The 140,627-nt window shown below is 51.4% G+C and overlaps 2 protein-coding genes and 2 long non-coding RNA genes across 8 annotated transcripts; 3 read left to right on the forward strand and 1 right to left on the reverse strand.

Moving 5' to 3' along the window:
* The first annotated feature begins 2,794 nt into the window (after positions 1 to 2,794).
* Positions 2,795 to 39,175, forward strand: AHNAK (AHNAK nucleoprotein). Of its 3 annotated transcripts, none has more exons than XM_078433572.2 (5): positions 2,795 to 2,813; positions 18,918 to 19,017; positions 19,325 to 19,481; positions 19,859 to 20,046; positions 21,000 to 39,175. In XM_078433572.2, exons 3-5 carry the CDS (start codon positions 19,325 to 19,327, stop codon positions 38,292 to 38,294), a joined length of 17,640 nt encoding a protein of 5,879 aa, XP_078289698.1. In that variant the 5' UTR covers positions 2,795 to 2,813; positions 18,918 to 19,017; the 3' UTR covers positions 38,295 to 39,175. The 3 variants fall into 3 exon arrangements, with proteins under 3 accessions (XP_078289698.1, XP_078289697.1, XP_078289699.1); XM_078433571.2 differs by lacking the exon at positions 2,795 to 2,813 and adding an exon at positions 8,451 to 8,623; XM_078433573.2 differs by lacking the exon at positions 2,795 to 2,813 and adding an exon at positions 9,544 to 9,562.
* Positions 39,176 to 47,338: 8,163 nt separating this feature from the next.
* LOC144612978 (uncharacterized) lies at positions 47,339 to 57,393 on the forward strand. The gene is made up of 3 exons (XR_013550255.2): positions 47,339 to 48,564; positions 48,638 to 48,786; positions 57,294 to 57,393. It is a non-coding gene; the product is annotated as an uncharacterized LOC144612978 (long non-coding RNA).
* Positions 57,394 to 67,786: 10,393 nt separating this feature from the next.
* LOC144612977 (uncharacterized) lies at positions 67,787 to 99,549 on the forward strand. Of its 3 annotated transcripts, XR_013550254.2 has the most exons (4): positions 67,787 to 69,456; positions 70,140 to 70,292; positions 81,479 to 82,545; positions 99,218 to 99,549. It is a non-coding gene; the product is annotated as an uncharacterized LOC144612977 (long non-coding RNA). The 3 variants fall into 3 exon arrangements; XR_013550253.2 differs by lacking the exon at positions 81,479 to 82,545 and having other exon boundaries at positions 67,794 to 69,460; XR_013550252.2 differs by lacking the exon at positions 81,479 to 82,545 and having other exon boundaries at positions 67,796 to 69,456.
* An 11,879-nt stretch (positions 99,550 to 111,428) lies between these two features.
* SCGB1A1 (secretoglobin family 1A member 1) lies at positions 111,429 to 114,225 on the reverse strand. Its single transcript, XM_060608035.3, is given in 4 exon segments — positions 111,429 to 111,563; positions 112,050 to 112,096; positions 112,099 to 112,239; positions 114,174 to 114,225. Coding segments are annotated over 4 exon segments (273 nt in total). The 3' UTR covers positions 111,429 to 111,530.
* Between the last annotated feature and the right edge of the window lie 26,402 nt (positions 114,226 to 140,627).

A 140,627-nucleotide genomic window follows, 5' to 3' on the forward strand; every position in this document is an offset into this window, starting at 1 on the left:
TCTTCCTGACACGCGGGGCAGCAGGCCCGCGCCACCCGCGCACCACCTAGAACTGGCATCCCGGCGCCCACCGTGCGGCGCCTGCCGGCGGGGGCCGAGGTCCCGGGCAGGAAAGGGAAGGGGGTGTTGCCAGTGGGTCGGGGCTGAGAACGGGGCGTGTTCCTGGAGAACTAGGGTAAGATGGACCGAGGAAGCTGTTTTATCCACCTACTGGGCAAAACCTTAGAGCATCCCTAAAGGGAAGTGGAGAAACTAGAGAGGGGTCGTCGGGGCTCAAGGGTGCAGTTGACCGCAGACGAAATCTTTTCTTTCACTTGAATTCCAGTCTCGTTGACCTACAGTGTCCCATTCGTTTCAGGTGCACAGTATAGTGATTCACCACTTCCATACATCATCGCGGGGTGCTCATCAGACCAGGGCGCTCCTTAGTCCCCAAACCCCGTGTCAACCCAACCCCCCACCCTCCACTCCTCTGGTGACCATCCGTTGGTTCTCCGTAGCGAAGTCTGTTTCTTGGTTTATCGCTCTTCTCTGTTTGCTCGTTTGTTTTGTTTCTTAAAGGCCACATAGGAGTGAAATCGTATGCTATGTGTCTGTCTCTGACTGGCTTATTTCGCTCAGCATGATACTATCCCCGCCCTTGCTGCAGATGAAATCTTGCCGGAGCCCTGAGTGTGAATGGGAACGCCTGTATGTATTCAGGTAGTTCCCATTGGTAACTGGTAGATACTGGTCATAAGCAGCTATTTATTTTAGCTTTGTTGGCGCTTCTGCTCAAGTCACTTATTAAAAAGTCGAAAGCCTTTAAAGTTCTTCCAAGAAAGACCTAGATTGTCTTCTTTTTTTTCATGTCCTGTTTGAGCTGGAGCTGGACAGCTGCTCGGCACACTGGGTCAGGCCCATCCCACCAGCTGCCCACATGCCCCAATGTGCCACTTCCCCTTTTGAAAGGTGGGGGGAAGGGTCTAGAGTGTTGAAGGGAGAGGAATAAAGTGTTTCGGAGGCTCCACCCAGTCATTTCTGAAATTAATACTGTCGGTTTTCATGGCAACCAGCACTCTTTGTCCCCAGAACCCAGAACTTTCCCTCCACACAATCAAATGGGTCTTCCTGGGTGACTCTGGCTTCCCTGCCTCTCCCCACCAAGCTGTACCTACAGTGCAGGGTAATTTCCCCAGCTTGGCCTGGTCCTCTGTGTGTTTGAGCGCAATTCTGGGGTCCTCACCCTCTCCTCTCTGCCTCCCCTAATGCCGGGGAGCTGAAATATAGGCACTCCTGAAAGGTTAGAGAAACTCCCACCTGCTCCTGTCTGTTTGCTCTAATCAGGCTGGCATGGCTCCCGGAGGAGGCTGTTGTTTTACTCCAGTGGAATTACTGGGGTGTCCCAGTGCTTCAGCGCCCAAGGGATGGGTGGAATGGTGGTAATGGCCGCTGCCGGACCCTAGCACTGAACGTCTCATAAGAGAGAGAACGCCATGGGCAGGTGGGACCTGCTGAAATGGCCAAAGTGCCCTTGGTGACCCTGGATCTCTAGATGTTCCTTGGCTCTTTTCATTCTTGTGGCCCCCTCCCCTTTGGGAACCTCCCCCTGCCCCCTGTTTCCCTGATATCCTCAGGATTACAAAGAAAGCCTACTGACCTTACCTTGTTTACACAATGGGCTGGCCATGTGCAGAACAGGGGCTGGATGGTCAGGGTTTGGGGCTATTTCTGATCGGATCTCCCATGGAATGTGCTTCCCTCTACTTCCAGCTGCCCCCTCCCCTCCGCAGCAGGAACAGCTGTCATGTGAGGGCCTCTCCCGCTGGCTCAGCCCTTTTGCAATCATCTGGCTGGCTCCACTGGGATGGGGGTGGATAGTGAGGATGGGCAGAGCCAAAGGGTAAATGAGGGGACCTGGCAGGGCCGGGAGGGCTATGGGGTTGAAGGCCGAGGGAAGAGGGGTTGCCAAGGCCAGGTAGGAGGGGTAGAGTAGGCCAGGGAGGCAGTATGATGAGCTTAGGGCGCCCATCAAAGGCAGTGGGACCTTCAATGCAACCGGAAACTTTCTAGGTGTAAGGGAGATGAGTTGGTTATAGCGGGACCCCGGGCAGTCATTCTTCAGGGAGCTCTGCCTTTCCCCTGAGTCACAGGGAAGCCACGGGGTGCTTTCCTGCCAGTCCGCCTCTATGTGGGGCCTGAATCACCCAGTCACCTAGGGTGTTGGCTGCCCTATGGTGGTGGTGGTGCCTGTGCCTCATGCCACCCACTCCGGTTAGGATGGACGGGGGTTAGCAAACACACCCCTTTCTCCCATCGTCCTCAATGCTTACACTCTATCTCTTTGACTCAGACGTCCAGAATGTACCTTATTCGGGATTGGGATTGCCGGGGAGACCACATCAAGTCGTCCCTTTATTTCACCCAGGAGGAAATGAGCCCAGGGAGGGGAAGTGACTTATCAAGGGGGCATGCTAGCCTTTCCACAGTTCTCGAAGCCACTCACTGAGTCACTTTTGCTCCTAAGAGCAGGAGGGCGCTTCCCCCCAAAGCTGCAGGGAGAGAAGGATGCACGCTCGGTTTGGGAGGCAGAGAGAAGGTGGTATCCGAAGCCGCCAGCAGCCCTGGCTGAGCAAGAAGCATAGAAGTGGAGCAAGTCCCAGGGCAGGTCAACCCTGGTGCTCCAAGTCCTGGGGCGGGCAGAGGGCACAGGGTGTAGCAGAGGCGGGACTTCGAGTGACAGGAACCTCAACTATGTGGTGACTCAGGCTCTGGGCAGCCTAGGCCTTTCCTTCACGGCTCAGCCTGATCTCCTTCAACTGGACTTGGGAAGTGTTAAGTAGAGGAGGGAGGGAAACCCGGGCTGGTCTCTTCCCTCCCCCCCCCCCACAACCCCCCAAACTGGGGGAAAGGCAGAGGAAGTTGGAAAGGGTGGCGGAAAGGCAGATTCCAAAAAAGGGGAGAGGAGGCTGGTGTTCCCCTCCCTCCCCGCTCCCTGCTGGGGAGGGGAGCTGGCTGGGGCGTCGGCTGCTGCTCATTCCAGCTCCCTCCCTGGGCTCCTGTTTACTTACAGTCAGACTGCCGGGTCCCCAGCTCAGTTCTGAGCTCCCCTTTCCTCCCCCCCCCCCACCTCCCTCCTCTGCAGCCTATTCAATCATACTTTGCCACTGTTTTCGTTAATCTCGGTTCCACATTTCCTATATCTTCTTGCTCTCCCCGCATCTGCACACCCACACGTCCCCCGGCCCTCTAGGCTGTCTCTGACTGTGCTTGGAATCAGGCAGTGACAGGTATGTCCACCTGTCCCTCTCTCCCTGCTCGCTTCGTCCCCTTTCTCTTGCCTGGACGGTCTTTCTGTGCCTTCTTTCCTCCCAGAGTCTGCACTCAGAGCCCTGCCTGCCGTCTCTTGTTCTCTAATCAGCTTTAACTTGGGTTCTGCTTTGGCCTGAAGATTTCAATTAGGACCGAGTGGAATGGGCGGGTTTCCGGTATCCCGCTGTCTGCTCTGAGTGATTCAGGAACTCCTTATTTGAAGTCCGGGGTTTAAATACAGGCTGGGATTTGAACGGAGCCGGAATACTTGACTTCAGATTTTGAGTGCGGGTGAGGAGTTTGGGGTTTGACGATTGCTGAGCACCTAATGTGTGGATCCCAGAATCACCCACTAGGTCTGTTGTCCTCTGGGGAAGACAGATTGGGAAGCAGTGAAAAGGGAACAGGGAAGGGCCTGATGTTTGGCAGAGATGCTAAGCTCCGGGTGTGTGTGTATGGGGTGGAGGTGGGGTCTGGGAGATCCCAGATGGCTCAAAGGAGGGGTAACAGTCATTTCTCTGCTTCTAAGGCTGACACGCCAGAGGGCCCTCATGGGAGGGGCAGGGAGTCTGCTTTCAAAGAGACTGCAAACAGATTGCGCACTTCACTTCCTTTCTGGGATCACAGTTTAAAAGCCATGATTACTTTTTGAGCAGTCGGCGTCTTGTCTTCCCTGTAATACACTGATTTTAGAGAAGGGGACTGTGGTGAGGAGGGAGGGGAAGGGGAATCCCCTGGCCAGGGGCCTGCCCACAGAGCTCTCTTTGTGGTTGCTATGGAAATGGGCATAATAGGAACCAAACAGAGGCACGTCGCCTGGCAACCGAGGAGCCCAAGGTTCATCACACACACTGTGTGTACACATCAGGGAACCCCCTGCGGGGAGGGAGCAAAACTTCTGGGGAAGCTGGGGTATCCCAGTGATGACGAGTCCTAGAACTCACCTAGCTCTGCCAGTGAATCTGCAGGACTGTGGTGTGGGATGCCTCTGAAAGATGATGGGAGTGCCAGCAGGAGGGCTCAAGTCCTCCCAGGTCCCTGAGTAGCCCTTAATTTGACAGACGAATCTGAAGCCTCCCCGAAGACACAGGTTTTCTTTGCAAAGTTGACACCGCAGGAATCCTTATAACTAAAGAAATAGTGTGTGTATCTGTGTGCTGGGGGGGAGGGGGGGGGTGAGGTATCCGTGTAAAAGACCTGGCCGAAAAGATGATGTCCGGTTTTCCCAAGGCATAGGATCTGCAGGGGACTCAGAATACACTTCCTTCGGGACAGAGCACCTTGAGGGCAGGGATTGCATCCTGTCAAGTTCTCCATTCCCTGCACCGCCCCCCCCCCCCCCCACCGTGGGCCCCTGGCCTTGTGTTGGACACACAGTAACTGTTTGTGTAGCTGCACGTGAGGTCTGTAAGTGGAGTGATTGCTCCCTGGAGGTTGACCTTGAAGGGAAGTGTGGGGTTCAGGATGCTGTTGTGAAAAGATCAAGGGCTGTGGGGCCAGTTGTACCTGCAGTTGGTTCATTCATTCATTCCTTCCTTCACTCATTCATTCCACACAGTGTTCTTCATTGACTGTTATATGCCAGCCTCTGCTCTAGGCGCAGGACAGACAGCAAAGAACAAAAAATTCCCTGCCCTCATGGAGCTTAGATGCCAGCGGGAGTTTTGACTCCTGCTTCTGAGGGTTTTGTGCCTTTAGGTAAATCACTAACCCTCTCAGACCATTCCTCCCAGAGCATGTGAGGATTAAATGAGCTAACACATGATAGTGCCTGCTGTGGCATTAGACACAATCACCATTAGAGTAGCTTTGGAGGCGGGGGGAGAGCCACAGCCGTGAGCAGAAGGAGAAGGGTTGGCAGAAATTTCCAGAAGAGTGTGTGTGTCTCCAGTCACATCACTGAAAATTGTTGAATATATTTCCCTTCCCCTGCGCTGTGGAAGCTGGCCTAGGAAATCCCAGCTCCAGCAGGCACGATCGTGGCTTTGTACGGGGCAAGGGTCTGGGTTACCCCATTCTCTACACTCCTGCTTGGGGTGGGGCAACGGCCAGTCCCCAGGACCATCCCCCACCAGGGATCTTGACACTCTTACCTCTGAATGAAGTACCTGGACAGTAACCCCTGCTCTATAGCTGCTCCAAACCCAGCCCCTCCTTGGCTTCTTCTCTGTTGACCAAGAGGGTGGCCAGAACAAACAATGCAGCAGATAAGTTGGCCTGGAGCCCAGGACACTAGCCTCTGCTCTTTCACTCCTGGGGGGCTGACGGAGCCCAGGCTGCAGTGAGGGCACAACACCCGCACCCTTCCCCCACTGTTCCTTTCCTGCTCCAGCCCCTCCCTCCAAACTCCCAGAGCCCTTCTGCAGATCGCCTGTGTCTTTGTGGCAAATCATCCGAGCTATCCTTCTGAAAACCTAGGTAAATCCACTCCCATTTAAATATGTCCTGGGTAGGGGCGCTTGGATGGCTCAGTCGGTTGGCCGGTTGGGCGTCCGACTTCGACTCGGTCATGATCTCACAGTCTGTGAGGTTGAGCCCGGCGATGGGCTCTGTGCTGACAGCTCAGAGCCTGGAGCCTGTTTCTGATTCTGTGTCTCCCTCTCTCTCTGCCCCTCCCCCACTCACGCTCTGTCTCTCTCTCTCTCAAAAATAAACATTACAGATTTTTTAAAAAAATATGTCCTGGGAAAACTTGCACTTTCAAGGAACCAGATGATTCATTTCATAAAGTTAGATATCCTTTGGTACACTGTTAGGTTACTTTTGGGGAGAGGGCCTGAGTAGGGGAGGAAGGAGATGTTTACTTTTTATTGTCCTACCTTTCTGTATTGTTTACATTCTTCACCAGATGGAGGCATTGATTTTATTTAAAAAATGTCAACAAGGATTATCTGACTTGGAGCTTTACGGGCCACTTTATCTGTATTCTTGGTCCATTTTTGAAAAGCCGAATAAATGTTTCTGAAAATGAAATATGAATTAAAAGCCATTGGTAAAGGAAATATAGTAGCTCTTGGTTTTTGTGTTTTAAAAGCATCCCAAAGTTAAAAAGTTTGTATACATATATACATATGTATGTGTGTGTGTACATATATATATATAAACTTAAAAAAATTTTTTTTAATGTTTTATTTATTTTTTAAGACACAGAGAGACAGAGCATGAATAGGGATGGGGCAGAGAGAGAGGGAGACACAGAATCCAAAGCAGGTTCCAGGCTCTGAGCTGTCAGCACAGAGCCCGATGCAGGATTTGGGGCTCAAACTCACAAACCGTGACATCATGATCTGAGCTGAAGTCCGACGCTTACCAACTGAGCCACCCAGGCACCCCCCCTTTTCTTTTTTAATAAGGCAGGTTGGGGGGGGGGGCGCCTGGGTGGCTCAGTCGGTTGAGCCTCCCTCTTTGGCTCAGGTCATGATCTCAGGGTTTGTGAGTTCGACAGCCCCATTCATAGGGCTCCGGGCTGTCAGCGTAGAGCTGAATTCTGATCCTCTGCCCCCTCTCTCTGCCCCTCCCCCGCTCACACTCTCTCAAGAATAAACAAACATTTAAATAAGGCAGGTTCTAGGGAAGGTGTACAGAACAAAATGGAGAGGGTGCTTCTTTAGAAATCCTGGGTCTATGGCTGTGTTTGTGATGTGTGTGGTGGGACTGCCTCTGCCATGGGTTTGAGTCCCTATCTACGTGTGTGTATGTGTGTGTGTGTGAGTGAGAGAGACAGAGAGAGAGAGAGAGAGAGAGAGAGAACATTCTTGCACACAGGAGCAAGTTAGAGACAGTAGACATAGACACAGACATAGAATGCTAGTGCCCAAGTCTCTGCTTTGTCTGTCTTTGCATGTCGATGCCTGTCTGAATGTCTACACATGTGTCTCCACCTTTCCGTGTCCATTGTATGAGTCTGCACGGCTATGGCTCCTTTGCTATGTCTTCCCTCCCCCACCGCCTGTACCCTGTGCTGGTAACTGGACCTGGGACACAGCCCCCAGGGCTGGCAGCAGAGTTGGCTGCTGGGTATTTTTAGCCTGTAAACATGTTTGCCATTTCAGAGGACAGGACCGCAGGTCTCAGCCCTAGCCCACTCATGATCTTGCAGCGAGGAGGGAGCTCCTGCCTGGAGCCAGGTCTTCTCCTGGACCCCCCAGCCTGGGGTCTCCCTTCCTCAGCATTCGGGAAGGAAGGAAAGCTTCCTCGATGCGGGTAGTGGGTGGCCGCCTAGGAGGAAGGATAAGAGGAGTCGTCGGGGGAGAAGAGAATGGGAGGTGGAAGGGGACTGCGTAGCGCCAGAAGGCCCCCCTGCACCCCATCATTAAGCGGTTAATAAAATCTCATGGAGTTAGAAGTGGCTGTGGGAAATCGCAGTAAATCTGGAAACAGCGTCCTTCCAAGTGGGGAGGTGGGGGAGGGACTCGGATAAGAAATGGTAGGTAGAGGAAAGGCGGGCGCTCCGGCCTGCAAGGAGTCTGCAGACGTTGGGGGGGGGGGGGGGGGAGGCTGCCGGCCTGACTCCCATGTCGCTGCCGAGGCCGGAGCAGCACCGTGGTGCGTGAGGCCCTGGTGACTCCACGTGGGCACCCTAACTCCAGGGGTGGGGCCAGCGTCTTCAGACCGGCTTTGTGGGGGGAGGGGCTGGGGGCCCTCCGAAAGGGGCGAGGCGAGAAATGGGCGCGGCTGCCTGGAGCTCAGGAGCTAAGTGAGGAGGAGACGGGCCTGGAATTTGAAGTGTAGGTTCCTGGGTTGAGAGAAAACTCAAAAGGTCCGCGCCAGGCTGGAGGTCGCGGCCGAATCACTCAAGCCCCCCAGCCGCTCCCGCAAAATGAGCTGATTCGCGGTTCTAGCTGGGAGGATGAGCCTTGGGGAGCTTCGAGGAGTTTCTGGCCGAGGAGACCACACACTGCATACGTTGGGGGTAGATCCAGGCACGCGCCAGGGCCGGGGGCACTAGATGGGGGCAGGGTAAGGCAGCCCCTCGGACGTGCGGCGCCCCCACGTCCCTGCGACCCCCAGTGGCCCCCCCACCCCCACCCCGGCAGCCCGCTCCCGGGTCCTTGTAGGGTCGGCCCCCGCTCGCCAGTCCCAGCCCCAGTCCGGCCCCGCCCGGCCCCGCCCTCTCCCCACTGCTCGGGGCAGACCCGCCCGCCGGAGCCGGAGTTACAAGAGCCGCCTCCGCGCGCGGGGGCCCGGCCACTCGGAGCAGCTCCGCCGCGGGGACTGCACCGCCCGCCCTGCCGGACCCGCCCCGACCGGGGCTCGCCGCCTGCAGCAGCCGCAGCACCGCGACCTGGGGCCCCGCGCGGGCTATGGCTGTGCCCTGGGGCTGAGCGCGCAGGTAGGGGCACGGGGCGCACCGCGGCGCCGCGGGAACAGGACTCCGCGAACGCGCGAGGGGAGGTGGGCTGCAGGGTTTGGGCCGCGCTCTTGGGCCAGGCGCGCTGCGAGGATTCAAACGGCGTGGAGCAAGCTAGACAGCCCCGGGTCGCGCGGGCAGGCGACGCGTCGCGTCGCGTCGCGCCCTGGGAGCCGAACTGCGCCTCCGGAGGTGGGGCGCAAGTTGGGCAAAGTTGGAAAATCGCCCCGAAGCGCGCTTTGCTCCGGTCCTTATTTCTCTCGAGGGCTGATTGTTAGTTCTACTGCCCGGCAGGGAGCCCTGTTCCTGGTCCGGGGGCCCCTGTCCCATCCCCTCCTTCTCTTTGGGGCGGTGGCTCAGCGCACTGCTGTAGCTCCTATTCCGTGTTTACTGGAGAAGTTTCCGAGGTCGCCGCCGCGGCCCCTTGGCCCCTCCCGGAGCCCCCGCGCTCCCGCGCCCCCTCCGCTGTCCCTCCCCGCTCCCCACACCTCCGCCTCTAACTTCGCGTCCGGAGTCCTCCCGGCCCCACCCAGTTCTGTACCACCGGCCTCTCCCTTTCTCAGCCCCCCTCCAGCTGCCCCGCCCTAGTCTGGCCGCTCCGCGTTCCCGGCTCCAGAAGACTCCCTGCTTCCTCCGGGGCGGCGCTGCCTGGACGTTCGCAGCGCGCCCCCCGGCGGGAAGGGTGGGAGTGGGGGTGGGGGGCGTAATTAGGGAGATTCCAGCACTGGGGTGGGCGGTGTGGCGGCCCGGCCCTCGGGCCCGCCCCTTCCCCTTCGGGGGCGGTGCGCTCTCCCCCACCCCACTCCCAAACTCGTCGGGGCGGGATGGCCCCCGCCCCAGCGCCTGGCTCGGCGCCAGCAGCCTGAGGAATGTGGTGGTTGGAGCCGCTGACTAATTCAAACCAGAACTCGGGGAGGAGTGGTGAGGGGCGAAGGGGAGGAGGGGAAGGGGCTGTGTGTGGGAGATGGGGGCAGGAGCGGGGCCCCGCGTAGGAGGAGGGCTTCGCTGCGCTCTCTGGACCCTCCACTCCAGCGGTGCGCTCTTGGAGAGAGGGTTGGGGGACGAGGTCCTGCCACGGAGTTGGAAAGGCCGAGCGCTTAGGGTGTGTTCGGAGAGCGGTGTTATGTAAGGCTTTCCCAGGCAGGGAGAGGGTGTGCAGTGTGTGAGGGCCTGGCCCTCCCCTGGCTGGGCTGGGCGCCCCCTGCAGTGCCAGGGCCGGGGATGTGGGGGCGCAGCCCTGGGCGGAGCTGGCCGCGAGGGACACGTGGGGTCTGAGCAGGCCTGGCTGTGCCCCCCTTGCGTGGGAGGGGAGCCGAGTGGGCAGAGGGGGCAACTCAGGGCTCTAGTTGGGCGCCTGCACCCACAACGTGGCCACGGAGAATTGTGTGCGTGGTGTGTGCGCTCTCGCCTTTCACTGGGTGTGGCTGCGGAGGGGTGGTGGTGAGGTGCCCCGAGGGAGTTTGCGCGGTGGCCGCTGAGAGCCCTGCTCTGTGTAGTGGCTTTGTGGAAAGGCAGGGTGGGATCATCCCATGGCAGTGGGGTCCTTGGAGAATGACCTGGCGTTTTGGAGGAAGAAGGACTGGATATTTACCTCTGTGTCCGCGGCACAGCGCTGGGCTCCCAATAATTGGTTTTGAAACAGTTCCTTCTTTAGAATCCAGCCTCCGATGACAGGGTTCACCTGCCCTTCCTTGCGCTGCCCGGCACTGGTAGGGGCTGGGTTGATGTTGTGAGGCATAGTGACAGTGTGGGGCTGTAGTGACAGGTGAAGGCACGGGAGGGGGGGGGTGGCGGAAAAGAGGAAGAGATTGAAGATGCCTTGGAAGGCGTTTTCAGGCCTCCACACCTATGCTGCCCCAAAACCGGGGGAGCAGGGTCGGCTTTCATTTTCCTCTCTCCGCTGCCCCCCAGGAGGGAAATCCCTGGAGCTGGGTGTGGCCCTCACTTCCTTTCCGAAGCTGAATGGGGAAGCTTCCTTCTACTTGGCCCAAAGGGATTGATGGGTTGGGCCAGCCCTTGGTAGGCAGAGTGTGCAGAGTGGGGAGCAGAAGGGCACCCCAGGCTTAGGGGGCACTTCCTTGCTCTGAGCTGTGAGCTGTGGTTGGAAGGAGGTGGGGGTGGGGCGGGGTAGGAGAGGACTTGGGATCTTGAAAACTGGGCTAGCAGAGGACACAGGGTCTGCAGGGTTCGAAATGGGCATCAGGGGGTGTTCTAAGCCCCTCTGTAAAGTCTTGTCGTTAGGAGATTATATGCAGAGACACTGGTCGTTGAACAAGGACACATAGGGAGCCACGTAAGTCGTGCGGGGCTTAGTGCTGCTGACATGGAGACCCTTAGCAATGGCTCAGGGTCCTGGTCTGGGCAGTTCCTTGAAGAGCTAACCCCACAGAGCTGAGGACTCGTACCAGCCGGACTTGGTTCAGGGTCCTGAGGCTACAGGTCCAGGGCCCAGGGTGGGACAAGAGAGAGTAAACCATGGGAGACTCGTGGAGACGGGAGGGGGTGGGGGAAGGCCAGCAGCAGACAAGGGCAGGGAATGGTATGGGGGTCTCCGGGATCACCTGAACAGGGAGGCCCTGGGTGGAGGTGCCCAGGCATTGCCAGGCTGGATTCCTTGGCTCAGCTCGGAATTGGCTGGCAGGCCCTGGTGGAGCATGCTACCCAGAGCCTGAGCAGCTGGTTTGAGAGGTTGGGGCAAAGCTGTGGGGGTGGAGGGGTGTGTGGGGCTCTGGGGTGTGGTCACTAACCTTCCTCAGAACTTGGGAACCGCCTGGGGACAGACAGGCATACCAGGAGAGCTAATCCTACTCTTCATGGGAACCCTCCCACTGCTGGCTCTCCCTACCCCCCTCCCCCCCCCCCCCCCCCCCCCCCCCGCCCCAGCGCCCCCAGGTTTCTCTCCCTGGAGGTGGTAAGCCTGTGCATGCCCTGTGCACGCGAGGAGAGGAAGGCAGGCGGCTGCTGGGGAGGGTTTAGAATGTGCTGGTTTCAGTCGGGTGGGGGCCAATGTCTAGGGCCTTTTGGTGTTTCTTTGTCCCCCATGGGCTTCATCCAGGCCCCCTGGGGAGCTGGCATGTCCCTGGTCTCTGCCCATCCCTGCTGGGCTCCCAGGCCTTCCGGAGCAAGGTCGCTTTCTTCCATGCCTGGCGTGGGGGCTGCGTGGATGGGCCACAGTGGGGCTTAGCAGGAATGAGTATGCACACAGGAGTTTTGAGAGAGCCCCTCTTCCTCACCCTGGCCTCACTTCCCGCCTGTGGGACTGCTGGGCTGTTGTAGCTGGAGGTCTTGCGTCCCAAGCATGGAGGTTTCACTGTGGCCTTGAGTCCCAGTGACCACTAATGTCATAGTGGGGAGGTGTGTGTTAGTACCTGTGAGCAGATGGCCCTCTGGCTATGCATGGTGGCCCTGGATGTGTCACTTTGCTTGCCTGTGGGACTTTTAGGGCAGGGGACAGCAGTGGGACTCTGCCTGGGTAGTGGAGGTTTCATAGGGGCTGGAGGGGCTGCAGATAAGCACTGGAGTCAGTTTCTCCATCCTGGACAGGTTCTGGGCCCTGGAGTTTGCATCCAGAGGCCCTCGGGAGAGTGAGGATAGCTCTGGGAGTAAGGCTGAGTGATGCCGGACGAGGCACTGCACATGGCTGGTCAGGGAGGGGCATCCTGCCCTGTCCCTGGGGGCCAGAGCGGAGGTTCTAGGGGAAGGGGAAGTGCCTGGAGCTGATCCCGGCTTGTGTCCTGGCTGGGATGGGGGGCGGCTCTTTGGCTGCAGAGCCAACCGACCGGCCTGGCCCTGCGCCCCTGCACTAGCGTGGCCTGACCGCTGGGCGGAGAGCTCGCCTGTGGTCGGGGAGTTTCTGCGCCCTCCCGGCTATAACCTTCCCCCAGGGGGAGACGGACTGTTCTTCACCACCCCTGCCCCGCGGAGGGTGCCACCCTTGGAGTTGGTGTCTTCGTCCCAGCAGTCCTGGGTAAAGGCTCTCTCTTCCCTGGCTGTGTGGCCAGGTGCGGGCACTTGGGCTGGATAATGTGCTCCTGGCCCCAGGCCCGTCACAAGGAGGAGAGTCCCTCTGGGTCAGGGGAGGAGGAGGGAATCTCCCTCCCCGCTGAACGTGAGAACTTGGAGCTCGCTGGGGAGTTGGGGGGGTGGGTGGGAGGAAGCAGTGCACCGATGGCCGATGGCCGGGAGAGAAGTGGAGAAAGGTGTCATGGGGGAAGCCAGTGGGCAGCTGGCTGGTGGGGTAGGAGTGGGGATGCCCTGGACGTGGAGGTGCAGAAAACTCCCCATGGTGGTGAGGGGCTGACAGGGAGGAGAGGGCTCGAGTGATGAGGTTGGAGGAACTTCCTCCTTGGTGGGAGTCGTGGGCTGGGCTAGTGGCCCAGAGAGCAAGGGAGCAAGGAGATGGGCAGGGGCACACACGCAGAGGGAGACACAGACTCCCGGGCACCGGGGTAACAGGTGTAGGTGCCCTCCGTGATGGGCAGGGCCTGGGGCTTCCCAGGCCAGGTGTCTGCTGGGAGAGGGTGAAGGCAGGGGTCGTGGCCCCTCTCAGGGCTGCGAAGGGTGGAGAACAGGGCTGATGAGCGTCTGTGTGCACACGCGCTGTGTGCGTGCCCTCGTTTTCCTCGGAATGTCTCTCCATACGTGGCAACTGCATACACGGAGGCTCATTTGGAGGCTTGGGCCCTGGGAGAGATGCCACCCCTGTTTGTCCTGGTGCCTCTGGGATGAGGGTCTGCCTGTGGTGTCTGTTCCCAGTGAGTGGAAATATTTGCCTTGCCTTACTGGTGCCTTTCTCTAGAGTGGGTCTTAGGCTGCCCAAGCCCCAGAGGGGACGATTCTCTTGGCCTTTGCTTGCTGGGGCCCGGGAGAGTTTACAGGTGGGCTGGATCTGTGTAGCTCAGGATTGCTGACTTGTGGGGACATGGCCTCAACGAGCCCCGGAACCCAAAGGCCCCTCAGATCCTGGGCTGTAGGATGGCTGGGTCTCTGCCCATCTGAGTTTGCTGTCCCCAAGCTGTTGGCCAGGAGGTGGCCGGTGTGTGGGCAAAGGAGGCTGGTGGCCTCTCGCCCTCCCTCCTATGCTTCTGGCCCTTGAAAGCCACCTGAAAGGTGTCACTGCTGTCTGGGCGAATCTCCCGCTGCTCCCTGGGTCTCTGGGTCCCCTCCGGTAATCTCAGTCCCTCCCTCTCTTGGGGGTAATGCCCCTCGCACCTCATGTCCCTCTAGATGTGCATAGAGGCCTCTCCATCTTCCTGGGGGCGTCTCTCTGGCCCTCCTCCTCCAGCCCAGGTCTCTGTTTTCTGTGTATCTCTGTCGTGCATCTTTCTCTGTGGTTTCTCATCCTGTGTGTGTATTTTTTTGTGCCCTCCATCCCTCCGCCTCGCTAAAGACCGTTTGCTTTGGAGTCACAGAGTTCTAGAAACCCAGGCTTGCATCTCAACTCTAGCTTATCCTTGGGGCAGTCATCTTACCTCTGGGGACCTGTTGCTGCGTCTCTAAAACCAGGACAATTAATTATTAATCACACAGGGCCGTGACTGGGATCGAATGAGACCCCAGGCGTGGAACCACAGCACGGAACCTGGCACACCCCAGGAGCTCTGCAGAATTCTCTTTCCCCTGCTCTGTTGGAGGTTTTCGCTCTACGCGGAGCTTTTTCTTCCTCTTGGCTGCTTAGTGTTTAGGAGCGTAGATTCCCCCCCCCACCGGGTGTGTCTCTTTTTTTGTCGCATATCCTACCCCCTCATCCTATTTTCAGTGTTTGGGACTTTCCCTCTGGTAGAGGTCTCTACCTTGGGTGTGAGTCATTTCGTTCTGTTCTTCGTAGCTTGGGGCATGGCTCTCCCTGCCTTGTGTGTATGGTGCATCTGATCGCTAATGCGCATGCCGCTGGGCTGGCTAGAAGGTCCACTGCTCTTAGCGTCCTCCCCACAGTGGGCGGGAGTGCCATCGCCGGTGTCCATCCTTTGGGGGACAGATACTCAAACTTGCGCTCCTTCCAGTGTGCAACTTGTCTTCAGGTTTGGTGCATGGAGGCATCGGGGCCCATGGACCTATCTTGGGGAGTGTGTGTCTTATGGTTCCTGTCATCTTGACATTGACGCCGGTGGCAAGGCTGTTTTTGGCTGTAGCAGCGATTAGGCTGGACTCCCCCCCCCCCCCCCCGCCTCCACGGCTGACTTCATGCTGGCTCTTGGGAGGAAGAGGCTCTGTTCCCTAAAGGCAGTGGGGGAAGGACGCTCCTCTGGATGTCACCCCTGCAGAGACCCTCTGCCCTGGGCATGGAGTCCGCTACCTGGATCCGCCAGGGTCTTGTCCCCAATCCACAGAGGTGCTCCACATCCTCTTTGCAGTTTTGAATTGACAGGACAGCCTCGTTCTTCTCTCGCTGCTTCTGGCCCGCGTCATGGTGTGTGTGTCCCTGCAGCCTTGATCTTGCAGCCTTACGGATGGAGCAGACTTATCTCTCTCTGACTTCCAAGCAGTCCACTGCCTTAGCGGGTCTCCACTCCAGTCCCTCCCATCACGAAGGATACTGTAAGCCAGTGTCAGGTGGGCCTCGGGGTAGGGAGCTGGCAGATGGGGGGTCCTGGGGCCCCAACACTCTCCCGTTCTCACCTCTCTGGACCTCGCCTTCCCCATCTGTAAATACCAGCCGGTGCTGTCCCACAGGACTTCCGGCGGTGCCGGAAGTGTTCCACATCTGCCCTGTCTAACGTGGTGACCCTTGTGTGGTTGTTGAGCTCTTGAAATGTGACTATTGCAAGCAATGAGCTAAAATTTTAATTTAGTTTAATTATTTTATTTTATTAAAATATTTTTATGTTACTTTTAACATTTACATCCAAATTAATTAGCATATAGTGTTAAAATACGTTTTTAATGTTAATTTATTTTGAGAGAGAGAGAGAGAGAGAGACAGAGCACGAGCAGGGGAGGGACAGAGAGAGAGGGAGACATAGAATCTGAAAGCAGGCTCCGGGCTCCGAGCTGTCAGCACAGAGCCCAATGCGGGGCTCGAACCCACAAACCTCGGGATCATGACCCGAGCCGAAGTCGCACTCTTAACCGACGGAGCCACCCGGGCACCCAAATTAATTTTTTCAACGTTTATTTTTTTATTTTTGAGGGAGAGAGAGAGGGAGAGAGAGTGTGGGGGAGGAGCAGAGAGAGAGAGAGAGAGAATCCCAAGCTGTGAGCACAGAGTCCGATGCTCGATCTCACAAACCGTGAGAGTTGGACACTTAACTGACTGGGCCACCCAGGCGCCCCTTAATTTAAATTAATTTAAATATAATTTAAATTAAGGCAGCTACCATATTGATAGCATGGCTTTCAGATGTCTTCCAGCTCCAAAGACTTAGGAATCTCTGCTGAATGTGCAGAATTTCCCAAAGTTCCAAAGACCCTCCTTTGGGTAACCGCAGGGCAGGGCCCTCAGCGCCCCAGGGGAAGCCTGGCGTTGCCTGACTTGTGTGGGAAAAGAAGGGACCATCTATCTGGGCTTGGTACAAGCTCCAGGGGTGTGTGGGAGAGACTGGGAGCAGGGACTCAAATGCAAAAAACAGACCCTTGCCACCGTGGTCTCGAATCCCACACTAGCATCCCTATGTCCAGCCACCTGAATGGGCCAGGGCAGGTGGGAGGGGAGGGTGCTGGTCCTGGCTGTGCCAGAAGGAGAGCCCTGAGCCTGGGTAGTCAGTGGGTGCCCTGCCAGGGCCAGCCTACAGCCCTGGGTCCAAGCGGCTCCTGTTCTCACGGGCTGTGGAGGCTTCACCTTGGAGATGGCTCTCTCCCCTCATTAGCCGCCAGGCCTGAGGTGCAGAGAGGGTCCCTCCTGAGCCTCTGAGCTGTGCTTCTGGGGACACCTGGCCTGTCTCCACTGGAGCCCCGGCCCCTCTGTCACCCAGGGGTCTGGCCAACGAAGCACTTTGTCTATCTGGTTTTAGGCGTGACCCTTTGCATGTCTGGAGCTGTTTCGGCCCCAGTGACTCACTGGGGAAGGAGGGAGGGTGGGGCTGAGCTGTGGGCGAGGGTGAGCTGGCTCGTGTTTCCCCCCCCTTCGCTGGCTGCTGGCTCAGGATCAGGATGCTGGGCAGAGAAAAGGGGCCCTGCTCGAGGAGGAAGAACGGGGTGCTAAGGTGGTTGGTGGCTTCAGAGGTCAGAGAAGCCCTCAGGCTGGAAGCCTTTCCCATCCCTGCCCTGCCTGGCTCCCTGTCTGCAGGGCTGGCTTCCTGGGGCTGGCCGCTGGGCAAAGGCACCTTTAAGTTGCAGCTTCGCTGTTCCGCGTGACTTCCTGTGGTGGCTCCTCTGTTTGGCATTTCTGCTCCTCTGGAGGGATGGTGATTCCCCAGCTCACACCTGTGCCCACAGGCCACTCACTGTCAGTGGCTCTGCTCGCCTCCTAGGCGGCACCCGTGTCATAAATACTGCCTGTATGAGTTCAGGGGGTGGAGGACTGGGGTCTCTGTGGCTGTCTACCCCCCCCCCCCCCCCCCGGTGCTGTGATCTGCCTGACACCACAACTGCTAAGTGCCCAGGAGTTTCCAAGAGACACAATCCCGTCCTCAGAGGCAAACTCTTAACACTTTCAAGAAAGCTGGTAAAGGGGCGCCTGGGTGGCTCAGTCGGCCGGGCATCCGACTTCGGCTCAGGTCATGATCTCACGGTTCGTGAGTTTGAGCCCCGCGTCGGGCTCTGTGCTGACAGCTCGGAGCCTGGAGCCTACTTCAGATTCTGTCTCTTCCTCTCTCTCTGTGCCTCCCCCACTCACGCTCTGTCTCTGTCTCTGTCTCTCTCTCTCTCAAAAATAAATATTAAAAAAAAAAAGAAAGCTGGCAAATTATAGGTTCGCTTTGCCCCTTTCTTTCCTTTTATATTTCATCCCCCAATCCCCGAGAAGGCTCATAAACCTTCTGGAACGTTCTGAGGCTAAATGGGTCACACCCAGAGCACCTTGCTCATAATTTATATCCGGGACAGGAACTGAGTCTTTTAAATCTCCCCATCTGGCACACGGAGCGCGTTCAGTGAACGTGGCGAGGAGCTGCAAGGGAAGTTGGGTAACGATCTAATGCGGCGTGGAGCGCGGGGCTCTGCTGTCCATCCCTTGCTGGTCTTCTCTGCCGTGTCTGGTACAGTGTTCCACTTACAAGACGCTATCAGTATGCGTGTATTTATCGGCTGGTTGACTAATTCCTGAATGTAAACAGCTTCAGGGTGGGGCTTTGGGTGAGGCTCTGAGTGGTTTTTAGCATCCCCAACTTGGTTTCACAGACCATGCTTCGGGGTGACGCTGCCACCACCATTCTGTGTGGGTGGCTGTGGGCCATGGCTGTATCCAGAGGCCCGCCTCGTGTCTTCCCAGGGCACCTCTGCAGCTGACAGCTCATCCTGTGGCCAGAGGGCATCTTTGCTCCTGAGTGCCCGCACCTATGGGGCCCTGGCTCAGCGCCCGGTGTGGGCAACCAGATGAGCCCTGACACACCGTGTCCCCGAGGTGGCTTAGCTGTATTCAGGCCTCTCGGGCGTGGGCTGGCTCCAGGGGGGTTTGGGGCTTCTTTTTTCTCAGCTGCTGTGCCTGGAACTCCCAGCTGGTGAGGGTTCCCCTGGTCCTAAGGACTGGGTTAGACCGGGTGAGCCAGTGTCACTGTCACAGGGGAAGGAGGGCACCACTGTTCCTGTTTTCAGGGCCGCCACTGGCCCCCAGTGCTGGAGGCCCCGAGAAGGGGTGACCGCTGCAGACCCGATGCGGTGTAGGGGGAGAGAGCTGCGGACTCAGAGCCCGAGCAGAGTGGTGCTCTCGCTGTGGACTCCGGGCGCGCTGCCCTCCCCCCTCCCCCCCGCAATCTCAGTCTCTCCGTCTATAAAATGGGGACGGTAACATTTCCCTCCTGGAGCTGTTCTAAAGAACCCACCGAGGACGGTGTGTATCGTGGAGCTCGTGTGCACCAGAACTTTTCACACACGCGCTCTCTCTCCTCCAGCCCTCCGGGAGATGAGGAAATGGATGTTCAGGGAAGTTGAGTGACTTGGCCAAGGTCACACACACAGCTGGGAAAGATGCAGAGCCAGGGTTGATAGCTAAGTCTGGCCTCCCCTAATCCCCCTCTCTGTGATCCCAGGCTGGAGAGCCACGTAGGAATGGAATGATGACAGTGGGGAAGGTTAAGGTTTTGGTCTGGCCCAGAGAGCAGAACACTCCACCATCTCTTACGGTCGGGGTGCCGAGCAAGCCAGTTGTTGAGGGCGAGTGTCCTTGTCCGCTTTTCCCTAGGCCCTGTGACCGAGATTCCCGACGACGAGAGACTGAGAAGACAGGAAGGTGGGGCGGGCTCCTGGCAAGGCATCCGCTCCTGAACTGAGTCCTGCAAAAGGTCCGTGGGAGGGAGGGTGTGATGGAGGGGATGGGCAGGGGAGGGGAGGGACCCTGTGTGGCATGGGAGGCAGGGCCCTGGGTGGAAGGGATGAGGGGCTGGCTACCTCCGAAGTCGGTTGCCACCAGTGTGCACTTTCCGTATCCTCTGCGGTGCCTTGGGAACATTCCACAGTGGACACGGGCCCCTCAGAGACGCTGCTTCACTCCCTGGGAGCTCCCAGCACCAGAGATCTTTGGCTTTCTCATCTCCTCATACCCCCTGAGCCCCCACTTGTCCTGAGCCCCGTTTCCTTACCTCACCCCAGATGGAGAAGGAGGAGGAGACGACCCGGGAGCTGTTGCTGCCCAACTGGCAGGGCAGCGGCTCCCATGGGCTGACCATTGCCCAGAGGGACGACGGCGTCTTTGTGCAGGAGGTGATGCAGAACTCCCCTGCGGCCCGCACTGGGGTGGTCAAGGAGGGTGAGTTACCTCAGGGTGCGGGCTGGGTGCTGGAGTGGGGTGGAGGAGGGTGGCGGACGGAAGGGCACCGTCCCGGTGGCATCAGGGTGGTCGGTACCCGAGCCCTGCCCTCCTCTGCCCCCACTGGGGCAGGCGGTGACGTAGGGCGGTGGAGACGTAGTCCCTAGTCCTCACCGCACTGCTCACGAGCTCTCTCACTTCGGACAAATCAGTTGGCCTCCCTAAGCCTCAGTTTCTTCATCTGTGCAACGTGTATTATGGTGGTCGGACATGCGTTAAATTAAGTCAGTTCGAGGGCCCAGTGCGTGGTGGTTGTGTGCTGTTTCCCTGAGACCCTGGGTGGGGGTCTCACCAGCTTCTCGCTCCTCCCTGCTCAGGGGACCAGATTGTGGGTGCCACCATCTACTTTGACAACCTGCAATCAGGCGAGGTGACCCAGCTGCTGAACACCATGGGGCACCACACCGTGGGCCTGAAGCTTCACCGCAAGGGCGACCGCTCCCCTGAGCCTGGCCAGACCTGGACCCACGAAGTCTTCAGCTCCCGAAGCTCCGAGGTGGTTCTGGTGAGTGCCTCGGCGGCTTTTCTGCGCCCCGAGTTCCCCCTGGCCATGCCGACCTGCTGGCCACTTCCTGAGCCTTGTGCCTGCCTGCCGGACCTCTCTTGTGGTGACTTCCCCTACTTTCTCTCTTGTGCGTTCTCTGATGAGCCAGTCTGTGTGTTCCTGTTTGTGTCTGGTGTGCGGCTGATGTTGCCCCGAAAGTCTCCCGTCAGACTCTTCAGAGCCCCACAGCGTGGGAACCCACTCACGCTGTCTGGTCCTAGATGCCAGGAGGAAGGTCAGCTGTTCTGTAAGAATCTTCGAAATAGCCTCACAGGTGCCTCACAGGCAGCAGTTTTCAACTTCCAGAGGCCTGGACTCGTCTGTGAGTCAGAGGCTGGGCGGCAAAGTGCCTGAGGGACGTTTCTTTGCTCCTTCTGCCGGCTTCTTTATTTAACACGTAATGGGTCCTCGAAGTGACAGTGTTAACCCCAGCACACTGAGTCTCAACAAACGCTTTCTTGAGAGGTCCCTGAGAGAATTCCCCCTGCTGATTAAGTAAGCCAGTGAGTCGAGAGGATTAAGTAAGCCAGAGTGAGTCGAGAGTCGGGAGCCTAAAGGGTGAAGTCCACACAGAGATGGTCACCCAGGAGGCATCCCCGGCCCTTGACAGGCCCATCTGAATCTAGAATGGATTGTAAATCTTCCATCCACACAACGCAGCCGTCTACCCCGCTCCTCTCCCCGTGGCTTTTGCTTCCCGGAGTTTCCCCGAATAATTTGTTTTCCTCCTGTGAGGTGGCCGTCAGCCCCTTTCTTCAGCCCCCTTTGCTCTGCCCCAGGAGGCTCCGTGGGTCTCCGTTCTGGTCCCAGCTTCTTTGGGAAACAGGCAGCCATGTTGTCGGCTGGGCTGTGGCCGGGCGTCTGTGACTCGGGCAGACCCTGCTTCAACCTCTGCCGGGCGTGTCTTTCTGCAGAGCGGGGATGATGAGGAGTACCGGCGCATCTACACCACGAAGATCAAGCCTCGGCTGAAGTCGGAGGATGGCGTAGAAGGGGATCCCGGGGAGACCCAGAGCCGCACCATCACAGTGACTAGAAGGGTCACGGCCTACACTGTCGACGTGACAGGCCGTGAAGGTGCCAAGGACATCGACATCAGCAGCCCTGAGTTCAAGATCAAGATTCCACGGCATGAACTGACTGAAATCTCCACTGTGGATGTGGACACCCACCCTGGCAAGACAGTGATCAGACTGCCCTCGGGCTCGGGGGCAGTGTCTCCGACCACAGGCTCCGTCGCGGACATCCGAGCGGGGTCCGTTTCCGCTTCGGTACCCGAGCTCCAAGGTGCTGGCCCCTCGAAGCTCCAGGTCACCATGCCTGGGATAAAGGTGGGAAGCCCAGGCGTCAGCGTCAGTGCGAAGGGCTTGGACTTGGGTGGCAAAGGAGGGGCCCAAGTTCCAGGAGTGGACATTTCGTCTTCTCTTGGGGGTGGGGCAGTAGAGGTGCAGGACCCATCTCTTGCGAGTGGCAGTAATGGGAAAATTAAAATTCCCACTCTGAAAGTGCCAAAATTTGGTGTCCCAACGGGGCCTGAGGGCCAGGTGCCAGTGGCAGAGTTGAGTGTTTCTGCACCTGAATTCTCTGCGGGGCACAAGGGAGGCAAGCCAGGCCTGACCATTGGTGGGAGCATCCAGACCCCTCAGCTCGAAGTCAGTGCTCCTTCTGCCAGTATTGAGGGGCTTGAGGGGAAGCTGAAAGGCCCCCAAATCACTGGGCCATCGCTTGAGACTGGTCTAGGCCTGAAAGGTGCCAAGTCACAGGGGAGCATCGGGGTGGATGTCTCTGTGCCCAAGATTGAGGGCACCATCACTGGCTCCAATGTGGAAGTTCAAACCCCTGACGTTGATATTCACGGGCCTGGGGGCAAACTGAATATGCCCAAGATGAAAGTTCCCAAATTCTCTGTATTAGGTTCTAAGGGAGAGGGAGCTGGCATTGATGTGACAGGTGCAGTGACTCTTCCTGGGGTCTCTGGGAACGTCAGTCTGCCTGAAGTTGCTGCCGGGGGGCTGGAAGGGAAGGTGAAGGGTACGAAAGTCAAGACTCCTGAAATGATTATTCAAAAACCTAAAATCTCCATGCAGGATGTGGATCTGAGCCTTGGGTCTCCTAAACTGAAAGGAGATATTAAGGTTTCTGCGCCTGGGGTGCACGGTGATGTTGAAGGCCCTCAAGTGGCGGTGAAAGGCGCCAAAGTGGACATAGAGACACCTAGCCTTGAGGGGACTTTGACAGGACCCAAGCTTAGTAGTCCTTCTGGGAAAACAGGCACCTATGGGATCTCTATGGCAGATGTAGACTTAAATGTGACTGCCCCTAAAGTGAAAGGGGGTGTGGATGTTGTACTCCCAAAAGTAGAAGGGAAAGTCAAAGTCCCTCAAGTTGACATCAAAGGACCCAAAGTGGACGTCAGGGCCCCAGATGTGGAAGTGCATGGCCCAGAATGGAACCTGAAAGTGCCCAAGTTCAACGCTCCAGGAGTTGGAGGGGAAGGCCCAGATGTAGATGTGAAACTACCCAAAGGAGATGTCAGTATTTCAGGGCCCAAGGTCAACGTGGAGGCCCCAAATGTCAACGTAGGGGGCCTGGGAGGCAAACTTAAAGGCCCTGATATTAAGCTGCCTGAAGTCAGTGTCAAGACACCAAAGATCTCCATGCCTGATGTAGATTTACATGTTAAAGGCCCAAAGGCAAAAGGAGAATATGATGTAACATCCCCAAAACTTGAAGGAGAACTGAAAGGCCCCAAAATGGACATTGATGCCCCGGATGTGGATGTTCATGGCCCAGACTGGCATGTGAAGATGCCCAAGATGAAAATGCCCAAATTCAGTGTTCCAGGGCTCAAAGCGGAGGGCCCAGAAGTGGATGTGAATCTTCCCAAGGCTGATGTGGACATTTCTGGGCACAAGGTGGATGTTAGTGGTCCAGATGTGAGCATTGAGGGACCAGACGGGAAATTGAAGGGACCTAAGTTCAAGATGCCCGAGATGAATATCAAAGCCCCGAAGATCTCCATGCCAGATGTGGACTTACATCTGAAAGGCCCTAAGGTAAAAGGAGAATACGATGTCACAGTGCCAAAAGTTGAAGGTGAGATCAAAGTTCCTGATGTTGAACTTAAAAGTGCCAAAGTGGATATTGATGCTCCAGATGTTGATGCTCACGGCCCAGACTGGCACCTGAAGATGCCCAAAATGAAAATGCCCAAGTTCAGCATGCCTGGCTTCAAAGCAGAGGGCCCAGAAGTGGACGTGAACCTGCCCAAGACAGACGTTGACATCTCAGGACCCACAGTGGACATTGAAGTTCCAGATGTGAATATTGAAGGACCCGAAGGAAAGCTGAAGGGTCCCAAGTTTAAGATGCCTGAAATGAATATTAAGGCCCCAAAGATCTCTATGCCTGATGTAGATTTGCATATGAAAGGTCCCAGGGTAAAAGGAGAATATGATGTTACAGTGCCAAAGCTGGAAGGGGAACTCAAAGGGCCAAAAGTAGACGTCAGTGCCCCCGATGTTGACGTTCATAGTCCTGAATGGAACCTAAAGATGCCCAAGATGAAAATGCCCAAATTTACCATGCCCAGCCTCAAAGGGGAGGGCCCAGAAGTGGATGTGAACCTGCCAAAGGCTGATGTGGACATTTCGGCACCCAAGATAGATATTAGTGCTCCAGACTTGAGCCTTGAAGGACCAGAAGGAAAGTTGAAAGGTCCAAAGTTTAAGATGCCTGAGATGCACTTCAAAGCTCCTAAGATGACTCTGCCAGATGTTGACTTGGATCTTAAAGGACCCAAAATGAAAGGAAATCTAGATATGTCTGCACCAAAAATAGAAGGTGAAATGAAAGTTCCAGATGTGGACATCAAAGGACCTAAGGTAGACATTAAAGCACCAGATGTGGAAGTCCAGGGTGCAGACTGGAGCCTGAAAATGCCCAAGATGAAAATGCCCAAGTTCAGCATGCCCAGCCTCAAAGGGGAGGGCCCAGAAGTGGATGTGAACCTGCCCAAGGCTGACATTGACATCTCTGGACCCAAGGTGGACATTGAAGCCCCGGACGTGAGCCTTGAAGGTCCAGAAGGGAAGCTGAAAGGCCCTAAGTTTAAGATGCCTGAGATGCACTTCAAGGCTCCCAAGCTCTCCATGCCTGATGTGGACTTACACCTGAAAGGTCCCAAAGTGAAAGGGGATGTGGATGTGTCTGTGCCCAAGATAGAAGGTGAAATGAAAGTGCCAGATGTGGACATCAAAGGCCCCAAAGTGGACATCGATGTCGCAGATGTGGATGTTCATGGCCCAGACTGGAACTTGAAAATGCCCAAGATGAAAATGCCCAAATTTAGCGTGCCTGGCTTCAAAGGCGAGGGCCCAGAAGTGGATGTGAACCTGCCCAAGGCTGACATTGACATATCTGGCCCCAAGGTGGACATTGAAGCCCCAGATGTGAGCCTTGAGGGCCCAGAAGGGAAACTGAAGGGCCCCAAGTTTAAGATGCCTGAGATGCACTTCAAGGCTCCCAAGATGTCCATGCCTGATGTGAACTTGAATCTTAAGGGGCCCAAACTGAAGGGAGATGTGGACGTGTCTGTGCCTGATGTAGAAGGTGAAATAAAAGTGCCAGATGTTGACATTAAAGGGCCCAAAGTTGACATCAGTGCTCCAGATGTGGATGTTCATGGGCCAGACTGGCACCTGAAGATGCCCAAGATAAAAATGCCCAAGATCAGCATGCCAGGTTTCAAAGGAGAGGGCCCAGAAGTGGATGTGAACCTGCCCAAGGCTGACATTGATGTCTCAGGACCCAAAGTGGATGTTGAAGTTCCAGATGTGAATATTGATGGTCCAGATGCAAAAGTAAAAGGTCTTAAATTTAAGATGCCAGAAATGAACATAAAGCCTCAGAAGATATCCATGCCAGATGTTGGTTTGCATTTGAAAGGTCCTAAAATGAAAGGAGATTATGATGTTACAACTCCAAAGGTAGAAGGAGAGATAAGAGCTCCTGATGTTGACCTCAAAGGGCCCAAAGTGGACATTAATGCACCAGATGTGGGGGTTCATGGCCCAGACTGGCACCTGAAGATGCCCAAGGTGAAAATGCCCAAGTTCAGCATGCCAGGCTTCAAAGGCGAGGGCCCAGAAGTGGATGTGAACCTGCCCAAGGCTGACATTGATGTCTCTGGACCCAAGGTGGACATTGATGTTCCAGATGTGAATATTGAAGGTCCAGAGGGGAAACTAAAGGGTCCCAAGTTTAAGATGCCAAGCATGAATATACAGACACACAAAATCTCTATGCCTGATGTTGGACTTAATCTGAAAGCCCCTAAACTGAAAACGGATGTCGATGTTTCCCTTCCCAAAGTGGAAGGAGACTTGAAAGGTCCTGAAGTTGACATGAAGGCCCCGAAGATGGATGTGGATGTTGGTGATATTGACATTGAAGGTCCAGAAGGAAAGCTGAAGGGCCCTAAGTTTAAGATGCCTGAGATGCACTTCAAGACCCCCAAGCTCTCCATGCCTGATGTGGACTTACACTTGAAAGGTCCCAAAGTGAAAGGGGATGTGGATGTGTCTGTGCCCAAGATAGAAGGTGAAATGAAAGTGCCAGATGTGGACATCAAAGGCCCCAAAGTGGACGTCGATGTCCCAGATGTGGATGTTCATGGCCCAGACTGGCACCTGAAGATGCCCAAGGTGAAAATGCCCAAGTTCAGCATGCCTGGCTTCAAGGGTGAGGGCCCAGAAGTGGATGTGAACCTGCCCAAGGCTGACATTAATGTGTCTGGCCCCAAAGTGGACATTGATGCTCCTGATTTGGATATTGAAGGACCAGAAGGAAAATTAAAGGGCTCTAAATTTAAGATGCCTAAGTTGAATATCAAAGCTCCTAAGATATCCATGCCAGATGTGGACTTGAATTTGAAGGGACCCAAAGTGAAAGGAGAAATAGATGCTTCCGTGCCTGAACTAGAAGGTGATCTCAGAGGTCCACAAGTTGATATCAAAGGTCCTGGTGTGGATGTGGAGATGCCTGATGTTGACCTGGAATGTCCTGATGCAAAGTTGAAAGGCCTTAAGTTTAAGATGCCCGAGATGCACTTCAAGGCTCCCAAGCTCTCCATGCCTGATGTGGACTTACACCTGAAAGGTCCCAAAGTGAAAGGGGATGTGGATGTGTCTGTGCCCAAGATAGAAGGTGAAATGAAAGTGCCAGATGTGGACATCAAAGGCCCCAAAGTGGACATCGATGTCCCAGATGTGGATGTTCATGGCCCAGACTGGAACTTGAAAATGCCCAAGATGAAAATGCCCAAATTTAGCGTGCCTGGCTTCAAAGGCGAGGGCCCAGAAGTGGATGTGAACCTGCCTAAGGCTGACATTGACGTATCTGGCCCCAAGGTGGACATTGAAGCCCCAGATGTGAGCCTTGAGGGCCCAGAAGGGAAACTGAAGGGCCCCAAGTTTAAGATGCCTGAGATGCACTTCAAGGCTCCCAAGATCTCCATGCCTGATGTGAACTTGAATCTTAAGGGGCCAAAACTGAAGGGCGATGTGGATGTATCTGTGCCAAAATTGGAAGGAGATTTGAAAGGCCCCAGTGTGGATGTGGAGATGCCTGATGTTGACCTGGAATGTCCTGATGCAAAGTTGAAAGGCCCTAAGTTTAAGATGCCAGACATGCACTTCAAGACCCCCAAGCTCTCCATGCCTGATGTGGATTTACACTTAAAAGGCCCCAAAGTGAAAGGGGATGTGGATGTGTCTGTGCCCAAGATAGAAGGTGAAATGAAAGTGCCAGATGTGGACATCAAAGGCCCCAAAGTGGACATTGATGCCCCAGATGTGGATGTTCATGGCCCGGAGTGGCACCTGAAGATGCCCAAGATGAAAATGCCCAAGTTCAGCATGCCTGGCTTCAAAGGCGAGGGTCCAGATGTGGATGTGAACCTGCCTAAGGCTGACATTGACATCTCTGGACCTAAGGTGGACATTGAAGCCCCGGATGTGAGCCTTGAAGGTCCAGAAGGGAAGCTGAAAGGCCCTAAGTTCAAGATGCCTGAAATGCACTTTCATGCCCCTAAGATCTCCATGCCTGATGTTGATTTCAACTTAAAAGGGCCTAAAGTCAAAGGAGACTTTGATGTTTCGGCCCCAAAGCTGGAGGGAGAGTTAAAGGGTCCAGAACTGGATGTGAAAGGCCCCAAATTGGATGTTGACATGCCAGACGTAGCTGTGGAAGGTCCAGATGGAAAATGGAAAAGTCCTAAATTTAAGATGCCAGACATGCACTTTAAAGCTCCCAAAATCTCCATGCCAGACGTCGATTTACACTTAAAAAGTCCCAAGATAAAGGGAGACGTGGATGTTGATGTTCCGAAATTGGAAGGTGACCTCAAAGGGCCAGATCTCAAAGGTGACATCAGTGGACCAGATATTGACATTGAAGGACCAGAGGGCAAATTGAAAGGTCCCAAGTTCAAGATGCCTGACATGCATTTCAAAGCCCCAAATATTTCTATGCCTGATGTGGACTTAAATTTGAAAGGACCCAAAGTCAAGGGGGATGTTGATGTGTCTGTGCCTGAGGTAGAAGGTAAAATTAAAGTACCGGATGTGAACATCAAGGGCCCCAAAGTAGACATAAATGCTCCTGATGTTCATGGCCCAGACTGGCACCTGAAGATGCCCAAAATGAAAATGCCCAAGTTCAGCATGCCTGGTTTTAAAACAGAGGGCCCAGAAGTAGATGTGAATCTTCCCAAGGCTGACATTGATGTCTCAGGACCCAAGGTTGACATTGAAGTCCCAGATATGAGCATTGAGAGTCCAGAGGGAAAGATCAAAGGGCCTAAATTTAAAATGCCAGAAATGAACATCAAAGCTCCCAAGATCTCGATGCCAGACGTAGATTTACACTTGAAAGGTCCTAAGGTCAAAGGAGATGTGGATGTTTCCCTGCCTAAGGTGGAAGGTGACCTAAAGGGCCCCAAAGTGGACATTGATGCCCCAGATGTGGATATTCAAAGCCCAGACTGGCACCTGAAGATGCCCAAGATGAAAATGCCCAAGTTCAGCATGCCAGGCTTCAAAGGAGAGGGCCCAGATGTGGACGTGAACCTGCCCAAGGCCGACATTGATGTGTCAGCACCCAAGGTGGACATCGAAGGCCCTGATGTTAACATTGAGGGACCAGAGGGAAAGTTGAAAGGTCCCAAGTTCAAGATGCCTGAGATGAACATCAAAGCCCCCAAGATCTCCATGCCTGACTTTGATTTGCACCTGAAAGGTCCTAAGGTCAAAGGAGATGTGGATGTTTCCCTGCCTAAGGTGGAAGGTGACCTAAAAGGCCCTGAAGTTGACATCAAAGGGCCCAAGGTGGACGTTGATGTCCCAGATGTGGATGTTCATGGGCCAGACTGGCACCTGAAGATGCCCAAGATAAAAATGCCCAAGATCAGCATGCCAGGCTTCAAAGGCGAGGGCCCAGAAGTGGATGTGAACCTGCCCAAGGCTGACATTGATGTCTCAGGACCCAAAGTGGATGTTGAATGCCCTGATGTGAATATTGAAGGACCTGAAGGAAAGTGGAAAAGTCCAAAGTTTAAGATGCCTGAAATGCATTTTAAGACTCCTAAGATATCCATGCCAGATATTGACCTTAATCTGTCAGGTCCGAAAATAAAAGGAGATGTGGATGTCACAGGTCCTAAGTTAGAGGGAGACCTGAAAGGCCCTGAAGTTGACCTCAAAGGCCCTAAAGTGGACATTGATGTCCCAGATGTGGATGTTCATGGCCCAGACTGGCACCTGAAGATGCCCAAGATGAAAATGCCCAAGTTCAGCATGCCAGGCTTCAAAGGCGAGGGCCCAGAAGTGGATGTGAACCTGCCCAAGGCTGACATTGATGTCTCTGGACCCAAGGTGGACATTGATGTTCCAGATGTCAGTATCGAAGGTCCAGATGCAAAATTGAAGGGCTCCAAGTTCAAGATGCCAGAGATGAACATCAAAGCTCCCAAGATCTCCATGCCTGACTTTGATTTGCACCTGAAAGGTCCCAAAGTAAAGGGAGATGTGGATGTGTCTCTGCCTAAGGTGGAAGGTGACCTGAAGGCCCCTGAGGTTGACATCAAAGGCCCCAAGGTGGACGTTGATGTCCCAGATGTGGATGTGCATGGACCAGACTGGCACCTGAAGATGCCCAAAGTGAAAATGCCCAAGTTCAGCATGCCAGGCTTCAAAGGAGAAGGCCCAGATGTGGATGTGAACCTGCCCAAGGCCGACATTGATGTATCAGCACCCAAGGTGGACATCGAAGGCCCTGATGTTAACATTGAGGGACCAGAGGGAAAGTTGAAAGGTCCCAAGTTCAAGATGCCTGAGATGAACATCAAAGCCCCCAAGATCTCCATGCCTGACTTTGATTTGCACCTGAAAGGTCCTAAGGTCAAAGGAGATGTGGATGTTTCCCTGCCTAAGGTGGAAGGTGACCTAAAAGGCCCTGAAGTTGACATCAAAGGGCCCAAGGTGGACGTTGATGTCCCAGATGTGGATGTTCATGGGCCAGACTGGCACCTGAAGATGCCCAAGGTGAAAATGCCCAAGTTCAGCATGCCAGGCTTTAAAGGCGAGGGCCCAGAAGTGGATGTGAACCTGCCCAAGGCTGATGTTGATGTGGCTGGACCCAAGGTGGACATTGTAGGCCCTGATGTTAACATTGAGGGACCAGAGGGAAAGTTGAAAGGTCCCAAGTTCAAGATGCCTGAGATGAACATCAAAGCCCCCAAGATCTCCATGCCTGACATTGATCTTAACCTGAAGGGCCCTAAAGTGAAGGGTGATGTGGATGTGTCTTTACCAAAAGTGGAAGGTGAGATTAAAGTTCCTGAAGTAGATATTAAAGGCCCTAAAGTCGACGTTGATGTCCCAGATGTGGATGTGCATGGCCCAGACTGGCACCTGAAGATGCCCAAGATAAAAATGCCCAAGATCAGCATGCCAGGCTTCAAAGGCGAGGGCCCAGAAGTGGATGTGAACCTGCCCAAGGCGGACATTGATGTCTCTGGACCCAAGGTGGATATTGATGTTCCAGATGTCAATATTGAAGGTCCAGATGCGAAACTGAAGGGCCCCAAATTCAAGATGCCAGAGATGAACATCAAAGCTCCCAAGATCTCCATGCCTGATTTGGACATTAATCTCAAAGGCCCTAAAATGAAAGGAGAGGCGGATGTTTCCCTTCCAAACGTAGAAGGTGATTTGAAAGGACCTACTCTTGACATCAAGGGCCCAAAGATAGATGTAGATGCTCCAGATATTGACATCCATGGCCCTGAAGGCAAATTAAAAGGTCCCAAACTGAAGATGCCAGACATGCATGTGAACATGCCTAAGATCTCCATGCCTGAAATTGACCTGAATTTGAAAGGCCCAAAGCTTAAGGGAGATGTTGATGTTTCTGGGCCCAAATTAGAAGGTGACATTAAAGCTCCCAAGTTGGATGTAAAGGGTCCAGAAGTGGACATTTCTGGTCCTAAGCTCAGTCTTGAAGGCAAGTCAAAGAAATCACGTTTTAAGCTTCCTAAATTTAATTTTTCGGGCTCCAAAGTTCAGACACCTGAGGTGGATGCCAAAGTTAAAAAGCCGGATATTGATGTGACAGGTCCAAAAGTTGATATTAATGCTCCTGATGTTGAGGTCCAAGGAAAAGCGAAAGGATCCAAGTTCAAAATGCCTTTCCTGAGTATTTCATCTCCTAAAGTTTCTATGCCTGATGTGGAGTTAAATCTGAAAGGCCCTAAAGTCAAAGGAGACTTGGATGTTACAGCTCCTAATTTAGAAGGTGACTTGAAAGGACCCAAAGTGGATATTAAGGCCCCAGAAGTTCATCTTGATGCACCCGATGTGGATGTGCATGGTCCAGATTGGAACTTGAAAATGCCCAAAATGAAAATGCCCAAGTTTGGTGTGCCTGGCTTAAAAGCAGAAGGGCCAGAAATGGCTGTGGATCTGCCCAAAGGAGATATCAACATAGAGGGTCCCAGAATGGACATTGAGGGCCCAGAAATCAATGTGGAAGGTGTAGAAGGAGGCTTAAAAGGTCCCAAACTCAAGATGCCAGACATGAATACCAAAACTCCCAAGATCTCCATGCCTGACATTGATTTAAACCTGAAGGGCCCCAAGGTGAAAGGTGATATTGATGTTTCTCTGCCCAAAGTTGAAGGGGATCTGAAAGGGCCAGAGATCGATATCAGAGGCCCTAAAGTGGACGTTGATGTCCCTGACGTGGATGTGCATGGCCCAGACTGGCACCTGAAAATGCCCAAGGTGAAAATGCCCAAGTTTAGCATGCCAGGTTTCAAAGGTGAGGGCCCAGACGTGGATGTTACTCTCCCTAAGGCTGACATTGATATTTCTGGCCCCAAAGTGGACATTGATGCCCCAGATGTGAATATTGAAGGTCCAGATGCAAAACTGAAGGGCCCCAAGTTCAAGATGCCTGAGATGAACATCAAAGCTCCCAAAATCTCCATGCCTGACTTTGATCTGAACTTAAAGGGCCCCAAAATGAAAGGTGATGTGGATATGTCTTTGCCAAAAGTAGAAGGTGACTTAAAGGGCCCTGAGATGGACATCAAGGGCCCCAAATTGGACATTGACACTCCTGATATTAACATTGAAGGCCCAGAGGGAAAATTGAAGGGGCCCAAATTCAAGATGCCAGAGATGCACCTAAAGACTCCAAAGATTTCCATGCCTGACATTGATTTAAACCTGAAGGGCCCCAAGGTGAAGGGTGATGTGGACGTTTCCCTTCCCAAGCTTGAAGGGGATCTGAAAGGCCCTGAAGTGGACCTCAAAGGTCCCAAGGTGGACATTGATGCCCCTGATGTGGATGTTCATGGACCAGACTGGCACCTGAAGATGCCCAAGATAAAAATGCCCAAGATCAGCATGCCAGGCTTCAAAGGAGAGGGCCCAGATGTGGACGTGAACCTGCCCAAGGCCGACATTGATGTATCAGCACCCAAGGTGGACATCGAAGGCCCTGATGTTAACATTGAGGGACCAGAGGGAAAGTTGAAAGGTGCCAAGTTCAAGATGCCTGAGATGAACATCAAAGCCCCCAAGATCTCCATGCCTGACTTTGATTTGCACCTGAAAGGTCCTAAGGTCAAAGGAGATGTGGATGTTTCCCTGCCTAAGGTGGAAGGTGACCTAAAAGGTCCTGAAGTTGACATCAAAGGCCCCAAGGTGGACGTTGATGTCCCAGATGTGGATGTTCATGGGCCAGACTGGCACCTGAAGATGCCCAAGATAAAAATGCCCAAGATCAGCATGCCAGGCTTCAAAGGCGAGGGCCCAGAAGTGGATGTGAACCTGCCCAAGGCTGACATTGATGTATCAGCACCCAAGGTGGACATTGAAGGCCCTGATGTTAACATTGAGGGACCAGAGGGAAAGTTGAAAGGTCCGAAGTTCAAGATGCCTGAGATGAACATCAAAGCCCCCAAGATCTCCATGCCTGACTTTGATTTGCACCTGAAAGGTCCCAAGGTAAAGGGAGATGTGGATGTTTCCCTGCCTAAGGTAGAAGGTGACCTAAAAGGCCCTGAAGTTGACATCAAAGGGCCCAAGGTGGACGTTGATGTCCCAGATGTGGATGTTCATGGGCCAGACTGGCACCTGAAGATGCCCAAGGTGAAAATGCCCAAGTTCAGCATGCCAGGCTTCAAAGGCGAGGGCCCAGAAGTGGATGTGAACCTGCCCAAGGCTGACATTGATGTCTCTGGCCCCAAGGTGGACATTGAAGCCCCAGATGTGAGCCTCGAGGGCCCAGAAGGGAAACTGAAGGGCCCCAAGTTTAAAATGCCTGACCTGCACCTCAAGGCCCCCAAGATCTCCATGCCTGAAGTGGACCTGAACCTGAAGGGTCCCAAAGTAAAAGGTGATGTGGATGTGTCTCTGCCCAAAGTGGAAGGTGACCTCAAGGGCCCGGAAGTTGACATCAAGGGCCCGAAAGTGGACATTGACGTCCCAGATGTGGATGTTCACGGGCCAGACTGGCACCTGAAGATGCCCAAGGTGAAAATGCCCAAGTTCAGCATGCCAGGCTTCAAAGGCGAGGGCCCAGAAGTGGATGTGGACCTGCCCAAGGCGGACATTGATGTCTCTGGACCCAAGGTGGATGTGGAAGTTCCAGATGTGCATATTGAAGGTCCAGATGCAAAACTGAAGGGCCCTAAGTTCAAGATGCCAGAGATGAACATCAAAGCTCCCAAGATCTCCATGCCTGATATTGACTTACACCTGAAAGGCCCCAAGGTAAAGGGTGATGTGGATGTGTCTTTGCCTAAAGTGGAAGGTGACCTCAAGGGCCCGGAAGTTGACATCAAAGGGCCCAACGTGGACATTGACGTCCCAGATGTGGATGTGCATGGGCCAGACTGGCACCTGAAGATGCCCAAGGTGAAAATGCCCAAGTTCAGCATGCCAGGCTTCAAAGGCGAGGGCCCAGAAGTGGATGTGAACCTGCCCAAGGCTGACATTGACATATCTGGACCCAAGGTGGACATTGATGTTCCAGATGTGAATATTGAAGGTCCAGATGCAAAACTGAAGGGCCCTAAGTTCAAGATGCCAGAGATGAACATCAAAGCTCCCAAAATCTCCATGCCTGACCTTGACTTTAATCTGAAGGGCCCCAAAATGAAGGGTGATGTAGATGTGTCTCTGCCCAAAGTGGAAGGTGACCTCAAGGGCCCTGAAATAGACATAAAGGGCCCCAAATTGGACATTGACACTCCTGATGTCAACATTGAAGGCCCAGAAGGAAAATTGAAGGGGCCCAAATTTAAGATGCCAGATATGCATATTAAAGCCCCCAAGCTCTCCATGCCTGACTTTGACTTAAATTTGAAAGGCCCAAAGGTAAAGGGGGATGTGGATCTTTCATTACCTAAGGTGGAAGGTGATCTAAAAGGGCCAGAGGTGGACATTGAAGGTCCTGAAGGGAAACTCAAAGGTCCCAAATTTAAGATGCCTGATGTCCATTTCAAAACCCCACAAATCTCCATGAGTGACATCGATTTGAACTTGAAAGGACCGAAGATAAAGGGAGATTTGGACATTTCCATTCCTAAACTGGAAGGAGATCTGAAAGGCCCCAAAGTGGATGTTAAAGGCCCTAATCTAGACATAGACACTCCTGATGTTGACATTCATGGCCCAGAAGGGAAACTGAAGGGCCCCAAGTTTAAAATGCCTGACCTGCACCTCAAGGCCCCCAAGATCTCCATGCCTGAAGTGGACCTGAACCTGAAGGGTCCCAAGGTAAAGGGTGATGTGGATGTGTCTCTGCCCAAAGTGGAAGGTGACCTCAAGGGCCCGGAAGTTGACATCAAGGGCCCGAAAGTGGACATTGACGTCCCAGATGTGGATGTTCACGGGCCAGACTGGCACCTGAAGATGCCCAAGGTGAAAATGCCCAAGTTCAGCATGCCAGGCTTCAAAGGCGAGGGCCCAGAAGTGGATGTGAACCTGCCCAAGGCTGACATTGATGTCTCTGGACCCAAGGTGGATGTGGAAGTTCCAGATGTGCATATTGAAGGTCCAGATGCAAAACTGAAGGGCCCTAAGTTCAAGATGCCAGAGATGAACATCAAAGCTCCCAAGATCTCCATGCCTGATATTGACTTACACCTGAAAGGCCCCAAGGTAAAGGGTGATGTGGATGTGTCTTTGCCTAAAGTGGAAGGTGACCTCAAGGGCCCGGAAGTTGACATCAAAGGGCCCAACGTGGACATTGACGTCCCAGATGTGGATGTGCATGGGCCAGACTGGCACCTGAAGATGCCCAAGGTGAAAATGCCCAAGTTCAGCATGCCAGGCTTCAAAGGCGAGGGCCCAGAAGTGGATGTGAACCTGCCCAAGGCTGACATTGACATATCTGGACCCAAGGTGGACATTGATGTTCCAGATGTGAATATTGAAGGTCCAGATGCAAAACTGAAGGGCCCTAAGTTCAAGATGCCAGAGATAAATATCAAAGCTCCCAAAATCTCCATGCCTGATGTTGACTTGGATTTGAAAGGACCCAAAGTCAAAGGAGATTTTGATGTGTCTGTCCCTAAGATTGAAGGTACTTTCAAAGGCCCAGAAGTAGACCTTAAAGGTCCAGGTGTGGATATTGAAGGCCCTGATGTCAAGCTTAGCGGCCCAAATTTAAAGATGCCATCGCTGGATATATCTGCCCCTAAAGTAACTGTTCCTGATGTTGATTTGCATCTCAAGACACCCAAAATTGGGGTTTCTGGTCCCACGTTAGGTGGTGAACTGGACCTCAAAGGGCCCAAAGTTGATTTAGAAGCTCCAAGCTTGGATGTACACATGGAGAGCCCAGATATCAATGTTGAGGGGCCAGATATTAAAATTCCCAAATTTAAGAAACCCAAGTTTGGATTTGGGGCAAAAAGTCCCAAAGCTGACCTCAAGCCAGCTTCCTTGGATGTGGCTGTTCCCGAGGCAGAACTGAACGTCGAGACTCCTGACATCAGTGTTGGTGGCAAGGGCAAGAAAAGCAAGTTTAAAATGCCTAAGATTCACATGAGTGGTCCTAAAATGAAGGCCAAAAAACAGGGATTTGATTTGAATGCTCCTGGGGGTGAAGTTGACGCCAGTCTCAAGACTCCTGACGTAGATGTCAACGTTGTGGGGCCAGATGCCACACTGAAAGTTGATGTGAAATCCCCCAAAACCAAGAAACCTATGTTTGGAAAGATGTACTTTCCCGATGTAGAATTTGACATTAAATCACCTAAATTTAAAGCAGAGGCCCCCCTCCCTAGCCCCAAACTAGAGGGTGAAATCCAGGCACCTGATCTGGATATTTCTTCAGGGATTAATGTGGAAGGTCCTGACCTCAAGCTGAAGGCTCCGAAGTTGAAGGTGCCAGGTGTGGATGTTTCCGGCCCCAAAATAGAGGGCGACTTCAAAGGCCCCAGGGTGCAGGCAAACTTGGATGCACCCGACATCAACATCGAAGGCCCAGATGCTAAAGTCAAAGCACCATCGTTCGGCATTTCTGCCCCTCAGGTCTCCACCCCCGATGTGAACGTTAACTTGAAAGGACCAAAGTTAAAGGGTGATGTCTCCAGTGCGGGACTGGAAGGACCAGACATAGATCTGCAAGGTCCAGAATCGAAAATCAAGTTCCCCAAGTTTTCAATGCCCAAGATCGGCGTCCCTGGTATGAAAATGGAAGGCGGAGGAGCTGAGGTCCACGCCCAGCTGCCTTCTCTTGAAGGAGGCTTGAGTGCACCGGATGTTAATCTTGAAGGAACTGATGTGTCTCTGAAGGGGCCAAGGGTAGACTTGCCTTCAGTGAACCTCTCTATGCCCAAAGTCTCTGGACCTGACCTTGACCTGAATTTGAAAGGACCAAGTTTGAAGGGAGACCTGGATGCCTCTGTTCCCAGCGTGAAGGTGCATGCCCCGGGGCTTGACCTCAGAGGTGTCGGCGGAAAGGTGAGGATGGAAGGAGATGGTGTGAAAATGCCGGGGATTGATGCCACAGCGCTAAACCTTGGCCTTGGCGCCCCAGACGTGACCCTGAAGGGACCAAGCCTGCAGGGAGACGTGGCTATCTCTGGTGACATCAAATGCCCTAAGGTATCAGTAGGTGCCCCTGATCTCAGCTTGGAGGCACCTGAAAGTGGCATTAAACTTCCCAAAATGAAGCTGCCCCAGTTTGGCATCTCCACACCAGGGTCCGACTTGGACGTCAGCGTCAAGGGGCCACAAGTGACCGGAGAACTAAAGGGGCCAGGTGCGGATGTGAACCTCGGAGGCCTGAACCTGAAAGGGCCTCAGATCTCTGGCCCTCAAATCTCAGCACCAGACATGGCCTTGAACTTGGAAGGACCAAAAATAAAAGGGAGCCTCGGGGCCACTGGTGAGGTGAAAGGCCCCGCTGTTGGAGGAGGCCTTCCGGGCATCAGCGTGCAGGGCCTCGAAGGAAACCTCCAGATGCCTGGGGTTAAGGCCTCTGGATGTGATGTGGAGCTGTCAGGTGTGAATGTGAAACTGCTAACGGGGCACATTTCTGGTCCTGAAATCAAAGGCGATCTGAAAGGTTCGGGAATAGGTTTCCAGGGTGCTGTTCCTGACATTAGCGTGAAGGGGCCTTCATTTAATATGGCATCTCCTGAGGCAGATTTCGGTGTCAGCTTGAAGGGCCCGAAAATCAAAGGAGGTGTGGATGCATCAGGGGCTGTCAGCGCCCCGGCTGTCAGTCTGGGAGAAGGGCATGTGAGTGTCAAAGGTTCTGGGGGTGAGTGGAAAGGACCCCAGGCCTCCTCCGCTCTCAACGTGGATGTGCCTAAGCTTGCCGGGGGACTTCATTTCTCAGGACCAAAGGTAGAAGGACTCCAGGGTCCTGGGCTGAGTGCGTCTGGGTCTCCAGGCCACTTGGAAAGCAGATCTGGAAAAGTAACATTCCCCAAAATGAAGATCCCCAAATTCACCTTCTCTGGCCGGGAGCTGGTTGGCAGAGAAGTGGGGGTGGATATTAACTTCCCGAAAGTGGAGGCCACTGTCCAGGCTGGTGCCGGAGAGGGCGAGTGGGAAGAGTCCGATGTAAAACTTAAAAAGTCCAAAATCAAAATGCCCAAGTTCAATTTTTCCAAACCTAAAGGGAAAGGTGGTGTCACTGGCTCACCAGAAGCATCCATTTCAGGGTCCAAAGGCGACCTGAAGAGCTCCAAGGCCAGCCTCGGTTCTCTGGAAGGAGAAGCAGAGGCGGAAACATCGTCGCCCAAAGGCAAATTCTCTTTGTTTAAAAGCAAGAAGCCGCGCCACCGCTCAAATTCCTTCAGTGACGAAAGGGAGCTGTCTGCGCCTTCCACCCCGACGGGGACTTTGGAGTTTGAAGGTGGGGAAGTGTCACTGGAAGGCGGGAAAGTCAAAGGGAAACACGGAAAGCTGAAATTTGGTACCTTCGGTGGATTGGGGTCAAAGAGCAAAGGCCATTATGAGGTGACTGGGAGCGATGACGAGGCAGGCAAGTTACAGGGCAGTGGCGTGTCCCTGGCCTCTAAGAAGTCCCGACTGTCCTCTTCTTCTAGCAATGACAGCGGGACTAAGGTTGGCATCCAGCTTCCCGAGGTGGAGCTAGTGGTTTCCAAGAAGGAGTAGCAGGTCTCTGTGTGGGTGTACATATATGTATAAAAATACATCAGCCTTGGGTGTGTTTGTATATAAACTGCAAAGAGAAACACGCCGAAAGACAGCCTCAGCATAATGCAAAGTTCTGGCCTCTGCCAGTAGCAAGCGCTGAAAAGCCAACCGCCCTTAAGCTCACGGCCGGCGCTTTACAGATAGGTAAAGAGTTCCAAGTTCGTCCAGCCCATGTGCAGAGTCAACAGTATTTGCCTTAAGATTTCAGTTTTTTTTTTTTGTTTTTTTTTTTTGCATTGAACGCTGAGAGCTCCTGTTTACTAAGCAAGCTTCTGTGTTTATTATCCTCATTTTTACTGAACATTGTTAGCGTTGGGGCAATGGAAACCCACTTTTTCATTGTAATGACTTTTGGGGCTTTTGTTAGTAAGGGTGGGGTGGGGTGGAAGGCAGTAGGGAGGGTCAGACCTCCATTTCTCCTAAGATTGGATCTATTCAAACAGCAAACACCCAGTGAGGGCCGAGAGGAGCCGGCAGGCAGGGCAGGGCAGGGCGTGTGGGTGTTTCTCGACCTCTGTAGCATCACTTCTCCCCCCCTACTCTCCCCCCCCCCCCCCCATGGGTGGCGGTCCCAGCCAGTTTGGTGCTCATGGTGAGAGGGAATTACAATCTGTTTGCAGATTGGCCAACCCACCAGCTCCACGCGAGGGGCTTCCATTCTGTGTATCGTAGGAGAGATGTTTATCTTCATGACCGCCACATTCCTGAAACGAGTTCTGATTTCTTTTAATAAAAGTTATCGTGATTAAGAAAATGTCCCGCACTTTAATGGCAAATTAATGGAGAATGTAAGGAAATGGATGCTGTCGAAGGCAAATAAAGCTGTTTATTAACCCTGATGCCTTGTGCCTTTGCATTCTGTGTCGGGAGTATGAAGTCTGCACACCCAGCCCTGATAGTTCAGACTCAGTCCATCCAGCGGACTAGCTCGTCTCATCAGTGGCTAATGAGGGAAATCTTCGTTGCCTGGTTCTCCGGGTGAGTCTGGCTGCGAGTAATCAAGAGAGGCTTGGCACGTTGGCCGCCCGGGCTCCAGGGCCCACCCACCCGCTTTCCATCCTCAGATACGAATACACGATTTAGAAATGGTTCTGAACGGGTAAGAAGATACCAATGGGAATGGAAAATAAGACCTACTGGAGTGGTGGAAAGGGCTCTCTCTGGCTCTGAGTTACAGGCCTGCCATCTCTTTATTTTTTTTTTTTTTGTCTTTTTAAATGTATTGGTTTTTGAGAGACAAGAGAGGGACAGAGCGCGAGCAGGGGAGGGGGAGAGCAAGAGGGAGACGCAGAATCCGAAACAGGCTGCCGGCTCCAAGCTGTCGGCCCAGAGCCCGACGCGGGGCTCGAACCCAGGAACTTCGAGATCATGACCTGAGTTGAAGTCGGATGCTCAACCGACTGAGCCGCCCAGGCACCCCCCAGAATAAATAAGACATTTAAAAGAAACGTGAGAAACCTCTGAGCCGCCCTCTTTGACGGCAGACCCAGGCTGGAGGCGGTGGCCTCGGAACAGGAGCCCTCCCTCCTGTGGTGACAGTTACCGTAGAAGGGGCAGCGTGGAGGAGGTGCTGGGGGCTGGAGGTACATGTCGGGGACCCATCTCAGCTGGCTTGGCTTTGCCCGCCCGCCAGCCCCTCTCATTTCCCACTCTCCCTCTCTTCTGCTGGCCACCTTCATTGCCACTCACCCCTGCCCTCTCTCAGTCCCTGATGAGGATGCTTCACGGAGTCCCCCAAAGTCCTGCACGGTCCTTTAGGAGGTCTTACACTCAGAAGGGGGGGAGGAGGTTGGTGGCATCAGGAGACCGGGGAGGGGCTGGGCTGGTCTCCCCAAGGTCCTTGCTCAGAGATGCACCGAGCGCCCCGCGGACCACAGCCTCACCTCGTACCTTGCTTTAGGCAGTGTGACAGTGGGTGGAAAGACTGGCCAAGGGGACATTTCAAAAATAGAATGACTTGGAAATGCACCACGTGCTCACAAATGGCAGTAAATGTTTTGCTTTCACACAAACTCATTTCTCAATCTGTCAGGGTCCCTACAGGAAACAAAATTCCACTTGAAGATTAGTTCAATCATAGAGGATTAGAGAAAGGCACTGTTCGAGGAATAGTGGGCAGGAACAGAGGAGCCAACAGGGGGTGACGGGAACACGGACAGCAGGAAGCTGGTATCGCCCAGGGGCCTGGAGGGGCTTGGGGAAGACATGGTGTTCCTTGGAACCCAGCGTGAGCTGGAGGCAGAGGAGGGTCCACCGGCAGGAGCTGTAGTCACAAAGGACATAGCATTTGCTGGAAAGTGCTGGTCATGGGCAACAGGAAGATGACCTTTCCTCCTTATGGTGCCTCTCCCTGGAGGGTAAGTGAGTCTAGGTGTTGCAGGTGAAGGGGTCAGCCTCCTGGAGGCACAGAACCTCCGGGAGGCAGAGGGCAGGCAGAAGGGCTCTGAAGGGGGAGATACAGGTAAAGGATAATCAGGACAATGTCCCAATCCTCTCATTTTTCTGTTAGGCAAGTTTGAATTTCTGTATTTTGAGATTTCTGAAACTAGCCCTCATCACATGGGATGTATTTGATCACAAAGTACTAGGGACAATTTTTGTTTTAAACAAACACACTTAGGGGCGCCTGGGTGGCTCAGTGGGTTAAGCGTCTGACTTCGGCTCAGGTCATGATCTCGCAGTTTGTAGGTTCCAGCCCTGTGTTGGGCTCTGTGCTGACAGCTCAGAGCCTGGAGCCTGCTTCGGATTCGGATGTCTCCCTAGCTCTCTGCCCCTCCCCTGCTCACACTCTGTCTCTCTCAAAAATAAATATTGAAAAAAAATAAAACACACACACACACACACACACACACACACATAGGGGCACCTGGGTGGCTCACTCAGTTAAGCATCCGACTTCAGCTCAGGTTGTGATCTCAGGGTTCGTGAGTTCGAGCCCCGCATCGGGCTCTGTGCTGACAGCTCAGAGCCTGGAGCCTGCTTCGGATTCTGTGTCTCCCTCTCTCTCTCTCCGCCCCTCCTCTGCTCATACTCTGCCTCTCTCTCTCTCTCTCTCAAAAATAAACATTAAAAAAATATATTTGTTCCCTCTCTTTTCAAAAGGCTCCCAATGTCACCTATACATTAAAAAAAAAATTTTTTTTTCCCCTTGGGGAAACACAAGTCTTCTTGTCTTGAAGTTTTGCAAATAGCCAAAAGTTGGGGGAAAATACTCCAGGGTTCTCAGGACAGAGCCTGGAAAGCAGTACTGGCCTGGGAGTAACTGGGATTAGCCACGACCTTGGGCACATTAAGGTTCCTCTCTCAGCCTTGGTTTCCTCATTTGTAACATGGCTCAGGCTTGCATTCTTGAAGGCTGCTGCCAGTTCTAGCTGTTTATGATCCTTTCAGAAGTAAGGTTAATTAGGTGCGTGGAACTGTTTGGGGTCAAAAGCAAGGTGTGATTATAATATAATGTAACTAATTTTCCTGTGAGGTTGGTAGGTTGGATCAAATGTTTCCAGCAATAGCAGCGTTAGTGAATTACTGCTGTGTCTTTAGTGAATTTCTGCTATGTCTCCAGTGTTCCACTGGGACTTAGCATGTTGCTGGCTCTCATCGCCCTGCCCTTGCACATTAGCCGCCGTGAATTAGTATCTGGGAGATGCAGCTGTGCATGTAACTGATGTTCCTTTATTTCTTTGTCGGTTGGGGCATTTTCGTTTATTTATTTAACTTAAAAAAAAATTTTGTTTTTAAGCAATCTCTACCCCCAACGCGGGGCTCAAACCCACGACCCTGAGATAGCAGTCGCATGCTCCTCCAACTGAGCCAGTCAGGTGCCCCCGATGTTCCTTTCTTTTCTTTTTTAAAGTGTATTTATTCTGACTTTAAACCTACAGAGACCTTGCAAGAGCGATACCTAGGATAATCCATATGCCTTTCACTTAGATTTTTACCAATGTTACCTCGTGTGTTTTAATCTATGTACAGGTTATCAGTAGCATCAGGTTTGCTGGATCGTTTGAGAGTAAATTGCAGACGCCACGACCCTTTACTCCCAAGTACTTCAGCATGCATGGACATCCTGTTTAATAATGCAATACAATCAGCAAATTCAGAAAACTTAACATTGATAACGGGCGCCTGGGCGGCTCAGTCGGTTAAGTGTCCGACTTCAGCTCAGGTCATGATCTTGCGGTTTGTGGGTTCAAGCCCTGCGTCAGGCTCCGTGCTGACAGTTTAGAGCCTGGAGCCTGCTTTGGATTCTGTGTCTCCCTCTCTCTTTGTCCCTACCCTGCTCACGCTCTGTCTCTCTCCTTCAAAAATAAATAAACATTAAAAAAAATTAAAAGAAAACACTGGTAAAATATTCTTATCTGACATACAGTCCATTTGTAAGTTTTATTAACTGCCCAACCATTGCCTTTTGCCAAGGTCTTTATTCCCATTTTGGTTTCAACCCATGTCCACAATCCCACCTGACGTTCAGTTCTCCTGGTCTCTTCCATCTGGTTTCTTCAATCTGGAACAGGTGCTCAGCTTTTCGTTGCCCTTCATGACACTGATATTTTTTTAAAAAGATTTTCATGTATTTTTTTAAGTTTTAATTTATTTATTCTTGAGAGAGAGCCAGAGAGAGAGAGAGAGCAGGGGAGGGGCAGAGACACAGGGACAGAGTGAGAATCCCAAGCAGGCTCCACACCGTCAGGGCAGAGCCGATGATGTTCATGAACCGTAAGATCATGACCTGAGCCGAAACCAAGAGTCAGACGCTTAACTGACTGAGCCACCCAGGGGGTGGGGGGCGACATTAATATTTTTTTAATATGCGGGGCTGGTTGTCCTCTAGAAACGTCCCTCAGCCTGGGTTTGTGTGATGATGTTTGTTTCCCTCTTGGTTAGATTCGGGTTATGCACTGGGGGCAGGAATACCACGGAAGCGGTGTGGGATCGCTTCTCAGGACCCGCAGGACTTGGAGCTCTTGATTAAGGAGCAGATGGCCAAGCTTCTCCATGGTAACAGTGCCATGCTTTCCCTTTGGAATTAACAAGCTAACCCAAGTTTTTTTTTGAGAGAAGTCCAAGTTCGGGCAAGTTTATTTCGCAAGCGCACAAGGGCTTGGTGGCATGTGGGCCCCAGCCTTGGCGTGCTCTCCGGCCGGGGCTTTTGCAAACGGGGATCTGGTTTTGCAGCACAGAGTAGCTCTCTGTCTCTCCTCACGAGGACAAAGAATTCGGTGCATGAATGCTTGCCATAGGCGGAGAATGCCATGTGCTGTTTACCAGCCTCTGAATAGCCCTGCGGTGGCCGGCAGCCGGGACCCACAAGCGCTTCTCAAAGCCGAATGTAGAGACTCCGTCATGGGCCACAGCGAACGTGTGGGGAACATTCTGCTGAGGAGTGCGGTTTCAGTTCCCTTTAAAAAACCTCTGTTATTTTCCACCACACACTCGAGAGGCCTGGCCTTAATGGAACCGCTTCCCAGCAAGGGGGCCAAGGGCTGGGAAGGGTTAAGAATGAAAAACCCCTCTCTTTGGACAGGACATTCCAGTCCACAAAGTGCCTTATCACTTGAGATCTCACACCGGGCTCTCAGCTCTGTGGGCAAGGAGGCATAAAAAAAGGTGAGGTGAGGGGAGGTGAAGCCATCAGTCTCAACTCACAGAGCTGGGAATAGGTGACTCCGATAGGTCAATGCAAACCTTCTGACTTAAAAAAAATTGTGTTCCCCCCCCCCCCCTTTTCCCATGATGCTATTGCTGTTTCCCTGTGGAAACTGGGGATCTTTTTCTGGGGAGGTTTTAGGAAATGGAAGATGTCTCTTGAAATTTGTAGGGCCTTGACCTTTCAACGACATCCCTAAAGTAGATATTAGATACGTATGTGCAAAGCCTCTCTCCTCAGTGAGCTTATTGTCTCGTAGGGGAATAATAATAATAATAGCTATCTTCCTGGCCGTATGATCTTGGGCAAGGGATTAAACCTCTCTGTGCCTCAGTTTCCTACTCTATAAAATAGGGATGATATGGTACCTCTCTCTCCTAGCGTTGCAATGTGTTTGGCATAAAGGAAAAACTATGCGTTAGTGATTACTCTCGAATACTTTGTGTTAGGCATTCTATATGATTGTACATGCTTTTTGTCTCTTTTGACTTCTACAACAACCCCAAGAAGTGGGTACTCTTTTTCTTACTTACAGGCAGACAGAGGCCCCGAGAGGTTAAGCAAAGTGTTCAGGGTCACACAGCTAGAATGTAGCAGAATTCAAACTGGGTCTGGTCTGACCGAGAAGGCCGTGCTTTCTGCTTGCTCTGATTATGGGAGAGATGTGTTCAAAACAGTCTATAACTGTTTCAAGGTCTGGGGAGGATTGTGGGGTACACAGTGCAGCAAAGGGAACAGGAGGAAGAGGTGGAAGGTGAACTGTGTGGGGAGGTTGGGGGGGGGGAGCAAGAGAAGGGTGGGGAACTTGGAACGAAATTCAAGACCGCGGAGCTTAGCTGGTTTCTGGTCCAGCCCAGAAAGGAAAGGAAAAGGCTCTTAATCAATTTGCCCATTTTGGAAGCAGGAGGGAGACTCCGGGGCCTCAAGCAAAGTGGTTCAGCCCCCTCAGCTGCTGCCAGCCCAGCTCCTGCTCAGTGTTACCCGGGGTCTTTTCCTCTCTGGAGTCTTCCCTCTTCCAGGCTGATGATAAACAAGGGAGTAACTATAATCAACCCCCCCCCCCCCCCCCCGCCCCATACTGTAATCACGGGACCTGCCAGTGTCCAGAGAGTAAAAGCCTCCCAAAGCCAACTCTGCATCCCAGAGCAGTAGAGGGGAGGGAGGGAGGAAAGCAGAGGGGAGAGGGCCAGATCCAGGGAGTATCTGCCACCCCACCCCGTTCTGTCGATCTGCCAGTCACCAGGCCATCCTCGGTCCGGTCCGTGGACCTTTTTCCAGGCTGAGTTTTACCCACCTCGGGGCTGCTGTGAAGGTGGCGATGGTGGCCGGCTGGGACTAGGGGAGGGCCACCGTTGGTAGGAAATTGGGGACAGAAGACTCTGGGGAGGGGCTGTTCAGAAGGAAGGTACTGGAGGCCAAGGCCACACCTCCAGTGGCTTCCAGGAGAGCTGGCCTCCTTACCCAGTTGAGGAGGGACGAGGGACGGAGGGACGCTAGCTCTTTCCTTAGGCCAGACTTCCCTCAAGAAATGCTGTGTTGGAGAGTGACTGCGCCATAGATGTTAATACTTAGGATATTGACATTTAAGAAGAGGGCTGGGCCCATCAACTGATGAATGGATGAAAAAGATGTGGTTTATATATACAATGGAGTACTACTTGGCAATGAGAAAAAATGAAATCTGGCCATTTGCAGCAACGTGGATGGAACTGGAGGGTATTATGCTGAGTGAAGTAAGTCAGTCAGAGAAGGACAGATATCGTATGTTTCCACTCATACGTGCAACCTGAGCAACTTAACAGAAGACCATGGAGGAAGGGAAGGGGAAAAAATAGTTCCAGAGAGGGAGGGAGGCAAACCATAAGAGACTTTTAAACACAGAGAACAAACTGAACGTTGCTTGGGTGGGGGTGAGAGGGGCGGGGAAAATGAGTGATGGGCATTGAGGAGGGCACTTGTTGGGATCGGCACTGGGGGTTGTATGTAAGTGATGAATCACGGGAATCTATCCCCCAAGCCAAGAGCACACTCTATACACTGTATGTTAGCCAACTTGACCATAAATTATATTAAAAAATGAAATAAAATAAAATTAAGTTAAATTAAATTTAATTTAATTTAATTAAAAAAAAAAGAGGGCTGGGGCGCTTGGGTGGCTCTGTCGGTTGAGCGTCCGACTTAGGTTCCGGTCGTGATCTCACCATGGTTCATGAGTTTGAGCGCCCGCATGGGGCTCAGGCTCGCTGCTGTCAGGGAGGAGCCTGCTTCAGATCCTCTGTCCCCCTCTCTCTCTGCCCCTCCCCCCGCTTGCACTCTCTTTAAAAAAACAAATAAACATTAAAAAAAATGTTTAAAGGGGGCTTTTGGGCTCCAGGGATGGGTCCCTTAAGGTGTTTATTTCAGACCGATGGGCGGGCCAGCTCCAGGCATTTGGGGACAGGAGAGCCTTTTAGCAAAGCCTCACAAGCAGCAGAGGTAGGTCTTGTTTTCCCCACTGGGGCCCTGAGCGCTCAGCTTTCAGGGTCGTAGGGGGGCATTTGACCCCTACCTGTCTTGAGGTCTCCACTCTGGCCCGGCTTTTTTTTTTTTTTTAATTTTTTTTCTTTTTTAACATTTATTTATTTTTGAGACAGAGAGAGACAGAGCATGAACGGGGGAGGGGCAGAGAGAGAGGGAGACACAGCATCGGAAGCAGGCTCCAGGCTCTGAGCCATCAGCCCAGAGCCCGACGCGGGGCTCGAACTCACGGACTGCGAGATCGTGACCTGAGCCGAAGTCGGACGCTCAACCGACTGAGCCACCCAGGCGCCCCTGGCCCGGCTTTTAACAACCTCTGGCCTTTTCAGCCTGTGGCCTGGGCTCTGTATCCTCACCTGAGTGTGTGGTTTCCCCCAGGGGGCACGGCAGCCATCCTGGCCTCTATCCTCTGTGTCCAGTGGCCAGGCGGTGGGGAGGGTTGGAATGAGAACAGACAGGATGGAATAATGACCGGGCATTTTCTACTTGTAACAGTGCAAGCTCAGTTCACAACTTGAATTTCAAGTGGGCCCTTCAGGCAGATTAGGGAGGTCAAGTGAGAGTGGAGGCAGCCATTGTGGATTGTCTAAATTCCTAGAAAATAAATTCTAGGAATTTAGCTGTGGGGAAGGAGGAGTGCCAAGGTGAGCACACCCCACTCGGGGCAGGGGGTCAGAGCTGGTAATCCAGGAGGCCCCAGGCGGGGAGGAGGTGGCTTTTTGCTCTTCTTTCTGTATTTGGACACCCTGAGTTTCCAAAAATCACTTGTATTTGAATCAGATCTAAGAGACAAATTAATACTTTTTTTAGCCAAGGGCTTTTTTTTTTTTAATCCCCACTGAACTTCAGTCCCTCTTATGGAGGAAAACCGCTCCCTGCTAAATACTGCTTTTGGTGACTGCCCTTTGTTTGAAGTAATCATTGTCCCTAGAAATGGGAAATTACACATTACTGTTTACCGAAAGGAAATAAACACCTTGGATGACTAGGGTTCTTGCCCCCAGAGAGCGATCCCCGACCTTGCCTGCAAGCTGGGTGGGAAGCCTGCACACTACATCCTGCAAACACATTCACTTTCGGTGTTTGACCATTTCTGCAGGGGAAATGGTTGGATCCTGTGTGTCCCACGAAGCTTGCTTGCCGTGTCCTTGTTACGTCATCACGGAGGACCTTTGCTAGTCTTTTTCTGGTTGCAGAAGCAAGTACAGGAAAAAACATGGGGAACGGGGCGTGTCTCCTGCTTACTCCGTTCAGACATGGACTGGACTCTTGCTCTGTGTTCACGGGTATCTGATGAGCTCTCACTAAATAAGAGTGAATAGGAATGCTTTATTGAGACGGCCTGAGCCACAGGCAGGTTCACGCAGGGAGGAAAAGGTCTTGGAGGTGGCTCTGAGCACTGTGTCTGTCTCAGCCTTTCCGTGTTCTGGCTCCGTGGTCTCCCAAGCCCTCCCCTGCTTTTCACTCTGGCCATTGTCAACCCCGGCAGCCTCAAGCTGGCCTCTGAGCCACATGCAGCTGTTTCCAGTGCTCTTTAACATTCCCTGCTGTCTCCAGCCCCCTGACTTTTAAGCAGGTTTCTCTTCCCCATCCGTTGGATTTCAGTTTAGGCGGCATTTCTTCCTGGGATTCTTCTTCCCTACCCCCCACCCCCACCCCACACCCCCCACGTGCCTGTGCATTCGTGCTGGTCTGTAGCTTCCTGTTCTCAGCATTATTCATACTAAATTACCGGTGACGAGTTGCTTGTCTGTCTGCCTCCCCCGTCAGACTGTCAGCTCTGTGAGGGAGGGATGCAGCCTGCTCGTTCAGCATCACAGCTCCGGCACAGTGCCAGGCACACAACACACGGCAGAAACTCAGTAAGCCCTTCTATCGCTATTTTGTCACTTCATACACTTCCCCTTAGCAACATGAACTGCAGTTGTTCGGCTGCCCACTCTTGTGTATTTCCCCGATCTCCACCCTATCTCCAACCCATCAGCCTCTACTTGGGTAACAAAAACAAACAAAACAAAACCTAGAAAATCAACAAAAGAAACACACACCAGAACTGGTTCTCTGGTAAGTTACTGCTAAGGGGTTTTGCAAATCAGCTGTTCTCCTTGAGCTGTTGATGAGTCTGATTTGACTTCAGCAAGGATGGGAAGCGTGGAGCCCGGCAGTCAGCAAACTTCAAAATCCACACCTTGCCCGTGTGCGGGACTGCCTCTTTGGGGTGGGAAAGGACGTAAAAGAAAAGCCTGGTGGGAAAGGACGTAAAAGAAAAGCCTGGAGACCCAGGAGGTGAGATGGTGGTTGCAGAGGGCAGAGGGGGATGCTGAATGCGGATGAGGCCTGCAGGGGGTTGGTTGGAGAGGAGGAGTGGGGCTGGGGGGAGGTTCCAGATGGCCCCCACCAGAATTGCAGCGGGGATCTGATGACCAAGAATTGAAGCGAGGAGGAGGGGCTCCCTAAATCTGATCACTTTGCTCCAAAACCGGTGGCTGGCATCTGAAACGTGACTCATTGCCTGAGTCTGGGAATTGACTTTTGATTTTTCTGTTCCCAATGATTGTTTTTAAAAATTTAATTTATTTTTATAATATTTATTTTATTTTTGAGAGGCGGGGGACAGAACAGGGCAGGGCAGAGAGAGAGGGAGGGAGGCACAGAATCCGAAGCAGGCTCCAGGCTCCGAGCTGTCAGCACAGAGCCCGACGCGGGGCTCGAACCCACCGACAGTGAGATCATGACCGGAGCTGAAGTCAGATGCTTAACTGCCTGAGCCACCCAGGCGCTCCTGTTTTTATTAATTAAAAAGAAAAAAATGTCTTTCTGATGAGATTCTGAGCGTTCCGACCAGGCATTGTTTAACTCAGAGAGTAATACAAAGAAAGCGCCTTCTTTTGCACACCCCCCCCCCCTCTCCTCCTTCTGGTCCCTCCCTCCCTTCCTTCCTAGTGAAATTTTTGACCGGAAAGCCTAGCCAGGATGTGGAGAGTTGTGTTTTCCACCTGAAGCAAGGTGGGGCTGCCCTTCTCTTTGTGGCGACAAACTGCGTCACCCCCACCCTGCCGTTCTCCCCTTTGAGCTGGACAAACACAGCGGCAGTGGCCCCGTTGCCAATGCAGACCTTTGCAGAATGAGACAAAGCCCTTGTGTATTTTGCCGGGAAGCACTTGGCTGTGACGTCCAGGCATGTGAGCGCACAAAAGCGTTTGCGGTGCCCCTGCACACGGCGCTCACACGCACGCCTTCCGGAGCCTCCTTCGAGGACAGCGGGGCCGGAGTGTGGTAAACGTGTTTATCTTTCTCAGGTTTGGGCAAAGCCCTTCTAGGAAGTAGATTTTGAGGCATTGAGATCAGAAACCTCCTGGGGAAGTGGTATGCAATTGTGTGTTTTCGTGTGGTGCAGCGTGCTTGAGCGATGGTCATTTGTCAAGAAAGAGATCCCATTTCCAGCCCAACACAGACTTGTCCTTTGGCAGCTGACTGGGTGTTTGTGCTGGCTCCTTACCTACAGACAGCAGGGCCCTGGAGGGAGGAAGGACTCCCCAGCTGAGGGCGAGAGGATATGTGAATTGGTGGGTTAGGAACCCTCCAGCTGATTCTCCTAATTTAAAGTGGAAAAGAGGGGGGCCTAGGTGGCTCAGGTCATGATCTCAGTTTGTGGGTTCGAGCCCCACGTCGGGCTCTGTGCTGACAGCTCAGAGCCTGGAGCCTGCTTCGGATTCTGTGTCTCCCTCTCTCTGTGCCCCTCCCCTACTTGTTCTCTCTCTCTCTCTCTCTCTCTCTCTCAAAAATAAATAAACATTAAACAAAAATTTTAAGTGGAAAATAGACGAGATGGAGGTGGTTCTTTAGCCAGCCTGATTTCCAGTATCCACTACTGAGCAGTTTAAAACTCACTTGGATTTTATAAACCATGAGGGCTCTGCAAAGCTGCTCACCACGCCCTGTGTCGGGCTCTATGAGGGACTGCACGTAGGTTTGGGAGGAACAGGTTGAAACCTGACTTTGATCATTAACAAAGCCAGCCTTCCACAGCAAACATGAATCTCCTGGCCAATCAGATTATCTCAGCCTTCCAGCGCCCGTGTGAACTGGCTTGACAGAGAAGCTGGCTGGGCCAGGGTTCAGGTGGGGCAGCCTAGTGTCTATAAGGTGTGATTTGAAGGCCTCAGGAAAGACCCACCCTGGCCTGAAATGTCTTCCCACTGGCTCATCAAGGATGTCTGCAATTTCACTGTTAGCGAGTCATTCCTTTGTGTTTACCATGGACATTCTCCTTGCTGTCCCTCTGAAATGCAGGTTGCTCTGGGGTATAGACCTTACATTCTTAACCTTCGCCCCTTAATTCTGTTAATCTCTTGGATAAACCACCACCTCAGTTCCATTTTTTCTCTTTCTAGCTTTATTGAGATATAATTGACATATAACCTTGTGTTAGTTTGAGGTGTGCCACGCAATGACTTGATATTTCTTTACATTGCAAAGTGATCCCCACAATCAGCTTAGTTCCACTTTCTAAATGTTAGGCCTCTCTCGAGTCACCTCACCTACGCTGTTCCCTGTGTTGTTTGGTGTAGACAGGAAGCAGAGCTGGAAGCCAGGGGGCCTGGTGTGGGGACAGAGGGGAGGAGGAAGGCGACTCAGGGCGCTGAGGACCAGCAGGCTCTCACGTAGCTTCCTGGCCCCATAAGGGCTGCCGGCCGCAGTGCTCTGGTTCCAGATGGCGCACGAAGGGAAATGTCCTCTCTGCTTTTGGCCGTGGTGGAGCCCTGTCAGTCCTTCAGGGCTCCTTCCCTCCCTACTCTGGCTTCCTTTCCCTCACTCTCCGCACCCGGGCTATCCCTCCTTCCAACCACTCTCACAGGCAGCCATCCTCACGGTAAGGGGCCCCCTGAAGAAGAGGGCCTCTCACTGCTACCCCGAGGCGCTACAAGCTCCTGAGCCAGACCAGAGCGGGGTGGGGGGCACCCTTTCCTCTTTCCGCACTTGGGTCTCAATCCCTCCACGAGGCTCCAGGCAGGGGCCCCACAGCTGCCAACTACAGACACCCCAAGTTGGGCAGCTGGCTGAAGCGGGCGTGGAGGGTGCTCAGTGAGGGGCCAGCCAGGGGCTGCGGGTCTGCACTGAGGCCTTAAACCATTCTCTCCTCTTCCCCTTTCCCGGGCCTGGAAGAGATGACTGGAGCCTGTCGATGCCATGGCCCTGCCACGAGGCCCGTGCCTCTCTCCCAGAGTCACCTCCCTCCCTGCAAAGTGGATATGCCCTAAATTCCACTGGAATGTAAGCTCCATCAAGGCAGGTATTTAAAAAAAAAATTTTTTTTTTTTTTTTTTTACATTTATTTAGTTTTGAGAGACAGAGAGAGACAGAGCACGAGCAGGGGAGGGGCAGAGAGAGAAGGAGACACAGAATCCGAGGCAGGCTCCGGGCTCTGAGCCATCAGCCCAGAGCCCGACGCGGGGCTCGAAGAACATTTCCAAAGATTTAATTTTTTTTCCCTATTTTGCCCATCTCCCCACAAAAATTTAACTTTTTTCTATCTTTTTTGTTTGTTTGTTTTGAGAGAGAGCGAGCGCATGCACGCTAGAGTTTATGAGCAGGGGAGAGGGGCAGAGGGAGAGAGAAAATCCTAAGCAAGCACCATACTCATTGTGGAGCCCGATGCAGGGCTCGATCCCATGAACTGTGAGATCATGACCTGAGCCAGAATCAGGAGGCGGACGCTCAACTGAGCCACCCAGGTGCCCCTCCCATGTTAATAGCTACTCAAAATTGCCCTCCCAAAAGGCTGTATCCACATACATTCCCACTCCATACCCTTACTGGTTTTTAATTTAATTTATTTATTTGAGAGAGAGAAGAGGTAGAGAGCAAGCAGGGGAGGGCCGAGAGAGAGGGAGACAGAATCCCAAGCAGGCTCCATGCTGCCAGCACAGAACCTGATACAGAGCTTGAACTCACAAACTGTGAGATTATGACCTGAGCTGAAACCGAGAGTCAGACGCTTAACCGATTGAGCCACCCAGGTGTTGCAATACTCTTATTGGTTTTCAGAGATCTTATTTTTTCCCAATCTGTTGGCCAAAAGCCATTATCTCATTGTTAGAATAAAAATGTTCAGTTCAATCCTCTTGGCCAGGAAATTGTGAGTGATTCACATTAGTAACATAACCATATGTATAGTAATAATACTATTTAATTGCTATGTATTCTGTTACTTAGTAACTATTTTACATGGAGTGAGTAATAATCAGGAATAGTTACAGATCAGTTTTCTCCCCATATTCCACCATGACCTTTATTTATTTCTATTTTTGAAAAATTTTCGGCGCACCTTGATGGCTCAGTAGGTTAAGCGGCTGACTTTGGCTCAAATCATGACCTTGCGGTCCGTGAGTTCAAGTCCCGCGTCGGGCTCTGTGCTGACAGGTTGGAGCCTGGAGCCTGCTTCTGATTCTGTGTCTCCCTCTCTCTCTGCCCCTTCCCTGCTCACTTCTCTCTCTCTCTCTCTCTCTCTCTCAAAAATAAACAAACATAAAAAAAATTATTAAGAAAATTAAAAAATATATTTATTTATTTGGAAAGAGAGAGAGTGCAAGCGTGAGTGGGGGAGGGGGAGGGAGAGAGGGAGAGAGAATCCCAAGCAAGCTTTGTGCGGTCAGCGCAGAGCCTGAGATGGGGCTCAATCCTATGGACTGCGAGATCACGATGAACCAAAATCAAAAGTCAGACGCTTAACCAACTGAGCCGTTCAGGTACCCACCCTGCCCCATGACTTTTAGATGTAAAACACAAGAATCTGGGGTCTTGGAGGGTGCAGACCTCCACTTCTCCCTGCTTAATCTGTCTTCAAAGCGGCTCCAGGGAGTTCTTTGGCGCCACAGCCTCGCCTTCCTTCATGTCCCTTCCTGCCGCATAGCGGCTGTGTCCCGGAATGACATGTCAAATGGTCCAGTCTCAAGCGGCAGTACGTTCTCTGCCTCTGGGTTTCTCCTGTAATCAGTTCGGAACACGTCAGCTGGTTTTGTCCTTTGCTTGACTTTGAGGTTATCATCAGGGCCATCTTCGGGTACATCAGAAGCTATGTCATGGGCTGGATCCCACCTTAAACTTGTCCAAGCTCACACATCACCTCGGACAATGTTTTCCACAGAGAAGTGCATTTTTCTTAATGTTTACTTATTTTTGAGAGAGAGAGAGAGAGCGAGCGAGCAGGGGAGGGGCAGAGAGAGAGGGAGAGAGAGAATCCGAAGCAGGCTCCAGGCTCTGAGCCGTCAGCACAGAGCCCGATGCGGGGCTCGAACCCACGAATCGTGAGAAGTGCATTTTAAAAGGAGGAAAAGCTGTGAGAGCATTTGCGATTTTACACTATTTAAATTTCGTGTCTATTTCCCTCCCTTACTCCCACCTTGACTCCATGTGTTCTTTGCTCTATTCTTCTCAACCTCTGTATTCAGGATAATATAAAAATGGCAGCTATAAATGATTCTTCCCCCTGTAAGTTTTCTCTAGGCCTGGTTCTTTGTTACTGACAACATCTAGCTTGGAATCATTTAGTGACTCTGGGGCACCTGGGTGGCTCAGTCGGTTAAGCGTCTGACTTTGGCTCAGGTCATGATCTCATGGTTGGTGGGTTTGAGCCCTGCGTCGGCTTCTGTGCTGACAGCTTGGAGCCTGGAGCATGGTCCGGATTCTGTGTTTCCCTCTCACTCTGCTCCTCCCCAACTCACGCTCTGTCTTTCTCTCTCTCTCTCAAAAAGAAACACTAAAAAAAAAAAAAAAAAGAATCATTTACTGACTTTTCTATTACTCTTCAACCAAGTTGGAACCAGCCTCCAATAAGGCTGGATTGAATAATGGCTCCCTCCTTTGGTTTATTAGGATTTTAAGGGTTGTGACTTGTTTTGATGGTTTCAGATTAATTTTGCAAGTTTGTGTCAGAAAGCCATTTACTTGAAAATTTGATTGTTCCATTTTCTTTTTCTTTTTTTTTTTTTTTTAAACGTTTATTTATTTTTGAGACAGAGAGAGACAGAGCATGAACGGGGGAGGGTCAGAGAGAGAGGGAGACTCAGAATCTGAAACAGGTTCAAGGCTCTGAGCAGTCAGCACAGAGCCTGACGCGGGGCTCGAACTCACATACCGTGAGATTATGACCTGAGCCGAAGTCGGACGCCCAACCGACTGAGCCACCCAGGCGCCCCCCAATTTTTTTTTTTTTTAACGTTTATTTATTTTTGAGACAGAGAGAGACAGAGCATGAACGGGGGAGGGTCAGAGAGAGAGGGAGACTCAGAATCTGAAACAGGTTCAAGGCTCTGAGCGGTCAGCACAGAGCCCAATGCGGGGCTCGAACTCACAGACCGCGAGATCATGACCTGAGCCGAAGTCGGACGCTTAACCGACTGAGCCACCCAAGCGCCCCAATTGTTCCATTTTCTAAAGTGCATTGGAACGGAATTCCTTTTCTGCCCTTTCATCCAGTCCAGCTACTACAGGATCTTTATTTTGCTGGTTTTAGTAATATTACTTTGTTCTTTCTTTTTTAAAAAAAATATTTATTCATTTTTGAGAGACAAAAACAGAATCCAACGCAGACTCCGGGCTCTGAGCTGTCAGCACAGAGCCCAACGTGGGGCTCGAACTCACAGACCATGAGATCATGACCTGAGCCAAAGTCGGCCACTTAACCCACCGAGCCACCCAAGTGCCCCTTACTCTGTTATTTCTAAAGCGCACAAGTTTTGGCCACAAGGTACACCAACAGGACGCTGCTAGGTGATCTATATATTTAGCTAAGAACCATACTTTCTTCAGGGATCACTCCTTATTTTGGATATTCTAATAACTTTGGCTTGGACATTTTCCCCCTACCTCTGCCACTTCCGAACTGTGTGATCTTGGGCAAGTTACTCACGCTCTCTGAGCCTGTTTTCTCTTGTGTAAAACGAAGTTAAGAGTAGCTACTGTCTCCACCGCGGCCACAAGGGGTTAACACACAATTTAAATTGTGGTTGGCACGTGGTAAGGGCTGATGTGTTTGCCATTACTATGCAGTCCTTTCTGAAAGAAAAAACATTCCTTTCTTCTGTGGTTCTTTGGACTGCTTCTGAGTCTCATTTTATAATTGAGAACTGAACAAATTCAAATAGAAGAAAGAATCACTCCATGCTCAGCCAAACCCTATATGGAAAAGGCAAGATTGTTTCTCTAACATAATTCACACCTGATTAATCTATTAGAATTTTTGAAAATTTGTGGCCTAAGAAGAATCGGTGTAATCGGATTAATCTATGTGTAGGTTTTAGGAGCCTTGGAAGTTTTCATGCCACTGGTGTTATTCAGCAGAAAGAATATTTCTTCCTTCCTTCTTTCTTTCCTTCTTTCTTTCCTTCTTTCTTTCCTTCCTTCCTTCCTTCCTTCCTTTTTTCTTCCCTCGCTCCCTCCCTTCTTCCCTCCCTTCCTCCCTCCCTCCCTCCCTCCCTCCCTCCCTCCCTTCCTTCCCTCCTTCCTTCCTTCCTTCCTTCCTATTGAATGATTACAACCTTCCTTCCTCCCTTCCTCCCTCCCTCCCTCCCTCCCTCCCTCCCTCCCTTCCTTCCTTTCTTCCTTCCTCCCTCCCTTCCTTCATTCCTTCCTTCTTTTCTTTCTTCCTGCCTGCCTTCCTTCCTTCCTCCCTCATTCCTTCCTTCATTCCTTCCTTCTTTTCTTCCTCCCTTCATTCCTTCCTCCCTCCCTCCCTCCCTTTCTTCCTTCCTCCCTCCCTTCCTTCCTCCCTCCCTTCCTCCCTTCCTCCCTTCCTTCCTTCCTTCCTTCCTTCCTTCCTTCCTTCCTCTCTCTAAGCCACAAACATTTCCAGAGCACCTGCGACACTGTCCTAGGCTCTACAAACAGGGACACAAAGACAAATAATCCATGGTTCCAGCCCTTAGGAAAGTCTAGTGGGGGATCTTCTATTACTCATGGTGAGGAAAAATTTAAGTGCCCCCAACATCCCTCTGAAAGCTTGGGGCAAGGGAGATAAACCATCTGTGAAAAGGAAGCACGAATAAGAAGATTCACCAGTTTGAAATTGAATTCCATTCATCAGGCTCCGGGTTGCTTTCTCCCAGGAGAAGAGTAATTTCTTGAGATGATGTTCAACTTGTGCAAACCCATGGAAAGAACATTCCGTTGAAGTTGCTGATAGCAATCGTGTTCTCCATGGACTGGTTTCCATGTTGCTGCCAGACGGAATCCTGGCATCGGCCAGGGAATCCCGTGGCCAGGTGGGCCTGCCTTCCTGATGGGAGCCCCCATCCAGGATGGTTACCCAGGGGTGGAGCTCTCCCACGGAAAGTTTCAGGAAGTCCTCTGGTGGAGTCCACTGGTTGGAACTCCTGTGCCACAGCATCAAGCTCGGTGCTGGACAGAGAGAAGATGCTCAGCGGACGGTGGCTCGCAACCCTCCTTTCCACCCCTTCGCTCGACAGCAACTTGTTCCCAGAGTTACATGGTACCTTAAATCCCCGTGGCCGGGGACCCGGTCTGCTGAGCTGATGAACCCTAGATAACACTGCCCCCCTTGTAGGAGGTTCACTGGACTTTCACAGAAGGATGTCTTTCAGTTTTTGCCAACTCCCTTAAGATTCTGTCATCTCTCCGACAGGCAGAGCGTCCAAGTGAGGGAGGAGGAGGCCGGGCTGGGATGTGGTGGGGGGCAGAGTTGGGGCCTCGGGGTTTTCCAGGCACCCGTTGAGACATGTTAATCGGTTGGACGATCCGAAGAGTGGCCTGTGATAATCCTTATCCTTTGTTAGAACACACCACAGCCTTCAGCACTGGGATGCAAGGACCAGACTAAGCCCGAGGAAGCTGGCAACCGAGCAGGGCAGTTTCGATCTCCAGCCCCAATGCAGGTGAGAGAAGGAGGGGGGCCTGAAAGAATGGCTGTGGGAAGGGTACCCTCCATCCAGCAGAGGGCTCATGGGAGTGCCTGCAGAGGACCATGCCTTCCCCGGCGGTGCAGAAGTCTCTCCCTCCCCGGGGGGCTAGGAATTCAAGTCTTCCTCCCCCTTCGGCTTCTGGAAAAGGTGTGGAGAATGCACTTGCTACAGAAGGATTCTCAAGGCTTGCTCCGCGCCCCCCCCCCCTTTTTTCCCCCCCAGTTAGTTTACATACAGTGAGGGCTTCCTTTGAAAGGAGGGCTGCTGGGGATTGTTTACATGCTTATAGGACAGTGTCTATTTTTCGGGGGTGGGGAGGGGCAGAGAGAGAGGGAGAGAGAATCCCAGGCAGGCTCCACGCTGTCCGCGCAGAGGTCGACTCGGGGCTCGAACTCACAAACCATGAGACGGTGACCTGAGCTGAAATCAAGAGTGGGACGCTTAAACTGCTGAGCCACCCTGGCGCCCCCTGTAGGACAGTGTCTATTAAATGAAGAGTTCAGGGTGGGGCCGAGGCCAGAGATTTACGATTAAAGGGTTCCTATCCAGGTCTAGTTGAAGATCAACCAGGGTTTAAGGAAAAACTATAAAGGAAATATTTTCTCAGGCCTCCTGGAGGGGAGGCACCCACGTGAAGGGCGAGACGGAGGAACAAGTAACTGCAGAGTGGAAGTCCTGGATCATAGGGGACCGACCAAGGGCTGTTGGCTCAGTCCAGGCCGTAGCCATGATTTGGGCCTGCACAACAATTAAACTTTTTTTTTTTTTTTTTTTTTTAAGTTTACTTACTTATTTTGAGAGAGAGAGGGAGGAGAGGCAGAGAGAGAGAATCCCAAGCAGGCTCCATGCTGCCAGCACAGAACCTGATACAGGCCTTGAACTCACGAACTGTGAGATCATGACCTGAGCTGAAACCAAGAGTCGGATGCCTAACTGACTGAGCCACCCAGGCCCCCCACAATTGCACTTTTTTTCTTTTTTTTTTTTTGAGGTAATTGGGCACATTTAAAAATCTGGATGGCGCGCCTGGGTGGCTCAGTCGGCTAAGCGTCCGACTTCAGCTCAGGTCACGATCTCGCAGTCCGTGAGTTCGAGCCCCGCGTCGGGCTCTGGGCTGACGGCTCGGAGCCCGGAGCCTGCTTGGGATTCTGTGTCTCCCTCTCTCTCTGCCCCTCCCCCGTTCATGCTCTGTCTCTCTCTCTCTCAAAAATAAATAAACATTAAAAAAAAAAAATCTGGAGATTTCATAGGGAATGAAATAGGGACTGTATGACTTTCCTTGAAATGTGAACATCTTCATGGAACCTGTCAGCTGGAGCAGAGTGTGCCCCCTTCCCTGTTTAAAGACAGTCCCCTCCGGCTAGCTATGGCGCTGTCCCTGTGGAGCCAACCTGCTAGAAAGGGTGCCTCTTCCTTGCCTCCTACTCACCCTAGTGCCCCGCCTCCACCGCCCCCCTGCCCTCCCCCCTCCCCCCAACTAAAGTTGTTCTTGCTTATCCTTATACTCTGTGCAGCTCAGTCCCTGGGCACTTGGTGCCGTGTGTCCCCCCCCTCCTGGAAGGCTTCTCCTCCCTCTGCTTAGTGACATCTCTTGATTTTTTTTTTTTAAATTTTTTTTTCAACGTTTTTTATTTATTTTTGGGACAGAGAGAGACAGAGCATGAACGGGGGAGGGGCAGAGAGAGAGGGAGACACAGAATCGGAAACAGCCTCCAGGCTCCGAGCCATCAGCCCAGAGCCTGACGCGGGGCTCGAACTCACGGACCGCGAGATCGTGACCTGGCTGAAGTCGGACGCTCAACCGACTACGCCACCCAGGCGCCCCTTGATTTTTTTTTTTTAAGTTGATTGATTTATTTTGAGAGTGAGCGAGCGAGTGCGAGCTGGGGAAGGGCAGGGAGAGAGAGGCAGAGAGAGAGTCCCAAGCAGTGCAGGGCTCGAACCCACGAATCGCGAGATCAAGACCTGAGCGGAGACCAAGAGCCTGAAACAGTCAACCGACTGAGCCCTCCAGGTGACCCACATCTCTTGTCTTGAGGTCTGTGTGGTTAGGGGGGACTCTCCCCTCCCTTCCCAGGCCCTCTGGGGGCTCTCTTCTCGCAAGCTTGCAAATGGCAGAACTTCCCGGGGACCTGGCCTGGGGTCTTTATTTTACTGACTCTAGACTCTCTCTGGGTCACCTCGTGGGGCCTGCTGGTTCAAGCCTGCTTTCCCGAGCGCCAGGCCTGACGTCTTAGATTTTCATTGCTTACTGCAGTCGCCTCCTAACTGGTCTGCCTGTCACAGATCTGTCCCCTCCGCGGCTGGAGTGAGCTTTAAGTAGAGGCCAGCCTAACATCTTTCACGCCAGCTGAAGAAAGTGCTCACAGGTGCCCAAAGTCACTGCGCCGGTGCCAGCTCCTGTGTGTTCACGATGCCCTTCCACACGCCTTCTGCTTCCTGTTTTTGCTGGGCATTTGAGTCACGAACCCAGGCGCACCTGAGCCTCTGGGCTCGGTGTCCCTTCTCTGTGTTCTCCCATGGTGCCCGGGCATCCCTGTTTCGGTTCCCACAGTACGGGGCTTCCACCAGACTTCACATCCAGTGGGGACCAGGAAGGTCCCCGGCACAGCGTGCCAGGCGCATAAAAGAGATGATTGCAAGAGCTTCGGGCTGGCTTCCCGGCCGCACATGGCCGGATGGTCCTCTGTTGCCCCTTTGGGAGCGAATTCTAGCTTCTCACAGTGTTTGCCTTGCCCACGCGGCACTTTTTGCTTGTACGGTGTACTTCGTCGACATTTATGAAGTGTCTTGAGATTTAAAGGTGTTCGGGATCCTTCCTCAAAGGACTTGTTAAACTCTGATGCATAATATCTATTCAGTTCGATGAGCATTTATCGAGAGCCGGCGCGGAAGGAGGCGGAATTAAAGCAGCCAAGAACAGGGATTCAGATCAAGTATGTGCAGCTTAGAGGAACTTGCTGTGGCTTTTTGTCTTGCTGTGGCTTAGTCTAAACTAGAGGGAGAGATTACAATTATATTTGTCGGGGACTCATCGACAGACCGTGTCACAGGCTTTCCCCGGATCACGATCCTGGGTGGCTGAGTTGGTTGAGCATCTGACTCTTGATCTCAGCTCAGGTCTTGATCTCAGCGTCGTGAGTTCAAGCCCCGCGTTGGGCTCCATGCTGAGTGTGAAGTCTACTTAAAAAAAAAGGGGGGGGGGTGGTGGTGGTGGAAAGAAACCAACTTCTATGTCCCGCACTTTCATGGACTTTGAAGCTGAGTTTTGTGTCAACATGACTTCACTGGGATGCCGGAAATGAACCTTTTCTGCCCCTGCCAGGAGCCTCCGGCTCTCCCTAAATCAACTCCTCCGGAGGATTCTGCCCTTTCCCTTAATAGTTAAAAACACGTTTGAACGGCACACAACTTGTGTTTGCTTCCTCACGGCAACACGGCTGTCAACTGTTGTCATAAAGGCGTTTCGGGAAGCAGATCAGTGGGTGTGACCAGAAAGCCACTGCTGCACTTTGAGATACGACTGTGAGGTTTCAGCCAGGGGGCTTTTCAGTCGAGGCATCTCCCCGGTCACACAGTGTCCTAAGGGCTCAAGTGGAAGCCTGGGAAATTGGCCACAGTGTCGCAGGTCACGCTGTCTGGCACCAGGAGCCGTGTAGCCTGCTCTGGGACTGCACTGCTTGGGGTCGAATCCTTGCTCCTGCCCAAACTCTGAGCTTGGGAAGTTCCAGTGTCCTCATTTGTGAAATCCTGGTGGGATGATTGGGCGACTCCTCTTACGTGGTGACCGTGTGGCTTGAGCCCCTTGGTCCCTAGATGGTGCTTAGACACATAGTAAGTGTGAGCTGTTGCCATTATGCCCTTTCATCGGCCTCGCCTGGGACTCTTCACCGTGGGCACTTGCTCTAGGTCAACAAAGCTGTCATCAGCTGTCCCCCACCGTTTGCGTACCTCACTGTCCCTGTGCCTGGCGTTCGAGTCCCCTTTGCTCTCTGAGCATCTTATTGTAGTCCTGTCCTTTTCCGTATTGTCCTTGCTGCCTGCAACAAGCTTCTGTTTTGCCCCTGCCTGCCCCCCCGCCCCCGCAGTTCTCTCCCTCTCCCAATTCCGAAGCCTCTGGATGGAATGGATGCAGACATTCCTGTGCCCATGGCTAACCGTGGGACAACTCTAGGATAATTTTTCATTTGCCTTTGTGTTTGTAAATCTTATAGAACCCTTGCCGGTGGACTAACCCGTGAGATCACCATCTATTTTCTAAAAGTTCTCTTTCCCTCCCCTCCCCTCCCCTCCCCTCCCCTCTCCCTCCCCTCCCCTCCCCTCCCCTCCCCTCTCCCTCCCCTCCCCTCCCCTCCCCTCCCCTCCCCTCCCCTCCCCTCCCCTCCCCTTCCCTTCTTGTTTATTTACTTATTTGGAAGGAGAGACAGAGTGTGTGAGTAGGGGAGGGGGTAGAGAGAGAGGGAGAGAGGGAATCCCAAGCAGGCTCCGCACTGTCAGTGCAGAGCCTGATCCCAGGCTTGAACCCACCAACCGTGAGATCCTGACCTGAACTGAACTCAAGAGTCGGACGCTTGACTGACAGAGCCACCCAGGTGCCCCACCATTTCGTTTTTTGCCTCTATGAATTAACTACTTAGGTCACTCGTATCAGTGGAACCATACAATATTTGTCCTTTTGTGCCTGGCTTCATTTCACTCAGCATACTGTCTTCATGGTTCAGCCAGGTTGTAGCAGGTGTCAGAATTTCATTTCTTTTTAAGGCTGAATAATGTTCCATTTGTACGTGTATATATGCATGCCGCATTTTGTTTATCCATTCGTCCATCCATTATGGACATTCAGGTTGTTTCCACATCTTGGCTATTGTGAATAACGCTGCCAGAAACAGTATGGCACCTGTTTCCAACCCGCTCTGCCTGTTTCTGCCCCGGGAACCCTCTGGTCTCCTCTTAGCCCAGCAACAGGTTGGAGCCTTTAAAAACGTGAGTCAAATAACGTCATTCCTCACTCACAACCTTCCCTTGCTCTCCCTCTGACTTAAGGCGGATCTCAAGGGCTTGCGAAGGTCTGCTGGCCCTCACCACTCTTCTGACCTCAGCTCTCGTCTTTTATTGAGCTCCGGCCACAAGGGTTTCCTTGCTCCTTCACCTCAGGGCTCCTGCATTTGCCATGAACTATGCCTGGAACGTTCTTCCCTCGATCGGCTCTTTGCCCTCCAGTGTCACTTGACCGCAGAGCCTTCTTTGATACATAAAGTAACAAGCCCTCCTTCCCCTGACCTCAAGCACCGCCATTTACCCATTTCCCTATCGCTCCCTGGAGTAGATTAACACCCTAATTTGCTCGCTTCCTTCTTCCTCACTAGAAGGTAAGCTTCATGTTGTCGGGGGCTCTGTTTGGTTTCCTGTGGTGTCCTCAGTTCCTAGCACATAGTGTGCTCAGTTCGTATCTGTTGAATGAATGGGCGGTGCTTTGAGGTCCCCACCTTAACGGACCCCTGATGTTTCTGTGCCTCTGACCATGGGGCAGAGGCGACAAGATCCTGCTGCTGTCAAGGCCTCAGTGTCATCCTTCTGGCCCAGGGCAGCTTCAAAATGAAGTGAAACTGGTTGATCAGCATTTGCCGCTCCCTTTGGCCTCAGTGGGTTCTTAACATGCATGTCCCTGATGGCTGCAAGGATTTCTCCTAAGATACACAGCCCTTCAAAGACGTGTCCCACACGTGATGTTCCTCACACGGGGCTCTTGTGGGTATCTTCTCAGGGGCCCGAGGATTCGCCACAATTTGAAATTTTGTTTTCACATTTTGATGACCCTCTGTGAAAAGAGAAAGAATGGAGGCGTACTTACTTTTGTGTTTTTGTTCATTGATGACTGTCTTCCCGCCAAGGAGTGCCACATAAGTGGTTCGCGGGAGGTGTTCGCTTTTGTCTGTGGATGGTACTCTGGGTACCCAGTGACCACCTGAGGCAATGGCCACTAATTCTTAATTATTTAAACTGGGGTCGTTGGTTCGTGGAGGTCTTCCTGCAAATCTGTGATCATTTTTTTTTTTTCCTGTAAAAGGTGTCTGAATGAGAAGTATTCGGACTACACCGCCATTAACCACGAGCTAGAGTGAAGGCTGAGATACGATACCAGGATAGGAATCTTCCAGGCTCCAGGTGGTTGTTTCACAAGGGTCTGAGTCAGCCGGAGACAACGGGGTACAAAAACAGAGGCAGGAACCTTGGCTGTAGAGTCTGGAACAGCCTCTGTCTCTGGGGTTTGTCAACTCTGAGGTTTGTCAGCCCTGGGTTTGTCAACTCACCTTTCTGGGTCTCAGTCCGTCATCTTTAAATTCTCTTCCAGCTCAGACATTTGGTTTTGTGAGGTCTGTCGAGCAGCAATGTCCATTTGAACACCAAGAGAAATACTTTGTTGGTACCGAGCCCAGGGCACTGGCAACGAGGATTAACAATGACTACATTTGACGGGTGTCTATTCAAGTCTTGCTTTCTCCAAATGGCCTTTTCTGAGGACTTTACCTAAAATCACACCCTGATTTCTGTCCCATTTATCCTGTTCGATTTCTCTTCATATTCTTTTCCTATGTTTTTGAGGAAATCTGACTCTTTTTTTTTATTTTTTAATGTTTATTTATTTCTGAGACAGAGAGAGACAAAGCATGAGTGGGGAAGGGGCAGGGAGAGAGGGAGACACAGAATCCGAAGCAGGCTCCGGGCTCCGAGCTGTCGGCACACAGCCCGATGCGGGGCTCGACCTCCCGGACCGTGAGATCACGACCTGAGCCGAAGTCGGTTGCTCAACTGACTGAGCCACCCAGGTGCCCCGAAATCTGACTCTTATTATCATTATTATTTGGTCATTTCTTATTATCTCTTTTCCTTCTAAAGGTCGACTCTATAAGGTGGAGTCTTTCCTAAGACTGTGCCCCAGAACCTTGGGACACTGCCTGTCATTTTGGAGACACCAGTCAACATTTGCTGAAAAGCTTAATGATTTGAGCACCTCCTTTGGTTTGGGTACTGTCCCAAGGGCTTTACCCTTCAATCAGTACGTGCATTAAGGAAGAATTATTATTAGCCTTACGCAGTGGCTGAGAAAACTGGGGTCTCATGACTTACCTCTAAGGGTCAGAGCTGGGACTTGAACCCAGGTAAGTTGTTCACCTTGCAGTATTCACCCCTAGCTTTGGGACCTCTATGGGAGGGCTCCAGTACCAAATGCATCAAGGCACAGGTAGGGCTCTGTTTTCCCTCTCTTCTTTCTAATATTGCTCTGTTCATGGGGAAAGGGAAAATCAAACTCTCATTTATTGAAGAGGCTATACTTTCCCCATTGTGTATATCCCTGGCTCCTTTGTTATAAATTAATTGACCATAAATGCATGGGTTTATTACTGGGCTCTCTAGTCTGTTCCATTGACCCATCTATCTGTTGTTATGCCAATACCATACTGTTTTGATTATTGTAGCTTCGTAATATAGTTTGAAATCAGGAAGTGTGATGCCTCCAGCCTTGCTCGCCTCTCTCAGGATTGCTTTGGCTGCTTTGTGTTTCCATACAAGTGTTCGATTGTTTTTTCTATTTCTCTGAAAAATGTCATTGGGATTTTGATAGAGATGGCATCCTCTCTGTAGGTTGTTTGGGGGAGTGTTGGCAAAAATCAAACTCTCAGAGCCCTCCCTGACTGCCTTTGTTTGCTCTGGCTGTACAGAAAACACTGGGCAGAACATTCCAGAACTGGGTGGCTCGTTAGCTTTCCTCTGGTTCCACCCATCCCTTCATTTTATTTTACTTTATTATTATTTTTTGAAAATGTTTATTAAGTTTTGAGAGAGAGTGCAAGTAGGGAAGGGGCTTAGAGCGGGAGACAGAAGATCTGAGGTAGGCTGTGCTCTGATGCCAGCCGGATGTGGGGCTTGATCTCGCTAACCTCGAGATCATGACCTGAGCCAAAGGCAGACGCCTAACCGACCGAGCCACCCGGGTGCCCCAACTCCCATAATGTCTTGAACTACAAACTGGCAAATTCGTGAGCCTTCAGCAGTCTGACCGGTAAACCAGAAGGCCCGTGGAGGGAGTGCCACGACCCACCCCACCTGGTCTGTCGCCATCTAGTGGCCCGCTCGGGTCTCCCCTAACTTGGGTGCTGTTCAGTTTCTGTAGAAGCAGATGCTGGCTGAGGTCCCTGCCTCTGAGCAGGCCGCCCTCCAGGCATTTCTTCTTCATCTGAAAACCACGTCTTTCAAAATGTCACCTTTTGGGGGGTCAGACGCACCAGGATGAGCTTCAGGACCATGACGTGGGCATCTTTGTATCTTCATGCTCCTGACCGTTAGCTGTCTTCATCTTTTTCCTCCTAGGCCTCCTAGGGGTTAAATGCTATCAGGAAGAAGCAGGGCAAGTTCCCCTGCTTACTCTGCACATGAGGAATGAGGAATATTTGACGTTCATGAGTAAGCTATTGCCTATTGATGTTCCGATTAAAGAGAAAATGTCCTTGTTCCTCTTTGTTACCCGTGAAACGGCGGCGAACGGTGCAAGATCGACTATAATTATGTGCTTGAGTGATGTGGTCTCTATGATACTAGGTGCAGAAATTCAGGGGAAAAGAGTATTGGAGATGGTCAGAATGGTCAGGTAATAATAAAAACAAAAATAACACAAGAACTGACCTTTATCAAGCACTTTCTAGGTGCCAGGCGTGATGCAAATGCTTTATGTGACTTAAAAATCCCCACGAAAACCCTAAGACGCAGGTGCACTCGTATCCCTATTTTACAGTGGAGGAGTGTGAGACACAGAAAGATCGAGTAATTTGCCCAAAGTGATAGAGAGCTGGGAGGGGCAGAGCCAAGGTTTGGATCCAGACTGGCCAGCTCCAGAGTCCTTTCTCTAGAATGCTACACCTGATGGTCTTGCTGATGGCTTTGTGAAGGAGGTGGGCCTGGAGCCTTGAAGCACGAGAGGTCCTGCAGCATGGGGACAATCTGAGAGGTGGCCCAGGGATGGAGTAGGCATGGCAGGCCCCAACAGGGAAGGAGAGACTGACCTCACTTGGGAGAGGGCACGTGCTGAAGAGCAGTGGGGAGGATGGCGAGGCAGTAGAGTGGGGACAGATGATAAAAGGTCTCAACATCTAGGCAGAGAGGGTTTGGTCTTGAGATCTCCTTTGAAGTGTGTTACAAGGTGGCTTTCTAGAAGCAGAGGTTTGGGTGGCAGCGACAGGTCTGAGGGTAGGAGGTGTGGAGGCAGGAATGAAGCGTTGAGGGTCTAGCCTAGGATGATGCAAGAGGCCTGGAAGCAAGGGAGCGCAGTGTGAGAGAATTCACGGACGGGAACAGAGGTGGGAAAAGAAGCTCCACGTTCTGCTGGCTTTGAGGTTCTGAGTCTGGCAGGAGGCACAGTGTTGACTCCATGGGCTGAGAGCTCACTGCTTACTCACCCAAAGTGCTATCACAGAGAATTAAACAGATAGGACATAATCAGGTTATTGGTCTTAAAAGGCTACTGAGAATTTTTCCTATTGATTGTGTCAGTCAGGATTTGATCAGAGAAGTAGAACCCCTGTGAGCTATAGAGAAGAGGGGCTTTATCATGCGGGGCAGAGCTCCCGGGGCTGGTGGGAGGTGGGTCTGAGGTCTATATAAGGTGTTGTCCTTCTGTCTTATCTGGACCGGCTCAGGGAGGGACGATGGAAGCAAAGGGATAGACTAGAACCGCCAGCGTGGGGGTGCGTGGGGGTGCGTCTGCCCTCCACCACCTTTAGAGCAGAATAAAATGGCGGTGCTTCACTTGTGCCTTCTGGGAAATGTAGCCACACTGTCCTTGTCCACATACAAGGCAGATTCACTTTTCTTTAATCTTTCTGTTGGCCTCATCACGTACACCGGTGGCGGGAGGTTTCCTGCAGCCGCGTCTTCTGCATTCGCCTCCTAGGGCCTCTGGAACGAGGTGCCACTGACCAGGTGGCTCGAACCGCAGAGACTTCTTGTCTCACGGTTCTGGAGGCTGAAGTCCAAGATCAAGGTCTCGGCAGGGTTGGTGTCTTGAGGCCTCTCTCCTCGGCTGGTAGATGCTGGTCTTCTCCCTGGGTCTCCACGGGGTCTTCCTTCTATAACTGCCCGTGTGCTTAGGTCCTCTTGCGAGTAAGGACACCAGCCATATTGGATTCGGCCCCCTCTGATGACCTTACTTTCATCTCTTCTTTAAGGACCCGTCTTGAAATACAGTCCCATTCTGAGGTGCCGGAAATTAGGATTTCTCCATATGAATTTTTTGAGGGTACGGTACAGCCTCTCACACTTTTTTTTTTTTAATTTTTTTTAACGTTTATTTATTTTTGAGATAGAGAGAGATAGAGCACGAACGGGGGAGGGTCAGAGAGAGAGGGAGACATAGAATCTGAAACAGGCTCCAGGCTCTGAGCAGTCAGCACAGAGCCCGACGCGGGGCTCGAACTCACGGACCGTGAGATCATGACCTGAGCCGAAGTCGGACGCTCAACCGACTGAGCCACCCAGGCGCCCCTCACACTTTCTTTCTCATCCTACTTAATCTCATGGTGAAGGATCAGCCCCACAGCTATACCGACGGCTCCAGCTCTTACCTCTGGCTACTCATGGAAGGCAGCCTCTGGGCTTTTTTGGGAAGGTCAGGGACGTTATTTTCTGAGGCCTGTTTTCCTGTGCGAGGCTGTCTTCGCCCAGGCAAGGGGTGTTCCTCCTCCACGCCACACATTCCGACTTGGTCAGATCAGAAAGCAGCAAATCCAGGGGGAATTTTTTTTTTTTTTTTTTTTTTTAACTGTCTGCAGAATCCCTTGCATAGCAGAGAGCTCAGGAAGGAAGGCCCTGTTTGGGGACAGAGGTCAGGGGCCCTTCAGAAAGGGTCAGGCCCTCCTCTGCTAATCCCAAGTCTGCTTGATTAGCCTCTGAACTGATGTACCTAGAATGAACTTTGACACAACCCAAGAATGTAATTTAACCCTTGAGCTTTATTTTCTCTCGTCCCTAAACCATCAGACTCCTGGGGGATTTAGAAAGGGGCTGGGGCAGGCATAGCAAGGAGAGGGTTCGGTGGCTCTCGCTTCCCAGGACAGCTGGCCACTGGGGCTTGCCTGAGCCCCCTGGCGGGAAGCAGGGTCTGGGCGAGGCTTCCCGAGTCCTGCCTACTGCTGTCCTGCTAGAAATAGGGAGAGCGGGGTGTGATACCCTTCTGCAAATCTGGAATCAAACCAGAAAGGTACCTGGCATCTTACTGCTCTCTCCTCGGGTTTCCAGCTCCCTGGCCCCAGCCAAGTTCGCCATCACTTTTTGCTGAAGTGAAAAACAGTGGAGATATGAATATTCCCTGGAGCCACTTTGGAATACGTTCAAGAATAGTTTCACAGCGAAACAGGCGAAAGGACAAGATTGCACAAAGGGCTAGATCACCCACTTGGAGAGCCGGTTCTAGAAAGAGGACTTTGATTTCGCGCGAGGGGCTTCACGCGCAGAGGAAGAAGGAAGTGGGCAGCGTTGGGGCGGAGGGGACAGAGGCCTGCTACCTGTCCAGGAGGTCCCCCTGTGCACAGTGACAGGCTGTCAGGGGGACAGCTTAGTAAACGGGTCATGAGCAGTCTGGCAGCCTTCCAACCCTCCTTGTACCTGAGACAAAAAGGCAGGCCTGGCAAAACTATTTAGGTAATTTCCTAGTGCATTTACCACTTCACAGACCCCACGCTACCCGAGAATGGGGGTCTTGAAAAGAAATAAAGCCATCTAAAATTTGTCCAACTATCTTATTACAGTAAGTGCTGAAGTAGGTGCAGTTTATTTTTTTATGTTTATTTATTTTTCAGAAAGAGAGAGACAGACAAGGTGTGAGTGGGGGAGGGGCAGAGAGAGAGAGAGAGAGAGAGAGGGAGACACAGAATCCGAAGCAGGCTCCAGGCTCTGAACTGGTCGGGCTTGAACTCACGAACTGCGAAATCATAACCTGAGCCGAAGTCGGATGCTTAACCCGCTGAGCCACCCAGGCACCCGTGAAGTAGGTATATTTTCTAATCTTCACTGTCTACCTTAGTGAAACTCTTGTGCACTAAGGCCTGGCAGGTCTAATATATATATATATAATTTATATATAGTAGAATTTATATATAGCAGAATATAATTTACATATTTTTTTCAAGTGTATTTTTTCAAGTGATTTTGTGTGGTGTGAACTTTCCTGCTTTCTAACCACGGCCAGGGGTGGCCAATTTGGGAAAAGCAAAGGAGGAGAAAAAAAAAGGAAAAAAGAAGAGGCTGTCTTCCACCAGTGCTCTCCTGGGGTCTGGAAAAGGGTTACAGTGGCCCCAGCGAGGGCCGCTAACTCCCTGCAGGGTCTGTGGGGAGCACCGGCAGGGACCGGAGGGGTCCAGTTTGAGTCTGGGGAGGCCTCAGGGCCAAGCCCCACCCAGCCCCAGATGCAGCCGGGAGAATGGAATGCCGTGCTGACCAGACCCGCCTGGCCGAGGCTGTGGGAGGCAAGAGGCCATCCCCAGAAACCACAGGGAACAGTGTGAGGAGATAAAGAGACCAAGTGCTTTGTGCTCTTAAGATAACACCCTCTCCTGTAGAGGGGGAGGTCCTTGGAGCAGAGCAACTGAGATTCCAGGCTGCTTCTGGGGGACCCAGACTGAGTGAAACCCTCTGACCAGGTTTTCCTTTGCTCTTGTATACATTCCCCAGCCGGCCTTCCTGCTCTTTTCACACGTACTGGAGGCCTCAGGGCCTTTGCGCGTGTAATTCCTTCGGCCAGGAGTGCCCCGGGCCGCTCCCTGGGCCAATTATCCCTCCGGATGTTGACAGCCTTCACCCCTCAGGAAAGCCTGAGGTCCCCTGGTACCGTTGTCCCAGCTCCCTGCCCCTGGGCTCTGTGACTCTTCCTCTCCTTCGCCACGTTATAACCCCAGCCTCCAAGAAGTCAGCGAGTCCCTTGCGTGTTGCCACGTGTCTGTGCCTGGAGGTAGTCCTTTGGGGGTGTGAGGGTGGAAGAAGGGAGACCCCTGCCGTCTCCCCCGTGAGGGGGGGTGTAGCATCCACTTCCGGATGAGGAAGGCGGGGCTCAGCAGGCCCCGTGACTGGACTCGGGCTACCCTCAGAAGGGGTCATGGTTCCCAGTTCTCACGCTTAGGGTGCCCGAGACCCTCTGGGGAGCTGGTTAAAAACATAGCTTCCTTGCCTGGCTCTCAAGATTCTGTGTCATGGCTTTTTTTGTTTTTTTTTTTTAATTTTTAATTAAAATATTTTGTGTTTTTTTTTTTTTTTTAAGTTTATTTATTTACTTCTGAGAGAGATAGAGTGAGTGGGGTGGGGCAGAGAGAGAGAGAGGGAGAGAGAGATTCCCAAGCAGGCTCCGCACCGTGAGCACGGAGCCCGATGCGGGGCTCGGCCTCACAAACCGTGAGATCACGACCTGAGCCGAAACCGAGAGCTAGATGCTTAACCGACTGAGCCACCCAGGCACCCCTTATTTATTATTATTATTACTAAACAAATTTTTTTTAAATGTTTATTTATTTTTGAGAGAGAGAGAGAGAGAGAGGGAGCAGGGGAGGAGGCAAGAGAAAGAGACACAGAATCTGAAGCAGGTTCCAGGCTCTGAGCTGTCAGCTCAGAGCCCGATGCGGGGCTCGAACCCACAAACCGTGAGATCATGACCTGAGCCAAAACCAAGGGTCGGATGCTTAACCACCTGAGCCACCCAGGCGGCCCTGGAATCATTTTTATTTATTTATTTTTTTAAAATTTTTTATTTTTATTTTTTTTAATGTTTATTTATTTTTGAGAGAGACAGAGACAGAATGTGAGTGGGTTAGGGGCAGAGAGAGAGGGAGACACAGAAGCAGAAGCAGGCTCAGCACAGAGCCTGACGCGGGGCTCGAACTCACGAGCTGTGAGCTCATGACCTGAGCCGAAGTCGGATGCTCAACTGACTGAGCCACCCAGGCGCCCCCCTTGAATCATTTTTAAAGTGCACAGTTTGGTGGCATTAAGGACATTGACACGGTCATGCAACCATCGCCACCATCCATCTCCAGCACTTTTTCATCTTTCCAGACAGAAACTGTCCCCATGAAACGCTAACTCCCTGCTCCCCTTCCCCCAGCCCTTGGCAGCCACCCACCCGTCTTTTTTCTGTCTCTATGGATTGACTAGGGACCTCCGATAAGTGGAATCATACAGCATGTGTCCTCTTGTGTCTGGCTTATGTCACTGTCAACAGCGTTTTAAACAAGGGCCCCTGGTAATGCTCGCCTAGGGGTCTGGACTGCTCCGAGAAATTCTGGTCGCGGCAGGGAGGAGGGGTGGGAGAAGCGTCCTGGCACAGGCTTGGAGGGCTGAATTTACATGGGGTGAGGCAGGAAGGGGTCAGGGGGTGTGGGCTGAGAGTCAGAAAGGGAGAGCGGTGAGGGGGATGGTGACAGAGGGGCCCTGGGGTGGGCAGCGGCTGGTTTTTGGCAGGTAGTGCTCAGGGCAGGGTGTTGACCAAGGAACTCAGGGCAGAGGGCCCGTGGAAGGAGAGGTGTGTGGACCGGTCAGGTCAGGGAGGGTCCAGAGGCTGTGGGTCACAGGCCAGGGCGAGGTGCCAATAAGGCTGGGGTGGGGTGGGGGGGGTGTGGGGCCATGAGAAAAACCGGAGGGGCGGGTGGTGGTGTCAGAGCCACGCAGGTCAACCCAAGTGGGGGCGCCCTTGAGAAGCAGGGCCCAGATCCCACCCTAGGCCTAGAGGCAAAAAAGTAGGGTCATCAGGTCTGGGCAAGCGGGCCTGTGGGCACAAGAGAGAGGTTTGACATGGGGCCAACCCTTTGCCTCAGTCAGGAGATTGCGCAGACTTCCTGCTGAGGAGGTGCCCGGGTTCGGGGCAGTGTGACCCTGAGGGCGCGCCCAGGGCGTGGGAGCGGCAAGGTCGGCAACCCCCCCCCCCAACACTCCACCGCAGACAGCTCGCTCAGGGGTGTCTTTCTCCGCCTTTCCACCCTCTCCCACCCCATCTGCCTCCGCTCCCCCCTTTCCTCTTAATTCCTCCTTGTCCCGAGGGCCCTGCACGGAGCTGGCGCACCGCTTTGCCTCCTACGTCTGCCCGGCACCTCACTTTCCCCTCTTAGGACGTGCACGGAAACAGCACCGACGGCAGAGGTCGGTCTTAGGGATTAGATGGGAGAACTCAGGTAACGGGCTCAGAGCCGTGCTTGGCGCAGCTGGCAGTTAATAAATATCCGTCAGAACTCACAGAAGTTTCTGGTAGGGTGTGACTTTCCCTGACTTATTATTATTTTTCCCACGTAATGCAACAGAGACTTCGAGAGGAGGCCCGGGACCTCCAGGCGCCGCGTGTACGGACGTGGACAGCATGGGCAGCGGGCAGTGGGTGAGTGGTGGCTGAGACAGCTTGAGCCGGGCTCCCCCGCTCTGCAGGATTTCTGCCATATCTTGCGGGGAGCGGGGAAGCCGCTGGAAGTCGGCTTGCCTGAGGGATGGAGGGGTTTTCTGATAAACAAATTCCTTTAAGGGAAGAAAGATTTAGGCCTCAGCTGTTGGAGGTTGCCAGATGGTTCGACGTGCGGCCTGAGGTGGGACCCTCGAATATGTCTTCCTGTGTCTCACCCTTGAGTCCTGTGGAGACAAGGGGGCTGAGTCAGAACATGGAAGGATGATGCCTTCGTGCTCATCAGCCTGAGGCAGAAGGAAGAGGCGTTTTGCCCAAATGGGCACGAAGGATGGGGTGTCTTTGTCGCATTGAGGACCGAGGAAATATAGTGTGGCCTTGGGCCTTCACGCCCGGTCACAGCAGCACAGTGCCTTGGGGCGACAGCACAGTGCCCAGCGGTGTGGTGGCCCCCTTGCAGGTGGAGGAGGTGCCCGGCTAGGGTGGCCGGTGGCCGGTGTGGGGACCCTAGGGTCAACTTGGCAAAGAGTGGGGGTGTGGCCCTCCGTGGAGGGAGACGCTGAGGTAGAATTCGTGGCAGACCCTTCGTGGGAGCAGACTGGGTCTGCTTAGGAGGACATGTAAGCAGCTGTGCGAGGATTTCCCAGAGTAATTGTGTGTGTGTGTGTGTGTGTGTGTGTGTGTGTGTGTGTGTTTGTGTAAACGATGGTAGGTGTTGGAGGAGGCCGAGACCCCACCATAACTGTTGGAGGAAGAGTCAGTGACACCCACATCATCACTGTCAAAACAGCCCCAACCTTAAGTCCATGTGGGGTGGCCCAGGCAAACACAGGTCACACATTTATTAATAAAGGATAATGTTCCCCTTCCTACTGAAAATTGTTTCTCTCTCTTGTCAACACGGGAGGTGTAAGCTGCTTTTGAACTTCACGAGACCTTTCCTTTCTTCCCTGCGGGTGTGGAGCTTGATTTTATTAATGTTTTCTCCTCCGGGCTGAGTGCAGTGACCCTCTCTCAAGGAGGGGCTTGGAGGAAGCCTCCTTCCCTTAATCCCTCTCCCTGGCTGGGTCATCGCAGGGCTTTCTAGCACCCTGCGTGGTGTATACCACGGGCACCCTGGCCCCACCCCTCGTCCCCACCCTGTCCCAACTCTATATTCCCGTGTCCAATTCCCACTGGGCTTCTTCCTGCCTTTGTCCCTGCTCTGTCCTCTAAGGCAGTAGTTCTCAAATGGGAGGGGGGGGAGAATTGCCTCCCAAGGGCCATGCGATGATTTTCAGACACAGCTTGGGTTGTCGCAGCTTGCTGGGGGCGGGGGTCCTACTGGCTGTAGTGGGTAGAAATAGGTGTCATGGACTGAATGTGTGTGTCTCTCCCAGGTTCATTGGGATTATGGTTGAAACCCTAAAGCCCAATGTGACAATGTGATGGTTTTTGCAGGTAGGGCCTTTGGGAGGTAATGAGGTAGTGCTTTATAAGAAGAGCTGCAGAGATCTTTGCCTCTGCCTTGTGAGGATATAGCAAGTGTATGTTAACTATACTGGAATTAAAAGAAAAAACTCAATAATAATAATAATAAGAAGAAGAAGAATAAAGATACAGCAAAACAGTGGCAATGGGCAAGCCAGGAAGAGGACTCTCCTAGAACCCACCCTGCTGGCGCTCTGATGGCAGACTTCCAGCTTCCAGAACTCTGAGATAAATTTCTATAGCTTGAGCCACCCAGCTGGAGTATCTTCGTCCTTGCAGCCCGGAGCTGAGACACCGGGGATACCGCTAAGCATCCTGTGGTGCACAGAACAGCCTCCCACAACAAAGAATTATCCAGTGCAAAATGTTTCAAGTGTTGCTGCTGAGAAAGAAACTCTGCTCTGGGCTGCTTGAACTGTGTTTGCAATCAGCAAACACCACCCCCCACCCCCACCTCTGCCCCAAGAACCACACCTCTCTGTCTTTATCCCTGGGGCTGCAGGAGGCGGAAGCTCTTGTCCGACAAAAGTCCCTCCCAGAGCCTTCTCCCATATTGGTATAAATAAAATCAGAAGGTCTCTTAACTTGCAGGGGTGATCACAGGTGGAGGAGGCATCTGGGTTGAACAGCAGGAAGGGTTAGCTCTGGAGCCATCTGGATTAGCCCAGCAACTTGTATTTTTATTTATTCCATTGAAATGTACCAGCTGGGAGGGCATGAGATTCTTTTTTTTTTTTTTTTTTTTTTTAATTATTTTTTAAAGATTTTATTTGAATCCAAGCTAGTTAACATATAGCGTAGTAATGGTTTTAGGAGTAGGATTTAGTGATTCATCACTTACATATAACACCCAGTGCTCATCCCAGCAAGTGCCCTCCTTAATGCCCATCACCCATCTAGCCCATCCCCCCACCCACCTCCCCTCCATCACCCCTCAGTTTGTTCTTTGTATTTAAGAGTCTCTTACGGTTTGTCTTCCTCTCTGTTTTCATCTTATTTTTCCTTCCCTTCCATTATGTTCATCGGTTTTATTTCTCAAACTCCACAGATGGGTGAAATCACACGATATTTACCTTTCTCTGACTGACTTATTTTGCTTAGCATAATACACTTTAGTTCCATCCACATTGTTGCAAATGGCAAGATTTCATTCTTTTCGATCACTGAGTAATATTCCATTGTGTATGTATACCACATCTTCTTTATTCGTTCGTCACTCGATGGACATTGCTGTTTCCATGATAGTGCTGCTATCAACATTGAAGTGCATGTGCCCCTTCAAATCACTATTTTTGTATCCTTTGGATAAATACCTAGTAGTGCAATTGCTAGGTCGTATTTTAATTTTTTTAAATAATTTTTCTTTTTTCACATATATATTTTTAAGTTTATTTATTTATTTTGAGAGAGAGAGAAAGAGCAAGCAGGAGATGGGCAGAGAGAGAGAGAATCCCAAGCAGGCTCCACACAGACAGTGAGGAGCCCACCGCAGGGCTTGAACTCATGAATCATGAGATCAGGACCTAAGCCGAAATCAAGAGTTAGATGCTTAACTGAATGAGCCACCCAGGCACCCCTATTTTTAATTTTTTTGAGGAACCTCCATATTGTTTTCCAGAGTGGCTGCACCAGTTTGCACTCCCACCAACAGTGCAAAACAGTTCCCTTTTCTCCTCATCCTCACCAACATCTGTTATTTCCGGAGTTGCTTGTTAATTTTAGCCATACTGACAGATTTCAGGGTGGTATCTCATTGTGGTTTTGATTTGTATCTCCAGGATGATGAGTGATGTTGAGCATCTTTTCATGTGTCTGTTAGCGATCTGGGTGTCTTTGGAAAAGTGTCTGTTCATATCTTTTGCCCATTTCTTCACTGGATTATTTGTTTTTTTGGGTGTTGAGTTTGATAAGTTCTTTATAGATTTTGGATACTAACCCTTTACCTGATATGTCATTTGCAAATATCTTCTCCCATTCTTCAGACTGTCCTTTAGTTTTGCTGATGGTTTTCTTCACCATCAGAAGCTTTTTATCTTGATGAGTTCATTTTTGCTTTTGTTTTCCTTGACTTGGGAGACATGTCTAATAAGAAGTTGCTGAGGCTGAGGTCAAAGAGGTTGCTGCCTGTTTTATCCTCTAGGATTTTGGTGGTTTCCTGTCTTACTTTTAGGTCTTTTCATCCATTTTGAGTTTGTTTTTGTGTCTGGTGTAAGAAAGTGGTCCAGTTTTCTGCACATTGCTGTCCAGTTTTCCCAGAACCGTTTGCTGAAGAGACTGTCTTTTTCCATTGTATATTCTTTCCTGCTTTGTTGAAGATTAGTTGGCCATACATTGGTAGGTCCATTTCTGGGTTCTCTGTTCTGTTCCATTGATTTGTGTGTCTGTTTTTGTGCCAGTACCATACTGTTTTGATGATTACAGCTTGAATTGTGATGCCTCCAGCTCTGGTTTTCTTTCTTTTTTTTTTTTTTTTAATTTTTATTTATTTTTGAGAGAGAGAGAGAGAGAGAGAGTGAGTGAAGGAGACACAGAATCCAAAGCAGGCTCCAGGCTCCAGGCTCCAAGCTGTCAGCACAGAGCCCGACGCGGGGCTTGAACTCATGAACCGTGAGATCATGACCTGAGCCGAAGTCGGATGCCTAACCGACTGAGCCACCCAGGTGCCCCTGGTTTTCTTTTTTCAACATTGCTTTGGCTATTTGGGGGTCTTTTCTGTTTCCAATCAAATTTTAGGATTGCTTGTTCTAGCTCTGTGAAGAATGCTGGTGTTATTTTGATAGAGATTGCATTGAATATGTAGATTGCTTTCATAGTATCGACATTTTAACAGTATTTGTTCTTCCAACTCATTGAGCATGGAATATTTTTCCATTTTCTTGTGTGTCGTCTTCAATTTCTTTCATAAGCTTTCTATAGTTTTCAGTGTATAGATTTTTCACCTCTTTGGTTAGGTTTATTCCAAAGTATTTTATGGTTTTTGGTACAACTGGGAATGGGATCAATTCCTTGATTTCTCCTTCTGCTGCTTCATTATTGGTGTATAGAAATGCAACCTATTTCTGTACATTAATTTTGTATCCTGTGACTTTGCTGAATTCATGGATCAGTTCCAGCAGTTTTTTGGTGGAGTCTTTCAGGTTTTCCACGTATAGTATCATGTCGCCTGTGAAGCGTGGAAGTGTGACTTCTTTCTTGCCAGTTTGGATCTCTTTTATTTCTTTTTGTTGCCTGATTGCTGAGGCAGGACTTCCAACACTATGTTGAACAACAGTGGTGAGAGTGAACATCCCTGTCGTGTTCCCGACCTTAGGGGAAAAGCTCTCAGTTTTTCCCCATTGAGGACCCATATTAGCTGTGGGTCTTTCATAGATGGCCTTTATGATCTTGAGGTATGTTGTCTCTATCCCTACTTTCTTGAGGGTTTTTATCAAGAAAGATGCTGTATTTTCTCAAATGTATTTTCTGCGTCTATTGAAAGGATCTGGGCATAGGATTCTTGCAAATAAAGAGATGAGAGATGAAGGTTTATGGGAGGTGATGATCTGAAGTCAGCGGTCATTCACAAAACTGTTGACCTTGCCCACCTGGGATGACCACCCATTGGACCCTTTAATCAACACCCAAGCCTCATCCAGCGGCTGTGTGACAAAGCATTTGGACAATTAGCTGAGTTTTGAACCTCTTAACTTTTGTGGTTTTGGTGGCTGGGAACCAGAGTTCTAGTTACAGGAGTTATTCTTTAAATTATAGGAGATTTTTCCATGTAATTTTGGTTCGTGATCTGGCGCTCATACATGAGTGAGGTGTGCTTCCTGCTTTCCCTGCGTTGTCCACTTTGTGAACTCAGGCCATCTCTCAAGCCACCTACTCTGCGCCTGATATCTCTCACCCTCATGGAGTTACCCCTTGTACCTACACAGCACCTTAAACAGCCCTCGACCAAGCTTTTACTACAGTCTGGTTATGTGAATATAATCCCAAGGTAATTAATATAGCTAATATAATTATCCCACGGTGGAAGATTCTGGAGGGTAGGGACCACATGTTGTTTACTCATCTTTGAGCCCTTGACACTGGCACTGTGTCTGACCCAAGATCAGGCTTCAGGAAGTGTTTGCTGAGCTGAGCTGAACTTCAAAAGAGTGAACTGTTTGCGTCAGTTTCACGGTTTAAAATGGCAAACGTGGGTCACTGAATACATCGCGCACAGAAGGAAGGCACTGCTGGAAGTTTAGCAGGGTGTGTTGGGAAGTTGCCTGAGAGTGGCCGTCTCTCTTTTTCAAAGCAATTACAGCTTCTAACATGCTTTTCTCAGTATCAAAAGGCTTGAGTATTTCAAGATGCATTTTTGGAATGCTGGGCGAGCCATGGTGGAAACATCAAGAAGCTAGGGTATTTCTAGGATGCGTGTGCTCTCTGACATTCTGCAGATTTTGAATTGGAGAATATGCATTTTCTTTTAAGGAAATGCAATGATACTAGTTGGAAGGCCATACTTAAGTGTATTGAACTAGACTGTGAAGAAGGACCTAGGCTTTGTATAACCACCAAGTAAACCAGGTCATTTAAAAAAATGTTTATTTATTTTGAGAGAGAGAGAGAGAGAGAGAGAGAGAGAGAGAACAGGGGAGGGGCAGAGAGAGGGAGAGAGAAAGAGAATCCCAAGCAGGCTCCATGCTGCCAGCGCAGAGCCCGATGCAGGGCTTGAACCTACGAACCGTGAGATCATGACCTGAGCTGCCGGCAAGAGTTGGACGCTCAACCGACTGAGCCACCCTGGTGGCCCATGAACCAGGTCGTTTAAAAGAGAAACCTGAGGGCCATCATGAGTATGCAAATGATTCCTAATTAACAGGCATGTTGCTTGTAGACTTATTGCTTATTGTACCGCATAGTTAAAATGCTTCCTTACCTTCCTTGTACTGTGAGTGCGCTTAGTAGCCTCTGTTTCCATGATCACAAATCCTCAATCAGGGGAGTGTTTGAATTAATACAGTTTTGTTTCATTCACTGATCTCACAAGTATTCACTGAATGCCTATTATGTTCCAGGCACCACGGATAGCAACGAACAAACCGAATCCTTGCCCTCTTGGAACATTCTAGTGAGGCCAGGCGTGAGGATGGTTGGCAGAAAAGGAGGAAATATCTGCTATGTAGAGCTGACAGAAACTGCTGATGGATTGGGTATGTGGGGGAGGTGGTGAGAGAGGGATCAAGGATGACTCCTAAATTTTTGGCCTGAACACCTGGCAGAATGCCCCTGCCATGCACTGAGCTGGGGGAGGCAGGGAGAAACGGATCTGGGAAAGAAAACCCCAAAGTTCAGACATCAGGGGGGATGTCAGGGGCGCAGATGGTCGTGCAGAGGTCTGGTGTTCAGGGGAGCAGTCTGGGCTGGAGATACAAACTGGGGGCTTTCTCAGGCTGGCTTAAAATAACAGAAATTTATTGCCTCCCGGTTCTGGAGGCTGGAAGCCCAGAATCAAAGTGTCGTCCGGGCCACGTGCCCTCGGAAGGTTCTAGGGAGGACTCTTTCCTTGCCTCTTCCTGGCTTCTGGTGGTTGCTGACAAGGCTTGGCATTCCTTGGTTTACAGCTGTACTATTCCATTTCTGCCTCGTCACACACATGGCCATCTTTCCTCTGTACCTGTCTGTGTCTCTTTGTCCAAACTGCCCTCTTAGAAGAACACCGATTGTTGGATGAGGGCCCACCCTAAACCAGGAGAGTATGGGATCCGGAGCAGTGCCTGGCTCATGGGGAGATGTATTACAGAAACTCCCGAGTAGGCATTCAGCAACTTTTATAGCCGAATCCCCCAAGCACAGGTTCATTCTTGCAGCTATCCATCTGTTTTCTCTTTCTCAACAGTATTGGTCTGTAATCAATAGGAAATAAAAAATTAAAAACCTCCCTCCCTCGCCACCGGTTGAGTAAGATAGGAGCTCAGACTTCACCTTGGATTTGGCAAGTGTGGGTGGCCTTGACCATGGAGGTTTTGTTGGACTGAAGGGGAGGGAGCCTGAGTGGAAGTGGTTCGCCAAGAATGGCAGGTGTGAGGGGCGCCTGCGTGGCCTTGATTTTGGCTCAGGTCACGATCTCACAGTTCGTAAGATGGAGCCCTGCTTCAGGCTGTGCACTGACAGCACGGAGCCTGCTTGGGATTCTCTCTCTCCCTCTCTCTCTGTCCCTCCCCTGCGCTCTCTCTTTCTCTCTCAAAAATAAATAAATAAACATAAAAATAAAAGAATAGCAGGTGTGAAAGGATTTGGTGAGTATGGATAGAACTTCGCTCTGGAGGGCAGCGAATTGGGTTGGCAGGAGGAGGGAAAAGTGGGATCAAGGGAGATATTTCTTATTCTTTAAGATGAGGGATCTCAGACCTCGTCTGCATGCTCAGCGGAAGGGAGAGGGGGATGAGGCAGAAGAGAGGGTGGTCAGGACTGGAGCCCGTAGGCTGGTGAGAGGAGATGGCATCCGGTGTCCCCTGGAGGGTGGGCTCCTGATGGGAAGGAGCAGGGGGAGCACATCTGTATTTGGAGCGACTTCCCCAGTTTTAGCTGAAAGTCCCCTGTCCTGGGAAAGCTTTAAAACAGAAAGTTCCATGTCCCAGGGCCACTCCCCTCTCCCAGTCCCAGGCAAACCAGGTCAGGTTTGAAGGGAGAGTTGGATGCTGGGAGGCCAAGGGGCTTGTTGGAGGGAAGATGAGGTAGTCTTTAATCGTTGGCTTCTATTTTCTGGGTGACATAAGGGCTGAGATCATGAACTGAGAGCAAAGACAGGGAGGGAGGCTGGAAGGGAGAGGAAAAGTGGTAGGACAGCCATCTTGGGAGGGGGGAAAGGGAGCTCGCTAAGAAATAGGGTAGCATTTCTGGGCAGTGCTGGGTGGCAACTTGTGATCTGTGGTCACCCACGTCACGTGATAGCAGGCAGAGCGGCAGTGGGGTGTACACACTGGAAAACTCCAAATGGCTAACGTTCTGTCACAAGCGATTTGTTGGAACACGGGACGCTAATTGCGTTGTCCTGGAACATGGTGGAAAGGGGTACGTCAGCAGAAACACATTCCTGGTCTGTAGGACTTCCAGATGAAAACAGAGCCGCAGCCAACTCTCCTGAGAGTAGATTAGCAACACTTTCACTCAGACCTTTGATTTCTTCCCATAGGGGCTGTTCATAATTGTAGTGCAGACCCGGTCACGTTGTCCACACCCTTTGTAAGCATGGCACCCTTCCTCTCCTCTCCTGCCGAAACACCCCAGTGGCTTGCTCATACCAAATACTTCTTTGCAGTTTGCAATTACGATGATCTGCAGAAGCAACAGCTTAACACGAACGGAAATAAAAAGTTACTGCCCGGCGTGATTTCACCGATCTTCGTGTTAAAGGAGTCCGGCCGGATTGCCGGTTTTGGTTTGTGCTGCCTCTTCTTTTGGCAGATTTTAGGCATTTAATCAACGCGGGTAATTCAGAAAGTAGCAAAGCATAAGGATTTGGAGTTACAACACCTGGATTTGAGTTATCCACGTACTGGATTTTGGGCAGGTGACCTTCTGAAGCGCCTCTAACCTGCCAGCCTCAGTTTCGTCATAAAAATGTGGCTAAACCTACCTGTGCCGGCTGCTTCATAAACTCTGTGAAGGAAAGTGTCGTGTGTCACACATAGGTTGGCTATTGCTCTGATTGTTTGCGGTGTGGTTCTGTGCCTTTCTTTGGTAGATTTCAATTCTGCAGCTTTAATAATAGGGACAGAGAAAACTGCCGATCCCCTGGGCGTGGTGGCTAAGCTCCTGATGACCGTCAGGAATGAGGGGCTGGACTAGGGACCAGGGATGAAGTGAGTGTAGAGTAGGGGTGGAGGGAGTGAGGCACGGGTGTGGGGTGGGGATTGTGGCAAGAGGGAAACTTCTGGTTGTAAGATACTGGGTGTGGAGTCCTTCCAGGCGTTGGTAAGCCCTAGGGGCCGCCTTAAAATGGGATTATAGAAATAGTGTCCCGGGTCCTCTGTTTCAGAATGCAGGCTGCGATGAGGCCGGTTTGGAAAGAGTTGTATTTAAAAGTTTACATGCCTGTCACTTAAAGTTTTCGCCTTCAGCTATTCAGGAAATTCTACTCTATAAAGTGACTCATTCATTCCCTAAGGATTCTGCACAGCCAGGGTTTTACTGGGTCAACCGCAGAGACATCAATTCCTGGAAGATTGTTTCCATTTTGTCATGGACTATAACTTGGAGGTAATATTTTTGAACACCCAATTACGGAGAACTCGAAATACTTTTTAGAAATTAGCTCTTAAATCCTTAGGTGCTGTGTCCTATGACTATGGCAAGTAGAAATGCTTTATCATCTCTAGATTTGTTACTTGTTATTTAAAAATTAAAAAAAAATTTTTAAATGTTTATTTTTGAGAGAGAGAGAGGCAGAGTGTGAGCGGCGGAGGGGCAGAGAGAGAGAGAGAGAGAGAGAGAGACAGAATCCAAAGCAGGCTCCAGGCTCTGAGCTGTCAGCACAGAGCCAGGAACGGGGCTCCAACTCACAAGCTGTGAGATCATGACCTGAGCCGAAATTAGCTGCTTAACCGACTGAACCACCCAGGTGCCCCTAAAAATTTTTTTAATGTTTATTTATTTATTTTGAGAGAGAGATAGAGAAAGAGAGTGAGCATGAGCAGGGGAGGGGCAGAGAGAGAGAGAGAGAGAGAGGAAGAGAGAGAGAGAGAACCTCAAGCAGGCTCCGGACTCTGCTATGGGCCTGATGTGGGATTCAAACTCACAAACCATGAGATCATGACCTGAGCCAAAATCGAGAGTCAGACGCTTAATCAACTGAGCCAGCCAGCCCCTAAATTAGTTACTTTTAATGTGCTTAAAAAAGCAAGTTCACGTCCAATTCTACCACCATACAGACACCTCCCCTCCAGGAAATCCAACTTACCTCCAGTTACCGAGGGGGTCCTTTGGTCTTCTTTCCTTGATCTCAGCCTCTGTCTTCAAAATCCCATTATTTTCATCTCTCTGCTTTCCCAAGCTCAGGGCTTGGTCTCCTGCTCCTCTCTCACCAGCCACTAAAGAACTTTTATCCCCTCTTTAATCTTATTTATTTCCCTTCTTTAATTTTATCTATCTATCTATCTATCTATCTATCTATCTATCTATCTATCTATTTTTAAAGTAAACTCTACCCCGGACATGGGGCTCGAACTCATAACCCAAAGATCAAGAGTCACACACTCTACCAACCGAGCCAGCCAGATGCACCCCTCCTTTAATCTTTTTAAAAAGATACCACAAAAGCAAATTCTTACCAGTTATTTCAAATAACTCGAAACCGTCTATAGGTGTTTTTTTGGTTTGTTTTTTTGTTTCGTTTTGTTTTCTTCTGAGAGAGAAATAGAGAACAAGAGGAGGAGGGGCAGAGAGAGGGAGAGACAATCCCAAGCAGGCTCCGTGCTTTCAGTGCAGAGACGGATGCAGGGCTCGAATTCACAAACTGTGAGATCGTGCCCTGAGTCGAAGCCGAGAGTTGAACGCTTAATCGACTGAGCCACCCAGAGCTCCAAATAACTCAAAACTGCTTAAAATGAAAAGTAAAAGTCACCCCCACTGCTTTTCCAGAGTGGCCCCTACCCTCTCTGGGGAAACTCCCCAGGCTGAAGGCTTCAGGACTGTGTCCGTGGATCCAGGGCTCCAATTCTAGCCCTGGGAGCGCTGGTCCCTCCTTTCTGTTGGACATTGTCATGAGGGTCTCTCGTTTCAGACACAGCACGTCTTCAGATTTGTTGGCAGGACCCCCTGCGGATAGGATTTAAGTGACCTGCAAGAGAGGTTTCCTGTGTGTAGCCCTGGGAAATATATTTGAGCTTTGTGTTCCTCAGTTTCCTCATCTGTAACTTGGGGAGTTAGGACACCATGGGCCTCAAGCACTCTTTCCTCTAACTCATCTCTGTGTCTAGCCTCCTCTTCCTCAATTCATATTTCTTGTTTCTTTTCCTGCTGTTGTCTTTTTTTTTTTTTTTTTTGTCCAGCAGAAAAATGTCGAGGTGCAGACATCAAGGCATCAGAGAGCTAGGGTCACCTTTGGGCTGGCTAGCTGTGTGACCCTGCCAATCACGTGGCCTTTCTGGACCTGTTTTTTCATGCAAGAAATGAAGGACCAGGACTCTTTGATCTCCAGGAGACTTTCCGCTTCTGACACCCCATGATTCTCCTGACCTCCTCCTACCTAGGGGTGACCCCTCTGATCGTAAGGGAACCGTGAGCTCTGGGCATTTGCTGCTTTTAGCACAGGGTGGTGATAGTAGGTTTGGGGCAGGGGACAAACCAGGGAAGCTGGACCCTTCTCTAGAGTCCCTGAGTCAGCTCCTCATGGTCTGACTTCATTTTTTCATTGGGAGTGTTGTGAAATCCCAGAACATCGCCCACGCCCACTCTCAACCCTGAGTACATTTGGGGCGCATTCCAACACCAAGTAAGAGCCATTTGGAGATGACCTTGGAAACCCCTGCTCCTTGTCCTTGTGTGTGACTTTGAAGGGGAGCTAGAATGACTAGCCATCCCGGCTTGCCCTGGACTGTCCCGTGTCCCAGGAACCCCCACAGGGCACACCGGGGACGGTCGGTTCCCCTACTGCTCTGCCCTGTCAGGGCCTGGCTCAACTTCCTGAGCGGGGTAAGTAAAGGACCCAGCGGGGCAGGGAGACTCAGAATCAGCCGGAAGGCTTGGTGGATGCGGATTCCTGGGCCCCACTCTGGAGAGCCTCTTCCGGTAGATCTGGGGCGGGGGACTGCGAATTGGCATTTAAAGGCTTCCAGGTGAGTCTGGTACAGGTGGATCAGTACCGCACCCTGGGACACACACGGTGCTTGGGGTAATGCGGGGAACAGGGTTGGCTCCTGCCCTCATGTTGCTTGTAACATGGGCAGAAGCCCCAGCAGGGAACTCAGCTCCCGTGTGGTAGAATATAATGGACACTGTAACATGAGTAGCACGAGGACCAAGATTCTTATTCCTCCTCCCACCCTCCCAAGTAATCCAGTGCTTACAAAGCTCGGCTTTGTTCATTAAGAGGGTTGACTTGGCATTTTTCGGCAGGGGGCCCGCAGGGAGTTTGAGTGAGTTGCCAGAGATGACCATTCCCTGCAGTTGACGGCAGACTCTCCCGTCCCAGAACTACCCCTGCTCTGTCCGCTGCACCGCGTGACCCTCTGGCGAAAGCGCGAGGGGACCACCTCTAAAGGGGACCGTCTCCACGGCCCACTGTGGCCCTGACCTTCCGGCATGGAGGGCGGGTGAGGAAAAGCAGCCTCGTTCTTGTTCTTGGTAGGGCAGCTGTCATTTCTGTTGCTTATGAGCTGCCCCTTTTTCTAAGGTGAACTGATGAGCTAGAGTCCCCCAGGGCACTTAGTCATGGGGATGATTTGAAGAGGACCCGAGATGGCCTGTAAAGGGCAAGCTTATTCTCTGGGTTCCGGTGGGTTCCCTCAGTCCCTGCTGCCACAGAACAAAATGGCGGAGGCGTCCCTCAGAGGGGAGAGGAGCAGAGCGACAGCTCCACAGGCCTTCAGATGAGGGACACGAGGTTCTTGGGGTCTTGGAAGGACATGTCACCGCTGGGGCTCCAGGAAGGCCAGCGTCCACGGCAGCCTGGAGCTGTGGGGCCGAGGGTCACCACTGGCCATGCTGACTCATCAAGCTGGTCTGGGAGCTGAGCTGAGGGCGGCTGTCTTAGTCTGTTTGGGCGGCTATGAGAGGATAGTATGGACCGGGCAGCTTATTAGCCACAGAAATGTATTCTTTGTAGCTCTGGAAGCCTGAGGTCAGGGCGCCAGCACAATTGGGTTCTGGCGAGAGCCCTCTTCTGGGTTGTAGCCTGCCCACTTCTCCCTGTGCCCTTACGCATTGGAAAAAGGTGAGGGAATTCTCGAGGTCCCTTACATAAGAGGGCTAATTCCGTCACAAGGATCCCACCCTCATTCCTAATCACTTCCCAAAGGCCCCACCTCCTAATATCATCATGCTGTGGTGGGGGGCAGGTAGGGTTTCAACAGATGAATTTGGGTGGGGGGGACACAAACATTCAGTCCTTTGCAGCATCCTTCCAGGGGCTGGTGGCCTGGGCATCCCTAGTTGTGGGGTGTGATGGCTGTGAGCGCCAGCTCTGGAGTTGCCCTCTTTGGGTCGAATCCCGTATCAGTCGGTCACTTATCAGCTGGGATGACCTTGGGGAAGTCATTGACCTCTGGGTGGCAGTTTTCCTATTTGTAAAATGGAGTAAGGTTCCCTGTGCTGTTGAGAGGCTGGAATGAGAGAAGCCTGCAGACGGCTTAGCGCGGTGCCTGACGCACAATAAAAGCTAAGCTTTCTTGTAATTAGTGACAGAAAGTGGCAAAGACCCGGAATGAGGTCTGTATTCATTTGCTCAGGTTCCCATAACCAAATACCATAGGTTGTATGGTTTAAACAACAGAAAATCATCGTCTCACAGTTCTGGAGGCTGGAAGCCCAAGATGTTGGTGTCGGCAGGTCTGAGTGCTTCTGAGCTCTCTTTGGCTCGCCGATGGCCGCCTTCCCACCCCGTCCTCACAAGGTCTTTCCTCCATGCATGGTCGTCCTGTGTGTCTCTTTGTGGGTGCAAGTTTCCTCCTCTTACGAAGACACGGGTCAGGCTGGATTAGGGCCCACCCTAATGGGCTTATTGTAACTTAATCACCTCTTTAAAGGCCTTGTCTCCAAACAGAGTCACATTTTGAGGTGATGGGGGTTAGGGCTTCAACATACGGATTTAGGGACACAATTCAGCCCATAACAAGGGCCAGTCTCAGGGCCAGGATATCTGAGGGTCAGACACAAAAGGCCCCCTCTAGGGAGCCAGACGTGAGAGTGAGGCCCAAGCTTGTCTGGGGGCCCGCGCTGTGGTCGCCCAGACAACCCATCCTATCGGGCCATGCTGCTGAGTGCAGCGTATTTAGGATTATGGTGGATGGCTGGGTTTGCCTGGGCTCCAGCCTGGCAGGTGTGGTTGAGGTCAGCTCCATGGGTGGAGTGAGGAGGTGAGTGTGGGGATAAGGAAGGGAGAGCAGACAGTGGCTCTCGAAGAAACAGGAAGATCGCATCCTTGGGAATTGGGAGACAAAACAAAGCCAAGGTTGGGGGCCCTGGGCCCCCGGCCCAGCTCTTTAGGGTTCATAAGACTCTTGCTTGCTTTTAGTGGGGTCAGGAAACCCTTTTAAAGAAGCCAATGTGATAAGTGGTCCAGTATAGGCATCCATGCATTTTCTTCTGAAGTGCAAATTTGAGCTTCAGCATAGAACCAGCTGTAGGTCTTTAACTTCTCGGAGCCTTTTTAAGGACAGGCCTGGAGCCCAGCATGCGGGCAGGTGTCAGTCCACTAAATTTCAACCCCAGGATGAGCTTGTGAGGGTCACTTGTCAAGCCCCCACCTCTCCCCTCCCACATTTCTCTGCCACAAGGGTTCCCCCCCACCCCCACCTCCTGGGACATCTGACTTTGTTTTGGGTCACTGACGGGCCTAGGGTTTTCCTACTATTCTTGCAAAATTTGCTGAAACCCCTTTTACGACTTCACACGTCCCATCATGTGAGCCCTGGGGAGAGCTCAGACTCCGGGGATGGGGGTTGTCCAAGTCACCTGCTGTCTTTGATCTCTGTCACCCCTCAGCGTGGGAAGTCTTAGGTGGAGGTCAAATAGCACCATGGCAGGGACCGACTGTGAAGGCACTGGTGACCGCTCTGACACTGCCTGCCTGCCTTCCCCACCTTCCAAATAAAAGCAGCTGGTAGGAAACGACAGGATTCCAACCGACCTCCCCAATCCACCATCACGTGGGATCGGAGCCGCCTCTGGAACAGGCATGGTAGGCAGAACTGCAGGCTCCAAGGGGGGTTGCTTCCAAATCTGGCTCCCCACCTTACAAGCCATTCTTTTTTTTCTTTTTTTAATTTTTTTTAACGTTTATTTATTTTTGAGACAGAGAGAGACAGAGCATGAACGGGGGAGGGGCAGAGAGAGAGGGAGACACAGAATCGGAAGCAGGCTCCAGGCTCTGAGCCATCAGCCCAGAGCCCGACGCGGGGCTCGAACTCACGGACTGTTCGAGAACTCACGGATCGTGACCTGAGCTGAAGTCGGACGCTTAACCGACTGAGCCACCCAGGCGCCCCACGCCATTCTTAATTAATCTCTGTTTCCCCCTCCTAGAAAGGGGGACAATAAAACCATGCACATCATAGCACCGTCACATGGATAAGATGAGAGTAGAGGGGTGCCTGGGTGGCTCAGTTGGTTACGCATCTGACTTCGGCTCAGGTCACGATCTCATAGTTCCTGAGTCCTAGCCCCACGTCAGGCTCTGTGCTGACAGCGTGGAGCCTACTTGGGATCCTCTCTCTGTCTCTGCCTCTCCCCATCTTGCGTGTGCATGCACACTTTCTCTCTCTCTCAAAATAAATCAATAAACTTGAAAAAAGAGAGATGAGATTATAAATGTGAAATACTGGGCAAGTAGGAAGAAATGTTATCTGTTACTGTTCTTACTCTCTTTGGGGTGGGATTTGCAATCTGCCCACAGCCATCCTATGAGGTGATTATTATTATTAAAGGCTTTTAGTCTTCTAGAGAGCCTTATATTTTTTAAGTTTATTTATTCTTTATTCTTTATTCTTTATTTTGAGAGAGAGAGAGAGAGCTCAAGTTGTGAGGGGGGAACAGAGAGAGAGAGGGAGAGAGAGAATCCCAAGCAGGCTCTGTACCTGTTAGTACAGACCCTGACTTGGGGCTCGAACTCAGGAACCTCGAGATCATGACCTGAGCTGAAGTTAGATGCTTAACCGACTGAACCACTCAGGTGCCCCTAGAGCCTTATTTATTTTTTTTTAAGATTTTAAGTAATCTCTACACCCGACGTGGGGCTGGAACTCACAACCCTGAGATCAAAAGCTATACAGGCCCCCAACTGAGCCAGCCAGGCATCCCCTAGAGAGTCTTATAAATAAGCAATTGTTCTAAGCCATCTAGCAACTGTCCTGCCAGGTGGTTGGCTGGGCAAGGACCTGGGGTGGGCCCAGGGTGAGGGTCTGGGGCTGTGGAGGGCCCTGGAAGAGACAGTGGACCAGAGAACAACCTTTCTCTGACCCGACATTTTGCCCTGGGCTGTGTTCCCCAAACCACGCAAGTTATTTAAACCGAAGTCTCGCCCCCAGGATTGTCTCGCCTCCAGGATTGTTCTGAGTTTCGGTGGAGGAGAGATGGGTTGAGACCCGTCCTTAGAACATGGAGGTAGTAGCGCTGGCCCACAGCTAGAAGGGCTGGCTGAGATGTTGGCTCTTCCTGGAATCCGAACTGACCTCTCCACCAACCTTCCCCATGACTGCTTTTTGGAAATGTGATGAGCTTTTGATATTTACTTCAGTCAGTGTCGCCGGGTGGCCGCTGCTGCGCTAAGCGCCCGGAATGCAAATAGGGGAGAGATGTCCCGGTCTGTAAGTCCAGGGAGCCTAGCTAGGGCTGGCTGGCGGTTCTGGGCCTCTCTGCTGACAACTTCCGGTCTCCTGCCTGGTGGACAAGGGCGAGGAGGGTGTTCTGCTCGTGCGGACAGCAAGGTGCCTTCAGGAAATGGGTGGCCTTCAGGAAATGGGTGGCCCCAGTTGGGAGGAGTGGGTGGCGTGGGTGGGCCAGGGAGTCCTAATCTTTGGGGAGGGGGGAGCCACTGGAGGTGTTAATACGGGGAAATGACAGGAGCTGGCTTTTGGTTTTCTTATAATTACAACAGCCATCACAACGATCGGTATTGAGCACTGTCTTGGGATAGGCATTAGCTAAGTGCTTTGCCAAATTCTCTCGTTTAAGCCCCCTTTGCAGACGAGGCTGGGAAGGTCCACAAAGCCCAGTCACATAGCAGCAGACAAACCCATGTCTATCCAACACCAAAGGCCTTGCTATGAACTGCTCCTCAACCTTCTTGAACCTCGGAGTCCTGATCTATAATACCTCCCTCACAGGGTTGTCTTCGTAACTTGGGGAGGATGGTTGGCACTTGCCACAGTGCCTGGCATGTTGTAAGTGCTCAGGAAACGTTGGTCACTCTTGTTTTTGTTATTGTTGCTATTATCTGTTGCAGAGAGTGGCCGCGGGCATGCCAGGTGCTGGGTGGTACCTTTGGGTTGGAAACCACATGGGCTGGCGTGAGTAAACTGAGCTAATAAAGCCACTCCTTCCAGAGCAGGGTGCTGACCGGGGTTCAAGGCCGCAGTCTGCCTGCACCCACCCCCGTTGCTGTGGTCACCGACCTGGGCATCTCGTTCTCTCTGTCGCGGGTGCCTCTCCAGCTCAGGTCCGGGTGACCCCGTTCCCACCTGGGATCGTGCCACGACTGCTTCTCTGAGGCTTTCTGCTACGTCCCCTCTCTCCATCTGCACTGGCTTCATCTCCAGGCCACCCCCATCTCTCAACGGGGTGACTGCGAGTCCACACTGCCTCTCCCCTTCCACTCTGGCTCCAAATTCCAGCCTCAGTGATCTTTAAGGAACACAAATTCCATGGTTAATCATCTTATCTGATGACTTCCAACTGCACTCTTAGCAGAACAGCCAGCACCTTCCCAAGGCTTACTGGGTTCTGCAAGGATCTCAGCTTCATTGGACTCCCCTCCCCTTCACTCACTTCTCTCTCTCTCTCTCTTTTTAAGTTTATTTATTTATTGAGAGAGAGAGAGAGAGAGAGAGAGAGAGAGAGAGAATCCCAAACAGGCTCTGAGCTGTCAGCATGGAGCCTGATACAGGGCTCAAACTCACGAACCGTGAGATCATGACCTGAGCTGAAATCAAGAGTCAGGCACTCAACCGACCGAGCCGCCCAGGCACCCCCATAACTTGTAACTTTCTATTTGTTCATTGTGTCCCCTGCTAGAGTGTCAAATCTAGGAGGCCAGCCACGCACATAGAAGTTGCCAGTGGGTATTTGTGGAGTTAGCCAACAGGTAGATGAAGAGGGCACACCCACCCAGGAGCATGGCCCTCCATGGATATGGAGGACAGGGATATTCAAGGGGTGGGCAGAGGGCCTGCCAAGGAGTCAAGGAGACTTGAGAATGAGAGCCAGGAGGGAAACGTCAATAACCAAGAAAAGAGTGACAACTCGGCTGGGGATGCTTTTGGCTGCGGGTGACGGCAAACGTGTCCAGTGGTATAGACACAGATGAACTTTTTCACGGTCGGAATGTTCAGCGGCCAAGCTCTGGGCCGGTGTTGCTGAGGTGTTCCTGGCCTTCCGTCAGCCTCCAACATCACATCCTCACACAGCTGAGTTCAAAGACCGGAAACAAGGAGCAGCATGGGACAGACATCTTCTGTCTTATCGTTGTACATGTCTCTCTCTTATTGGTGGGGGGTGGGGGTGGCGGAGGGGCTGTCCCCAGAAGATCCCAACCGACGTCCCTCTATATTCCACTGGTCAGAAAGGACGCAGGCCTGCCTGCCCTTGGACCAGGGCCGGTGCCCATCTTGCTGAAATAAAAGAATCTCTTTCCTGTCCTTGAACAAAGTTGGGCTCGTGCCAGCTAAGGAGAAGGGGAATGGCTTTTGAGAAAACAATGCAAAGCGCTTGCCCTAAGCACATTTCACAAGGAGGGGTTTTTTTCTGTTGGTGTAACTGATGCAGGGAGGTCAGATAGGATGGGTATTGAGGAGTGGCTGCTGGACTTGATGCTTAAAGACTATGTGTGGCCCTTGAGAGAGCATCTCCCACTGGTTTGGGCTGCCCTCTGTGGGGGCTTAGGAATTAGCGGGAGAAGTTGCGGAGAGCAAGGTAGACCACCGGGAAGTTTGGTGTTCAAGGTAAGAGGAAGGATGGGACGGTCTCTGGCCACGGGAGGCAGACACAACGAGGTTTTCCCAGTTTGGGGCAAACTTGAAGATGTTTATTGGACGAGCCAAGGAAGCCAGTGGGAGAGAGGGGGAAGCAAGATGGCGTAGTTGATTCCCTTGTCCCCGAAAGAGGCACAGGGATGGGGTCAAGTGCACAGGAGGCGGTAGCTGTTACTGGGCAGAGCAGAGAGGCTTTTCTGGAGACTCAGAGGCCTTCTGAGATGGGAGAAGGGTGGCAGGATGGTGAAGATGCCCAGGAGGGATGAAGATTCCCTTCACTCTCCTTTGTGGGACAACGGGTTCATTTAGAGAGTGAACCTGTGAACTTGACCTTTCCAGCACTTTTGTTTTGACAATCGGACATAACAGACTAGACAAAAACAAAAACAGAAACAACCTCCACCCCCAAAACCCAATCCATTTGTGTGGTCCTCCACTGGGAAGTCCAAGGACAAAGGCTGATCCTTGGGTTTTCTTGTTCAGACAGCCTCACAGCACACGGTCAGGGGAGTGGTCATTCCATCATGCCGTCCAGAGACTGCGGGTCACTTAACAGACCACGCAGAGCTTCCAGATCCTTCAGCGGATGGGCAGCAGGGTGGAGGGGGTGGGGCACACGAAGTAGGGCACAGAGGGCTTGGGTCCCAGGTCCAGGCGGACCACTTACAAGCTGGGGTTCACTGGTGTCCTCCAAGCCTGCAACCCCATCTGCAGAGGGTTGGAGGGTGACAGCTCGTCTTCTCCCTCCTCTGCCCGCAGGTTTACAACGCGCATGCTCCTTACAGGGAATTAGGGGAATGCCTTCCGGCCCCCTCCACCAGCCCTCGCTGGGGAGTTTTGACTCTGCTCAGTACCCGTTGGAACAGGACGGTGTTTTCTTTCACCACTCACCCTGGTCCCTCACTGCTGGCATCTTTTCCCCTTTGTTTTTGGGAATGATGGCAGAGGGCCCAGCTAGGATGATTGAGAGCCAAACCTTTCTCCTCTATTTATCCTCATGGTAGCCATGGAGGCAGCAAAAAGCAAGCAGAAGTTTGACTAGATATATGAGCTCAATATTCCACAACATTTGAAGCTGGTGCCTACTTACGTAGGCGGCATAAAACACAACATTCTGTTAAAATGAAGAATAGCCCCAACAGGGGGGAGAAAAAAAGTGCATTTTTAAGAAAAAAATCTCAGCGGGAACATTCAGATGCTAAGTTGGTAAGATTGACATCGGCTCTGCGTGTCTCCCCTCCGACAGCGCGTTAGCGTTCGTCCCCATGGTGTCCTGTGTCTCGGGGTGCAAGTTCTGAAGGGGACACATCGTCTCTCGGGTCACTCTTTTTATCTGACACGTGGGGGTGACTCCAGGAGGGCTCTGCGCGTGTCTCATGGTGTCGTAGGGGAGGCTGACGTTCGTAAGAAGCGCGGAGCGGGATCATTTTAGTCCCGTCAAAACTGCCCCAGTCAGATCAGTCCGGCCCGGCGCTCGGTCGCCTGGACCCCCCTTCGTCACGACTAAAACGTGACTAGCGGTGGCGTCTCCCTCGTGGGGTGGCTGTGGGGGTTCCACGAGTCTACACCTGTAAAACGTCTAGAAAAGCGCCCAGATGGTATCAGTTAGTCAACCGACAAACACAGAGTGCCCGTAGCTTGTCGGCTGTGCCTCGTGGGAAAGGAAGCCCCAGAGGGCGGCTCTGTGTCTAGGAATCAGCATCTAGCTGGAGAAAGAACACGGACCTGGTGGGAATCAGTGGAGAACCAGTGCAGCCTCCAAGCGCTGCCTTTCCCCGCGGCCTGGACGTCCTGGAGGGCCAGCAACTGCTGGGTGGGGTGTGCTGTCGGCCCAGCCCTGCTTACTCTCCTGGCAGCCAAAGCCAGGAGAAAGGAGAATCTGGTATTCATTGTGTGGTTGTTTCTAATTTCCTTCTGCTTTCGAGATCCTCTTCTGACGGAGAACAATGCCCTGAACAAGGCTCCGGCTTCCTTGGCCAGGCACCCGCCCTGCTGTGGGGGAGGCAGCGCCCAAGAGAATGCAATGGCGGGCACTCCAAGGGCAGAGGGCCTTTGACTCCTGTCCTCTGAGAGTGCTGGGGATGGCGAATCCCAGCCTCTGGTTTGCTGTTAGATCCCTGGGGATTTGAGCGAGTCCTCTGCCCTCCCCTAGACACCCCCCCCACCCCATCTCATTTATGAGTATTGTTTTTAAACTGTTCCTATTTGCCAAGGAAGGACAGTCCTCCCTGTATCACCTTCCGGGGCCACCAGGCTGGGCCATGTACCCCAGCAGGAGGGGGTGGTGTTGGGTCCTTGACAGCATTGCCCTGGCCAGGGCCAGCTCACAGCCCGGCGCCTGGGAGGGATCCTCAGCAGAGGGTCCTGGGCGGACATTCCCCCCCCCAGCCAGTGATGTGCAAATTTTGTGGAGGCAGAAGACCCAGGACTGGGTCCAAAGAAAGGGCGGGGTTTCCTCATTCCTTTCTGTCTTCATACTTGGCCTCTTGTTTGTGGGTCTCAGTATGTTTATCGGCCTCACTGGGTTTCTCCGGAAAGTGGAGAGAACCCAGAATTGAGTGACCTTCATGTGGAATGGGGCCAGAGGAGGCCGGAGGGCTGACTACGTTCTCCCGATCCGCAGGGCTTCGCTGCGGGAGGTGCTGTGGGGGCGGCAGGTGGGAATCGGAGGCACAAGGGCTCCAGCAGCGAGGTCGCCTCTGAGCTGGGACCAGACCGGGTGGGTCGCCCACGCTTAAGTCCATCCGGTGCCACCGTCACCCTCGCTGCACATCCACATGCCCTCCGTGCCCTGTTCATTTCATCATCCTCTTGAAGTAGATTTATTAAAAAAAAAAAAAAAAATCCTCACATTTAATTAAAAAGAAATCTTTTTAATTATGGTCACTACCATAAATGAAATCCCACAAAATGTCTAGTAATTGTCGACACAAGTTCGTCACGGTAAAAATGCAAATATTCATCACGGAGCTGCTAAAATCTTGGGCTTTGTGTATGTTCCTGGTGGTCTCCGTGGGTGTCTGGTGGTGATGTTGGGGGTGAGCTTGACGTTGGCAAGATGTAACGAGTGGGGTGATTCGTGCCGACTGGTGACCCCATCAAAGACGTTTCGGGAAGGCATCCCTGCTCCTCGACCAGAGGCCCCCCGGCAACGTGTCAGCATCTTCAACGTGGGGGAAACGCAGCGTCTCCTTCAGAGGCTGGGCGAGGTTGGACTGAATTCATCTAAGGTGGTGTGAATAGTGCCTAGTGCATAGTAAGCGCTCAGTTAAGTGCTAACAGCCGCCATGACTTGGGAGATCCCAGCTGGGGGCTGCCCTGGGTGGGGGGGTCCCCTCAGCCGCAGGCTTGGTGACAGGGGCGGGGACAGACGTGATCTCCAGGCCCCTCCCGCTCTCCACCCATCTCTCTTGCTCTCCAACTCCCCCGTTGGAACAGGTGCGGCCAGGCGGGATGCCCATCAGTTCCCTCATGATTAGAGAATTAAAACGAAGATGTGGTCATGGCATTAGTCATCGCGAAACTCCCCTGTTGGGATGGGTGGTCGTCTGTGTCCCCTGGAGGCTCCGGAATGGACTCTCCGGGACGACCGCTGGTGTGCACACGCTGGGGGCTTGTCGGATCTGCGTCTGCTGCTCTGTCTGAGCAGCCCTGGTTGTTTCTGGAATGGGATGTGTGGCTTGGAGGGAGAAAGTTGCTGTGGGAAGCAGTCCCAGGTTCCCTGGTGGGACTGGAAATTCTGCCTCAAGCCCTGGAATTTGGACTTCCTGTTTGGCCTGGCTTTGTTCCCCCACATATTTGGCTCTGGCACATCCTCTCCCTCCCCTCTCGGGATCCGTTTCCTCATCTGTAAAATGAGGGGGTTGCACTAGATCGTATCTAAGGCTCCTTTAAGCTTGAAAAAGCTATGATTTGCCTCCCACTCCCTCACTGTTCCCTCAGGCCTCTTGATTGACAGAAGGAAGGTGGGAAGGAAACAGGAGGAACCAGAAGAGCCAGGAAGCTGAAGAGCCTCCAGCATACTGGATGGGCCCACCGCACAGGCTTTTCCAGCCCCCAAATCCAAGGCACTGAGGCTGGGATAAGCCTGCGTGAGGGGAGGAAGGGGCGAAGGGAGGAGAAAGCAAAGGTGTCACAGTAAGTGCCCTAGAGATGGCAAGTGGCTAGGCAAATAAATGATGATAAAAGGGCAAATCCGGGGAGAAAAGAACACGCTCAGGGGAAGGGTTTATAAAGAGGGACCGCGAGAGTTGCTAGGATGGGAAGAATGTGTTGCACAGTGATCACAGCTCGGGTTGTGGGAGTAGGCTGCCGGCTGGAGAGTGTCAACAGGGTTGGGGGGACAGATGGCCTCCCTTCTCCTTTCCAGGTCATTTTGGAAGATGCCCCTTCCCCTCATTAGGGGTGCCTCCTCTGGAATTACAGCAATGCAGTCAGTGCGTAATGGCGTCTGTGGATGCTCTAAGGCGGCCTTAGGATAACGGGCTAGATGGCCCGAAGACAGGTGGACATTATCCTGTGAGTAACGACACGTGAGCCAGTCATGGTGCGTTTTTCCAGGCGACCTGTGCTCCTTATTGAAATAGCCAACTGGTTGTCTCCAAGTCTAGGGGAAGATACTTAGAAAGCGAGAGTAAAAGAAATTAACATAGAGAGGGTGTCTTCATGACCTTGGGGTGGGCAAAGATGTCTAAAACAGAACACCCAGAGCACTAACCACAGAAGAAAATTGATAGCATTTTATGAAAAATTACCACCTCTCTTCGTCAAGAAGTACAGTTAAAAACATGGAAAGGCAGGATGCCTGGGTGGCTCAGTCGGTTCAGCATCCGACTCTTGGCTTTGGCTCAGGTCGTGATCTCCCAGTTCGTGGGATCGAGCCCTGAGTCCGGCTCTGGACTGAGCATGGAGCCTGCTTAAGATTCTCTCTCTCCCTCTTTCTCTGCCCCCGCCCCCCACCCGTGTTCTCTCTCTCGCTCTCTTTCTCAAAATAAATAAATAAACCGTTAAAAAAAAAAAAAAAAAAACCACGAAAAGGCAAGCCTCAGACCCGGAAGAAGAAATCTGTAACACATATATCCAGCCAAGTATTTGTTTTCAGGATATATAAAGAACAACTGTAAATCAGTAAGAAAAAGACAATGACCCCATACAAATTGGGCAAGAGGCTTAACAGACACTCATAAGATAGTATATCCAGGTGACCAAACAAACTATCACCATCACAATGTGATGATGATCACATTGATTTTAAAAAAATGAAAAGGACGACCTGGGTGGCTCCGTCGGTTGAGCGTCCAAACTCTTGATTTTGGCTCAGGTCATGATCTCACGGTTGTGGGGTTGAGCCCTGGAGTCGGGCTCCCGGCTGAGCCCGGGGCCTGCTTGAGATTCTCTCTTTCCTTTTCTCTCTCTGCCCCTCCCCCCTGCTTGTGTGCACGTACGCTTGTTCCCTCTCTCTCTCTAAAGAACAAAACAAAACGAAACATCGAATGGGGAAACTTCCCATGAATTTGTTCTAGTTGGGAGACGACCTGTGGTTTCCCATTCACCTGCTCATCCTGACTGTTCTGGGTTGTAAGTTCTCTGAGAAGGAAATACTGAGCATTGGCCACAGCAGTGAATATCGTGAGCCAAGCCTGGGCCCCATCCCTGCTCCTCTGAAATTGGGAGGCTCTCGGGAAGTTATTTAACTTCTCAAAGCCTTTGTTTCCTTGTCTGTAAAAAGGCGACTGTGGTACTTACCTTAGAGTTTCATCGCGAGGGTTGAATGAGGTCATACCTAAGAAGCACTCAGCTCAGCACCCGGGTCATAGCAAGTGCTCAGTAAAGGACTGGGTAGCAATGGCAAAGCCAACACTGAACTGATTCTACCTAGGTCTCTTAAAGAGGCTCAGCACCTTTCTCCCCGAAACGATTTAGCACACGTTTGGAAAAAAGTTATGCTAATGTTATCTCCGCAAAGTAGAGCCATTTTGTGGATGGGGCAGAGTCTCAGTGCTTCAGTAAGGTGTGGGGGAGGGAGGTCATTTTCAGCTGGACTGGGCAGAGAGAGGTGTTAAAGCTGGTGGGACTGTCAGCAATGGGTAAGATTTTTGTCACAGAGAGAGGACCAGGAAGGTCATTCAAATTTGGGGGTTGGGGGAGGGAGGTGGTACCGGAGGGCAAAGGTGGAGTCTGGGAATGGTGAGCAGGCCATTTTGAGATGACGCCTAAGATTTATGGAGGATCTAGTGGAAGATAAGGTTGGAAAGGAAGACTGGCTCAGGTGAGATTCCCCCCCTGCCAGGGAACCCAGACGTTTTCTACAGGAAGAGGAGTCGCTGACCATTGCTGAGCAGGGAAGGTACAAGATGAAGCCGGGATGTGCAGACCCACAGGGGAGGTCAACGTGACCTGGGCCAGGAGGCCATGGAGGAGGGGAAACATGCAGGTTCAGGTGGGAAGGAGTTCTATGTGATCTGGGCAGAAGCAGAGGGATGGAAATGAAAGGGTAAGTAGATGGGGAGGAGCGGGGATGGACTCCTGAAGTCTTGGAGCCAGTTTCTTGAGTATATGAAGCAGAGAGAAGGTCGGGGCGGGGATGCCAATGAAAGGGATTTCTCAACGGTTCCACCACCGGGGGGGGGGGGGGGGGAGGGGGGGGGGATGCATCTCATCCCTTCCCGGGCCCTCACCTTCAAAGTCTGCTATTTGCACGTCCCCAAGAACACACTGCCCTCTTCCGGGTTCAGGCTTAGTACGGGACACCCAAAGAACGGACACAGCCTTTCTACAAACTTCCTTTCCACCCTCGCCGCCTGGGAACCACACGGAGGGAGGTGTGTCAAGACCAAAACTGCGCCAACAGCAGAACCGTTTCCCAGTCTCCCCCTCCCAGAGACACAAGAGTTTGGCTGGATGCTCTGCTGAGGGGTCGGAAGGGTCTTTCGGCCGCCTGTGCAAAGCTAAGGAACGGCCTCCTGATTTTATGGAGAGACGCAAACCGTGTTTGGAATAAATATCCCTTGGTTATTGTTGTTTTACAGGGCTGTAGCAGTGGCCAGGAAGAAAACCGCCCCCTCTGAAAGTTGTTTTGGTGACTGTTCTTTGGAGCATTGTTCTAAAAATGGGAAATTACATATTGCCGTGCCAAAGGAAACAAACACCTGCACTTAAAGGAATACCTTCCACGAGGTGGCTCTCAGAGCCCCAGCCAGTTCTGGACGCGGGGCTGTTACACAAGTTTCACTTGGTGCTTTCTTCACTTTTAAGGGGGTCGGGTGCTTCTCCATTCGTAACCAGGGTGGGCTTTGGCGACTACGGGGCTCCGGGGGCTTTGTCTTTTACTCATTCACTCAATAAACATCTATCGAGCATCTCCGTTGGGTCAGTGTTGGTGGATTTCACTACTCCCTTCTCTGGCCTTGTTAAAAATCACCCGGAGAATTGGCCGCAGGCAGGCGGCTTTCTGGTTACTTTTTGTCAATTTTCAGAGTCAGTGCACGACTTCCGCCTCTAAATGATGGGCAGCTAGCGAGAACCCCCCAGCGCATTCTCTCCTTTCTCTTCTTTCTCCTCTCCCCCTCTCCCTCCTTTCTCATTCTACTCTATCGATCTACAAAAATAAAAACGCTATTCTTAACATGTCAGTCAATACATTTCTTTACACATATGATTTTTCAAACTTTCCAGTTATGGGACTACATACAGAAATTCTTGTTCTAGGTGTGAGACGTCAAAAGGTAATTTTTGGGGGGCACCTGGGTGGCTTGGTTGGTTGAGTGTCCGACTTTGGCTCAGGTCACGATCTCACGGTTCGTGGGTTCAAGCCCCACGTCGGGCTCTGTGCTAACAGCTCAGAGCCTGGAGCCCGCTCCGCATTCTGTGCCCCTTCCCTGCTCACACTCTCTCTCTCAACAATAAATAAGTGTTAAAAAAAAAAAAAACTCAAAAACTAATATTTTTGGTTATCTGGTTAATAGTTGACATTTATCAACATTGATATAACTGCAAAATAATCAGTTCTTGAAATTCCATCACGTGTGAAATGAATCCATTTCAGATAGATTTGTGGTTTAGAGAGATTCCAGTTCCATAAGCTGATCTCATCTCTGCTGGAAGCAAGAAAGATGGGAGCAAGGGGAAACAATGAATCTCAAACTTTTTGGGATGCACAGACTTTGGTTAGAGCTGGCTGCCCACGAACGTGTGCATTCTTCCAACGGGTTGGCCAAAGAGTGATGGCAGACCTTCTTTGGGAATCAGGGTTATCTCAGGGACCACTTGGTTACTGATGTGGTCCCACCTGGAAGAAGAGAGGTGGGGATAAAAAGGGTCTCTCCGCCTATAACGTGCTTCACCTACTGTCTCCGCTTCCACATTCGTTTCAACTGTTTCACTAGAGGCTCAAAAGTAGGGCCCCGCTATACTGGATTACAGGATGCAGATTCCTATTTGAGTGAATTTATTTCCCTTTTATTTACCTGGGTTTTCTCATTTCGTCCATGCCTGGCAAGAGAACACACATTTGGATCATGCCCTCCTGGGGCTCATGTTGCAGAGAGGAAAGCAGATACAAGGGAACGTGCTCTAGTGCGATATGCGTATGACAGAGTCTAGATGAGATGTGACGGTGGCGGAGAGAGCCCCTGGGCCTGGGAGCATCAGGGGCAGGGTGGGAAGAGTCCAAGAGTGAGTCTTTTTTATTTTTTTTATTTTTTAATGTTTATTTTTGAGGCGGAGAGAGAGCACGAATTGGGGAGGGGCAGAGAGAGAGGGAGACACAGAATCGGAAGCAGGCTCCAGGCTCTGAGCTGTCAGCACAGAGCCCGACGCGGGGCTCGAACTCACGGACCGTGAGATCATGACCTGAGTCAAAGTCGGATGCTCAACTGACGGAACCACCCAGGTGCCCCTCTTTTTTGTTTTTGTTTTTAATTTTTTTTAAAGTTTATTTATTTTTGAGAGATTGAGAGAGCAAGAGCGAGCGAGAGAGAGAGAGAGAGAGGGGCAGGCAGAGTGTGAGTGGAGGAGGGGCAGAGAGGGAGACAGAGTCCCAAGCAGGCTTCAGGCTCTGAGCTGTCAGCACAGATCCCGACAGGGGGCTAGAACCCACGAATCGTGAGATCATGACCTGAGCCCAAGTTGGACGCTTAACCGACTGGGCCACCCAGGCGCCCCCCAAGAGCTGAGTCTTGAAGGAAGTGTACATGTGCTAGATGTAACAGATAAAAATACAGGATGCCCAGTTAAACTGGAATTTAAGTATCCTATGGCCCAGATATTGCCTAGGTCATGAAGGGAGGAGTGTGGGTCTGCAGGTGGCTTTGGGGGAGAGGAACAGGTGACTTCGGTCAGTGAGAACTGCCTGCAAAGGTGTGGAGATGTGAACAGTGTGGAGTGGGTTGCCTGTTTCAGATAGAAACAGGAACGCAGTAACGCAGGTAAGTGCCCCCTGAGGAAGGCGGTCTGCCCGCCAGGAAGGTCCTCTGTTCTGGGCTGGCGGCATCCGATTCCCCTTTTGCTCTCCCTTCCTTCCATTTGTCTGTCTTCCATCCATCACACCCTAGAGGCTGGCCGGGGAACAGATGAGGAGGGGAACCTGGGTCTTTCTCATGGCTTTGTGGCCTTAGAACCTGTTTGAGGGGACAACAAGAAAAGGGTCCCGTCTCTCAGAAGAGGCTGCACCCTCAGCCTCCCGACCCACAGCTGCAACCAGAAGCATATTCATTAATTTGCTGGGAGAAAGGTCTAGTAGACTAGACAAGCATATTCTCCCCCCTGTGGACAAGTTACAAAGGCTGGGTGGTGAGCAGAGAGTGTACGAAGGGCCCTGCCGAAGGGACCGTGACCCAGTCAAAGCTCGTCGCCGGCAGAAGCCGGAATATTCCTCCGTTGCCCCTTCTTCCTGCTCAGGACCCACCTGTCTCTCTGGCTCCGTTGCCTATCCCTCCTCTTTGGCACGCCAGCCCTTTCTGTTCACCCAGCGGGGCACAGTACCTCGGGTTAGGTTTGCACGTCCTAGACGACACCCACATTCTAGCCCTGCCCCCTCACGTGACTCCCTCATCACCTTGGTGGAGTACAGGATGTGGCAGAATCTTTTCTCGTGGTTAGAGACAATCTCTTGGTCCCTCCGCAGCCACTGTGTGTGAATCTGCCAGCCTGACTGGAAGGGCCGCCTTATTTCCAGGCCTGGTCTGTTGCCGCACCCCCAGTGTAGAAGGGGGAAGCAGCGGGACTTGAGGTCAGAGCCACGGGCAGCACCAGTCTCCAAGGAGGGCCCCCCGGGCCTGGTGAGGAGTCTGGGCTTTATCCCACAGGTGACCGGTAGCAGAGAAGGATTTTAAACAAAAGCATGGCATTTCCGTTCACTGACGGTCCTGAGGAGAATGTTGTGGAAGGGGCAAGACTGAAATCTTAGAGACTCTTTGGGGGCCGAATAACGATTTCCAAAGATGCCCACGTCCGAGTCCCCAGAACGTGTGAATATGTTAGGTTACACGGCAGAGGGGAGTGAAGGTTGCACGGGGGATGAGGACTACTGATCAGATGACAGTAAGACGGGGAGAACGGCCTGGATGACAGGGTGGGCCCAGTGCAACCACCAGGATGGTGGCAGAGGGAGGCAGAGGAGGAGACTGGAGCCAGAGAGAGCATCGGAGAGGCTGTACTGCTGGGTTTGAAGGGGAGGGAAGGACCCCAGGCCTAGGAGTGAAGGCAGCCTCTGGATAAAGGGGGAAAGCAAGGAACCGATCCTGCCCTAGAGTCTTCGGAAGGAACACAGCCCGTTGCCGCCTTGATGTTTCGCACAGTGAAACCTTTTTGGACTTCTGATCCCTCGACCTATGAGATAACAAACTTTTAAAAATATTTATTTATGTTTGGGAGAGCCCGAGCAGGGGAGGGGCAGAGACAGGGAGACACGGAATCCGGAGCAGGCTCCAAGGTCTCACAACCTGAGATATTTTATGAGTTAACTAGACTTCCGTGATAGGCTAGGAATCTGTTCACTGGGTGGGGAACAAATCTGAGTTCCAAACCCCGACAATGGCGGCTGCATGTGTTGAGTTGAATCTGTTTTCCGATTTTTGTTTTTGTTTTTGTTTTTTTTTGCACGTCCTGCAGTTTTATCATTTTAGTTGGCCCATGGAAATATGTTGGGTGGCTTCCTCCCGATGACTCATCCTCACATTGTCCCATGTGCCTGTCAGTGTGTTCTGTACGTGCTTGGGAGGGTCATTCCCTAATTACACGTTTCAGAACGCGTTATTTGTTTTATCGTCTAGCTGAAGCCATTTTCAGTGGCAACCGCCTTACGGTGAATTACTACCCACCGATCCCTGGCCTTCACCAACAGCATGCCTTGCATCAGCCGTAAACTAGACAGAATTTTATCCACATCATCTTGATCAAGTCGACGAGAGCTGGTTTTGCTTCCTCTTTCCTGCCTTGTGAGTCATTTATAGATTTTTCTGCCAGGCTAACCTCAACTCTCTCATGTGTTGAGGGTGAACACTTCAGTCTTCCTGTCCATCTGTCAATTCAGGGTCTGTCAGTTCAGGGTATACATGGACCTAGGATAAGGGCGAGCCCTCGGGTTTTACAGTGTGACCGGACCCTGGGGTTTGTTAATTACCGCTCCTCTTTTCTTCCAGAGTAATTGTTCCTTTGTTTTCAGATTGTGGGGGCGACAGGGTGTTTTTCTTTTCTTCTCTTTTTTCTTTTTAATGTTTATTTATTTTGAGAAAGAGAGACAGAAAGAATATGAGCAGGGGAGGAGCAGAGAGAGAGGGAGAGAGGATCCCAAGCAGGTTCCGCACTGCCAGATGTGGGATCGATGCGGGACTTCATCTCACAAACGGTGAGATCATGACCTGAGCTGAGATCAAGAGCCGGATGTTTAATCAACTGAGCCACCCAGGCTCCCCAAGACTGTCTTTCAAAGACCATTTTCACCCAGATTCACACTTCAGTTGACAATGTGATCAAGAAGTATGGTCTTGGGGCGCCTGGGTGGCTCAGTCAGTTAAGTAGCGGACTTTGGCTCAGGTCATGATCTCATGGTTTGTGGGTTCAAGCCCTGCATCGGGCTCTGTGCTGCCAGCTTGGAGCCTGCAGCCTGCTTTGGATTCTGTGTCTCTCTCTCTCTCTCTCTCTTGCTGCCTCTCCCCTGCTCACACTCTCTCACTGTCTCTCTTCCAAAAATAAATAAACATTAAAAAAAAATTAAAAAGAAAAAAATAAGTGTGGTCTTTCCCTAGGCTTCTCAGAGGCATGAACACCAAAACTAATGCAGTGCTAAGAACAGATAATATAGATACAGATATTTTTTTTATTTTGCTTTGTTGAGATGCATTTTTAAGTTTTTTCTTTGTCTTTACATAGTGTGTGTAACGCTTCTCGAATGCAGGAAGCTTATGTTCAAACACTGGCCTCTCTGTGTTTTAGTTTGGCGTCTTTGTAGTGAAAAGAGCCGATTATAGAATTATATATTTATGTGATACAGTGATGGACAACCCCTTTCTCCTCCTGTCCTCTTCCTTCTTCAAATGTAGGAGCCATTCTTAGCTTGAGGTCCATTCAAGAATAGGTCAAGTCTTGAATGTGGGCCGTTGGTCATAGTTCCTGGACCTGTGCTATAACTTACGGGTGAGTATATGCAGACAGAAAAGAACCCAATGAACATTCCTTCAGTCCTCTAATTACCTTCTGCTTTCTGGCAACAGGCATCCCACAGATACGTGCTCTTTCTGTGGTTTGGATCAGTTCATCTTCCGTTCTGGTTTTTTTTTTTTTTTTTTTTTTTTTTTTTTTAATGTTTATTTATTTTTGAGAGGGAGAGAGAGCACAAGCAGGGCAGGGGCAGAGAGAGAGGGAGACACAGAATCCGAAGCAGGCTCCAGGCTCTGGGCTGTCAGCACAGAGCCCGACGCGGGGCTTGAACCCATGAACCGTGAGATCGTGACCTGAGCTGAAGTCGGACGCTTAACCGACTGAGCCACCCAGGCGCCCCGCATTCTGTTCTTTTAAAACCGAAGGCGCCTTTCTGTGTCCACTGCTCACAATGCTTGTGGATCCCCTACATCTCCAGCCCCCTTGAGGCGGACACTCTCTACGTTATAATTGTACTTGCTTTTATCTCCAGATACCTGTGTTGAATTTGCCCTGGGTAAATACTTCCCTTGCTGTGAAGAAGTCATTAAAATTCTGAACCTTGTTTGGCCCTGGATCCTTATCCGTTTGAACAATACTCACCTAGGTGGATGGCTCATGGGAGGCAAAGGTATGTGAGTTAATGACCTGGATACAGAAGAACCCTGGCCCAGCAGTGAGGGAGCGGAGGAGGTGGGAGAGAGCCAGGAGGCCCCCCACCAAGGTCCCGCCTTCGGCCAAGAATCTCGTTTGAAATTGCCAATCCTCATGACCTGCTCTGGAATTTTTACCATCAGGAAGTCCCGCCTTTGTGGTGGACAATGAAGGGTGCGGCGTGGTGTGCTTGTACCTGCGTGGGGGTGCGGGGGACAGTGCTCATCAATCTCATTTATTGGCTCAGGAGATTCCTGCGTCTGGAATCGCATTCTCTGTAGAGCAACGGTTGGGGCCTGGGCTCTGGAATCCGGGTTGTGTGAAGACTAATTGCAAAACTGCCCCCAGCAAGTAAGCAATCTATAAAGATAATTACGAGGTTGCGTTTCTGCTTCCAGACTTTAAAAATGGGGCCGATGGAGGTTAAAGGTCAGCTCTACCAGCGCCCCTCGGTCCTCTCGGTCTGTCGATTCAGCTGGGCTCGCCGTTGGGATCGTCTGGGAATGGAATTATTCCTAACTCCAAAAGGGTTGACGCATCACCGGCAGCCTTCAGCGAGAGGCACTTTTGTTTGTACGACCGTCCCTGTGTTTTCTCAGAATTCGGATTAAAAAAAAAAGATCTCAGAAATCAAATTAAAGCAATCATACAGACGATAAAAGATCCCCAGGAAGGAACTGTGTTTCATCAACTGTCCCGCGGAGCGCACCCAGCTGTGCTGCGCAGGGCGTCGGAGCCCCAGGACCGACCCACCGCGTCCGTTCGCGGACACCTTGGCCGACACCGCCCCCTAGTGGCCGCGGCAGCACAGGGCGCTGAGGATGCGGAAGGCGCGTCCTCACAGACCCGCGCAGCTAGACGGAAAATTCCGCCTGCAGAGGCTTCTCTCTCTTCAGCTGTCTCCTTCCTTGCCCTCTGCCGATGCCTTTTTTATTCCCGCCTCCCCTCTGCACGTCCTCTGCTTTCATTCAGTGGCTGCGGATGGCGTGGCCTGGCTGGGGACCGAATGCCACGGAACAGGGGGGTTTCGAGGTTTGGTTTTTTTTTTTTTTTTTTACATGCACGCGGGACACATCTTTATGACAAACTCTAGTCTTTGCCCATTTTGTTCTGGGGAGACTTTCTAAATCAACAATACTTTTGAGCGGTTGATGCTGTGTGGCCTGTACAAAGGTCCTGAGGTGGGAAGGACTTGGCTCTTAAAAAAAAACACTGACCTGAAGACGGTGGGGGGAGGGAGAGAAACTGCGTGGTGGAATGAACACAGGAAATAAGCAACGGGAAGGAGGGTGGGAGGTGAAAGCCAGTGATGGGCAGATTCTGCATTTTGAATGTAATTTTTACTTTTTATTTTCAAAATATTTATTAGTGTTTATTCCGAGTGAGACAGAGCATGAGAGAGAGCATGAGCAGGGGAGGGACAGAGAGAAAGGGAGCCAGAATCCCAAGCAGGCTTCATGCTGTCAGCACCGAGCCCTGAAAGGGGGCTTGGACTGAGTTCATGACCTGAGCCAAGATCAGGAGTTGGATGCTTAACCAGCTGAGCCACCAAGGCGCCCCTGCATTTTGAATTTTATCACGGTACTAGAAAGCCTTGAAGGTTTTTGCCTGGCGGAGGCTGGTGGCAGAAAGGGGGTTTTCAGGTGATGACAATGACTTTGGTGGTTGGGGGAAAGATGTGCTGCGGGAGGGATAAGTGTGAGCTGGGAGCCCATCAGGGGTCCCCGGGTTGTGTGGGTGAGAGGTGGATGGAGGGGTGGGGGGGGGCAGCCCTGTGGACTTGGAGGGAGTTCCCAGATGCTTTGGAGACGGACTTGCTTGACTGCATCCACAGTAGGGTTAGGACTGTCCTTCCTTCTGAGCAGCTGGGAGGATTCACTAAGATTAGAAACCGCCTGGCAGGGGAGGGGGGCTTGGACCGTGAGTTCCGTCGGACGAGTGGAGTTTGATGGTAGGACATAAGGGGAGGAGGTCCGGGCTCTTTTGGCGACAGGTAACAGAACCTAGAGGAAGGGTTCTTTCTTCTTTCTTTCTTTCTTCTTTCTTTCTTTCTTCTTTCTTTCTTTCTCTTTCGTTTATTTATTTTAGAGAGAGAAGGGGGTGGAGAGAGAGAGAGAGAGACAGAGAATCTCAAGCAGGTTCTGCTGTCAGTGCAGAGCCCAGTGTGGGGCTCGAACTCATGAGACGTGAGATAATGACCTGAGCTGAGATCAACAGTCAGACACTTAACCGACTGAGCCACCTGGGTGCCCTGAGGAAAGGTTCTTTGGCAAGGTTCTGAATTTTCCCCTGGGGTCCGAGCACTGGGTTCAGTGGGGCCTCTGGAAGGGAGTGGGCGGGCCCCAGGCAGCCTCCACTCCGTTCTCTGTGTATCTGTCTGATCGTCCTTCTTGCTATACCGTCTGCTTGGAAGGCCCTGTCCCCCGCCGGCCCCCGGGTGGCTGGTTCCTGCCATCCCTTTAAGTCTCTGCTCAAATCCTGACAAGGGGGACTCCAGAGCTTTGGCCTAAGCTTCTCTGGCTCACATCACTCCATGGATTTCTTTTATGGCTTTTATCACAGTTTCATCTACCTGTCTGTTGACTTAACGTTTATTTTGTGGGAGCTTCCCCGCTTGATTGCCAGCTCCAAGAGAGCAGAAGGCCCTGCTTTCTTCACTGCCGTGCTTGAGCCTTAGTACAGTTCTGGCCCAGAGCAGGCACTTCACACAGACTTGGATTATGAAATCCGCTCCTGGGTTCCTCAGAGTGCCCAGCGCCACTATGAACACATTGGAAGTGCCCGTAAATACCTAGGGATTAATTTCATGCCTGAAGACTCCTTGGCCACAGAAGAAAAGGATGACTGATTCTCTTTCTGCAGGAAAGTGGGCTGGACAGGGACTCAGGGAGGGGGCAGCGGCCCAAGTCAGGGCGCAAGAGCATCAGGACCATAGACAGTAGTGACCCGGTGCTGAACAGCCCTGTGTCTGTGACACCCCGCCCCACCCCCAGATCCTCTTCTGAGCAGAGATGTCTTTAAAGGCAAGACTGATGTGAACAGACAGTTTGACTTGTAGGCTTTTGCGATGTGTTTTATTTTATTTTTACATTTTATTTATATATTTATTTAGTGCACACGGGAGAGGGGCAGAGAGAAGGAGAGTCAGAATCCCAAGCAGGCTCCATGCCGTCAGCACAGAGCCCGATGAGGGGCTTGACCTCATGAGCTGTGAGATCATGACCTGGGCCGAGATCAAGAGTCGGATGCTTTTACGATTTAGACCTGGAAATAGGATGTCCTAACAATGGTGACAGCTGAAGGATCTAGAAAATGTATAAGCAGGGGCTGTTTTTTTTTTTCCTGTTCTCCAACCCCTTTAAGAATAGATCGATAAAGCAATACCTGTCAAAAGAACACCAGCATTCTTCACAGAGCTAGAACAAATAATCTTAAAATTTGTATGGAACCAGAAAAGACCCCAAATAGCCAAAGCAATCTTGAAAAAGAAAACCAAAGCAGGAGGCATCACAATCCCAGACTTCAAGCTATACTACAAAGCTGTAATCATCAAGACAGTATGGTACTGGCACAAAAACAGACAGATCCATGGAACAGAATAGAGAACCCAGAAATGGACCCACAAAAGTATGGCCAACTAATCTTTGACAAAGCAGGAAAGAATATCCAATGGAAAAAAGACCGTCTCTTCAGCAAGTGGTGCTGGGAAAACTGGACAGCGACATGCAGAAGAATGAACCTGGACCACTTTCTTACACCAGACAAAAAAATAATCTCAAAATGGATGAAACACCTAAACATAAGACAGGAAGCCATCAAAATCCTAAAGGAGAAAGCCTCTTTGACCTCGGCCGCAGCAACTTCTTACTCAACACATCTCCAGAGGCAAGGGAAACAAAAGCAAAAATGAACTACCGGGACCTCATCAAAATAAAAAGCTTCTGCACAGTGAAGGAAACAATCAGCAAAACCAAAAGGCAACCGACAGAATGGGAGAAGATACTTGCAAACGACATATCAGACAAAGGGTTCATATCCAAAGTCTATAAAGAACTTCTCAAACTCAACACCCAAAAAACAAATCATCCAGTGAAGAAATGGGCCAAAAACATGAATAGACGCTTCTCCAAAGAAGACATCCAGATGGCCAGCCAACACTGCTGGTGTTGGATCTCTTTTGCACTGCTGGTGGGAATGCAAACCGGTGCAACCACCCTGGAAAACAGTATGGAGGTTCCTTAAAAAACTAAAAAAAGAACTACCCTATGATCCAGCAATTTCACTACTAGGTATTTATCCAAGGGATATAGGTGTGCTGTTTTGAAGGGACACATGCACCCCCATGTTTATAGCAGCACTATCACCAATAGCCAAAGTATGGAAAGAGCCCAAATGTCCATCGATGGATGAATGGATAAAGAAGATATATATATATGATATATATATATATATATATATATCATATGATATATGATATAATATATATATATCATATGATATATGATATATATATATCATATGATATATGATATATATATATCATATGATATATGATATATATATATCATATGATATATGATATATATATGCTATATATATCATATGATATATGATATATATATGCTATATATATATCATATGATATATGATATATATATGCTATATATATATCATATGATATATGATATATATATGCTATATATATATCATATGATATATGATATATCATATGATATATATATGATATATATATAATACATACATACACAATGGAGTATTACTCAGCAATCAAAAAGAATGAAATCTTGCCATTTGCAACTATGTGGATGGAACTGGAGGGTATTATGCTAAGCGAAATTAGTGAGAGAAAGACAAATATCATATGACTTCACTCATATGAGGACTTTAAGACATAAAACAGGTGAACATAAGGGAAAGGAAGCAAAAAGAGTATAAAACCAGGGAAGGGGACAAGACATTAAGAGACTCTTAAATATGGAGAACAAACAGAGGGTTGCTGGAGGGGTTGTGGGAGGGGGCATGGGCTAAATGGGGAGGGGCACTAAGGAATCTACTCCTGAAATCAGTGTTGCATCACGTGCTAACTTGGATGTGAATTAAAACAAAAAAGAAAATAGTTTGATAAATAATTCCATCTGACAAATGTGAAGCGAAGAAAAAAATCTAACCCGCCCTCTTTCGGGACTCCAAGTGAAACCCACTGCTGACCCTGAGGAGTCAGGGTCCGTCATTCTCGAAGGCACCCCAAACACCCTGGGTCCCTAATGGAGGAACTGAGCCTATTCCCCACTCCGGCCTTTGTTGCCTAAGGGCCTTACAGGAAACTGAATCCTTCCACGCATGGTTGTGTGCTGTGTGTGACTTGAGGCGCCTCTGACACAGGGCCACCCAACCCCTAACAGATCCCAACTGCTCTATCCGCATGCTTAAAACGTCCACCATTTGTCTACAGGAGACAGAACTCTCTGGAAAGCGCCATATTTACTTGCAGGCATGTCTGGGTAGCATAATCACCTTAACTGTTTACTTTTTCACCCAAGAGCGGGATTCCAAAGAGACTGGAAGAAACAGAACAGTGGATTCCATCACTAAATGGATGCGGGTTGGGGCGTCTTTCTGAGGGCAGCCACCACCCCGTTGGTTGGACCCTCCCTTCTTCCACCGTAGGTTAAGTTTGAGCAGGGCCCTGGGTGGCTCTCTGCCCCGGCAAGGGACTCTGTGCCGGTCCCCACTCCTGCCAACTGTGAGGAGCCTGGTGCGTGTGGGGAACAGGAAGTGAGACTCCCGGGCTCCTTGGAGATATGTTTGCACAGCCAGTGACTTTCCCTTTGTCCCTTTGCACTTGCTACCCTTGCCCTAGCAGTGACAACTTTCCCACTGGAGCAGGGGAACAAAAAAGAGGGGGGGGTTCGGGACACAAAGGTGAGATGCTTGTGCTTTATTGAAGGGAGCCAGGCTGGGGACACAGTGAGGGAAGCGTCTGGGGAGCAGCAGGGACTTCGGCGGCTGGAGACCTTCAGCTTCTGAATCCTAAGCACACAGTGGGCTTCTTATGATTTTGTCCTAAAACACACACCAAAAAACCCCCCAAGACAGTGGTGAGTGAACCTCAGAGGTCGACCAAGATGACGAGATGCAGGAACTTCAATGTCAACGAAGAGGTTCAGTGGGTCTGGGAAGAGCTGAGCTTGTGAGCGTTTTGACTGTTTTATTTATTTTGAGAAAGCGAGGGGGAGAGAGAGAGCAGGGAAGGGGCAGAGAGAGAGCGAGAGAGGCAGGGAGAGAATCCCAAGCAGTCTCCGTGCTCCCATGATCTGAGAGGAACGGTGAGATCAGGACCTGAGCCAAAAATCAAAAGCCGGACGCTTAACTGACTGAGCCACCCAGGCGCCCCCGCAGAAGCCTCTTAAAAAGGGGGAGGTGACTGAGCCTGCTTCCCCAGGGATATTTGCACTGGGTCAGAAAAGGCTCCAAAAAATGGGCCCAGGCTGCACCCAAGCGAGGGGGGAGATCCGCTCGCAGACTGCGTGAGTCAAGGAAGCTGGGTACCGTGAGCTTTAAGATGCTCTCCTTGGCCTTCTGAGGAAGCGTGTCACCAGCCTCTTCAGCTGGATCCCCGCGTCTTTCACGTCCGCGTCTGGCAAGAAGGGTTCAACGGCGGCCTCGTAACTGGAAAGCGTGCCCGTGAAGAGGGTTTCCGTGACGTTTAGAAAGCTCTGGCAGACCTCTGCGGAAGCCGAAGCACAGAAAAGAGAGAGCACATGTGTCCTGGCCCTTTTCCAAGCTGGCAGGGCCCCTGGCCGGGCCAGTCCCCAGATGTAAGTGGCCGGGCCTGTCAGCAAGAGATAGCAGCCTTTTCGTCGAAGGGATGCGTTGAATGGGAGATCTGGTGGTGCTCCAAGGAGCTGGCTCTTTGGCGCCGCCGGGGTTCTTCCCGGATTGCAGCCTTCTGCGGCTTGTCTGAGCCTTCCTGGCACCTCCTGGGCTGGGGCGGGGCGAGGTGCCATGTGTTCTTTCTGTGAGTTCTAGGCAGAGGGCTGATGAGAGAAGATGCCGATCTGATCTTTTATCCAACGTGGGGTCTGGGGAGAGGCTACTGAGGGCTTCGGTTGTCCCACCAGAAACGTGCCTCTTACCAAGGGTGAGTGATGGTCTCAGCCGCTTGCTCCTGGGAGGGGGAGGGGCGTGGCAGAGTCAGGCTTTGGCGGAGTCAGGCTCTAGCCAAGTGCAAGCCCCTGAACTTGGCCTGGAAGAGGCGCTGGGCCCTGTGGGGTGCACTCACCTGCCCACAAGCCTCTTGCTTCCCTTCCTGGCCCCACTATATTCCCTTCACCCAGGGTGCTCCCCAGTTGTGCTCCCCCTTTAGGCTCCTGCTCCCAGGAATGTGGGGGAGGGTCACCGTTTCCTACTCCCTACTTGGCCCTTCTTCCCATGGAGTCTCAGTCCCCGTCCTTGAATTTTCTGCCTGTGTGCAAATTCGGCTTCCCCGCCTGGAATCCTGGCACCCCCAAGTGGCCGCTCCAAGTCAAACCCTCTCCAGAACTTTGAGCCCTGCTTTGCAACTTACGGTGTCAGCTGGCAAGTGTCTTTATCTTTGTGTGGCATCTGTAAAATGGGAATCATACCCCTATTTCATAGGATTATTGTAAGAATGAAAAGCGGGGGGCGCCTGGGTACCTCAGTTGGTTAAACGTCTGACTTCAGCTCAGGTCATGATCTCATGGTTCATGGGTTCCAGCCCCGCGTCGAGCTCTGTGCTGACAGCTCAGGGCCTGGAGCCTGCTTCGGATTCTGTGTCTTCCTCTCTTTCTGCCTCTCCCCCACTCACACTCTGTCTTTCTCTCTCTCAAAAATAAATAAACATTAAAAAAATAAAAAAATAAAAATCTTTTTGCTTCTTTGCTTATGAAAAGGAGAAGAGGTTGATACAGAGTGAAAAACAGGTAACTCAATTCCCAAAAGATCAGGAGGCTTCAAGAGAAGTAGGATCCCCCTTCCTCCCTTCCTTCTGTCCCTCCCTTCCTGCTTCTCTCTTCCCTCTCTCTCGCTCTCTCATTCCTTTCCTCTTAGTGACAGCTGCAACTATTCAGAGACTCCTTATCCTTCTGGAAGAGGACAAAAATGTTTAGAAAACTCCACTCTGGGTTGGCAGTTTCCCAAAGGGAAGATCCCTTTCTAGAATATTCCTCTCTGCCCAGAATGGGAGACCTTGCCTTTGCTTGGGTTTCTTTTGGAGACATGGGGCTCTATGGCTCTTTCTAGCCTCTTTGGCTCCCAGAGTAGTGTGGAGACTCCAAACCTGAAGGCTTCACTGTACCAAGGTCTCTTGGCGTCTTGGGGGTTCTCCAAGACGGGGCTCTGAAGAGCTCATTATTCCTATTCTGTTGGCCATTAAACACACATCCATACTGGATCTCCTCCAGCCCTGCCTCCAGTCTGTTCTGACTCTGGAATTCTGAGGTTGTTGGGTATAGAAGATGGGATCCTTTCCTGGTTTCCCGACAGGCTCAGGGTGCTCCCCAAGTTCCCAAGATGGGCTTGTTCACAGGCCAAGACTCCTGGCTGGGAGTCATCCTTCCAGTGAAATAGGTGTCCCCTCTCCTGAGCACATCCGGGTGGCAGCGAGGGTTCCTGAGCCGGGCTTGGGGAAGAGGGGCTCTGGGCACTCACCAAGACTACAGCAGAGAGCCAGGGTGACCAGGGCAAGAGTCATGGCGAGCTTCATGGTGGTCAGGAGGCTGGTGAGTGAGGCGCTGGCCTGTCTCTGGGTCCGATGGTCTCGTGTGAGGTGTGCTCAACCGGGGTGCCTTCTTAAATAATCCAGGCTGTACTTGGAGGGAAGGAAGAGGGCAAGGCCTGGGCTCCACCGATGGGACCACACTATTTACTTGGGCATCAGCTTGGTGGGAAAAGTGAATGTTCTTTTTGCTCAACCCGGTTTCTTTCTCCATTGAAACTGAGCTCACACAATGGGACACTCGGTCAGGGGAAACCCAGAGTTCCATGTGGAGGCCACAAGGGGACCCAGGTCAGAGGGCACGGAGCCCTGGCTGCCTGTGCCACTCTCTTTGAACTTGAGCATGGGAGCAGTCTAGGTCAACAGAGGCAATTATAGAGTCCACCTGGACCCATCGCTCCAGGAGAAACCGAGGTCTTAGGCTCATCACACAAGGTGCGACAGGAATGGGGCTCAGGACTTTGGACACTCCATTGGCCTCCTCTCACCGCCTCTCCAAGGAAGGCGGCTGGGGGTGTCGCATGGACCAGAGCATCTTCATGATCAGACTTGGGGGAGACCCTGGACTGAAGCATGTTGACAGATAATGGCCTTCTCCAGAAAGCCCACGAGAAACCCAAGCCTCAGATCAGCCTGGAGAATGCACTGCTCGGGGCTGGGTCTGTTCCCACCCGAAACTGCTCTTAAGTCCTACCCTCCTGGTGGCCAAATCCATGGGCACTCAGTCCATATCTCGCTTGGCCTCTTAATGGCCCTGACCCTTCTGACCTTTTCCTTCTTGCACTGTTCTCTCTCCTGTGCTCCCAAGGCTTTCTTTCCTGCTTTCTTTCCAACCATCCTTGTTCTCGAGACATTTATTCTTTACCGATGGCACTTACGTATCATCAGCTGCAGACTCTGGCCGTAGCCCCTTCTCACCTCCCTCTGCCACATCTGTGGCTGCTCCCTTCCTTCTCCAGTGCACCTGCCTTAGGACACAGGCTTGGCCTGGTAAAGCCAATTCTTAAACGGCCTCCCATCCCGACTTGCCCTCATCGGGAAGGCCTGTAGAATGATCTTTCTAAAACCAGCTGATCGTGTCCTCTGTCTTGAAACCCCTTGAAAGCATCCATTTGCGGACAGGGTAAAATTCAAGTGCGATCTACACTGCTTTTGCTGACCACTTAGCCTCATTGCGCCACTTCCCTGCATAATTTAACCCTATGTTAGTATTTGTGGATGTGGGAACATTCCGTATGTTTCTTCACGCCTTTCTACCTTTTCACAAAGGATGCCTCGTGCCTGGAATACATACCTCCCGTCTTGTCTGCTTCTCCAAATCCTGTTTGTACTTTCGGTCAAATGCCCATTCATTGATTCGTGTTGAGCACCTATGTGCCAAGCCTTGTGTTAGGGGGTGGGGAATGGGGTGGGCCCCTTGCAGGGGCCTCCTGCCAAGGTCTGTATGCTCAGAGTCCTGGGAAGCTCCGGAAGAGGTTTCTTTTTTTTTAATGTTTTAAATTTTTATTATTAAAAAAAAATGTTTATTTATTTATTTTGAGGGGGGTAGGGCCAGGGGGAGAGGGGAAGAGAGAGAGAATCCCAACCAGCCTTCGAGATGAGGCTGAAGCGGGGCTCGATCTCAAGAAACGTGAACTCATGACCTGCGCTGAAATCAAGAGTCAAACACTTAATCGACTGGGCCACTCAGAAGCCCCTTTTTAATGCTTTTTAAAAATGTGTTGAAATATACATAATACAAAATTTATCATCTTCATCACTTTCAGTGCACGGTTGAGCGCATTAAATCTATTCACGTTGTTTCGCAGCCGTCCCCACCAGCCATCCCTGTAGCTCTTTTCGTCTTACAAAACTGAAACTGTCCCCATTAGACACTAACTCCCTGTGCGTCCCCAGGCCCTGGCAGTCCCCATTCGGGTATCTGTCTCTGTGATTTGGATTCCTAACTGCCTCACGTATGTGCAATCCCACAATACTGGTCTTTCTGACGGGCTCATTTCACTTGGCACAATGTCCTCAAGTTCATCCGTGGAACATATTGCAGAATTTCTTTCCCTTTGAAGGCCGAATAATGTTCCCTTGTACGTGCGGACCACGTTTTGCTATCCGTTCATCGGTCGATGGGCACTTGGGCTGTGTCCGCATTTTAGCTATTGTGAACAACGCAGCTATGAACGTGAGGGCACAGTCTGGAAGGTTTTAATCTGGAGAGATGTGGTCTGATTTCTCTTTGGATGAGATGACCTTGCCTCTTCTGTGAGGAAGGGCTGGGGGAGGGGTGGGGGTGACCGAGCGGCTGTGACAGAGGGGTTTAGGCTGAGTTGACTCCCAGACCTGTCACTCACTAGCTGTAGTATCCCGGGCATGTCCATCACCCCTCTCTGCCCTGATTTCCCTGTCTGTACAGTGAGCATGATGATACTATCTGTTGTATCTGGCCACCTCGTAAGTGGGGCTGGCATGGAGAATGTGCTCTGTGAATGAATGTTGGTGAGTGTGGTATTTGCACGTCTCCCCTGTGAAGCTGCAGGAGGAAGGCCCTTTCTGTTTTGAGTTTCCTTGCTCGAGTCTCCGGGGCACAGAGGATCCTGAGTGAGCCTCCCTGCTTCCGTGCTCGGCCGACGTCATCAGGATGAGCTTTTCCTTTGTCCCACCTGCTCTACTCTGTCCACCACATGCGCAGCCGCGATGGCTTAGCTGGCTCCCATGTTCCAGACCTGAACCCAGGCTGGGAGATGAGAGCTCACACGAAGAAACAGTAGTTCTGAGGTCCCCCTGTACGGAAGCCCTGTATAGAGGCATAGAATACGCAGGCGTATCTTTATATTTATATTTATTTATTTATTTTGAGAGAGAGGGAGAGGGACAGCACGAGCGGGGGAGGGGCAGAGAAAGAGAGAATCCCAAGCAGGCTCCACGTTGTTAGCGAGGAGCCCAACGTGAGACTCGAACCCACGAATCTGTGAGATCATGACCTGAGCCGAAATCAAGAGTTGGACGCTCAACCGACTGAGCCAGCCAGGCGCCCCTCAGGGCCTGTCTTCCTGTCCCCTGAGTCATAGGGTTGTAGAGCGAGGGTCTCTCCGTGTTTTCTTCCCTGAACCAGCTGTCAGACAGGGAGGGCTTCCTGGATACATGGTGTGGCCACTTGGTGGCACAGCCCAGTGGCTGTGCAGAGAATGACCTGACGAGTGTCATCAAGACAGTCCTAGGCGTGGCTCAGAGGGTCAAGCGTCTGACTTCGGCTCAGGTCATGATCTCGCGGTTCATGGGCTCGAGGCCCGCGTCGGGCTCTGTGCTGACAGCTCAGAGCCCGGAGCCTGCCTCAGATTCCGTGCCTCCCCCTCTCTCTGCCCTTCCCCCACTCGCGCTCTGTCTTGTTCTCTCTCTCTCTCTCTCTCTCTCTCTCTCTCAAAAAATTAGTAAACATTAAAAAAAAAAGACAGTTCATTGGGTCCAGAATCTTAAAAGTGCAGCGTTTGTGAAAGACTTCGGTCTGTGCTCTTCTCCACAGTGTGTTGTGGGGACAGTGCGTGTCTTGTTCTCGTTCCCGCCATCTCTCTCTGGATGCTCCTTTTCCAATTCTTCTGTTACTCCATATTCCTTTTTCCCTCCCCTCCCTTCCCTCCTCTGTACTCTCTTCCTGGGCACCTCATCCGTGCTCACGGTTTCAGTTACCTCCTATGTTGAGACGACTCCCTAATTTATATCCCCCCCCCCCCCAGCATTCTCGGAGTTGCAGCCTTGACCATCCAATGCCTGCTGGACATCCCCATCTAAATTTTTCAAAAGCCTTCAAACTCACTTTGTACGAAGTCAGACTTAACGATCTTTGCTCCTAAGCCTGGTAAACCTTTCCCCAGGATTCCGTATCTCAGCAAATGACCTCACCACCCAATTGGTCACGCAACCCGGAGACACGTCTTTGATGCCTCACCCTCCCTGGGGCCATCTTGACACAGCCTCATGTCACCATCAAGTCCATGGGCTTGGACACAATTCTGATGGTGTCCTTCTCGTTGTTCTCTGAGGGGCCTTTCAGATCTGTCAGTCTACCACCCAGGTCCTTCTCTTCCTCGTCCAACTCCCTCTGGGGCCATCAGGTCCAGGCATCACAGCGGGGTCCTGAAGCTTTATTCAGTTTGATTATTTCCCTGTGCTTTGGGGATATCACAGATTCATGATAGGTTTATTTGAGGGGCCACTTATCTAAGAGGTAAGAAACCCACTGAAAGCTGAAAATAAAAAGCTGTCCATTATTAAAACAAAACAAAACAACCCCCACCCCCCCATGATATTAAACATCACCTTCCTTCTGGGTCTGACTCCATGATCCAGTGATCTGGTCTCTTGAGGCCAGCCCATCATTCAGGCTCAGTTTCAGGTGTCTGTGTCACATGCCCCTTGGGGACTCACAAAGTGTGGCTGATGGTTCTGATACAGGCAAGAAAGGTGAGCTGAACCCCCACCCCGACCCCACCTGGGGTACCCTAAAACCCTCCCAGTGCTGCCCCTAGAGGGTCCCTCTCTGAGCCAGCAGTGGACGTGGCTGGGGCTGCAGTGATGGCAGCAGGGACCCATGGGTCTCCCAGCCCATCACCCACAGCCTCGGACTCTGTTGTCTACATCTTACCTTCATGGTTCGGGGTCCTGGGAACAGAATAGCTGGTTCCTGGGTCTTTGAGGAACTTAGCATCTAATATCTCCCCTGCCATTAGGAGGGCCTCATGCGGCCCTTACTCAACCTCACGGACAATCAGCCCTTGCTGTTCCCGGAGCAATGGTTTCCCAGGCCCAGCGGGGCGGGGCGGCGGGGGGCGGGGTGGGCATTGACCTTCAAGGTATGGGGTTGGGGGTTCATCTCAGTTCTGAGTGGGGCCACCACCAAGCATCCCAAGACAGGCTCTTCCATCTTGGTCCTTGGGAGAGCCCTGCTTGGCGGTGAGGGGCATTTCTCTCCCCTGCCCAGAAACGTATAGAGCAACAACTTCTTTGCTGTGTGCGACAGTTAGGCAAAAAGTGTTAGGGGAGGCTCAGTCTCTTAGACTCTAACACCTGCTCCTCAAATCCTTAAGCACCACACACTGAGCTCCAGGCCAGAACCCTCCAGCCGGCCTTGGCACGTGGTGAGGGCTGGGAGCCACTGTTTCTGGCTACATTGGGCAGTGGCCCGGTCACTGTGCAAAGATAAACTGAGGGAAGGCAAGCCACTCGGTTATTAGCACTGCAGGCATGGCAGTGAATTTGTATGCTTCCTGCCAGCGCTCCCCGCGTCCCCCAGCTGAAACCGCGGCCTGTGTTGGCTGTGCCTGGGTCTGTGTTTGTCCTGACCCCTAGGTTGCTGGAGATTCAGGGGCAGGGCCAGGGCTCAACCTTCCCTGACTCCAGCTTGGAGGGTATGCCTGGCTGTGGCCCAGAAAGAGGCTCAGTCAGAGCCTGAAGGTCCTGGGGGATCTGGAAGTCCAGCCTGGTGACTTGGACCTTGAGGCCCTAGGTCTGCTGGTGTTCCCCGCATGTGCTCAGGGGGCTTCTGGCTCCGTGCTTGTTCTCCAGACAGCCCCTGGTCAGAGCAGATTTTCCCTTATGGGTTTGTTTGTTCTCTTCTCTCTTGGTGTCTCTGAGGACTGATCGCTGCATTGACCCAGAGGGCCTGGCAACTTCTGGACATTCCAGCCATTTTGGCCACAGGCCCTGATGCCTAAGACTCGTGTGTTTTTAGAATGTCCACCCCCCCCCCCCCCCCCCCCCCCGCCTCAGTTATCATGTATCTGCTGGCTCCAAAATATGTTTTAAAATCCTCAAAGTTGTAACTAATGAATATGTACCTGTGTAACATCGTTTCAACTAGCTTACTGCGACTCGGCTCAACTACAGCATGGCGTCATGCAGGAGCAGTAAAGTTTAACTCGTATGAACAAAATGCAGAATGTAGTCTCAGGATCAGAATTATAAAATTTATACAGACCCTTTCAAAAGTTTATAGGCAAAATCAAACACAGTGTGAGAAGTGTGTATATTTTCACGTGTTTGATACGATGTGGGGTTGGAGTGTCACAACTAGGAGGGCCTCGTGTCCCGCTCTCCCAATACCTGCAGCTGTGCGGTCATAGCAGAGCACAGCCACCATCAGAACAGGAAGAGAGGAATCAGAAGAAATGCCCCAGTTTGTCTCTTGTCCCATCCCCTGATCTATAGCTAGAACCTTCCATTGGCCTAACCAGCTGATATTCAGCCAGTGAGGGAGCCCCACTTTTGTGGTCCTCAGAGGTCAGCTGCCTGGGGGCACAGAGCAGATCAGAGAAAGGTAGAGAATGGATGGGTGGGGTGAGTGTCAAACAGAGAATAACCTGCACATAAAGGTCTCATTCTATACATACAGCTCTGGATCTTGCTTTTTTTCACTTAATATTATCTGTCAGACTGGGGCACCTGGGTGGCTCAGTCCATTAGGCATCTGATTCTTGGTTTTGGCTCAGGTCATGATCTCATGGTTCATGAGTTCAAGCCTGGAGTCGTCGGGTTCTGCTCTGGCATTGTGGAGCTTGCTTGGGATTCTGTCTCTCTGTCCCTCTCATTCTCCCCTCCCTTGCTCCCGCTCTCTCTCAAAATAAAGGAATAAACATTTGAAAACAAAAATGTTATGTCTTGGATATCTTTTGAAACTCTGGCACTTACAGATGCACTTGATTTTTTTTTTTTTTTCAAATTATAGAATATCCCTCTGTAGGATGCAGTACAATTCGAGCTACCAGTACCTTATTGATGGATGCCTGTCATTTTCACAGTTTTTCCCATACAAACCACAAGCACGCCTCCTTCTGCCCTGGGGGCGTCTCCCCGTAGGACAGATGCCTGGATTCAGATTCGCTGGCATTCTCTAGAGGCGCCGACTCCCCAGGCTGGAGTCTGTCTGTTCCAGCGGCAGAGGGGTGGTTGGTGAGTGTTCGGACTGCGGTGGTGAGAGCAAGAGGGTATGTGTGGGTCAGCAACTGTTCTGATTCTCCATGGGGATCTCGGTCACTTTCCTGGTGCAACTTGTCCCTCGGCCCCAGGCCTGGGCAGGGGCCAGCAGAAATGTCTCCTGGACTGCTGAGAGCATCCTGTGGGTGCAAATCGCCCACTCCTGCTGGAAGGGATCGGGTGTTAGCGGTTTCTGGAGGCTGAACCTGAGAGTTTCAGGGAGGGGTGAGGGTGAGTCAGGCCATGACCTGCTGAGCATCAGAGCGCCTTCTTGGGGTGCTGGGGACGGCCAGGCCAGGCAGATGTGCTGAAACTTGGGGGGTGGGAAGGTGGAGCAGGGCTGAGAGCTGGGGCTTTTCCCACGGAGCCTGGGAGAACCAGCGGGTTCTTTGCTCTGGGACAAGCTCCCCTGAGGGGTGGGGACCATCAAGTTGATGGAAGTCCCTGTTCTGCGGGGTGGTAACCGGTTCCCCTTCACTTAGACTCTGGGGATTTGGGGGGTTAACACAACGTGTAACATGATTCACTTCTTGACATTTCCCAGAAAGCTTGCTCCCTTTCTTGCTTAATTCTGCAGGTTCTTTGTTCTGGGCTGAGTCACCCAAATCCTGCCTTTTGTGTGTGTTCTCTCTCACCTTCCCTGCCCTGTGACTGTTCCCACCGCAAAGTTGGCGTGTCACCGCTCAGGCCCCTCTGGGTGGGTCATGCGGCCCTGTTCTCCGCTGTCATGGGGGACAGGCGCCAATGTGGTCAGCAGACATGGTTGGCCAGCTGCGTGGCTCTGCAGGGCTGCAGCTGTCCTAGATGCACAGGGACGGGGGTGGGGGGTGGGGGGTGGGGGGGAGTGGGAAGGAAGGCCACCTTGAGTTTCCAAAAGATCTATCGTATGCTAAAGAAGACTCACAGCAAACTAGAGGCCTTGCTACTGTTGAGCTAAAGTTATTTTTCCCTCTAGCAAAGCATTAACAAGAAGACAGTGGGAAGTTCCTGGAGGAATGTTTTATCCTGCCTGCCCCAAGTATTTGTCAATGGGCTGCAGGTTACAAAGAAATTTAATTTTATCTGTATTTTCTTCTTGCCTTCCTTCTGGTTATCAGTACGGAGGGGAGGGGGATGTTAGGGCCCCGGGAAATTGAGTCCATAGGTTTCTGGAGATTGCTTTTTTTCTTGCACATCATTAAGACAGTTGCAAGCTGATGGAGACTCTAGTCCTTCAGGACTGTGATCTGTATCAGTTAACCATTTGTTTTTCCTTTGCCTTTGTTCTTGGGCAGCCTGGAGTGCCTGAGGAAGGTCACATAGATCCCACCTGGGGGTGTGGAGGGTGGTGGGGTGTTCGTTTGTATTTTGCCCTCAGCTTGCCTTAGCTCTCTCATCATTTGGGGAAAAATAAAAACTCTGAAATACCCACAAAAGGTCAAATTTAGGCACCCACTGAATCGTACCACTGCTGTCACGTTTTATTTATTTTTTGAGTCGTTCTTCTAGAACAATCGACAATTGAAAATAATACATTTTGACTTCAAAGATATTAGAATCCAGTAAAATATTTCGTGTACGGACTAAAACTTTCACTTCCCCAACGGAAATATTATACTTTACACTTGTTTACTGTTGTGTTAACCCCCCCCCCCCCAAAAAAGCTCCCAGGTGGTCTCATAGGACGACGGAAAGGAAGCCACTCAGGTTCTATTTCTTGGTCTTTACCATCAGTGTTTTGTGGTTCACTTTGAATTCACTGTTTATTTTATTCTATTTTTTTTTTTTTTTTTTTTTTTTGATGCAAAAGCAAAGAGCCTTTATTCGAGCTAGCTCAAGCTCAATCCCCTACCTGCACCGACGCAGCGGTGAGATGCCGGAGAGAGCCCTATTTTATTCTATTTTTAAAAAATGTTTATTTGAGAGAGAGCTTGTGGGGAAGGAGCAGAGAGAAAGGGAGAGAGAATCCCAAGCAGGCTCCATGCTGTCAGCACACAGCCTGATGCGGGGCTCAAACTCGCGAACCCCATGAGATCATGATCGGAGCCAAAGTCGGACGCTTAACTGACTGAGCCACCCGAGCGCCCCTGAGTTTATCGCTTAAACGCAGGGAGGATGTAGCCCCTGAGTTTATTGCTTAAACGTAGGGAGGATGTAGCCCTCGGGAGCTGGAGACAAGAATCTGACTCTGAAGCCTGTTCCAAGGATTCTGAACCTTCGCAAACTTGGTCTTGACACGCTTGTGTCATCGGAGACCAACTGTACAACTGGGAGCTCTTAGAAATGACTCCCACGTGGAATACAGTGTTTATTAACAGACAAGCAATACACACGTGCTAACTGGGGGCTCACGCATGCGTTCGGAACACTCAGTAGCGACCCTGGCCAATCCTCACCACGAGGCTTAGAAGAGTTTTCCAGGTAGCGGTATTTTATCCCTGACATTGTTTAGAGCTGCTGGTGCACGGGGGCGCCTGGGTGGCTCAGTTGGTTGAGCATCCGACTTCAGCTCACGTCATGACCTCACGGTTCGTGAGTTCGAGTCCCCAGTCGGAATCTGGGCTAAGACCTTGGAACCTGTTCAGAGTCTATGTCTGCCCCTCCCCCACTTGCGCGCTCTCTCTCTCTCTCTCTCTTTCTCTCAACAACAAACAAACATCGAACAAAAATTATTGGGACTTATGGTGCACGGTGTTAACACTTGCTTTTCGTGGTGTTACCGTGGTGTTTGAATCCTTCTTACTGCACACACCCGGAGTGGGTGGCCGCCCCTGGTCTCAGCCAGGGACCACCAAAGCTTGGTAATACCTGCTCTTTGGTTCCCAGCCAATCCTTCTCTAGGTGGGAATATTCTGGAAGCCGGGCTCTTTACACAAAATGAGTGCCTGAAGGTCTTTTCATTTGCCTTCCTCTGTCTCAGCCCTTCCTGGGGCCGCCTGAGTCAGGGGAAAAGCCAAAAGAGGAAAGGAAAATGAGGAGAAAAAGAGTACAGGTTAATGCTTCAAAAACTATCCACCGCAAGCAGCCGGCCTGTGCCCCTGGGGAGCCGGGCGGGCACGGGGTGGCTGGTATCCTGCCGTGGTGGTGAGCCCCCGGGTGAGGTTCTCGCTGCCTCTTCAGCATAAGACAGGCTGCCCAGGCCCCCGGGCTCAGAGATTCCAGGTGGTTCTCCGCAGCTGTCTCTGGCTCACCCCAAATTTGAACTCCAGGGAAATTCTGCCTCTGTGATCTGGAAGGGGCCGCAGGGAACATCGGCTCCATCTGGAGAAGGGGTCTCTGGATGAGGGAGAGACTATAAGTTATGAGAGGTTGCAAACGTGAGGGGCAGAGATGGGACTTGAACCTGAGCACTGTGATGCTCTCTGCTGGGGGGTTGGGGGAGCTCTGCCGTTCTGAACCGCACAGCAGGGCTCGGCCTCTGCGGTTTATGCACCCAGATGCCTAGGAACAGACAGCGTTCTACGTATTTATGCTCTGAATCTCACGGACCCTTGGGGCCTGTAAAAATGCCGAAAAACCAGCATTGCTGGTTGTAATTCACTTTCCTCTAAAGTCATTGGTGGGTCTTTTCCGGATAGATTCAGAATGCCAGGAAACAGGGTAACTAGAGAGCTGCATCCCTCAGTCCCAGAGGCTGGAGTTGGAGAGACACCCGTTGGGCAAGGGACAACTGCCAGCGCCTGTCCCACGGTGGCCCTGGAGAGGCTGTGTCTGATATGCTGCCTGGTCTGCGGGGACAGAAATTGTGGGGGCTGCTTTCTTGGACCCCGGGCTCAGCGTGGGGTTCATGTCCAAGGTTAGGGTCACTGCCTAGAGTGCCCCGCTGTGGTCCATTCTGCCCACAGCAGCCAGACTGACCTTTTAAAAATGTAAATTAGAGGTGCCTGTGTGGCTCAGTTGGTTGAGCATCCAACTTTGGCTCAGGTCACGATCTCGTGTTTCGTGAGTTCGAGCCACACCTGGGGCTCGCTGCTGTCATCACAGAGCCTACTCCGGATCCTCTGTACTCCCCCTCTCTCTACCCCTCCCCTGTTCGTGCACACACTCTTTCTCTCTCAAAAATAAAGAAACATTAAAAAAAAAATTTAAGATGTAAATCAGAGACCCTGTCACTCTTCTGTGTAAATTGGCTTCACACAACATTTAGGATTAAATCCAAACTCTCCCCTAGTCCACATGACCCTGCATGACCTGTCTCTGCCTGTCCCTCCAGTCCCAGCTTGTGTCACTGCCCCTCTGACTCAGTACCTTGTGACAAACTGGCCTCCTTACCCACAAGGTACATGAGCCCTGGCTGCCACCGGACCTTTGCTCTTGCTTTCCCTCTGCCAGGAACTCCACCCCGGATTATAACTTGATCACACTCTCTGTCATTGCCACGGAGGTGTCAACCCATACACTCCCTCTGCAGATAAGATCACCGTGTGTCCTTCCCCAGTCACTCTGGATCCCAGGGTCCAGCTTTCTTTCCTTCAGAGCCTTAATCCCCATCTGAAATGATGCTGTTTATTATCTGTCTTCTTAGAACGTAGGTTCCATGCTCACCTAGGACTCCCTGGGGCCCGGCACATAGTAGGTGCTTATTAAGTATTTGTTGACTGAATGAACAGGACCCTGAGCCTTTTGGCCTGTAGTCAGGTGTCCAGTGAGCATCAGTGGGGAGGATGTGGGTAGCACTCAGAGGCACGGCCGGTGCATACTAAAGTATTCGGTGTTTTCTAGGACAGTGATGGCACCCAGGTTCACCCAAAGACCTAGCCTCAGCCACTTCTCCATTTCCTGAAATGCACTCAGCTGTCTTCCCCCACGTCCACGACATCCTCACTGGCTGCAATCCTTCTTACCTTCAAGACCAGGGTGAAAGGCGACCTCCCCCTGTCTCCTCTCACCCCCGCAGGGAAAATAAGTCATGTCGTTAGTGACAGTCACAGCACTCACCCACACCTCCCTTCTGCAGGCAGGGCGCTCAGTGTGTTCTCTCACTGAACTCATGTAACCATCCTCCCAGGAAGGCGCTAGGCCCGTCCCCATTTCAAAGATGGGGACACTGAGGCTCAGAGAGTTGCCCGAGGTTACTAGTCAGCAAGCGGGGGAGGCAGGATCTCAGCCTGGGGAGGGCTGACTGCAACCTGCTGAGCCCCTTTCTGCTGGGCCCGCCTTCACTCCCCTTGCTTGCGGCTGGTTTCAGTTACCTGCCTGCGGGGAGCCGAGGTCTCACGGACTGTCCCCAACCCTGGACTCTGTATCTTCCTTGAGGCTTCTGGAACCTCAGCACATCGTGAGTCTCCATAACCATCGCTGGTGGGATTGAACCTAATTCTAGCCCTTCTTCCCCACCCCAAGCACGTGTTCTTCCGGCCTCTGTTCTGAGGGGGTGGTGGAGGAGACACCCTAACTCTTCTTATCTTTTATTATATACGCGGGTTATTTACTTATGTAGGTCTAAGTGACCTACGGCATTATATTAGTTTCAGGTGGACAACATAACGATTCAATATTTGTATATGTTGTGAAATGATCACCCCGAGAAGTCTAGTTAACCTCTGTCACCGCACAGAGTTAAACATTTTTTTTTTTCTTGTGATGAGAACTTATTTTTTTTTATGAAAAAAAAAATGTTTTGTTTTTTTTTTTCACATTTGTTTGTTAACAAGAGAGACAGAGCATGAGCAGGGGAGGGGCACTGAGAGAGAGAGGGAGACACAGGATCTGAAGCTGGTTCCAGGCTCTGAGCGGTCAACCCAGAGCCCGAGGCGGGGCTCGAACTCACAAACCGCGAGATCATGACCTGAGCCGAAGTCGGACGCTTAACTGATTGAGTCACCGAGGCGCCCCTGAGAGCTTATATTTTAAGTTGATTTTTTTGAGAGAGAGATAGAGAGCGTGCACAAGCAAGGGAGGGGCGGAGAGAGGAGAGAGAGAATCCCAAGCAGGCTCTGAGGCTGTAATCACAGAGCCCGACTTGGAGCTCAATCTCACAGACCATGAGGTCATGACCTGAGCCGAAATCGAAAGTCGGATGCTTGGCCGACTGAGCCACCCGGGTGCCCTGAGAACTTTGAAGTTCTTGTAGCAACTTTCAAATATGCAGTACAATATTATTATTAAACCAAGTGTTTTTTAAAATTTGATTTTGGAGAAAGAGAGAGAGCATGAGTGGGGGAGAGCGGCAGAGGGAGAGAGAGAGAATCCCAAGCAGGCTCCAAGATTTCACACCCAGCAGGGAGCCCGACGTGGGGCTCAATCCCATGACCCTGGGATCATGACCTGAGCCGAAATCAAGCGTTGGACGCTCAACCGACTGAGCCACCCAGGCGCCCCAATGTTTTCGTTTTCTTTGAATATATCCAGAAATGGGATTGCTGGACCACATGGCAATTCTATTTTTAAGTTTTTTGGAGGAACCTCCATGTCGTTTTCCCCAGGGGCTGCACCAATGCCCGCCAACAGTGCACGAGGGTTCCCTTTTCTCCACATCCTCACCCATACTTACTGTTTCTTGTTGTCTTGCTTTTAGCCATTCTGACGGGCGTGAGGGGGTATCTCATTGTGGGTTTGGTCTGTGTCTCCCTGATGATGAGTGATATTGAGCGTCTTTTAAACTTTTATTACAGTAACGATTTTTGCCAATAAAAATTGGCTCATAGAATTAGACCTGACAGTTCTGAAGGGAGAGAAGATTCTGTGCTGGGAAGGGGCTGACAGAACTCTGGCAAATAGGAAGTAAATTCGGTAAATGTCACCTTAATGTTTTCGGGTAGTAACATCCTTCTCGGTGGTCCTAACTGCTAAAGAGTAAATTTTAATTAAGAAAAAGTTTTTTTTTAATGTGTATTTATTTTTGAGAGAGACAGAGAGAGAGAGCGCGTGAGCATGAGTGGAAGAGGGGAGGAGAGAGAGGGAGACACAGAATCCGAATCTGGCTTCAGGCTTGGGAGCTGTCGGCACAGAGCCCTTCGTGAGGCTCGAACTCACGAACCACGAGATCATGACCTGGGCTGAAATCGGAATCTTAACCGACTGAACCACCTAGGAGCCCCAGTTTTAATTTTTTTTTAAGTTTATTTATTTTTTTTTTGAGGGAGAGAGAGAGAGAGAAAGAGGAAGAGAGAGTGCGTGCGAGTGGAGGAGGGGCAGGGAGAGGGGGACAGAGGATCCAAAGTGGGCCCTGTGCTGTTAGCCCAGAGCCTGATGTGGGGCTTGAACTTACAAACTTCGAGATCATGACCTGAGCGGAAGTCAGAAGCTTAACTCACTGAGCCACCCAGCTGCCCTGAGAGTAAGTTGTTTAAATTAACTAATTAATTAATTAATTACTTAATAAAGTTTATTTATTTTGAGAGAGAGAGAGAGTGCAGAAAGGGTAGAGACAGAAGGAGAGAGACAGAATTCCAAGCAGGCTCCATGCTGAGAGCACAGAGCCCTACACGGGGCTTGAACTCACGAACTGTTAGATCAAGACCTGAGCCGAAATCAAGAATGGAATGCTTAACCGACTGAGCCACCCAGGCATGCCAAAAGTAAGTTTTAAAATGCAATCCTGACTGAAGTGATTAAGTCCTCTCTTTTTCTCTCTCTTCCGGAGGGTTGGACCCTTGTGTGCAAAGGCGGGTGCTTCTGGGGCTCCCTCCTCTCAGCAGGCCCCACAGCGCTGAGTGTGCGGGTGTTTAGAATCATGCAGAACTTTGAGCCTTTTCCCTCTTAGCCTCAGAGGTTTCCCCCGTGAATTAGGGCTAATGGAGGCCCCCAGCCCTGCCTCTCAGAGGCTGTTGGAGTTCAGTCAGTGATGAGAGAAAGCCAAGGCTTTCCTGAGGACGCGGCTTGTGTGGGAAGAGGGGTGCAGTGGGCAACTTGGTTGGCCGGGCCTAGGGCGCCACCTCAAGGGTCTCCCAACTGTGTGAGGAGGCAGATGGACAAAGGTGACCACGGTTCATGGGCAGTCCTCAGAGGAGGAGAAGACGAGCTCCGAGTGGGAGCAGAGAGGCTTCCTGGAGGAGGTGTCTTTGCGCTGGATCTGGGGGGCACTGGGGGCAAACAAGGTCAGAGCCGGGAGAGGCCAGCACCTCCATCACCGTTCTTTCATTCAGCCCTCATGGGTGAAGGCCCTGCCGGGTGCCAGCCAGGTACCGGTTCTGGGGACAGTGTCTAGAGTGACACACAGATGTTAATCCCCAGGATGACAGTTGCCACGAAGGAGAGATTTGGGTGTGCCAGAAGAATCTCCGGGTCGGGTGCTGGAGGAGACGTCCCTTGGGTGAGCTCTGTGAGATCGGCAGGCCTTGTCTAGTGAGGGGCAGGGGAGAGCACTTGGGACAGAGGTGGGGTGTGTGAAGCTCGGGGCCCCCGGGAGCGGGGCCACAGGCGACGCCAGCGTGGTGGAAGCTGATGCACTGAGAGAGAAGGCTTGGGACCTCGGGGCAAGAGCCTGACATCCACACAGAGCCTTGATTGCCCGAGGGACGTTCGAGTTTACCTTGGTCGCAGGACACTGATACAAAAGGCATGGAAGTAGGGTCTGGGCCCGGCTTCGTGGGGAATGGGAGCGACGGGGGCGGTGGGCCTGGATGGAGCACATCCAGTGACCGGTGGACGTTGGAGAACAGGCTTTGTTACGACGGGGAAGGTGGACAAAGCCAGGTACCGAGCCACGGTTCAATTCACCGCGTCTTCTAGAAGACCCAGGCTGGGGTGGAGTTTGAGTTCGTTGTCGCTCTACTTTGCGGCCACGGCTGTTATGTTTGTTGAAAGCGTGTGAACAGTCCCCCCGACTGGACTCCCGAGCTTGGACTCGTTCACACAGACACCGCCCCACACTCACACCTCAGCCGCGCAGGCCCTCGTATCATCGAGGTGGGGGAGTCAGCTAGAGAAATGGCTCCTGGGGCGGGGGGGGGGGGGAAGCCTGGGCTCTTGAGCTGGGGCGCCCTAGGCGTGGACTCCCTCGCTGTCTGTCCTATCCTCAGTGGGTCACCACGCCCATCCTGCCACACCCTGCCCCACTCCCATTCTGGAAGCCCCTGGCCAGCTGGAGGCTGCCAAGAGGGCCTTCACCGTGGCTGGGAGGTGACTCCTCTCCCTCGATAGCAAGGGGACCCCAAGCCCACTGAACCCAATACCGAGGCCCTGCGGCATCCTGCTGGGCCCGGCCTCTAACTGTGGGTGGGGAGGGGGTTGTGACCGGGGCTGTAACCCAGCCGTCCTCAGGCGTCCCCGCTTGCGAGTTGGGGAGGTCGCATCTCTGCAAGCCTTGGTGTCCTGTCTGGAAAACGAGAGTAGCACCTGGCTGGCTAGGTTGGTGGGGTTAGAGGGGTCAGTGGCAGCGCGGCTGGCCTCGGCCACTCCTTCTTCTGAAGCCCGCAGTCCGGCCCCAGCTCCGGTGAGAGGCTTTCCTCGGTGAGGTCTTTCTGCCAGGAGCTGAGCTCGCGGGGCGGGCTGGGCTCGGGGGCCACATATCAGTTGCTCTTTCGGTCCTGGGAGCTGGCCCGGAGACTGGGGGGTGGGGTGGGGTGGGGGGAGAGCGTCTGGTTTTCATCGGGCCGCTGTCTAGGATGCCACAGCTCCTCAGGAAGGTGCACCTCACTGGGTATGACTCCAGCCTGGTGCTGAGGAAAGGGCGCGGGGCCTGGAGTCAGACAGAGCTAGGCCCGAAGGCTAAGCGGGCCACTTGGGAACATGGCAACAACGATTTCTGCCCTGCCTACTCCACAGAGGCAGAAATAGACGTGAAAGTGCTTTGTAAACCCCGCAAAATAGGAAACGGGGCTTATCCTTTGTGCTGGCATGGCCACACAGGCACAGACAGGCCTGTTGGCTGAGTGCCTGGCCCCTCGTCCCGAATGATCAAAGCCAACTTTTGGGTCCGTGAAACAGAGGCCCGTTTCAGGAGGTGACCCTGAAGAGTGGTAGGGGCTCAGAAATGGAAGGCTTCACTGCGGTTGGTGTGGCTTGGGAGCAAAATAACACGATAGCAATAGCTAACGGTTACCGAGAGTTCGCTATATGCCAGGCACACGTCTAAGAATTTTCCACGGATTAAGTAATTGAACCCCACAACAGCCCTCTGAGGGAGGTTACTATTGTTCCCCCTTTAAACATGCTTTTTTTTTTTTTTTTTTTTTTAATATTTTAAAATGTTTATTTACTTTTGAGAGAGAGGGAGACAGAGTGCGAGTGGAGGAGGGGCAGAGAGAGAAGGAGACACAGAATCCGAAGCAGGCTCCAGGCCCCGAGCTGTCAGCACAGAGCCCAACGTGGGGCTCGAACCCATGGACTGTGAGATCGTGACCTGAGCCGAAGTGGGACGCTTAACCGACTGAGCCACCCAGGTGCCCCTAAACATGCCTTTTATGGGTGGAAAGGCGTATTGGGGGAGGGAATAGGATGTGCAGAGGCCTGAGGAGCCTCTCGCATCCTGAGGGCAGTGGGCCGCCCCCCTGCAGCCAGGAGGAGTTGGCCTTCTGGGGTCTTGGAAACCAGCCAGGGGGTTTAGGTTTGATACAGTCAGCAGGGGAATGGCTGGAGGCTCTTGTGTGACCTAATCCTTGAGGGTGGGCGGGATGGGGCTCCTGGGAGGAGGACAAGGCCTCGATGGGCTGGCTTCGGGGCTGCGAGCCCAAGGAACAAGGAGAGGGGTTCCTCATTCTTCTGTCTTCGTACTTGAGCACAGGCCCAGCTGCCACCCAGGCAGCCCCCTTGGGAAACCTCGACTTGGAGATGGGCTCAGAAGCTGGGCTGTGTGTGGCCCAGGGGCCTGGGGCCTCAGAGCCCGGGAACCCTAGGGCTGCAGCCAAGTGGCCTGACGCGGGTCCTGCGTGTGCCAGACCGCACCCCGTCACGGAGCTGACCTCAAGAAGGCAGGGCAGCCTTGCCTGCCGGCTGATAGAGGAGCCTCGAGCATTCTGCCCAAACTGGCAGGACAATGGTCTGAGTCCCCTGCCCGGTCAGGGGGCTGGCCCAGCTGGGGAAGGGGTGGTTGGGCCATGATCCCAGTGATTAGAGACAGGAAGCAGGTGCTAGAACCCTTTCTTTCAAGTAAGATCCAGCCCAGGGAGGCCACCACAGAGCTGGCCACGGTGGAGGCCTTCCAGCCCGACAGTTCGGGGGTCCACACACCGATAGGGCTCACTGGCGAAATAAAGGCGGCCGTGTGGCACTCCCGGGGAGGGACTGGCGGCCCGTTTTCTGCAGCACATCCGTGTGAGGTCTTGGAGCCGGGAATGCTGAGCGTGTTGGGGGAGGGGGCAGATTCTGTTCTGGAGGGTGCCCCACCCTGCGTCCTGTCCATCGGGAGCAGCGGACAAACACGCTGGAATTTCTAACGAAGACAGGGACAGGGTAAGAAGAGGCTTCGGGGGGGGGGGGGGGGAAGCGCAGAGTTTTTAGTCACGAGGCATCCAGGGTGTGATATCTGTGCAAGAGCCAGAGATTAGATGAGCAGAGATGGCCAGGAAGATTGGGGAGGCTCCGGGCGGAAAGGCCAGATCCAGGGTGAGGTCACCGGGGAAGCACGCGGGGCCACAGCGCGCTGCAGGCTGAGTGGGCCCAGGGGGAGGGAGGGGAACAGGCGGAAGGGAGGAAGGGAAGAACTCACTGTGGCCTTTCTTAACTTTTTAAGCGATTCAAATATTTGGTGTCTGAGCAGAACGTTGCAGGAGAGAGTTCAGGAGTTCAGCCCCCCCCCCCCCCCCCCCCCGCCCAGGGATCTGGCGCTGGGTGGACGGTGGGACATTGGGGTGGAAGGTGAGAGAACCCCAGTCTCTGTTCTCATTCTGCTTCCACGGTAAATGTTCTTGGATTTGTTGTGAGACCGGCATCCACCTGTGCTAATTAATCGGTAAATACTCTGGAAAATTGCCCTTTGCCTGAGAGGCCCTTGGGCTCTCCTGTGCCTGGGCTGGCCTTGGGAAAGGTCGGAGGCGAGCCCAGCTGGGAAGGGAAAGTGACCTGGGAAGGGTGGCCGCTGTTCCCGGCGGCCGCACGGGGTGAACTCGATCCCCACCTGCTCTTCTGACGCCAACTCACTCTCTTTGCCAAACTCCTGGGTGAGGCCTTGTGCTTTTTGGCACAGACCCCCATTTCCCTTTCCAAAACCTGAGCCCCGTCCTGTTCCCACAGCCCGGCCCTGGAGGCTTTTGCAGCAGAAGGGACGTCCACATTTGTGTTCGGTGTGGCGGGCCCGGCCCCCAGTGTCCCTGTGACGACGTGAGAGAGAGAATCCCAGCCCGGTTTCCTCTGTCAACCCCGTCCATGCCTGACCTATCTTACTCATGGTCTGAAAAATCCATCTTCCCTTGAATAGTGGGTTGGGGGAAAAACGCAGACTCTGAAGGATAAAGTTGTTAAAACGTGGTGTCCTGCCTTCTTCTCACCGGCAGTGCTCTCGGGAATGGTCACCCCTACGTAGGTCCTGGGGGTGGGCACTGGGAGCCAGAGAGAGGTGATAAGGACGCTTCAGGATTTGGGAACTGAGAGGCGGAGATAAACCTCTGTTTACCCTGAGCGGAATGAATGCTCTGGGGTGCGTGGGGGGAGCGCGGTTGGGGGGTAACCTCCGGTTTCTCTGAGCTTCTTTTTTCATCTTTCAAAAGGGCAGGGCCATCCCTGTGCCCCTCCCCTCATCTTTAACTTCCTGCAGGAGACCAGCTATGTGTGACTGTGCTCAGCTGTTTTGGGGTGTCCGGAAGTGGGATGGGGCACAGGAGGAGGGTGCTTTCCCACTGAATGGTACTTACATTCCGGGTGGGACCAGTAATGCACTCACACCTACTCCCGGCCCCGAGCCTTCCTGTGTTCCAGGCCCAAATCTCCTCCCGACTGTTTCCTGGGCCTGCTTCGCCTCCGTCCTTCAGCCCGGTCCCCGTTCCTTTGGGGGCCACATAGAGAGGAGGAAGGGGACACCTGGTTTTCCTGAGCTGGACACGGTCCTGTGGGGGCACATCCCAGCTCCTTGGTTGCTACAAAGTCTGAATGCAGTGCTGGTCTGTGCATAAGTGAAGGCCGCCCAGAGGGCCGCAGAGCTGGCGTCGGGCTGAAGGGCTGTGTCCCCTGCCAGCTTCCCCGAACACCAACCACTTTGGATGACAGGGACCCCGACAAGGACCAAAGCACATCCCACTCCACTTCCCTTTGCCCTCAGGGTTTGTGATCTCTCATGACAGAAAAGAACACGTCTGGGAAGGACATTATTGGAAGAAACAAAACCCAAACATTTATTGTGCAACAGCTATGAGGTTAAAGGCCCTTCCTTCCCAGGACTTTTCTCTTTCAGCTCAACAGGATGGGCTGAGCGCAGCATCCGCGGGGGGCAGACACCCATCCTCGGCTCTGGGCCCCTCTTGTGCTCCTTATCCCACAGTTTTGGCGTTTTTGGCGAGTTTAGGCCAAATACAGTTTATCTGTCTTCCTGGTTGGAAGGAGCAACCAAGGGCAGAGGCTGGGGGGCCTGGCCGTGCTCACCTGGGGTCCCTGGCATCTGGCAGCAGGTGCACAACAGGTATCTGCTGTTTTAAGAGTCAGAGACTTGATTTCGATGGGTCCTTTGGGGAATTTGCTAGCATTTTTTTTTTCTTGACAATGCTGCTCTAAAACTGTAGTATTTAGACAAAAATGAAGGTCGGGATCCCTGGGTGGCTCAGTTGGTTGAGCATCTAACTCTTGGTTTTGGCTCAGGTCACCATCTGGCAGTTCGCAAGTTTGAGCCCTGCATTGGGCTCTGTGCTGACAATGCGGAGCCTGCTTGGGATTCTCTCTTTCCCCCCTCTCTCTTTTGCCTCCCCTGCCCTCTTTCAGAATAAATAAACTTAAAAAAAAAGAAAATGAAGGTCAGGAACAGGAACCCTCCCTCTTTTGCTTCCAAATTTTCTGATTATTCTCACGCAGTCCGGTAAGATAGCTTTCTTTTGGGCTGAAACGATGGACGTTTGATAGTTTGCTGCCCTCTTGTGGTACAGAAGTGGTAAAAAGATTCTCATTCTCTTTCACAGTGTCCTGCTCACTGGATAAAGTGTGGAGCCGCACAGAGAAACACACACCGTCTCTGCTGAGGGAATCCCGGGCTAGTGCAGGTGACTTTCTCTCTTTTTAAAAAAATTTTTTTTCCTTCAAGTTTTTATTTAAATTCAAGTTGGTTAACATACAGAGTAATGTGAGTTTCAGATGCAGAATTTAGTGACTCATCACTTACATACAAACCAATGGTCCTCATCACAAATGCCCTCCTTAACCTGTCACCCATTTAACTCATCCCTCCTCCTTTCCAGTAACCCTCAACTTGTTCTTTTTTTTCAATATATGAAGTTTATTGTCAAATTGGTTTCCATACAACACCCAGTGCTCATCCCAAAAGGTGCCCTCCTCAATACCCATCACCCACCCTCCCCTCCCTCCCATGCCCCATCAACCCTCAGTTTGTTCTCAGTTTTTAAGTGTCTCTTATGCTTTGGCTCTCTCCTACTCTAACCTCTTTTTTTTTTCCTTCCCCTCCCCCATGGGTTTCTGTTAAGTTTCTCAGGATCCACATAAGAGTGAAAACATATGGTACCTGTCTTTCTCAGTATGGCTTATTTCACTTAGCATAACACTGTCCAGTTCCATCCATGTTGCTACAAAGGGCCATATTTCATTCTTTCTCATTGCCACGTAGTACTCCATTGTGTATATAAACCACAATTTCTTTATCCATTCATCAGTTGATGGACATTTAGGCTCTTTCCATAATTTGGCTATTGTTGAGAGTGCTGCTATAAACATTGGGGTACAAGTGCCCCTATGCATCAGTACTCCTGTATCCCTTGGGTCAGTTCCTAGCAGTGTTATTGCTGGGTCATAGGGTAGGTCTATTTTTAATTTTCTGAGGAACCTCCACACTGCTTTCCAGAGCGGCTGCACCGATTTGCATTCCCACCAACAGTGCAAGAGGGTTCCCGTTTCTCCACATCCTCTCCAGCATCTATAGTCTCCTGATTTGTTCATTTTGGCCACTCTGACCGGCGTGAGGTGATATCTGAGTGTGGTTTTGATTTGTATTTCCCTGATAAGGAGCGACGTTGAACATCTTTTCATGTGCCTGTTGGCCATCCGGATGTCTTCTTTAGAGAAGTGTCTATTCATGTTTTCTACCCATTTCTTCACTGGATTGTTTTTCGGGTGTGGAGTTTGGTGAGCTCTTTATAGATTTTGGATACTAGCCCTTTGTCTGATATGTCATTTGCAAATATCTTTTCCCATTCCGTTGGTTGCCTTTTAGTTTTGTTGGTTGTTCCCTTTGCTGTGCAGAAGCTTTTTATCTTCATAAGGTCTCAGTAGTTCATTTTTGCTTTTAATTCCCTTGCCTTTGGGGATGTGTCAAGTAAGAAATTGCTACGGCTGAGGTCAGAGAGGTCTTTTCCTGCTTTCTCCTCTAGGGTTTTGATGGTTTCCTGTCTCACATTCAGGTCCTTTATCCATTTTGAGTTTATTTTTGTGAATGGTGTGAGAAAGTGGTCTAGTTTCAACCTTCCGCATGTTGCTGTCCAGTTCTCCCAGCACCATTTGTTAAAGAGACTGTCTTTCTTCCATTGGATATTCTTTCCTGCTTTGTCAAAGATGAGTTGGCCATACGTTTGTGGGTCTAGTTCTGGGGTTTTTATTCTATTCCATTGGTCTATGTGTCTGTTTTTGTGCCAATACCATGCTGTCTTGATGATGACAGCTTTGTGGTAGAGGCTAAAGTCTGGCATTGTGATGCCTCCTGCTTTGGTCTTCTTCTTCAAAATTACTTTGGCTATTCGGGGCCTTTTGTGGTTCCATATGAACTTTAGGATTGCTTGTTCTAGTTTCAAGAAGAATGCTGGTGCAATTTTGATTGGGATTGCATTGAATGTGTAGATAGCTTTGGGTAGTATTGACATTTTGACAATATTTATTCTTCCAATTCATGAGCACGGAATGTTTTTCCATTTCTTTATATCTTCTTCAATTTCCTTCATAAGCTTTCTATAGTTTTCAGCATACAGATCTTTTACATCTTTGGTTAGATTTATTCCTAGGTATTTTATGCTTCTTGGTGCAATTGTGAATGGGATCAGTTTCTTTATTTGTCTTTCTGTTGCTTCAGTGTTAGTGTATAAGAATGCAACTGATTTCTGTACATTGATTTTGTATCCTGCAACTTTGCTGAATTCATGTATCAGTTCTAGCAGATTTTTGGTGGAGTCTATCGGATTATCCATGTATAATATCATGTCATCTGCAAAAAGTGAAAGCTTGACTTCATCTTTGCCAATTTTGATGCCTTTGATTTCCTTTTGTTGTCTGATTGCTGATGCTAGAACTTCCAGCACTATGTTAAACAACAGCGGTGAGAGTGGGCATCCCTGTTGTGTTCCTGATCTCAGGGAAAAAGCTCTCAGTTTTTCCCCATTGAGGATGATGTTAGCTGTGGGCTTTTCATAAATGGCTTTTATGATCTTTAAGTATGTTCCTTCTATCCCGACTTTCTCGAGGGTTTTTATTAAGAAAGTGTGCTGAATTTTGTCAAAGGCCTTTTCTGCATCGATTGACAGGATCATATGGTTCTTTTCTTTTATTAATGTGATGTATCACATTGATTGATTTGCGAATGTGAACCAGCCCTGCATCCCAGGAATGAATCCCACTTGATCATGGTGAATAATTCTTTTTATATGCTGTTGAATTCGATTTGCTAGTATCTTATTGAGAATTTTTGCATGCATATTCATCAGGGATATCGGGCTGTAGTTCTCTTTTTTTACTGGGTCTTTATCTGGTTTATGAATCAAAGTAATACTGGCTTCATAGAATGAGTCTGGAAGTTTTCTTTCCCTTTCTATTTTTTGGAATAGCTTGAGAAGGACAGGTATTATCTCTGCTTTAAACGTCTGGTAGAACTCCCCTGGGAAGCCATCTGGTCCTGGACTCTTATTTGTTGGGAGATTTTTGATGACTGATTCCATTTCTTCGCTGGTTATGGGTCTGTTCAAGCTTTCTATTTCCTCCTGATTGAGTTTTGGAAGCGTGTGGGTGTTTAGGAATTTGTCCATTGCTTCCAGGTTGTCCAGTTTGTTGGCATATAATTTTTCATAGTATTCCCTGATAATTGCTTGTATCTCTGAGGGATTGGTTGTAATAATTCCATTTTCATTCATGATTTTATCTATTTAGGTCATCTCTCTTTTCTTTTTGAGAAGCCTGGCTAGAGGTTTATCAATTTTGTCTATTTTTTCAAAAAACCAATTCTTGGTTTCGTTGATCTGCTCTACAGTTTTTTTAGATTCTATATTGTTTATTTTTGCTCTGATCTTTATTTCTCTTCTTCTGCTGGATTTAGGCTGTCTTTGCTGTTCTGCTTCTATTTCCTTTAGGTGTGCCGTTAGATTTTGTATTTGGGATTTTTCTTGTTTCTTGAGATAGGCCTGGATTGCAATGTATTTTCCTTTCAGGACTGCCTTCACTGCATCCCAGAGCGTTTGGATTCTTGTATTTTCATTTTCATTTGTTTCCGTATATTTTTTAATTTCTTCTCTAATTGCCTGGTTGACCCATTCATTCTTTAGTAGGGTGTTCTTTAACCTCCATGCTTTTGGAGGTTTTCCAGACTTTTTCCTGTGGTTGATTTCAAGCTTCATAGCATTGTGGTCTGAAAGTATGCATGGTATGATTTCAATTCTTGTATACTTATGAAGGGCTGTTTTGTGACCCAGTATGTGATCTATCTTGGAGAATGTTCCATGTGCACTCGAGAAAAAAGTATATTGTGTTGCTTTGGGATGCAGAGTTCTAAATATATCTGTCAAGTCCATCTGATCCAATGTATCATTCAGGGCCCTTGTTTCTTTATTGACCGTGTGTCTAGATGATCTATCCATTTCTGTAAGTGGAGTGTTAAAGTCCCCTGCAATTACCACATTCTTATCAATAAGGTTGCTTATGTTTGTGAGTAATTGTTTTATATATTTGGGGGCTCCCGTATTCAGCACATAGACATTTATAATTGTTAGCTCTTCCTGATGGATAGACCCTGTGATTATTATATAATGCCCTTCTTCATCTCTTGTTACAGCCTTTAATTTAAAGTCTAGTTTGTCTGATATAAGTATGGCTACTCCAGCTTTCTTTTGACTTCCAGTGGCATGATAAATAGTTCTCCATCCTCTCACTCTCAATCTGAAGGTGTCCTCAGGTCTAAAATGAGTCTCTTGAAGACAGCAAATAGATGGGTCTTGTTTTTTTATCCATTCTGATACCCTATGTCTTTTGGTTGGCTCATTTAGTCCATTTACATTCAGTGTTATTATTGAAAGATATGGGTTTAGAGTCATTGTGATGTCCGTAGGTTTCATGCTTGTAGTGATGTCTCTGGTACTTTGTCTCACAGGATCCCCCTTAGGATCTCTTGTAGGGCTGGTTTAGTGGTGACGAATTCCTTCAGTTTTTGTTTGTTTGGGAAGACCTTTATCTCTCCTTCTATTCTAAATGACAGACTTGCTGGATAAAGGATTCTCGGCTGCATATTTTTTCTGTTCATCACATTGAAGATCTCCTGCCATTCCTTTCTGGCCTGCCAAGTTTCAGTAGAGAAATTGGTCACGAGTCTTATAGGTCTCCCTTTATATGTTAGAGCACGTTATCTCTAGCTGCTTTCACAATTTTCTCTTTATCCTTGTATTTTGCCAGTTTCACTATGATATGTCGTGCAGATCGATTCAAGTTATGTCTGAAGGGAGTTCTCTGTGCCTCTTGGATTTCAATGCCTTTTTCCTTCCCCAGATCAGAGAAGTTCTCAGCTATGATTTCTTCAAGTACACCTTCAGCACCTTTCCCTCTCTCTTCCTCCTCTGGAATACCAGTTAATGCGAAGATTATTTCTCTTCAGTGCATCACTTAGTTGTCTAATTTTCCCCTCATACTCCTGGATTTTTTTTATCTCTCTTTTCCTCAGCTTCTTCTTTTTCCATAATTTTATCTTCTAGTTCACCTATTCTCTCCTCTGCCTCTTCAATCCGAGCCGTAGTTGTCTCCATTTTATTTTGCAGCTCATTGATAGCATTTTTTAGCTCCTCTTGGCTGTTCCTTAGTCTCTTGATCTCTGTAGCAAGAGATTCTCTGCTGTCCTTTATACTGTTTTCAAGCCCAGCGATTAATTTTATGACTATTATTCTAAATTCACTTTCTGTTATATTGTTTAAATCGTTTTTGATCAGTTCGTTAGCTGTCGCTATTTCCTAGAGATTCTTTTGAGGGGAATTCTTCTGTTTTGTCGTTTTGGGTAGTCCCTGGAGTGGTGCGGGACTGCGGGGCACTTCCCCTGTGCTGTCTTGAATAACTTGCATTGGTGGGCGGGGCCGCAGTCAGACCTGATGTCTGCCCCCAGCCCACCTTTGGGGCCACAGACTGGTGTGTGCCTTCTTTTCCCCTCTCCTAGGGGTGTGGGGTGGCGTGGCCCGTCTGGGCTA

The sequence above is a fragment of the Panthera onca genome, chromosome D1 (genome assembly GCF_046562875.1).
Source record: "Panthera onca isolate mPanOnc1 chromosome D1, mPanOnc1 haplotype 2, whole genome shotgun sequence".
In the NCBI taxonomy this organism is placed as follows: Eukaryota; Metazoa; Chordata; class Mammalia; order Carnivora; family Felidae; genus Panthera; species Panthera onca.

Coding starts and splice junctions, on each gene's coding strand:
- AHNAK (XM_078433572.2), top strand. CDS start 19,325: ATGGAGAAGGAGGAGGAGACGACCCGGGAGCTGTTGCTGCCCAACTGG. Junction 19,482..19,858: donor CACTGGGGTGGTCAAGGAGG/GTGAGTTACCTC, acceptor CTCCCTGCTCAG/GGGACCAGATTGTGGGTGCC. Junction 20,047..20,999: donor GAAGCTCCGAGGTGGTTCTG/GTGAGTGCCTCG, acceptor GTCTTTCTGCAG/AGCGGGGATGATGAGGAGTA.